Source organism: Chaetodon auriga, chromosome 3, assembly GCF_051107435.1.
Source record: "Chaetodon auriga isolate fChaAug3 chromosome 3, fChaAug3.hap1, whole genome shotgun sequence".
NCBI lineage: Eukaryota > Metazoa > Chordata > Actinopteri > Chaetodontiformes > Chaetodontidae > Chaetodon > Chaetodon auriga.
This window is the reverse complement of record NC_135076.1, coordinates 1,068,290-1,212,468: the sequence shown is the minus strand read 5'-3', so window position 1 is coordinate 1,212,468 and position 144,179 is coordinate 1,068,290. Positions and strand designations below refer to the sequence as shown.

At 43.1% G+C, this 144,179-nt stretch overlaps 1 protein-coding gene across 1 annotated transcript; it reads left to right on the top strand.

Moving 5' to 3' along the window:
* The first annotated feature begins 52,072 nt into the window (after positions 1-52,072).
* LOC143315184 (prohibitin-2-like) lies at positions 52,073-103,717 on the top strand. Its single transcript, XM_076722723.1, has 10 exons — positions 52,073-52,151; positions 52,708-52,840; positions 53,785-53,869; positions 58,912-58,991; positions 95,712-95,896; positions 96,216-96,345; positions 97,081-97,184; positions 97,532-97,609; positions 97,805-97,884; positions 102,948-103,717. The coding sequence occupies exons 1-10, from the start codon at positions 52,131-52,133 to the stop codon at positions 102,973-102,975; spliced, it is 924 nt and encodes a 307-aa protein (XP_076578838.1). The 5' UTR covers positions 52,073-52,130; the 3' UTR covers positions 102,976-103,717.
* Positions 103,718-144,179: the final 40,462 nt, after the last annotated feature.

Below are 144,179 nucleotides of genomic sequence, written 5' to 3'. Positions count from 1 at the left end.
AAAGAAAACAAATTTTCATAAATTCTCGCATTTAAGTGAACATGTAAAGATGCATCTGAAATCCGTAGACGGTCTGTGCTCCTTGAGTATGATGTCCTCCTGGCTTGATACATTAATCCAGTCTCATAAACTCAGAAAAAAAAGAGATTTACTCACAGAGGCTTTAACCATAGAACGGACACAACTTAAAAACACACACCCTTGAACTGCAGAGGTATCCTGTGAGTCAAGTGAGATGCAGCACTGTTTCAGCTCTTTGTCCTGTCAGACTCCCACTGAATCAAAACACTACCAGGCAGAATCCACTTTGTGTTCTGGTTCCAGTTGTCCACAAGTAATTCTTTCTTCATACAGCTGTTAGCCTCTTACCTGCCACTCTACACTGTGGTCCTCTGGTCTGCCACAGCTTCAAGTAAATCCTCTGCACAACACAGAAGTTTTTTTTGCTATAAAAGCAAGTAAAATAAAAAGTCTGTTCCAACTTAAGCATAACTTGATATGCTGCTTTTGTGAATTAGGTCTCCTCTGATCATCTCCACAAATGGCTCTGTAACAATGTCTTTGTTCTTTGTGAGTCCAGGATAGATTCCAATGTTGTTTCTCCAGCTCCTCTTAGCACCTGTCCAAGTTCAACGGTGTCTTTACATGGGGACTCCCAGATAAAAAGACCAATGAAGTTTTAGTTCCTCTATATTATTCAACCACCAACCAAACCAACCAGCCAGCCACCCCCATCTTTGATTGGACTGTCATTCTGAAGAGGCGGATTAGGAACTAGCAGACACACACATAGGCACACAAACAGTCACCATCACAGACACACACACATCGTGTTTCTATCACTTTAGGGGACATTACACAGACTTTTTATTTCATGGAGATTTACCCTAACCCTAACCTAACTATAACCTAAGTTTTCACCCTTAAACCTAATAATTTACGTTATGGGGGCTGGTGTTTTGTCCCCATAAGGAAGGCAAGTCCCCACAATGACTATGTAAAAAGATTTATGTCCCCCACTACATGAGTAAAACACGCTGGCACACACACACACACACACACACACACACACACACACACACACACACACACACACAGAGTTGGACTTCTGTCTTTGTGAGGACACTCATCGACAAAATGCATTCTCTAGCACCTAACCCTGACTTAAACCATCACAACTAATGCTTAAGCCAAGGCCCCACCCTAACTCTAGCCTAAAATGAATTCTTAACCTTCAAAAAGCCATTTGAAGGTCTGTCTGAAAATGAGGAGTGGAGTGGCCAAATGCTCACCTTCCAAAAATATCCTCATTCCCAAGGTCTAAAACTGAAATTGGTTCTCATAAACATAGCTGTACAAGTACACACACACACACACACACACACACACACACCGTGTTGTTTCAAAAGCGTTTTATCATATATGGTTAAGACACAAATAAGGTCAAACCGGTTTTCATCATGACATGGTCTGTTTGCATGTCTGTCCACTGTGACTCAGTGCCTGTTTTGAAATAATGATATTGACCTTTCTCTGTTTCACTCACTCTCACTCCCTTTTTCCATCTTCCTCACACCCTCTGAACAAAAAGGATTCTGCAAGGGACCTCAAATGTTTCTGTGACTTTGGACCATTTAGGATCACCATCACTAGGAACCATTCATGGTACCATTGAGAACCCTTCAAGAAAGCGTGATATGTTCTCAATGATATTTGTGATGCTGGATTATCCAGTAATACGCTGTCAGGAGCAGACTAGGGGAGCTTTAAAATTCTAACATTTCATTCAAATCTACCTTCTCATCTTAATGGCTTTGAGATTATTCTAGATTTCAATTGTAAATGTCCAAGTGATCGTCCATGACAACAACCATTGTTTTTTTGTGTTAGTAACTGTGTGTGTGTGGTAGTGAAACATGTCATTCGATTTGCAACAGTTTTCTGCCAGTCCCTTGTTGGACAAATTGCTGCCGCAAAGATGATCTGGCGCAAATTGCGAATTATTTCAGTCTCTTATTCCTGAAACAAATTCTCAGAAAGGAGCTTAAAACTCTCATTCTTGATAAGCTGGTAGAATTGGAGATCATCGAGGTGCTGGCGCAGTCAGGGCCAGCGGAAGATGCTCCTCCCAGTGCTCAAACAGTCTCAGGGGCAGAGACTGGAGTGGCTGAGCGGCCACAAACGCTGTTCACGCTACCTCCCTGTCTATCAGTACTGGCTCCAGAGGTGATGCGAAGCTGAGAGTACGGCTTGTGCCTCTCTAAATGGATGCTCAGGAGAAGACACAGGAGAGAGAGTTCCAGCTCGAGACTAAATGGCTGGAAATCGAGGCTGTTTTTTAGTCAGTCTCTGCTGTTAAGCCCCGGTATACACCAGCCGCTCAGAACAGCATTCCCAAACCTCCTAGTCCAGGGAGAGAGGAAAGAGAATGTTTTTATTGTCACAAATCGGGACATGTCATCACCAACTGCTTAGCACTCAAACGCAAAGAGCAGCAGTCTTGTCATGGTGCACCTGCACCTTCCCATGGTGCACTGCAGCCGAAGGGCATTGGTTTGATTAAAACAAAAGCCAGTGTTAACAATGTCACTTTAAACCGCAAAACACCAGATGAATGTTTCAAGCCATTCATATTTGAAGGCCTGGTATCACTAACAGGTGAGACCAGCGATCAACAGCGTGTGCAAATACTCAGAGACACGGGGGGATCACAATCAGTGATTCTTGCAAACGTATTGCCATTTCCTGATCAGTCAGCATGCGGGTATGGTGCCGTGTTACGTGGCATTGAGATGGGATACGTTCTCTGACCTGTACACCGCATTCATGTGCAGCCCAAATTGGTCACAGGTTTTTTCCCATTTCTAATGGGAAAGTGATATAGCTGGCGGCAAGGTGATTCCTGCGCTGGAAGTGCTGGATTCCCCGCAGCGCACTGATCTCGGCAGAGACACGCACTGATTTATTTCCCTCATCTGTCGTCACTCGTGCACAAGCACTGAAAAATACTGACGAAATCTGACAGTGTTCGAATGTCAGCTTTTTCAGGAGGGAGTGAACTGGGAAATAAAACTGAGAGTCACTCTGCAGCTTCGAGCGACAGCGCTGCGGAGCTGGCACGCTCCGACAGTCCCGATGCGCTATCGCCTGATTGTCTTGCCTTGAGACCAGAGAACATCTGTGTGCTGCTCAATGGGCTGACCCAACGCTGCAGAAGTGCTTCTCAAACGTGAGTGCAGACAAAGCAAGTGGTGGAAATGTGGTTTATCTGCTTGATAATAATGTCTTGGTGCGAAAACAGTCGCCTCCCCAAACCTCAAGTTATGACTAGAGTTCTGTGTATCAGATAGTAGTACCCTCTGTTTACCGTCAGCATGTCCTCTCAATAGCACAGGAAAGTCAATGGTCGGGCCATTTGGGGGTAACAAAGACCTACAGGCTTATTCTTAAGCATTTCTTTTGACCAGGGCTAAAAACTGATGTAGCCAAGCACTGTCGCTGCTATCACGTATGCCAAATTGCTGGCAAACCAAACCAGCCTATTCCTCCTGCGCCACTGCATGCCATCCCTGCACACTAGGTGAGCCGTTTGAGCGAGTGATAATTGACTGTGTGGGCCCTTTGCCACGAACAAAAAGTGGAAACCAGTATTTACTCACTATTATCTGCGCCGCCACACGTTTCCCTGAAGCTGTTCTGCTGCGCAAAATAACCTCCAGCTCCAGGGCAAAAGCTTTAACAAAGTTTTTCTCCACCTTCGGTCTTCCCCGTGTAGTCCAGACAGATCAAGGCACAAATATTCAGTCTAACTTATTCAAACAGGTCCTTAAGACATTGCACATCAGCCAGGCAGTATCCAGCGCATATCATCCAGAGAGTCAGGGCGCCCTGGAGCGGTGGCATCAGACATTAGAATCTATGCTCCGCAAATACTGCCTAGAAACAGAGCGAAGCTGGGATGAGGGAATTCCCTTCGAGTTATTTGCAGCCCATGAGGCTGTGCAGGAATCCTTGGGTTTTAGTCCCAATGAGCTCGTCTTCAGTCACACTCCTCACGGTCCACTGAAATCCTCGCGAGACCAGTTCCTAGCGTCCGAATCTCCTCCGAAGGAGAACATGTTAGACTTTGTTAGTAAGTTTCGTGAGCGTTTGCATCATGCCGATTCTCTCACGAAAGAATCACTTTCAGCCTCACAAGCTGTGATGAAGCGTCAGTGTGATCACACCACTGTTCCCCGGCATTTCTGCGTTGGTGTCCAAGTTTTGGCATTATTGCCCATTCCCGGTTCTGCTCTGTCAGCCAAATTTTCCGGTCCATATGTTATCACAGACACAGACACTTGTATATAAACACAGACTATTTTACTGCCACTCCTGAGAGAAAACGCAAAAAGCGTGTATGTCATGTGAACATGTTGAAGTGTTACTATTCCAAGGTCCCAACTGGAAATGGGAAAAGTCCACTTCTGTCCAAACGCCTGTAATTCCACGCAGCTGTGCGCTGATTGTGTCAGAAAGTCTACAAGCAGCCAATGATGATCTGAAGATGCGTCACGGGTCTCACCAGACTGTGAGACTGCCAAATAGTGAAATGCTAAAAGTATTGCCTTTTGTGTTAGGACATTTGTCCGAGGAGCAGCAACATGATGCGATAGATTTGGTGGGTGAATTCCCCTGTCTCTTTGGCGAGGTTCCAACATGAACCACGGTCATTAAGCATGACGTTGATATTAAGGATGCTCGACCCATTAATCAGCATCCTTACCGTATTAATCCTGTGAAATGGGAAATGATGAAGAAATACCTCTTACAACATGGTTTAGCCGTGCCCAGTTCTAGTCCCTGGAGTTCACCGTGTCTTGTAGAAGCAAAACAGATTCATAACAGATTTTCGAAAAGTAAATGCGGTTACCGTCCCTGACTGTTATCCTCTGCCACGAACAGAGGATTGCATAGATCCTGACTGACTGCGCCTCCAAAATCTTCGCCTTTGTAACTCCTGATCATTTCCTACAATACACTGCGATGGCTTTCGGCATGTGCCGACTCCTGAGTGTCAGCATGCCTTTGAAAGCCTTAAGTCTCTCCTAAGCTATGCTCCTGTGCTCGCTGCTCCTGATCTCTCTCGCCCTTTCATGTTAGAGGTGGATGCCAGTGCTGAGGGAGCAGGTGCTGTATTGTTGCAGGGGGATGCAGACGGGGTTGACCACCCGGTGAGTTACTTTTCCCGGAAGTTCAACAAGCACCAAACTAGATATTCCACCATTGAAAAAGAAACCCTTGCTTTGTTGTTGGCACTTCAACACTTTGAAGTGTACATTGGGTCCAGTCCTTTGCGAGTTGCAGTCTTCCCTGATCACAACCCGCTCGTTTTTCTGTCCCACATGTACAATCAGAACCAGAGCCTCATGCGGTGGGCTCTGATTGTGCAAGATTACAACCTGGACATCTGGCATAAGAAAGGTTCAGAGAATGTGTTAGCTGCAGTGTTGGGCACGTTACTTTAAAAAAGTAATTAGTTATAGTTACTAGTTACTTCTCCAAAAAAGTAGCTGAGTTACTAACTGAGTTACTCCACTATAAAAGTAACTAGTTACCAGTAAAATTAAGTAGTAATCAAGTAAAACTATTGCATTACTTGCCCCTGCTACACCCCCCCCACCCCCCCACCCCCCCCCCGGCCATGAACAGGACAGCAAAGACGGGTATCATTACAGAGGTTTGAATTTATTGCATCGTTTCATATGCCTTACATGTATTTTTTTGTTTAAGGTATGAAAAACAATAAAGAAAAATGATCACAAAAACTTTTGATCATACAGTGTAGCTTAACAGGGCTTCAGTGCTTTTTAAACTGAACTGAAAATGTAAACATAAACTCCATACATTAATCTCGCCAAACAGCCACCTACCCAACCCAGTCATCTCAATATTTTACCCCTTAAACCAACCCAGTCATCTCAATAATTTACCTTTTAAACCAGCCCAGTCATCTTAACAATTTACCCCTTAAACCACTGATTGTAACGTAAGAGAAGCAGCTTCTCAAACTTCAGGTCAGACAGTCTGTTCCTCTTGGGCATGAAGACCAACTTCCCCAGGCTAAACAGTCTCTCCACTGGAGCACTGGATGGAGTGGCAGCGTTGTATTTAAGAGAAATTCTCTTTATGAGAGGAAACCCATTAAGTGATTCCATCCCTTGGGCTCCTGATGTCAGATAGTCGGCCACCTGACTTTCTGCAGTAGCAGACGTGTCATCGCTGTCATCAAATGAGAAGAATGCATCTTCTACAGATGAGCTGGTACATGTGGGTGTGGTCATGCTTGTACCTTTTTGCTGGTCTTCATCTCTAACACTTGCACGACATACTGCCAGCAGCTCTGCCTTGGCCTTGTCCTTTCTTTCTTGTGTTCGTAGCCAACGTAACTTGAACCTGGGTAGAGTCTCAGCAGCCAGGACAGCACTGTCGCTTTTCAGCACCTCTTCAAATCTTGTTTTTATTGCCTGAAATGACAAAAAGCAAAAAACATAGGACTGACTGTCTATACAAATACAATCACATACACACACACACGCACACACACACACACACACACATTTGAGAACAATACTATATTATCTATTTTTATAATGTAAGGATGTATTAGACAGAAATGTAGCTCTTACCTCAACAATTGCCTCTGGCAGGTCCACGAATTTGGAGTCCACTCTTCAGCTCAAGGGTTTTCATCATCAGGGTCTCCAGGGTAGGTAGCAGCGTGCCGTGGTAGCAGTTGTCCTCTCCCTGGAGGATATCTAGGGCAACTGTCAGTGGCTTCATCACAATGCAATACTCCTTCAGGAGCTGATGCTCTTTTTCTGTCATTGCTTTCGACCCCAACTTGGATGAGATGGTGTTGAGGTCGACTATGGGAATCTCACAGATCCTAGCTAAGCCTTCATAAAAAGAATTCCATCTGGTACTGCAAGGCACTATCAGGTTCTTGGCAACCACATCCTCTAAAGCCTCTGCTGCCACTGTGGAACGACTGGCCTTATTCCACAAGGCTGTGCATTTTGCCGTTGCACTCCTGTAAAGTGTCTTCTGTGGTCTGGAGAGAATCCACTTCTCAATGTCAGAACAAGATACAAGGTTCAATGTGTGTGATGCACACCTGCAGTGTGGTGGCAAAGTAATCCCATCCTCATCCTCATCCACACGGTTTTGCAAGACATCATTCACATCAACAAAAGTCACTTCATCATCTTCCTCATCCCCAGAGTCATCCTCCTCAACTGGCTGATACTTCTTAAAAGCCTTAACGAAATTCGAGCCATTGTCAGTGACAGTTGCCGTTATTTTGTGCGAAATGCCATATGACGAGTGAATGTTGTCAATGCTCTCGTGTGTATGACGGCCCTTGAACCGTCGGCATGCCAGGGCAACTTTTTTTCGTTCCATGTTTACTGGATGTATCCAGTGTGCAGTTACGCCAAGCTAGCTTTTATTATGTGCAGTCCAAATGTCTGCAGTAGTTGCCAAGTATTCCAGCTGTTCAAATTCGTTTTTGAGTTCAGCATTCATTTTAGCATATTCGGCATCAATGTACTTTGAGAATGTCTTTCTACAAGGCGGACCGACGCCTTCTTTCCCAGGTATTTTGTCTATCAGAGCCCTGAAGGAGTCTGACTCCACTGTTGACATCGGAAGCATGTTCTCCACAATATATCTCCCTATCAAGTCATACAGTCCTGTCTGCGTTAGCTTTGGGGGAGCTGGACAAAAATCAAGCTTTTGCTGCTTACACGGTGTCCCTTCACTGTGTTCTCCTTTGTTAGCATACCTGCAAATGTCTTGGGCGACTAGTTTCGTGGAAGCGTGCGCAGTCGACAGGTGTTTCTGTAGGTTTGAGTTGCTCACACAAGATGTGGACAAAGTTTTTTTTCGGGGACATAATGTACATTCGACGTGTACATTTTTACCTTTGACCTCAACGAGGTTAAAGTAGTCTCTGTACTTCCATTTGGCAAACTCTGTCTTCTCACTAGAGTCCTCCTCACTCGCCATCTCTCGCTATGCTGTATCTACTACTCGGCACTTTGGATGTGCTCTAAACACCTGCCCACCCAAGTTCTCTGATTGGCTGAAGACGCAATCTTACTAAACCTTAGCCGCTCCTCATTGCTTATGTGGTTATCTCACCCCCTCCCTTGTCACTCTGCAACACTCTCACACTCTCACTGCGCTGCAGATTAGTTATGAAGTCGGTGATATATTTTTAGGCGGCTTCAGTAACGTGCAGTAACGGGGTGTCGAAAATGGTAACGGCGTTATGCTGACAGTAAGAGTAATTAGTTAGATTACCCGTTACTGAAAAAAGTAACGGCGTTAGTGACGCAGTTTATTTAAACGCCGTTATTCCCATCACTGGTTAGCTGATGGTTTGTCTAGACTTTAAGTGTAATGTGTATAATTGGTGTAACAAAACCCCTGGTTTTGTGCTTTAAGGGGAGGGGTGTTACGGCTGCCACCATTTTGTGTGTGTTCGTGTGTGTGTTTTTGTGCCCTGTGTGTATGTGAGTGGAAACAGGACTCCTCTTCCGGAAGAGGACGGCGATTGGGGAGGAGCCAGCCCGTATCCAGTCCCCTGCAAGCAGTTATCTCCTGCCGGCTACAAGAGATGTCTCAGCCTGGCAGTTGGCGGCTGGCATGTCTCATGACCAGTCCTTCGCACACAGAGAATCATTTTGTGACAGATTTGTCAGAGCTCTGCTCCTTGTAAATTTACAGACTTTACAGACTCGAACTGAGCTAGGTTTAGACGGGGACTGATTTTCACACACACCTTTAGTTAAATTGTTTGTTAGCCTCAATAGGCTTAGGGGTGCTATTAAATTTTGCATTTTGATTCTCGTTTCTCACTTTTTACTGTAGGCCTCATTTAAGAGGGTTTTAATTTCTGTTTTGTGCGGTTAAGGTAAGCTCTCATTTTTGGAGAGTTGTCTTTTGGTTTTAATTATTTCATTTGTTTGAAAAGCACCCACTCGCTCTTTTCATTGTCTTGGCCTTTGGCCTTTTGTGTACTAAAACAATTTAAAACACTTTGATTTAAATAAATAACTACTTTTCAACCATTTCCATCAGTTGTTTTTTTGTTACTTCCTTTCCCCTAGTGAGCTGGGTTGTAACAACCATATATGAAATACATATTCAGCAGCCAAGAGGTGTGGAAGTCAAAAGTAAAATCTCTGAAGTCAGTATGACAGCTATGAAAGTGGGAAATCCCATTCTTTACGTATTGGTTACTGAAGTAGTCATGTAAAGCTACCCTATCATAGGAAAAGCAAAGTTTGCTTCGTGGCTCATTGGGTTGAAGGAAAGCTGCTTTGAAAAATGAGGGAGGCACAGTGTAAATTCTCCTGTGGCCATCCTTAGGCCTTCTTGGGTGGGTTTTCCCCCACGCAGTACTCCGCCTGGACTGGGCTGGTCCTGTCTTGCAGCAACCAGATGACATCTTTACACACCCCAGTTAGCTGAGTGGGGCGGCTGTGGCTCAGTAGGTCGAGCCAATCAGGAGGTTGGTGGTTCGATCCCCAGATTTGGCAGTCCACATGCCAAAGTATCCTTGGGCAAGATACTAAACCCCAAAACTTCCCCTGATGCTGCGCCATCGGTGTGTGAATTCATATGTGTGTCGCTTTGAATAAAAGCTTCTGCAAATGACTAATTGTACGCTGAACAAAAATATAAATGCAGCACCTTTGTTTTGGTTCTCATTTTTCATGAGCTGAACTCAAAGATCTAAAATATATTCCATATACACAAAAAAAACATTTCTCCCAAATATTGTTCACAAGTCTGTCTAAATCTGTGTTAGTGAGCACTTCTCCTTTGCCGAGATAATCCATGCTTCCTCACAGGTGTGGCATGTCAAGATGCTGATTAGACAGCATGAATATTGCATAGGTGTGCCTTAGGCTGGCCACAATAAAAGGCCATTCTGAAATGTGCAGTTTGCAGTGCGGGGTCTGAAGGGCTCAGAAAACCAGTCAGTATCTGGTGTGACCACCATTTGCCTCACGCAGTGCAACACATCTCCTTCGCATAGAGTTGATCAGGTTGTTGATTGTGGCCTGTGGCATATTGGTCCACTCCTCCTCAATGGCTGTGCGAAGCTGCTGGATATTGGCAGGACCTGGAACACGCTGTCGTATACGCCGATCCAGAGCATCCCAAACATGCAAACATGGGTCACATGTCCAGTGAGTATGCTGGCCATGCAAGAACTGGGATGTTTTCAGCTTCCACGAATTGTGTACAGATTCTTGCAACATGGGGCTGTGCATTATCATGCTGCAACATGAGCTGATGGTTGTGGATGAATGGCACAACAATGGGCCTCAGGATCTCGTCACAGTATCTCTGTGCATTCAAAATGCCATCAATAAAATGCGCCTGTGTTCGCTGTCCATAACATACACCTGCCCATACCATAACCCCACCGCCACCACGGGCCACTTGATCCACAATGTTGACATCATCATCAACAAACCGCTCAGCCACACGACCCCACACACGCTGTCTGCCATCTGCCCTGAACAGTGAACCGGGATTCATCCGTGAAGAGAACACCTCTCCAATGTGCCAGACGCCATCGAATGTGAGCATTTGCCCACTCAAGTCAGTTACAACGATGAACTGCAGTCCGTTCGAGACCCCGATGAGGACGACAAGCATGCAGATGAGCTTCCCTGAGACAGTTTCTGACAGTTTGTGCAGAAATTCTTTGGGTATGCAAACCGATTGTTGCACCAGCTGTGCGGTTGGCTGGTCTCAGACAATCAGAGGTGAACATGCTGGATGTGGAGGTCCTGGGCTTGTGTGGTTACACGTGGTCTGCGGATGTGAGGCCGTTTGGATGTACTGCCAAATTGTCTGAAACGCCATTGGAGACGGCTTATGGTAGAGAAATGAGCATTCAATTCACAGGTCGATCATATCATTTTGGCAGATAGACTGCACAGGATTGGCCTATCTCGGCATGCTGTAAAGTGGTTTCAAAATTACCTGTCTGATAGAACTCAACGTGTCCAGTTCACTGGGTTCTCCTCGTCTTTCCTACCTGTATTAAAGGGTGTGCCTCAGGGTTCCATATTAGGTCCGTTGTTGTTTTCCATTTATGTAAACAATCTCTGTGATAATATATTGGATGCTGCGTTCCATTTTTATGCAGACGACGTGGTTATATATTGTTCATCCCCTGCTGTAGCGCAAACCCTTGAGCTCTTGTAGTCAGCTTTCAATGTTGTTCAACCCAGCTGACTCAGCTTAAACTAGTGCTGAATGCTGATAAATCTAAGGTAATGTTTTTCTCAAATGGTAAACAACTGCCATTGAACATTCCAAAAATATCAACTGCTCATGGGGTTGAGCTTGAAATGGTCACGACATATAAGTACTTGGGAATTGTTATTGATGAGAACTTGTCTTTTAAATCACACATAGAAAAACTTGTGTCTAAACTTAAAATCAAACTGGGCTTTTTCTTTAGAAACAAGTCCTGTTTTTCCCCTACAAGTTAGAAAATGCTTGATCCTGACCACTTTCATTCCTTTTCTAGGTTACGGAGACTTACTTTTTATGAATGCACCTGACACTTACTTGAAAAAACTGGATACTGTGTATCGCTGTGCTTTACGTTTATGACTGGTTGTGGCAATCTCGTCCACCACTGCACTTTGTATGCAACGGCAAATTGTCCATCTTTGTCTGTCCGCAGATTCTCTCGATGGATGGTTTTTATATATAAATCTCTTCTCAGGCTGGTTCCCACCTATTTGTGTTCCTATGTGTGTAGAGATTCTAGTCGGTACAGCCTTCGCTCACAGGACGTCCTCCGTATGTTGGTTCCTGCCGTGTGATAAAATTGATCATTTTAGGGTGGCCTTTTATTGTGGCCAGCCTAAGGCACACCTGTGCAATAATCATGCTATCTAATCAGCATCTTGATACGCCACACCTGTAAGGTGGGATGGATTATCTTGGCAAAGGAGAAATGCTCACTAACACAGATTTGGAAAGATTTGTGAACAATATTTGAGAGAAATGGTTTTTTTTTTGTGTATATAGAAAATGTTTTAGATCTTTGAGTTCAGCTCATGGAAAATGGGAGCAAAAACAAAGGTGTTGCGTTTATATTTTTGTTCAGTGTAATTGTGTGCTGGTTTCAGAGTTTCTTCGGTTCAAATTTTGTGGTATTAAGACACCTACATTGAGCAGACTTCTTTCGGAAGGTTCTTGCTCTTAAAGCTGGCTGGATGCTGCTCTGTGAAGCTCAGGATGCAGCATGAGTTCAAGTGGTCTCAAACCACATGGCTAAAAGAAAGACAAGATACATGAACCAAGAGAGAGGAGAAAGGGGGCAGTGGTGTGATGTCATTGGCACAACACTTCACTCCTCCCCTTCTGTACTGCTCCTGACTAAAACTTTTACTTGTTCTGATTTCTTTCTAAAGACTTAATACAGTTTGTTACGTGTCTGATGCATCCATGTTTAAGAGTGTGGCACTTGTTTGTTCAGAGCATTTGCTATTATCTCCCATTATCTCCTTGCAGTAGATTAGTTGCTGCTCTGTGGGCATAACAGGACACAATGAGAAAAAAAAGAAAATACTTGATTTACAGGCAAAAACCCTGCAGACAGCATGAAAATCATTGAAAAATCTGAATAAATGCACCTGTGGATGTACAGAAAACATGCAACCGAACTCTCCTGACTGGACACTTTTGCACACAGTGTGTTCTTAGATGGTTTGGACTCCTTAAAGTAAAGAAATATGCTATTTTATGTTATTTGCAGCACTGATTTGAGATGGCAAATACTTTTTTAATACACTACTTGAACTAAAACAGAATAATATGCTCACAAGAGCTTGAACGGAAACTGTTAAAAGTATTTTTACCAGATTATTTAAAAGGGTTCAATTATACAGTATTTTCACAGAGTTTTCTGCTTCAGTCTGGTGTGGAGGGGGTGCTGTAGCCCCTATAATACCCCCCTTCCCACGCTAATGAGTCCAACCAGCCCTTCAAACTTTTCCTCCCAAGAAAAATGTTGTAACACAAACTAGATTCATGCTTAAGATCACTAGCAGCTGTGTGAATTTTGATTCTTGTCATTCAGGAAGTCAGATATAGTGTAACATTGATATAGAGGTTGCAGTGGGTGGATGGGTCAACAAAGCCTGTGACTTTGACATAGGAGTCTATTGTTTGTTTCCTGTTTCCTATCAACAGTCAACATTGCTTTCTTTAAACCATGAGCACTTCTATTGTCTAACCTTAACCAATTCTCCTTTTAACAATGACTGCCCAGGTTCCCTAACCTTAGCAATAGTTTTTTTTAACCCAAAGCACAATCTTTCTGTAACCTTAAATAAAGTACTTTGTCTAAACTTAAGCAAACCTTACACAGCTGTGGTTGATCAGATGATGCTCATATAAACCTTCTGTAACTTTGAATTTCATCAGCTTTGGAAGGCACTGGCAAACTATGCTGTCTTGTCAATAGAGGTGTCAGTTCCAAACAGCACTGATATGGGTTACTTCACTTTAGCACAATGAATAGTTACGTACGTCTTGCTTAAAAGGTCTTTGGAAACCAACTGCATTACAGTGCCTTTACCCTCAGCAGAGAACCCTAGTATAGAGGACCGGTGGTTTTTCAGGGTGTGGTGACAGTGTGGTCAGGTCAGTGTCTATGTCAGCCCACAGAGCTAGAGCCTTATATCTGAGGGCTTGAGGTCTCTAGATTAGACTAACCACAGCCCACTGTGGAGAAGGTCAGGACTCCTCCACCAAATGTCACACTGCTGTTTTAGGCTCAACTTTAACTGGCATCATTATTTATGGTACACTCATTGTCATTTTCAGTGGATTTTAACATTATACTTACTGCTGCATGAGATAAGAGGATTGAAACTTAAACTTATGGGTTTAGTGATGTGAAACAGCCCACCTCCCACCACACATATGTACAAAAACTAAAACGCAAACTTGTAATTAGTAGTCCAATCAATCAACTCCTGGCCCCCACCCCCTCACTTAATTAGCCAATTAACCTCCCTCAGAGGTGTAAACATCCAGCCAATCAAAGTTAAACAGAGCAGCCCTAAACCAATCATGGTGGAGGTCCAGAAGAGCAAGAGGACATAAAGAGATAAAATTACAGGACAGAATACACACACACACACACACACACACACACACACACACAATCCCTGAACAGACCTCACACTTACCGACTGGCACAGCAGAGCAGCCCTCTGTCCTCTTTGTGGCTTTAAAATCTGCTGTACGTCTTCTGTCAATGCATATCTATCTATCTATCTATCTATCTATCTATCTATCTATCTATCGATTACATATATATATATATATAGGTAAAAATATTTTATTCCAACTTTTTGAGCAACAGTCTATATATCTATAGATATAACAGTTGCTCATAAAGTTGGAATAAAATATTTTTACCTCTTTCCATGAAATGATTGTGATAATGTGATTTATTCTTGACAGATAAAGTGTATATCTTCTCAAAACTTTATTGATTAATCTCTTCCAAACATATCACAATGAAAATGAAATCACAATTAATCTTTACAAACTATAGTCAAGCTTAAATAAAATTGGGGTATTGAAACAATAGGATTAAAACTTTGTTTAAATTCTTCAGCCTTGGTCAGTTTAACAGGAAATGCATATTCCAGATGATTTCATGCATATGAATGTCCAATATTACTCTTTGAAATGTCACACAGTCACTATTATTGAGTATGGCCACCCCTGACATGGATCAGTGCAATAAGACGTTGTGGCATACTGTCCACAAGCTTGTTGATGTTGTCAGTGGGCAGGGCATCCCACTCTTCGGTCAGAGCCTGGGCTAACTCCCATAGAGTTTGAGAAATATTGTCCCTCTCATTGATAGCTCAGCGTAAGGTATCCCAGGCATGCTCAATAGAGTTCATATCAGGGGAGCAAGCGGGCCATTGCATCTGCTGCACCCCCTCTGCATCAAGATATTCTCTCGCTGCAGCTGCTCTATGTGCTCTAGCGTTGTCGTCTTGAAGATGAAAGTTGTTATGTGTCTTGTATGTGGGAGGCAATGGTTCTGCAGGATGTCCCTGTACACAACGGTGTGGACGTTTCCATCCAGCACCACCAATGGTGTCTGTCTTCCATAATGAATACCAGCCCATACCATCACTAAGCCGCCACCAGCTTGAGTGATTTCCTGGATGCAGTCATCGTGGAGGTTTTTGCCACATAATCGCCGAACCCATAGTCTTCCATCTGTATGGCTAAGGATATAGAGGCTCTCATCCATAAAGATAACATGTCACCAATTCCCAAGCTGTAGTCATTTGTGCTCCCTAGCCCAGAGAAGTCAAGCAACTCTGTGTTGAACAGTTGGACAGTGTGGACACTTTCCATGGTCATTTGTCTTGCTCTGTAACCATGTTGAAGCAACCTTCCATTTACAGATTGCCGGAAAATGTTGATTTCATGGTGTCAAACAATGAAGGTGGCTCCCTGGCACTTTCTGGTTTCTACGGTACTGATTAAGCAGTTGGTGATCATCTTGTCCGGTAGTCAGTCGTGGTTGTCCTGGAGATTTTTGTGGCCTCAAATGACCCTCCTCTCGATGAACTTTGAGGATTTTACAGACCTCACCTGGGGATATTCCAAGCAAATCAAAAATATCGGCGTGTTTGTCTCCATCCTGTTGGAGTGCAAGCACTCTTTGGCATATTGCCAGTGGCGTCGGACGAGGTATAGTTTAGGGAAGTTCTGTGTCAAATTTGATTGAAAATTATTTCAGACAACTCTGAAAACGTGGGCCTATTGCATAAAGGCTTTAGGTAGGAAACGGACAACTTGTCTTGTCTATTATAGCACCAAGCAAACTTTATGTATGAATTCATTTCACCTGGGTAATTGTTACACATAATGTAATCATTGCATCTGGTCAAAAGTGATTACTGATGCATTTAAATAGGAGTAAACTGAGGATTGTGTCTGAAAACAAAATTATTCCAGCTTTAGGGGCAACATATACAACACACACATATATATATATATATATATATATATATATACAGACAGATATCTCTCTCTATATGTATATAAATAGATTGTTGTAGGTAGTAACATTAAAACAATAATAGTATAAAGGTGACGTATACCAGAGCAGTGTGAGTAAAGTAGTAATAGTAATGAGCTTGGGAGTTAAAGAGTTCATTTTTATAGCCTGCGGGATGAAGCTATGGAACCATTTATTTTATCTGGTGTTGGTATTTGAACATTATCGTGAAATTACTGTCGACACTTGCGTAACAGACTGCTGCATCTGAAACAACTCCACCAGACTGTGATACGGGAGTACACTCAACATTGTGGATATATATATGATTCTATACATTTTGGATTATTTGCCACTTGGATAGTGAGGAAGGGACTGATGTCATACAAAAAGTTCATCCACAGTCGCTTAATCCACAATCGCACTCAGGTTCCTTGCTGTCCTAGCTGCCATCACCAGAACAAGGTATCGCAAATACTCTTGGTGAGATTGGAATTATATATGCTGTAAATACACTGCTCAAAAAATTTTCAATTAGTTCAAATTAATTAACCCTTATATTGCACATCAGCTCATGATGAGTTGAATATCTTAACTGATGTACAGTACATTATATAATTTGAGAACAAAATGATGTAACAACAGTCAATGGAAACCAAAATCATCAATCCACTGAGGGCCGGATTCCAAATCACACCGAAAAGTGAAAAATTGAAATCACAGGCTGATCCAACTTGCATGAATTTACATACAATTTACATGGCAACCCACATTATGAGTTGCCGTGATGAAATTGTGAAATCGTGTGGTGCGTATGGCCCCCCATGCACCTGTCTGAACTGCCGACAATCTCTGCACATGCTGCTGATGAGTCAATGGATGATGTGCTGGGGGATCTCCTCCCAGACATGGATCAAGGCATCTGTGAACTCCTGGACAGTCTGTGGAGGTACTTGGCGGCGTTGGATGCACTGATACATAACATCTCATAGGTGCTCAGTTGGATTTCGGTTAAAGGGAATGTGAAGTCCAGTCAATGGCATCAATGCCTTCATCATCCAGGAACTGCCTACACACTCTGGCCACATGAGGCATTGTTCTTTACCAGGAGAAACCCAGGGCCCACTGCACTAGCCTAAGGTCTGATAATTTCTCTTAAATTTCATCCCGGTACCAAACAGAAGTCAGGGTACCATTGGCTGTGACATGGAGGTCTGAGCGATCCAAGGATATGCCTCCCCAGACCATCACTGACCCACCGCCAAACCAGTCATGCTGAATGATGTTACAGGCAGCATAATGTGCACCACAGCTTCTCCAGACTCTTTGACACCTGTCACATGTGCTCAGTGTCAACCTGCTGTCATCTGTGAAGAGAACAGTATCTCCTCATGTGTTGCCTTTCAGGCATAAATCTGAATAGACTTTTATATTGAAGGAGCTCTTATTCTGAAGAGCAGTTTCTCGCTAATGTTCCTGGTTCAGACATTGTTTTGGGTCAATAGTTTGAGGAGGCTAGCTGAATTAATACAGCTCCATTTCTGTGTTCAACTGCATGAGTTCATCACTGTAAACGCTACAGAGGCAACGTCGTAAGTGAATAATTTCATAATTACATTCATAAGATAATGTTAAAAAACATTATTTACATGAAAAATGTATTTGATTTATTTGTAATTAAAAACGTTTTATTTACATTTATTTAACTGAGGAAGGCACGTTACAGAGCTAAATGGTAATTTTCATATTTGTCTTTGTACAAGGTCAGAATGAAAACTGTAACAATGACAATCAGTAAAGAGCAACTAAAGTTTACTATGACTCACGTCTTCATTTATAAGGAAGAGTTTAGCTAGTTGTATAGCTGCAGTTGCTACACTGCAGTGAGGACATCATACCTCCATGCTCTTGAAACTGTGCTGAGAGACACAGCAAAACTTCCTGCGGCCGCACGTATGGACGTATGGATGTGCCTTCCTGGAGGAGCTGAACCACCTGTGCAACCTGACTGGGCTGCAGGTACCACATCATGCTACTGTTGCATGGTGCGCCGTGCACGGATTGTTCAGTGGAGCAATGCCCTGAAGCTGATGTGGACAGGGAGTTTTGTGTGTTTCCAATGCTCTGTTATGTTTTGATGGCAGGAGGTTTACACAGGTAGGAGAAGGGTTCATTTAGCAGCTGGACAGGTTGCTGTTGTTCATGTTAAGGGTAGCACAGGAGCCCAGTTTAAAGGTCAGGATCTCATTTTTGTCAGAGCCAAAACTACCTGAGGGTCGGACTGTAGAGGAGGGTTTAGTTACTGTTCCCAATGACAGGTCTATGTATGTACTGTGACGGCTGTGGTCTCGGGTCAGTTTTGCTCTCCCTATGTCTGATACTGCATTCTGTTCTCTCATTTTCTCACGCAGCAGGAGGGAGCGGGAGAGAGGCGGACCGATCTCATCGGAGCAGACTCAGGATCCACACCTGCATCTCATCAGCCATTAACACAGCTACTTAAGCCACCTTATGCGCCTCCCCTGTGCTGCACAAGCTCTCCTGCGTGATCACTCGTCTCTCGTCTCGCTCCTCCTGTGTGCCTGTGATTTCACTGTAGCCTTTTTGCAGTCGCTTTTAGTTCTTTGTTTTGACGGTCTCCCGGCAGTTCCGGTGATTTTTCGTTAGATTTTTTTGCTACTTTTGCTCTTTTGATTTTTTGTCTCTTTTTCCTGTTTTCACGGTGATTTTCTGTTTTACTCGCTGATCAGCGTTGTGCCTGGTTCAGGTGATTTTTTGTTATATCGTTTGTTAATAAACCTTGGTTTTTTACTCCTCTGCTCCTGGGTCCTGGCCTTCCTTCCTCCCGCCGTGACAGAATAGTCCGGCCAATATGGACCCAGCAGAGACCGAGAACCTGAAAAGGGCCCTCTCCTCCCAAGGAGTGCTCGTGGGCCAGCATGAGTCGACCCTACGCCAAGTGATGGAGCATCTACAACAGCTTTCCGCCAACGTGAACCAGCTGGGCGGCCAGCTGGCGACCATCAGGGACCGGCTGGCTCCTCCTTCGGGTGCGGCGTCACCTCCTCCAGCGGCCGAGCTGGCAGCCACTCCTCCCTCGCAGCACAGAGAACCATTCATCCCCATCCCTGCAAGATATTCAGGTGACTTAGGGACATGCGCTCAATTTCTGCACCAGTGCTCACTAGTTTTCAACCAGCAGCCCCACACTTATTCCACCCATCAGTTGAAAATAGCATTCGTGATGAGCCTACTGACCGGTCAAGCCGCAGCTTGGTCTCTAGCCATCTCAAGTGAACACTCAGACATAACCACGAACTACACTCTCTTCTCAGACGAAATGAAAAGAGTTTTTGATCACCCCGTGAGGGGCAGACAAGCCGTGAGTCAACTGCTCGATCTATATGCCATCACGTTCCGCATTTTAGCAGCAGAAAGTGGGTGGGGGGACCCGGCCCTACAGGCTATTTTTGTAAAACGTTTGTCGGGGGAAATTAAGGACGAGCTGGCTGTCCGGGAGGAGAGCTCCTCTCTAAACAGCCTCATTGAATTGGCCATCTGCTTAGACAACCGCATGAGGGAAAGACGCAGGGAGAGATCAGATAGATCCCGACGGCAGCAACCAGTCGTCTTCCAACCCACCTCTGTTGCACCCGCGCCCTCTGCCCGAGGAGATGACCAACAGACATTCGACCCCCTACCCGGCCCGACTGAAGAGCCCATGCAGCTGGGACGAGCCCGTCTCTCCCCGGCTGAGCGACAGCGACGGGTTCAGGACAAGCTGTGCATCTACTGCGGTCGAGATGGTCACTTCCTGAGACACTGCCCGGAGCTGCCAAAAGACCAGGCTCACCAGCAGGACGGAGGTCGCTGGTGAGCCGTATCTCCTCATCCTCCTCGGCCCGGATCCAGGTATCAGGTAAGATACATGGGCCCCAACAAACTCTCCCGGTTCAAGTTTTGGTGGACTCCGGCGCTGACGATAACTTTATAGACATTGACTTTGTTAATAATCTTCCCATACACAAACTGACCACACCGAAAGAGGTGCTAGCCATCGACGGAAGATTGCTTGAAATGGTAACACACAGAACAGCGCCTCTTAAGTTAATCCTCTCAAGCAATCACCATGAGTATATAGAACTGTTTGTTATATCGTCTCCACTCACCTCTGTTATTCTGGGTATCCCCTGGCTGAAGCAACACAACCCGCACATAGACTGGGCCACTGCCACCATCCGCGACTGGAGTACGCACTGCCACGCGCATTGCTTAAGGTCAGCGGTTTCCACTAGACCCGCTGGCCCGGTCCACTCTCCGGAGGTAATAGATCTAACCAATGTTCCACGTGAGTATCATGATCTCAAGGAGGTGTTCAGTAAAGACTCTGCTTGTTCTCTTCCACCGCACCGTCCTTACGACTGCGCCATAGACTTGCTCCCCGGAGCGTCTTTTCCCAGAGCGAGACTGTATAATCTCTCCAGGCCTGAGAGAGAGGCCATGGAGAACTACATAAACGATTCCCTGGCTGCCGGGCTTATCAGACCATCCTCCTCACGGCTCGGGGCGGGGTTCTTCTTCGTGGAAAAGAAGGACAAGACACTTCGCCCCTGCATAGACTACACCGGTCTAAATGAAATAACAGTTAAAAACAAGTACCCTCTTCCACTCATAGACTCTGCCTTCGGCCCCCTACATCAAGCCACGATCGTCACCAAGCTAGATCTACGCAACGCTTACCACCTGGTGCGGATACGGGAAGGCGATGAGTGGAAGACAGCTTTTAATACACATCTCGGACACTTCGAGTACCTAGTCATGCCCTTCGGTTTAACTAACGCCCCCGCAGTCTTTCAATCGATGGTGAATGATGTTTTACATGATTTGCTGAACAGGGTGGTATTCGTCTATTTGGACGATATCCTCATTTTTTCTCGCACTCTAGAAGAACATGTCGGGCATGTAAGAGATGTGTTGCATAGGCTGATGGAAAACAGGTTATTCGTGAAAGCCGAAAAATGTGATTTCCATGCCACATCTGTAAGTTTTCTGGGTTACATTGTGGAGAAGGGACAACTCCGGGCTGACCCGGCCAAGGCGGAGGCTGTCCGGGAGTGGCCTGTCCCCTCCACCCGTAAATACTTACAAAGATTCCTGGGGTTCACTAATTTCTACCGAAGGTTTATTCGGGATTACAGCCGCGTAGCAGCCCCCCTCTCCCAGCTTACGTCCAGTAAAGTTCCCTTTACCTGGTCACCTGAAGCCAGTGCAGCTTTTGAAAAATTAAAGAAATTGTTTACTAACGCACCTGATCTCATCCACCCAGATCCAGAGCTGCAGTTTGTGGTCGAGGTTGATGCCTCGGATTCCGGGGTCGGGGCCGTCCTCTCCCAACGCCTGCCTGCGGACAACAAGCTGCACCCCTGCGCTTTCTTCTCCCGACGACTCGCCCCGGCGGAAAGGAACTATGACGTCGGTAATCGGGAGCTGCTGGCTGTGGTGCTAGCACTACAGGAGTGGCGTCACTGGCTGGAGGGGGCAGTCCACCCTTTCGTGGTATGGACGGATCACAAAAACCTGGCCTACCTCCGCTCGGCTCGCCATTTGAACTCACGTCAGGCACGTTGGGCGCTGTTTCTAGGAAGATTTAATTTCACTCTCACATACCGCCCGGGCTCCCGAAACATCAAACCGGATGCTCTCTCCTGGCTGTTCGCGCAGGAGAAGGAGGAGGGAGACCCGGAGACGATCCTCCATCCCAAGTGCGTCGTGGGGGCGGTCCACTGGCAGGTGGAGCAGGAGGTCCGTGACGCCCAGCAAGGTCATCCGACACGGGCGGACGGACGAGTGTCCCCCCAACCAGCTGTTCGTTCCCCCATCCGCTAGGTCGGCGGTGCTGACATGGGGACACGCATCCCGGATAGCCTGTCACCCGGGGGTCCACAGGACGCTCGCGCTAGTCAGACAGCGATTCTGGTGGCCCTCCCTGGCCGCTGATGTCCGAGCCTTCGTCGCCGCCTGTCCCAACTGCGCTCGCAGCAAGCCCACTCACCAAGCTCCGGCTGGCCTCCTACAACCGCTGCCCATCCCTTCACGCCCGTGGTCGCACATAGCGGTGGATTTTGTCACTGGTCTCCCTCCGTTTGAAGGTAATGACACAATCCTAACCATTGTTGACCGTTTCTCCAAAGCAGTGCACTTTGTCCCCCTCCCTAAACTCCCCACCACTTTGGAGACCGCCCACCTGTTGATCCAACACGTCTTCCGGCTACACGGCATACCACGTGACATCGTCTCAGACCGGGGTCCGCAGTTCACTTCACAAGTCTGGAGGGCTTTCTGCCGAGCCCTGGGAGCCTCTTCCAGCCTCTCCTCCGGTTACCACCCACAATCTAACGGTCAGACGGAGCGGGCTAATCAAGACCTGGAATCCGCACTACGCTGTGTAGCCTCCCGCTTACCGGCCTCCTGGTCCTCCCACCTCCCCTGGGTCGAGTACGCTCACAATTCCCTGATCAGCTCGGCTACGGGCATGTCGCCCTTCATGGTGATGATGGGCTACCAACCTCCACTTTTTCCCAGCCAAGAGTCCGAAGCATCAGTCCCCTCAGTCCAAGCTCAGCTCCGTCGGGTCCGGCGGGTGTGGCGTGAAGCCAGGGCGGCGCTAGGGAGAACGGCGGAACGAAACCGGCGGCTGGCGGATCGCCACCGGACCCCCGCGCCGGATTACCAGGTGGGACAACGTGTGTGGCTCTCCTCCCGCGACCTCCCCCTCCAGACCGACTCCCGGAAGATGGCCCCCAGATTCATCGGACCCTACCCCATTGAGAAGCAGATAAACGCCAGTGCCTACCATCTCCGCCTCCCGGCTTCTCTCAAGGTTCACCCAGTTTTTCACGTCTCCCTTCTCAAGCCGGTGGCAGACAGTCCCCTCCAGCCTCCTGCGCCACCACCGCCCCCCCCTCATCTCACTGATGGCCATCCAGCCTACACCGTTAGGTTTCCAGGTTTCCAGTACCTCGTGTCTGTGGCCACCACATGCAAAACCTCCTCGGTACGGCCCCGAGGACCGCTCCTGGGTATCACGCTCCCTCATCCTCGATCCACAGCTGCTGCGAGATTTTTACACCAGACATCCAGGTAAACCGGGCAGGACGCCCGGTGGCGTCCCTTGGGGGGGGGGTACTGTGACGGCTGTGGTCTCGGGTCAGTTTTGCTCTCCCTGTGTCTGATACTGCATTCTGTTCTCTCATTTTCTCACGCAGCAGGAGGGAGCGGGAGAGAGGCGGACCGATCTCATCGGAGCAGACTCAGGATCCACACCTGCATCTCATCAGCCATTAACACAGCTACTTAAGCCACCTTATGCGCCTCCCCTGTGCCGGACTATTCTCTTGTGTCCATGCTGCACAAGCTCTCCTGCGTGATCGCTCGTCTCTCGTCTCGCTCCTCCTGTGTGCCTGTGATTTCACTGTAGCCTTTTTGCAGTCGCTTTTAGTTCTTTGTTTTGACGGTCTCCCGGCATTTCCGGTGATTTTTCGTTAGATTATTTTGCTACTTTTGCTCTTTTGATTTTTTGTCTCTTTTTCCCGTTTTCACGGTGATTTTCTGTTTTACTCGCTGATTAGCGTTGTGCCTGGTTCAGGTGATTTTTTGTTATATCGTTTGTTAATAAACCTTGGTTTTTTACTCCTCTGCTCCTGGGTCCTGGCCTTCCTTCCTCCCGCCGTGACATGTACCAATCCATAGCAAACCCAAATGGCCATGATATCATCGTAAATCAGTGTACTGTTATAGGCCACCTGCAAATAGACAAGACCGGGGAAAGAAAGGCAGTGAGCAGTGTGGTTTAGTACCAGAAAGAGGCAAGAGTGACAGGAACACAGAAGCTAGCTCAGTGGGATCTCCCAGTTGACCTCATCCACTTAGATGATGCTCAGAGAAACATTGTGAGGCAGTTATTGAGGGAAGAGTGCCATGGGTTTGCCATGATGAGGACGACATAGGTTCTGTCACTATACCAGTGAATTAAACGTACATGTCAGTGCCAAAACCATTACACCACAAGGTCAAAGAATATCTACAAGACCTGCTGAATCAAGTTTGGATAGTACAGTCACTGTCACCATACGCATCACTGGTTATGTGTGTGAGAAAGAAGAATGGGATTTCAAGACTTTGATGTGACTACAGGGAATTAAACAGAAAATCAGTCCCTGACTGCCATCCTATTCCCAGGATCCAAGACATGCTCAACTCTCTCACCGGCAGCTCTTGGTTCTCAGCGCTTGATCAGGGGAAAGCGCATCATCAAAGATTTCTGGATGAGGAGAGCCTGACAGCCTTTTATAATACAGTGGGGCCTCCACCAGTGGGTGGGAATCCCATTTGGCTTGACTGCAGCCCCAAGCTGGGTTCCAGGGGAACATGGAAGAGTGTCTGAATGGTTTGAGAGATTTCATGTGTCAACCATACCTAGATGATAATCTTGTTCTCAGCCCCACCTTTCAGGATCACATCAGTCATATGTGAATGGTGCTGCTGAGATATCAAAAATATGGAGTGAAACTTAGTCCATGGACATGTGAGGTGTTCAAGAGAAAGGTGAGAGAAGAACTATCACATGCACTGATGGAAATTAGATCTCCTTGCGCTCAAATGGGCCATATGTGAGTGTTTTTGTGACTACCTGTATCATGCCCCTCACTTCAAGGTATATACAGATAATAATCCCTGACGTATGTCCTCTCAACAGCTAAACTTAATGCCACAGGTGACTCCTGGCTCACTCAGCTGGCAGATTTCAACTTTTCCATAAAGTATTAACCAGGAAAACACAATGCAGACGCTGATGGCCTGTCATGCATGCCACTTGACATAAATCAGCTCATGGAACAGTGTACAGTGTCTCAAGAGATTGTGGGGGCCTCTGTTCAAAGTGTTAAAGTGCAGAGAGACACTCCCTTAGCATGGGGCCTGACAGCTCACTGTCAGGCTGCACTGAACTTGGTTAACGAAGCAGGCTCACCCACCTCAGCCAAGTCATTAACAACAGCTCAGTTCAGAGAGAGCCAAGAGAGAGACCTTATTATTGATCAAGTGCTACAGCACAAAAGGAACATCCAGCTGCCCCCCCAGAAAGACTCTGAAAATGGAGCCTCCAGATGTAAGAGTCATACTCAGGCAGTGGCACAAACTGTATGTTGATAAAAATGGGATTGTGTACCGGAAAGTCAGAGAGAGAAGCCAGCTGGTTCTTCCAAAAGAACATCACCAGACAGTGTTTAAGGAGCTACACCAAGAAATTGCCAAAGACACCTAGGTGTTGAAAGGACTCTGAACTTGATCAGTGAGAGATTTTACTGGGCCCATATGTACTGTGACAGTGAACATTTTGTGATTCAATTCTGTGAGTGTACTAAGACAAAGTGGCCACACAAAGCCACTAGAGCCCTTTTGATATCCATTGTGTAAACACGTCCATTTGAGTTGGTGTCCATAGACTTTTTGCATTTAGAGACCCTAAGCAAGGGTTTGAGTACATTTAATGGTGATGGACCATTACACCTATTTTGTACAGGCAGGTGAGACCATGTGAACTCAGTGAGGAACAGCCAAGATGTTAAATAAAACACTCTTTAATAGCTAAATGTCTGGTGACATTTAACTTTTGAGGGGATGAGTGTGGCACTGTGGGCTGATTGTTCAGAATCACAATCACAATCACAATCAGAAAAAGCTTTATTGCCAGGTACAATTTTACACATACCAGGAATTTGTTTTGGTGAAGTTGGTGCGTGACAAATCTTCTAAAAAATAAGCTATTAAAAAGTAAAAAATATAACAATATAAATATATATACACAGTGTGTGGTTTTTTGTTTTTTTTTTTTCAAAATAAAAAGAGCAGTACAGCTGGCAGTGATACAGTGAAATAACAAGGAAATCCAAGCTTAGCGTTAATGTAATGCATAGAGTTATGGCAATGTCAGTGTGACAAGTAGAGGCAGAGGTGGAGCGTGAAGAGTGTCGTGGGAGTTCTGGGCCTTGTTGATAAGGCTGACAGCAGATGGGAAAAAACTGTTCTTGTGGCGTGAGGTTTTGGTCCTGATGGACGGCAGCCCCCTGCCAGAGGGGAGTGTCTCGAAGAGTTTGTGTCCAGGGTGGGAGGGATCAGCCTAAATCTTTCCTGCATGCCTCAGGGTCCTGGAGGTGTACAGGTCCTGAAGAGATGGGAGATTTCAGTCAATCACCTTCTCTGCAGACCAAATGACACGCTGCAGTCTGCCCTTGTCCTTGGCGGTGGCAGCAGCGTACCAGATGGTGATGGAGGAGGTGAGGATGGACTCCTGTTCAGTGGAGCAATGTCCTGAAGCTGATGTGGATAAGTAGTTTTGTGTGTTTCCAATGTTCTGTTATGTTTTGATGGCCGGAGGAGGCGTTCAATTGTTATTAAAAGTGCCAGTGTTGCAATGTGTGTGTTATTCTCTGACAGTGGTGGTTGGTCAGCAGCAGTGTCGGCAGATGACCAGCAGGTGTCGGTGTCGCTATGCAGTCAGTGTGTGTGGGATGATGGTCATGGGGAGTCTCAGGAGAGACCCTCAATGTACAATATAGAAGAAGAATTCACTGTGTGGTGATCACTGCACTAAAAGTTTATTTTGTAAATTGCAGAGCTGATCTCATTAAATGTGTTGCATCAGACTGAGTTGTGCCATCATTTGGTAACCCACAACACTACCAGTAGACACTAACAGAGACAAGGACACTAACAGAACTCTTAACTAGAGAAGAATCAGTCAGGAAGGATAAGGAGAGAGCAAATGTCTGTGGCCACCACATGCAAAACAATTCCCTTTTTGGGGGTTGTACTATTTTTGCCTCTCCATTATACCTGTTGTCACTTTCATTTGCAACAAAGCAGGTGTAACTGAGTTACAATCACTTGTGCTCCCTAAATGGGCAGATTGATATCCATGAAATTTAACTGATTTGGTGTTGTACTGTGATGGTTAAGTGTTCCCTTAATTTTTTTGAGCAGTGCATGATACTGAGGACACTTACCTCTAAGTTTGATGACCCACTGACTTGTTCTACAGGTTAAAATTTCTAATTACGCAATAAGTATCAACATGTAATAAGATTTGCATAGCTATTACTGGCCATTTTTATACTCCCCAGAGGAGGAACTCCTTGACACACCATTTGTTGTACCTCTTGTTTTGCTTTCCAACCGTGGACTTTGCTGCAGTAAAGACCATAAATGACTGGCACAGTTCTTTTCTTGCCTCCTAATCTGGTTTCCATAATCTTGTTTAGTAATCTGGATCCCTTTTAGTGACATGAAATGCTAGCAATGCACCAATAGAGGGCACCCAATGACCTCAAATGGAAGGCACCCCCTTTTAAGATTAGATATGATAAGATAGGACTTTATTGATCACACACTAGGGACATTCAGTGATAACAGCCAGCAGGTATTACCAAAAAGCAAAAAACAGTGGTACAAAAGGGTCAAGATAAAAAAAAAAGCGTACAGGGTACAGAATAGAAAAACAACTATGTATATTATGTACAGATTCTAAAAATACTAAATGGCATACAATTCCTACTGCCATAGAAAGTACTACTGCCAATGTTCTTATGAGAAAAACTACTAATGTCATATGTTGGATTGTACTTGAGAAAGTCTATTTAATCCACCATATATAGTTTATAAAAATACTGTGGCCAATTTGGACAATAAATAGTGTTAGTGCATAGTTGAGAGGAATATACAACAATTTAGGAATTGCAGCAGATGAAATGAATAATGTGAGCATATATTAGCATTGACAACAGTAGTGCAAAACAAAGTGGGTTTATGATGTACAATTGGGAAAGACAGCATCAACATAGTACTACATTACATGATACTGGTATTAAACAGTCTGCCAGCTGTTGGGATGAGGGACCTGCGGTCACGCTCTTTCTTACACACTGGATGCAGCAGTCTGCTACTGAAGGAGGTGCTTAAGCACACATTCTTTACTTAAGTAGAAGTACAGATACTTGTGTAAAAAAAGACTCCGGTGACAGTAGAAGTACTGATTCAACTCCTTTGCCCAAGTAAAAGTAATAAACTATAGGTTCTGAAATGTGCTCAAATACAAAAGTAAAAAGTAAAAATGAATTTTTAACTTCAATGATACACGATGCCTTTTTTGATAACTCTGCAAAATGAAAAAAGTTCTAGGCACACAAAATAGGTTTTCCTCTTTGTTAACAACCTGCACAGAGGAAAAAAAACAAAATCACTGGACACAGTCTAGTTTCACTACAAGCCAAATATCAGACCGAATAAAGATGAACTGAACACTTTATATCACAGAATTGAGTCTTGACAACCTTACTTCAACATGGAAACTTCAAGTCTAAGAGTCTTTTTTCTTTTGTTAGAAATTCAATTATTATTCACAAGACTACCAAAATCTTTTATTAAGCCTCAGCGGAAGCTGGTTCTCAAAGTTCTTTGAATCAAGCCGTGCCCTTTTGGGTCTGAAAATCAGTCATGCTGTACTAAAAAGCCTCCCGCAGGCAGCTGAGGCAGGCAGGTGTGTGTTGAGCTTCAAATTGCACACTGCTGGACTCTAGCTGCTTGAAGTTTTCTTGAGCATTGCCTTGCTTGATGGGAGAAAAGAAGTCTTCCTCCTCTGAAGAATGAGAAGTGTCACTTGGATGCACTACGGGTTGCTCCTTCAGATGGCTTTTGATGAAGTCAAATGTGGAATACAAAAGCAAAGAGGGATTTTATGATTTTTCCCCATAAACATCACCTTTGTAATACCTAGATTAAAAGAATAGATTACAATATTTGACAATACTTTTATGATAAGGGTACATACAAATCATATACTGAGGTAATACAGGATGTATCATAAATTCCTGCAGCTCACCATTAAGAAATGATCACATCACTATACCCTAACCCTAACCCTATGTGACTAGCTCACACTTAATATGATCATCAACTAAGGAATGTTAATGGACAGTTACTTTATACGTTATATGCTATCAACTAGCTGGAATCCAGTTGCATAAATGTTTATTTCAGACATGTATTTGCTCAGCCTCAGTGCCTCTTCTCACAGAAAAATGAAGCTATCTATATGCAAACATTTACATAGAACAGGATTACATAAATACAGTTACATAAATAAACTTAACGTAACTGAAATCAGCTAATTTGTTGCATATCAATTGATGTATGAAACTGATTGTATATTCCTCAACTGACAATCTACTAAGTGTGAACTAAACATGAAGTCATAGTGACTTCATCATTAAATTGAATTACATTGAAATTTATGATACATCCTACATTGATTAAGGCATTACATAATCATGAATCATGCATTAGTTAACCATACTTAAGTGTATGATTTGACCCTTATTGTGAAGTGCTCCCAATATTTTTGGTTTTTGCAAAAAATGAATGTGGCTGTCACTTCTTATTGTATAATAAACAATTACCCATTATATTATGAATAATTCAGATTTCAAAATTTCCTCCATTAAATTCAGTAAGCATTAAGCAAATGTTCTAACACTTACTAAGTTTTAGGATGTCGTCATCACTTGTCCAACATGTCCTGAACTTGGGGACAAGAATGGCAGCTGCAATCAGCTCTGGATCAGCAAGCATCTGCCCGAAACGCCTTTCAAGTCCTGCTTGAAGAGCATCTACCAAACAGCCACAGAACTTGGAGGAAAGTCAAAGGTGCTGTAGCTTAGCCTTGAGTAGTGTTATTGTGGGTAACAGCCATCCCATCTTCAGATTATTCTTCATTTCCAGTGTTGTTGTAACCCAGTGGTTATTTAGCCAGCCTGTTATTCAGTGTCAATAGGCACACTGTCCCTTTAAGAGCCGCAACAGTAAGCTCTGCTTTACGGCTGTAGAGCAGCTATCTCAGAGCAGGAGAGTTCGCGGGTTGCGCTTGAATAATGCTGAGAGGGGAGAAGACACGGCCGAGCTGTAGCCAGTCTCCACTAGCCGTCTTGCACATCAAGTCACCAATTATACTTTTTCCTGCTAGTGGGTGGACCGGAGCCAGGCAGAGATCGCTGTGTCCCACGACTTGCCGCCAGCCATTACCCAGCTCTGCTCGTGGACAACTTGAGTATCCGAAAATCTTTTTCTTTCTATAGAGCTCTATAGTATATTTTTTTTTGGGTACCCAAACTTTGTTTCCTTTGCTAGGAGTTTTTTTTCCCTTTCTCCTGGATTAAGAAATAACAAATTGCGGATCGCCACAATTTGTGGAGAGGATTGACTATTCATTGCTCAAAATTAAAGGACTGATTCACCTTTGATAAACACTGCAAAGAGACTGATTGAAAAGGGACATTTCACAAGGTTTTGATTTGTGATATTTCATTTATATTGCTGGCAACTATTTGTGTTGCGGGACTGAGTCAGGTAATTTATATTGAAGCTGAAGAGAATTTATTTTATTGTATTTTATTTTATTTATTTATTTATTTATTTATTTTTTGTGCTTGTGTCACTACAATGAAAGAACATATTTTGATTTAAACAAACAGACACTGATTTAAAGGGAAGGTACGTTCCAGTCCATAAAATCTTTTATTTTATTTTATTGGACTTAGGTAGCATACTACTGCCAGACCCAGAATAAATTCCTGCTGAGTACATTTAAATCTGCTCTCATCTTTGTTTGTTGTTATTGAAAGAGGGACAAATTGATACTTGGTTACATTGTCTTCTCAACTTTGTTTTTACTGGTACCTTTCTCAAGGAGTGCAATACAAGGCACAGACATATACACAAAGAGAATAGTAGTTCAGCTCACAGGCTTAGCGAACTAATCCTTTTTTTTAAATTTTTTTTATTAACAGATTTGTGGTAACAAAAAGGAAAACAATCATATCCCCAACCCCCATTCTCACCCCCCCCCCCCAAAAAAAAAACAAAAAAACAACCAACACGGTCACCAATACACGCACACACGCACTTCTGACTGATGAGGAGGGGTACAGAAAAAAAGAGGAAAATATACATTAAGCCTTCCATGGTAATCCTTAAACATCTTTGTACAGAGCTTAGCTAACTAATTCTAGCTAACTGGCGTTAACTCTAGCCTGTATGCTGCTAATACTATCAAAACAACATGTTCCCATAGCATTGCTAACGTTGTAAAAGGACTTTCAGAACATACTAAATTAGCTAATAATAACAACTGAAAATACACTTTTACCTGTATGTGTTTTTTCAGATTTGACGGAGAATTCTTTAACGCCAGAAGCTCGTGGTTTTTAGGTTGGCACAAGACACAAGGCATTCGCCATGAATCATTCTTGGAGCTGACAACATCGAAGAGCTTTCTTAAATAAGGCCATGGATGGGGAATGTCTTGCTTCGCCGGATCTGTTCCGTCGTTGTCGGCAATGCTCCCTGATTCACCTTCTTCATTCATGTCGCTGCTGGTGTTTTTCCTCTGTACCACAAACTGTACACTCGCTCAACGCCCAGGTGACTTTCCCTCTCTGTGTTGTTACGTCTTTTACGTCATGTCGTCATCCGCAGAGGTTGAAACAAGTAACCAGCCAGTTTTGAGAATGTAAGGAGTAGAAAGTACAGATATTTGTGTTCAAATGTAAGGAGTAAAAGTTCAAAAAATAAATACTAAAGTAAGGTGCAGATACCTGAAAAATCTACTCAAGTACAGTAACGAAGTATTTGTACTTCAGTAATGTACTTGAGTAGTAATGAAGTATTTGTACTTCGTTACTTCCCACCTCTATTAAATTTACTTTGAGCAAAGCTATGCTAGCTGTTTTCCATGATAGCACCCTCTGCATCACATGCTATTGGTCGAGCTACGTTAAAGAGAGGAGAAGGAGCGGTTGTTGTAGAGATATTCCTGTGTGTAGCCTAGTATACCACACGCAACTGAATGTGGAAGATAATGTCATAATGTGTTTTCTTGTTAGTGTTTTATTTACATGCTGAAACAGTAGACGACAGTTTAAAGCTGATGTCTTGATGTGTTGTTATCTCAGAGTTAGACAGTAGATTAGTATGTAAATACAGTAAAATGGATAGTTATTATGGAAACTGGAGTCTATTTAAAGGTATAATGACATGATTTCAGTACACTACAGGGGTGGAACCTTTAACATGCACTACTTCAAAAATGCACCCTCTGAAAAACACTTCAGCTCGGGTGATTTCTTCAGCCACAGTAAAACTAACTTTCAACTGCTGCGTCATTTTTGGCTGTAGCTTTTATAAACATCTTCTGCTGCGATTGCCTTTTAATTCTTGGACAATTTGGACATAAATTGTATTCCTTCATCAGCGACACTGTCTCATAGCACAGAAGACATACCTGTTTTTCTCCTTGACGTACAAACATGTAGTCGCTTTCCCATCTTTCATTAAATTGCCTTCCCTCTGCATCAGTTTTTCTCTTCCTGGACCTTTAGAGATTATTTGGAGATTATTTGCTGATCTTTTTCACCTCTATAAGCAGCTTAAATTTATATTTTAAGACAATCATATGCTTTTTAAACTTTTGCGGGCCACATAAAATAATGTGGCCTTGAGTTTGACACGTGCTCTACAGGGTGCCACCATCTTCACCATCTGGTCCAAATTGGAGAAGGGTATGAATGGAATCCTGGACAGCCTTCAGCACTCCCCCTGAGGAGTGTTTAGTTACACCTTTTGGTCTCACTAACGCATCTGCTGTTTTTCAGGCTTAAGTCAACAATGTGCTCCAAAGAATTCTTGAACTGGTTTGTATTTGTCTGTCTGGACGACATGTTGATTTTTTTCCCAGAACCTCTCAGACCATTAGTCCCATGTTCGTCAGGTTCTCCAGAGGCTTCTGGAGAATACATTATTTGTAAAAGCTGAGAAGTGTGAATTCCATTTTTCATCGTGTAGGGGAATTACCTCTAAATTAATGTTGCATTTGTTAATAAGACTAAGGGCACCAACCTTCCTCAGCTAAGAAGGATTTTGTATATCATATCTGGTAATGCTGATGTAGTGAACGAATGAACCAACAGTAGATCAGTCTGATAATCTAAGGCATAAACTCTCAGTAAAGGGATTGCTTATATCCAGCTCAAAAGGACACCGTCTGACAACGACTTGTATGCAAAAGATTATTTATTAAACACAATAATGAAATGAATATGAATCATGGATAATGCAAAAGATTATATGGATGAGGTAAATTAACACAAACACTGCACAGAGGAACTTATGGCAAGATAATGGTAAAATGAGTTTGGCGATAGTGAGAAGTAGGTTTTAAAGGGGAAAGGGGACGCGAATATGAAGTTAATTTGTTGAATGAACAATTTAGAGAATTTAAACAAACTGACAATATCTCAACCTCACGGACCAACTCTTATTCAAAACCACTTAAATATCCCTACTTTGTCAGCGACGTTCCTAGATGTCTGCCCCGAACTGACACGAAGAGGCTCCGCGTCATAGTCCGTCACTCTGATCTGCACAGCGGTCTGCCGGACGAATCAAGCGAACCACTGTTGAGAGCCGGTGTTGGACAGGGATGTCTCGGGAGCTGAGGGTCTTCGGTGTCGGTTACAGATGAGGAACGGCTTCCGATGGTTATTTAACCCGGACCAGCGGGTCAGCAGCAGGCTACAGGTCTTCGGTGCGGTCAGTTAGTTGTTGGCCGTTTGGCAAGGCTTTTGATTACTAATAATAAGATTGAGAAACTCTTCGATGGCCGGTCGAAAATGTCTTCAAAATTATTATTACGTGACTAGGCTTTAACAACAAAAATAGGAATTATGCGGCTTGGCGTGGCGAGCAAAAATGAAAGTTTCACGAAGATTAGAAAAGTGCGTTTTCTGCAGAATTAAATCAGGCCACTCTGTGTAGTTGTGAGCAGCAACAAAAAGACTGAGAAAAAAAACGGAGCGGAAAAATACTTGAAAACTAAAGAACAGAATTAAACACAAACTACGACAAAACGAGACGAAAGAAAAACGAGACTAGAAGAAAGGAGAAACTAAAACATAAACTAGACATAAAACTGCCGTCCGTTGCGCGTGGCTAACTTTATCATCGCTCCAGGGCGTGTCTAATCAATAGGACGTCACGCATGTGGGATGGTTCGCAGACGTGCAACGTAATTTCATTTCACAGAGCGAGAATTAATTAATGATTCATACGAGGGCTCATCTGCTTCTCACTATGGTCAATCGAATATATTTTAAATGCTCAATTTTCAATGGCACTACAACAACAACATGCGTGTGTTCACTACATGCGTTAGACAATTCTTATGAATAAAGACAACATTAAACAATGAACACGGTAACATTTTCTAATACTAATCCTAATAAACATGATGACTAAGGGTATAACAACTTTAATATGATGAAGGAATAAAGAAGGGCAGACTATATTTGCCGAAATGATTATCGCTATTATGGTTACTTATTAATAAATGTCTCCCGCTAAGCACATTCAACCTAACCGCTATGAACCTCTAAATGGCGGTATGGTTACATGGTAGAAACTCAGAGAAAACCTTTGAAATAGTTAAATTCACAGTTTCGTCATCCGGTAAGTTAGAAAAACCAGGAAAGCATTGTTATTGTACAGATCACAAGCTTAGCAATGTAATAACATCTACAGGTAAATCAAACGTAGAGATTTGGTTAGCAAAAAGGCACACAGACATACAGAACAGTTTGCTTCAGAAATGTCTAATTTACAACCCATCAGCATTTGAGACATGGCATTCGTCCATCCAGGCAGTTTTATTGTCCTTAACTCCCATGGGCTATCAAGAAAGAGTTAGCACCTCCATGAGAACGTCTTGAACAGATGTAAATTTGAAGGGAAGGTGTTATCAGTGACTCTTGTTGCCCTGAAAGAATGTGAAAAGTTGTTCTACAACCAGACATCTTGTCTCCGCCTGAGTTCACACCTTCCTGTGAACCTTCCAGATGGTCAATAACTCTTAAAAGTCTGATTGTTTTATCACTACACTTCTCCTGAGAAAGGCAAAGAGGGGAGAAGAGGGTCAGTTGTAGACCAGTTCTGCTACAATTTGTTAAGTTCCTAGGATACATTTTTAAGAGCAGTCAGATGAAGACAGTCCCTGAGAAGACTGAAATTGTTGTGGAATGGCCAACACCAACCACACGGAAACAGCTACAGCAATTTTGGGGGTTTGCAAACTCCTGCCGGGAAATCATCAGGAACTACAGTAGGGCCACTGTTCCTCTGAAAAAAACTCTCCTCACCGTCACTCCTGGGTCTCCTGATGCAGAAAAAGCATTTGTTGAACTACAGAAAGTATTTATCTCAGCTCCCATCCTGGTTAAGCCTGATCCCTCTCAACAGTTCATTGTTGAGGTGGACACTTCTAATACCAGGGCTGGAGCAGTTTTATCTCAACAGTCTGGTCCTGATCATAAACTTTACCCCTGTGCTTTTTTTCTCTTGCTGTATCTCTACCACAGAGCAAAACTAGGATGTGGGGAACCATGAGCTGCTTGTAGTTAAGCTGGTCTTGGAGGAATGGAGGCACTGGTTGGAGGGAACATAAAGCCTGCTGCTCTTTCTGCCAGCATGCTCCCAAAGATCACTTCTCCAGTCTCAAGACCATCTTTCGCCCGACTTGTGTCGTGGCTGCGCAACAGGAACAACCAGAGCTAGCTTATGGTCACCCAAACTACTAATTTGTTGGGGTGGCACGGTTAGAAGGTCCCTGGTTCGATTCCTGCCTGGTGCGCTGTGGGCGCCGGGGGCGTGTCCACCGGTGCCTGCTGCTCGAGGAAAGGGGCCTTTCTGTGTGGAGTTTGCATGTTCTCCCTGTGTTCACCTGGGGTATCCTCCATAAAATACCCCCACTAAAAACATGCAAGAAGATCACCACCTGATCAATGGTGACAAAAAGGAACTGGGTCCCCGGGCGCTGGGGGAAGTGTTACACCGTCCCCCAACTGATCTGCTTGAGCCCCTGCGAGTCCTGAGCTATCCATGGTCCCTCATCACCTTGGATTTTGTTACTGGTCTACCCCCCTCTCGTGGTACCATGGTACATGTACCAAAGATGTACACTTTGTTGCTGTGCCCAAATTAACCTCAACCAGTGAAACTGCAGACATCATTGTGCACCAAGTTTTTATCTGTGTGAGATTGCAGCAGACCATGGTCCTCAGTTTGTTTCCCAGGTTTGGAAGGCTTCCTGTCATGCCCTGGGTGCCACAGTAAGTGTCCGCATCCTGGAGTCTTCACCTCTCATGGACTGAATATGCTCATAATACTCTACTAATAGCTTGCTTAGGGAATCAAGATCTCTGACCTTTGTGTGCAGACATACCTCCGTTGTTGTGAAAGAGTATGGAAGGATGCAAAATCTGCCCTCCCCCACTCTGTGGAAGCTAACAGCTGCATCGTGCACAAACATCGGACCCATCTACACACCAGGTCAGAAAGTTTGTTGTCTACTTGCAATATCCCATTCAGAAGAGTCCAAGAATTACATGAAGGTTAGCTGCATGAGAATTTATGCTAGCCAAAACACAATGTGGTACCTAGCTAGCCTGCAAGCCGAATGGTTATTAACCCTCTCACATACAGCCACTGTTAAGCAACATGCACACAACTCAAAGGGCACAACACGTACATATGTTCACAGCAATTAACTCACCAGGATATCCAATAGTCAAGGTTCTATGCATCCATATGTAGCAGTGTGATGTTATGCTGGATTGTGAGCAGAAACTGTTGTTTTTCGGCACTGCTAGGCATGCAGAGGTCTCTTATTTTGAAGGAGCAGACTGGACAAACCAGCTGGTTTATTTGTGTGGGAACCTTCCTGGTTTTTGTACTAATTTCTTACAAGGTATTGTGTTATTTAATGGCCAAAAATACATTTCAGAAGTCATTATAAAGGAACTAGAATTTGTTGATTATTTTTCAAAAGTGGTATTTAGTGTGAGTAATAATTTATGGTAATGGTATCTTCCATTGTGAGTGGAAGTTCTGTAACGCGCTAGTTCGCACTCCTTCTGCTTCTGGACCTGAGAGAAAAGGTGTGCATTCTGGTTGAAAAGAGTGCAACACTCTGGGTAAGGCGAGGTACTGGGACAGTGTAGAAAGAGACAGGGAACAGGCAAACCACGGTCAGATGGTTGGGAATTGGAAGCAGGACCCAGGCAGAGTGAAGTTAGCTGCAGATGGGCATTTATTGACTACATTTACATGCAGTCAATAACCCTTTCATAACTGGAATATCAGCAATAACCCGGTTGCGCATGGCCATGTAAACACCTTGAAAAAACAGAATATGCTCATATTCCGGTTTTTAAAAAACGGAATATGACCCCTGGGTTACTCCTTTTCTAACCCGAATATTTGATGCCTATCAGAATATCCCCATGAAACGGAACATGAAGCACTTAATCTGCAGTCAATCACATCTCACTTACAAATTACCTCAATAATTAATTCATTGAGCAAACACCACAATACATCACTAACTACCATGGCAGCATTAACATAAATTAATTCACCAAGATGAAATCAATATAATGCAAATTGATTTTTCATATTAACCACTTCCGGTTACCCGCATAGAGCCCACGTTATCACTGCTTGCAACACAAACAATGCTCACGGTAGCGCCACACTCGCGGCTGCTACCTTCGTGTATTCATGGACCCGCTTTGAAAAGAGGTCTATCTGAAGATCTGAAATTCAGTTAATACAAACTAGTTAATAAGTTCCCTTGAAATCATGCCTTTATAAAGTCTGACAAAGAGTGTAAACATAACATAACATAAAATTCAAAGTTGTATTGTCAATTTATTTTACCTGAGTGGAAGTCAAGCCTTTCTTTCAACTCCTCATTTATAAGGTTCTTTTTCTTCAGATCCTCCAGAAGACTCTTTACTGTTTTCTTTGCTCTCCGTTCTCAGGCCTTTGCATTCAGCTTCTCCTTCTCTAGACTCTCCACTCTAGCCAAAGCTTCACTGAGTCTGGCCTTTAGATGAGTAGGAGAATTGGGCAACATGAGTATGAGAAAGAGAGAAAGGGTGCGCGCGCGTGTGTGTGTATGAGTGTCAGTGAAAGGGGGTCTGTATGTGTTCACTTGTGTATTTATTATTTATCTATCTATCTATCTATCTATCTATTTATTTATTTATTTATAACATGTAAAAAGTGTATACGGTATGTGAGTATGTCTGAAAAGAGTTGCAGAAAGCAAGGTAGAGATTTTAATATGACCAGAGCCATGATGCTCACAGCTGTATGGGACATATCAAATACAAATACTCACATCATTGGGCTGAGGTTCACTTTCAGGAAAATGCTGAGAAAGGTCCACTGGTAGGGTCTCTTCAGCTTTCCTTGAAGTTTTTGTGTTCCTTGTTGCTACAGGCTAAAATGTAAGAAACATAATACTTAAAAACAACTTCATTAAAAACAACTTGAAAAGGTTTTAGTATCCCACAGTGTATTGTAATACACAATACATCACTAATTCCTAAACATGCAGACTATGGTAAAAACATTTTTAGCAAATTGTGATATTATCTTTTGTTTTACATATGAATCATAGACATCTCTGTTAGCATGTAGAGTAAAAATACACCTACTCTTTGGAGATGAGACGGGAAGTTGAAGACAGATGGGGTTGCACCATCTCTAAGCCAGACAATCTGACCCGTCCTGTCAAAGTCATCTGGCTTGAAGTGCTCACTACAGAGCTTGGATGACTCAGTAGCAACAAAACCCTCCAGTCTTATTGCAACTTTCCATTGCCTCCTCAAGTCTGTGTCACTGGGAGATAATGAGAGAGAGTACCAGTTCCTGTTGTTAGCATTTCGTTGATAGCCAAATAACATTAGTTACGATAACATAATATTACAATGGTCAAATAACCAAAATTATTGTTCAATCTTACTTGTGAAAGGTAATTCCACTTGATCTGCTCACTGCACCCAGGTATGTTATATTGTTATATGTTATATTGTATGTCTAATCAGCTGATCGTCATCAGGCGTGTGCACTGGTTGCGTGAGTGCGTTTGGGGCCGGGAAGGTGAGAGCAGCGTGATGGCGTGGGCTGGTTATCCAGGAGGCACGGTCCCCGCGGGCAACGACCTGGCCACCAGGCGCTCGCCTGCGAGCCCCAACCCAAGGCCTGGCTCCAGGGTGGGGCCCCGGTGACGCCAATCCGGGCGACGTAAGCTTCCTTGTTGTTTTTTCTTTCATAAGGGCTTTTGAACCGCTCTTAGTCTGACCCGTCACCTAGAACCTGTTTGCCTTTTGAGACCCTACATAGCCTCTAGGATCATCCGTGTGGTAGGACGGCATGGTCCGTCTCCACTTGTTGGTTTTAAACATCGTAAATCAGTAGGAATGGCTGTGTGGGCTTGTTCATTTGCTCCCCCACCCATCGGATGTTACTAGGCTGGGTGCAATTCCACCTTGATTATGGGGCGGGGCTGTGCCCCTCAGATGTGCGTTTTTCTCTGTTGCTGGAGCTGGATTGTATGCAGGAGCATTGTTTGCCGTGGCTGGGTGGATCCACGTGGCTGTCTCAAGATGCTGGTCGCTGAGCTTCCTCCTTCCTGTTCATTTGTCAGGTATGTTCCAAGGCCACTGCAGCATCTTGGAGTCATAGTAGTGGCGTGTCTGATGCGTCGGCCGTATTCTTGCCGGAGGTGGGGGGCTGGGAGTGCGCGTGTGGCGCGGAGCTGTGCGTAATAATTCACGCACTGCATTGGATCCCTGAGGTAGGCTGACGCGTTTCTGTCTGGCGTCCCTTACGCGGTGCCGCGCAGGACTGACTCTGGTTTCTGCTTGCAGTGTTAAGCTGAGTCTCTTCACGGCTACCTCGCCTGCTACCTGGGAGGCTGCACCTGTCCTGTAGAAGTGCCTCCACCTCTGGAGCGGTCGCTGCACTACTGCTGTTCTGTCGCTGCACTTTTGCTACTGCTCGCTTGCAGTTGTTTTATTATTGTTATTGTTATTGTTATTGTTATTGTTATTGTTAGTTCTTTTTCTCCTTTTGTCTGGTTTTTGGGTCTTTTATTTTTAAGCCTTATCAATTTAGTTGTCCTTGTTTGTATATGGTCTTATTTTTGTATGGTATTTATGGTTTGCAGTTCGTTTTTATCATTAGTTATTGTTTAGTAGGTTTTGGGATTTGGGTTATTTAGTTATTCCTTAATATATGTTCTTTGTTAATTAATTTGTGTCTGTTTATTGGGCAGGTGCTGTTGGGACGGTGTGGTGAGTGGCTGACTGACCCCCCCCCCGCGGTGGTGGTCCTTTCACTCCTTGTAGTAGTGCACTTGGGTGTCCGTCAATGGTGTGTGTTTGTTTTCTCATGTGTGGTGTGCAGTGTCAGGACCCTTCTCCTTCCCCCTCAGCTAGTCATCTCTGCCTGGTGAGCCCTCAGCCCTGTGCCTTTTTATCAAAAAGTTGTTACTAATAAATTTTCATTTGTGCATACTATTGTGGAATCACATCAGTCTCTGGTGTCTGTCGAACCTGTGTGACCTGTGGTCAGTACTAGCATCTTTCCTGGGGGTGAAATGCCCCTAGGTGGCGTTGTTGGACATTTATAACCAACTAAAGTAAAATATAACCCTCGTTGCATCGCCACATTCGGGTACTCCTCCACCACGGTAAGGTGTCGGTTCAAGGAAGAGTATTGTCTAATACTAAGTATGTCTCAAGCTATTGCTCACAGGACGTTGAGCTTTTGACTGTACTCTACAGACCATTCTATCTGCCCAGGGAATTTACTGTAGTTTCCATCACTGCTGTGTATGTGCCCCCAGCGCTAACACAAAGGAGGCTATGTGTGTTCTCTACCGGACTATCAGTGAGTTGCAATCCACTCACACCGAGGGCTTCTTCATTGCTGCTGGGGTTGAACACACTAGACAAGGCCTACACAAACATCAAAGATGCATTTAGAGCAGCCCCCTGCCCCTACCTTGGCTCTTCAGACCATCTGTCTGTTATGCTAATTCCTGCATACAAGCCCCTGCTGATCAGAGAAAAACCTTCAGTGAGGCAGGTGAGGGTGTGGTCTGGGAGGGCTATGGAGGCACTGTGGGACTGTTTTGAGTGCACTGACTGAGACATGTTTAAGGGAGCTGCCTCTTATGTAGCAGAACTGCCCTCTCACTGACCCTTCTCCCTTGCAGTTCCAGCTGCGAGGAGTTAATTATCATTTTGGCTGTTTACAGAAAGGTGCTGATGCAGAGAGACGTGATGCCTGGCCTGAAGTTTTCCTCCCCCCAATTCCTTCAGGAGGACTGGAAACGAAAGGCGTTCAACTACAAAGGATTGCCTATCAGTTAAACTGTCTTCCTGGAGATGCTAATACTGTTTTTACAGCTCCACATCAGATGCAGGTGTTAAAAACGTCTGAATGGACAGTTTGTAGGCCTGAGAGAGACCCCAACAATCAGATAACATTGACAAGTTGTAAATCAGACATTCCTGTAGCAAACTGTTTTGTGTGACTGTGTGCTTGCTTTTCTATCACATCAGGATAATGAATCTATATGTTTGATTAAAGTTTGGATGTTCCTACAGCAGTAAATTCATAATGTGTATGGTATCAATGTTTTTCCCGTGTTTCTAGCTTGTTAAATGACAAAACTATGATCTTAGCTCTCATAATCATTCTTTTTTAATCTGGTTTCTACCATGGAACCATACTGCCATTTGGAGACTAGAAACAGTTAGGTTTCAGATACATGACATGAGACAATTATAATTAGTAACGCTTAATTCACCAAATATAATCTGCCTTTCCTTGTTTCTTTGTTCTATTAGTTAGTTATGCAATTAGTTATCATATATGTTAGTGTGAGTATTGAAGAATGTTTTCATTATTCATCAAAAGGTGTCTGACATGTTGTGAACGATGTTGAAATAATATTGAAAAGCTGATCATTTAAAACATGTGATTGACCATAGTGAGAAGCAGATGAGTCCATCGCACGCAATCATTAGTTAATGTTGACTCTCTATAAGATGAAATCACAGCATTCACCTATAAATCATTCTACATGCACGAAGGTCTGTTCGTCACAAGACACGCCTTGGAGCGCCAAAATTATACGCCCTACAGCGTGCGTCAAGTGCTCACTTCTTCGTTGACAGGAGCCTGCTCAGCGCCTGTCGCTCTACCACAGATGTCAGGCTGTCCAGTTCCAAAACAGAGCCTGCCTTCCTCACCAGTTTGTCCAGACGTGTAGTGTCCCTCTATTTGATGCTGCCTCCCCAGCACACTGCTGCATAGAAGAGGGCACTTGCCACCACAGTCTGGTAGAACATCTGCAGCATCTTTTTGCAGATGTTGAAGGACGGCAGCTTTCTGGGAAAGTACAGTCGGCTCTGTCCTCTCCTGCACAGAGCATCTGTGTTGGCAATCCAGTCCATCTTATCATCCAGCTGCAAGTCCGATGTGTACAGGGTGAACCGGCCTGGAGCACGAGAGAGAGCATGGTCCCTGCAGTGCTCCTCTGCTGCAAACCACGGTGTCAGACCGTCAGCCCCCCAGTCTCACATACCGAGTTCTGCCTGTCAGATAATCTGTAATCCAGACCACCAGGTGTGAGCCTACTCCCATCTCTGTCAGTTTATCTCTGAGGAGCAGGGGCTGAATGGTGTTGAAGGCACTGGAGAAGTCCAAAAATGTAATCCTCACCACACCGCTGCCTCTGTCCAGGTGAGAGAGGGATTGGTGTAGCAAGTAGACAATGGTGTCCTCCACTCCCACCTTCTCCTGGTAAGCAAACTGCAGAGGATCGAGGGCATGGTGCACCTGTGGCCTCAGGTGGTGTAGCAGCAGCCACTCTATGGTCTTCATCACATGTGATGTCAGGGCGACTGGCCTGAAGTCATTCAGCTCCTCAGTTTGTGGTCTCTTTGGGACTGGGATGATGCAGGATGTTTTCCACAGCTGAGGGACCCTCCCCTGCTCCAGGCTCAGGTTGAAGAAGGGCTGTAGGGGGTCTCCCAGCTCCAACGCGCAGGCCTTCAGCACTCGAGGGGATACTCCATTAGGACCCGCTGTCTTGCTGGGATGATGCCTCCTCAGCTCTCCGAACACCTGGGCTGGTGTGATTTTGGGTGGGGGGATGGTCTCCTCTCTGCTGGTGTCGAGAGGGAGAGCAGAGGGTGGGGAGCGGGGTGCAGTGCTCTGAGGTGTGAATGAGTTGGGGAGGTAAAACCTGTTGAAGAAGTTGTTCAGCTCATTCTCTCTCCCGACATCTCCTTCAATGGTGGCACCCCGCTTCAAGCTGCAGCCGGTGATGATCTTCAGCCCGTCCCACACCTCCTTCATGCTGTTGTTCTGCAACTTCTGCTTCAGCTTCCTTCCGTACTGCTCCTTCACCTCCCTGAGCTGGACTCTGAGTTCCCTCTGCATGCGCTTAAACTCCTGCTGATCACCGTCCTTGAAAGCCCCCTTCTTCTGATTTAGAAGGCCCTTGATGTCACTAGTGATCCAGGGCTTGTGTTAGCATAGCAGCGCACGGTCCTTAGGGGAACAACAGTGTCCATACAGAAGTTGATGTAGTCAGTTGCGCAGTTCACAGCCCCTTCAATGTCCTCGCCGTGTGACCCCTGCAGTACATCCCAGTCTGAAGTTGCAATAGTAGCAATCTCTCAGAGCCTGCTCTGCCTCAGGAGACCACTTCCTGAATGAGCGTACGGTTGTGGGTAGCCTCCTCACTCTTGGTTTATAGTGAGGCTGAAGTAGAATCAGATTGTGGTCTGCTTTCCCCAGTGCAGTGTCAATAGTCCTATTTCCCCTGGTGTTACAGTCCACATACTGGAAGAAAGCAGGTAGCGTTGTGTCCAGAGTCACGTGATTAAAGTCCCCAGAGATCAACACAATGGCCTCAGGATGCTGTGTTTGTAGATTGGCAACAGCGGAGTGGATGACGTCACACGCTACCTTCGCGTTGGCCATGGAGGGATGTAAACAATAACAACAATGGCGTGTCCAAACTCTCTGGGCAAATAAAAAGGATGCAAACTTACCATCATAAGTTCAATGTCCCTGCAGCAGATGGAGATTTTGGTGCTTACATGCCCAGGATTATACCACCTTGTGTTGATGTATATAGCGAGTCCTCCTCCTTTTCTCTTCCTGCAGGCTTTTGTGTCTCTGTCTGCCCTGACTGTGCTGAAGCCGGGTAGCGCCACATTAGCATCCGAGATGTTTGTTTTGAATTGCGTTTCAGAAAAGCACAGCAAACTGCACTCCCTGTAAGTCTTGACATTTTTCACCAGCGCAGCCAGTTCATCGATTTTGTTTGGTAGTGAGTCCACATTTACCATGATCACCAAAGGTACCGAGGTCTTGTATCTCGACTTTCTCGCTGGCCGCTTAGCCTTTAGCTTAGCGCCTGTACTGTAGCCTCGATATGGCCTCCTCACCTGGTCAGGTAACTGGGGCACCGGCACGGGACTTTGCAGAGCGACCAGTTGGTTCCTTGAATAAACAAGTTTAGGCTTGTTAAAATCCATACCCATAGGATAGAGGGTAATCAGCGACACAAAAAAAGAGCACTGAAAGCTCAAAAAGTACAAAATAGCACACAACACACACGGAGTGGATGGAAGGGCTGCCAATCGCGACTGGACCAGAAAGGATCAATGACGTCTTCTTTGTCTCTTCGTCTCACTTCTTTGTTCGAGACCAGTCTTTACTTGTTCTTTAATTTTTGCTCGTCGGTTGTCTTTTTCCCGCCTGTTGGGGTGTTATTTTAATCTTTTGTCTACTTTTGCTTGCCACGCTAAACCGCATAACTTTTTCAAAGTCAAAGCCAAACTCTTCTTTTCTTTAACCATTAAAGCTGAATCATGTAAGAGGGTTTCTGTAGAGACTTTCAAATGGCCATCGAAAGTGTTTTCACTTTATTATTAGCCGAGACGTTTTTGCCAAACAACTATCAGCCTCTTTGGACTGTAGTCCTGCAGCCAGCCTCAACCCATCTGTCTGGGTCAAATAGCTGCCAAAAAAGCCGCTCCTCGTCTGTTGTCGACACTGGAGGCCTTCCAGCTCTTGAAACATCCCTGAAAATGAGGCACTCTGTCTCAACACAGCTGATGTGTGGAGGTCTCTGAGAAGAGTCAACTCACGGAAGGCCCTGGGTCCTGACAATATACTTGGACGGGTGCTCAGAGAATGTGCAGATCAGCTGCTTACATTCTAACGGATATTTTTAACACCTCATTGTATCAAGCCAAAGTCCCATCATGCTTTTAGTCTGCCACCATCATCCCAGTGCCAACGAAAACTCAGACCACAACACTCAACGACTTCTGGACCATCGCACTCACTCCCATTATGATGAAGTGCTTTGAGAGCATATCATCTCCCTCCCACGTTCGACCCCTTACAGTTTGCCTACCGACCTAACCGCTCCACTGAGGATGCCATCTCCTCAGCTCTCCACCTGAACCTTGCACACCTGGGGCAGAAAAACACTCATGTGCGGATGCTGTTGCTGGACTTCAGTTCAGCGTTCAATACCATCATTCCACAGCATCTGGTAGAAAAACTGGGACCCCTGGGCTTCAGCACCCCCCTGTGCAACTGGCTGCTTGACTTCCTCGCCGAAAGACCTCAGTCGGTGCGGGTCGGACAGAACACCTCCTGTGTCATCACCCTCAGCACAGGCTCCCCTCAGGACTGGGTCCTGAGCCCTCTGCTGTTCACCCTGATGACACAGCCAGCAACCACTTCGTGAAGTTTGCAGATGACACAACAGTGGTGGGCCTCATCAAGGACGACAACGACCTGGCCTACAGAAAGGAGGTGGAGCAGCTGGTGGGCTGGTGCAAAGACAATAACCTGGTCCTGAATGTGGATAAAACCAAAGAGACCATTGTCGATTTCAGGAAGCACCAGCTCAGTCATGCTCCACTTCTCCTCAATAACATGGCTGTTGAGGTGGTCAGCAGCACCAAGTTCCTGGGGGTGCACATCACAGACGACCTCACCTGGTCTGTGAACACCGTGTCACTGGTCAAAAGGGCACAGCAACACCTGCACTTTCTACGCGGGATGAGGAGAGCCCACCTGCCCCCGCCCATCCTCACTACATTCTTTAAAAGCACCATAGAGACATCTTGACCAGCTGCATCTCTGTGTAGTGTGGAGGCTGAAGTGCTACTGACTGGAAGAACGTGAGGACAGTGGTGAGGACAGCGGAGAAAATCATTGGTACTTCTCTCCCCTCCATTCAGGACATTGCACCTAAACGCTGCTTGTCTCGTGCCAGAAAAAATATCAGGGATTCCTCACACCCCCACTATAGTCTGTTCTCTCTGCTGGCCTCTGGAAAGAGGTTCTGCAGCATTCGGTGCAGGACCACCAGGTTCTGTAACAGTTTTTTACCCCAGGCCATCAGACTGCTGAACTCTAAATGAGTATTTTTGCACCATTGTAACCACCTCAGGTCATTCTTCACAACTGCACTTAAATTAACCTTAGTATATATTTATGCTGCTTATTTTTAAATTACTGCATATTCCTGCAGGTTATTCTTCACACTGTTCTATTTCAGATACTGTATATATCATTATACTCTGCTGTTTATTTTAAACATACTTTTAGAAATTGACGCTAAAATTATTGCTAAAATATTGGCACGAAGGCTTGAAAGATACCTGCCTTTTCTCTCTGATCCAGACCAAAATGGGTTTCTTAGGGGGCGTCAAGCCTTCCACTATGTCCGTGTAATAGTGTGATGTTGTTGCACTATATTATGAACGAGGCAAGGAAGCGCAAGCTTTTATTTTGAAGGGCAGTGTTTTGGCTGACATTTTTCTTACTTCCTCCAGAGCTATCAATATACTGCAACGAAAATTGTATGGTTGTTAATGCTAATGTTCATGTTTTAAGCACAAAGACATTGAGGAAAGGGTCTGAGTGTGATAGGGAGTAACGCAAATATTTAATTTTCTAAAACTGTATTTCCCGCGTTTCGCAGGGTTTTGCTTCCTCTTTCTGCCCGGACTTTTTCTAGAAAGGTACGCAGTTTTGCTATGCTCTGTATTTTCAGTGTTTAATGGTTTTAAATGTGAACGTAGGTTACTTAAAAACATTTGGAAAGTTGGTGTAGTCATAGTTTTATGGTATAGAAATGTTATGTTGTTTTTAGTCATGTATAAACTCAGTATTTGGAGGAGAAGTTGTTGCGGTCTCTGTGTGTTGCAGGACTGCTACCTAGCTTGTCATGCTAGGGTGTGCTATTGAGAATGGTTGGTAATGGAGATGTGTTGTGATTCTCCATAATGTAGAAAGAGCACAAAGAGCCTTGTTGTGTATAATTGATTCAGCAATGAAGTGAAGATGATGAAGAAGTTCTCCGCCGATACTGTCTTGTTCATATATAAAAAGGTTTATTAAAGCAAGTACAGCATCTCAGACAGCATGCTATGTCTGGGTGGTTTCAGCCAATAGAATCAACACACACATACAGCATCTCAGACATGAATTATATAGGGGAGTTGTGTTCATACAACTAACACAGAAGGGTTGAAGAAGTCCTAATATGGTTATGGCAGAGCATATACTGCAAAATAAAAGAGTGCCTAATACGGTCATGGCCTCTCAACGTTTATGTTAAAGGTTTACGTTATATACGGGTGGAAAGATTCCTCAAGCCCAGGAGGTAAGAGTTTCCTGCAGAAGAGCAGATACTACAGCCTGTTTGAGCGAACCTGTCAACATGTGTAAATGTTTCTCCTTCATAATGCAGGTATGTGAGTTTGTACAGTTTATCTAATTGTTTCATTTCTTTGATAGAAATTATTTTAAGTTGATGCAGTTTGTAATTTATTTATCTTTGGTTTATGTTATTGTGCATCTTACTTTCTCTCTTTCCGCCCGGACTTTTTCTAGAAAGAAAGAGCACAAAGAGCCTGTTTGAGCGAACCTGTCAACATGTGTAAATGTTTCTCCTTCATAATGCAGGTATCGAAAGACAATAAAAATTGAATGGTGACCACTCAGAAGTGTGTCGGTGATCAACTAACACAACGCAGAATTAGACCCACTACATCCGCAGGGTTCTTAATATTATCTATGCCAAGGCGGAACATCCAGATACCGCAGTACTGTCACTAGACGCAGAAAAAGTGTTTGATCGAGTTGAGCATCCATATCTCCATGAAATACTCGCTCATTTTGGCTTTGGTCATAATTTCTCCAACTGGATCAAAGTTTTATATAACAACTTGGTTGCATCTGTATTAACAAATGATATTATATCCAAACCTTTCAATTTTTCAAGAGGCACGCGCCAAGGCTGTCCCCTCTCACCTCTTCTGTTTGTGATGGCAATTGAACCCTTGGCTATTGCCATTAGGAGTAACCAGAATATTTTGGGCATTAAAATAAATGAAACTGATAACAAAATAGGCTTATTTGTGGATGATATTGTCATTTTCTTATCCCACCTACAAATATCACTCCATCACTTGTTTAACACCATTAGCTCTTTTAGTGAACTCTCCAGTTACAAAGTTAACAAATCTAAATCTGCTATCCTTTTTCTTAAGCATTCAGAAAGAACAAATCCCCCAATACAAACACCATTCAAAATAGTTAGGGACAATTTCACTTATCTTGGTATTAGAATTACTCCTAAAATCGATGATTTAGTGGAGTCTAATTATAATCCAGTGATAGAATCAGTGTCGGAATCTATTAATAGATGGTCGACACTACCAGTCTCCATGATAGGGTGGATTAACATACTTAAAATGAATGTTCTTCCGAAATTTCTTCACCTCTTTCATTCTATTCCCCTTAGCCCTCCTGCTAATTTCTTTTCAAAGATGAGGGGCATGTTTTGTAATTTCATTTGGAACAACAGACGGGCTAGACTTCGCTTATCTCTGCTTTATCTCCCTTATGACAGAGGAGGGCTGAAACTCCCAAACCTCCTATGGTATTACTGGGCGGCCCAACTCACTACTTTCTCTTGCTGGTTCTCACAAGAACTGCCACGATCATGGACGAGTATGGAAAGAAATACATCATCCCCTTTACCACTCAATTCATATTTATACTCAGCTAAATTAAAAGAATTTAAGTCAGTAACACATAACCCCTTTGTTAAAAACACGATCGTTGTATGGTATAAGGTCCATAAATATATAAATGAAATACCTGTATTATCACAATTTTCACCAATCTGGGGCAACAGTAATTTTACCCCAGGCAAACAAGATCTGGGCTTTAAAATATGGGCAAACAAAGGCCTTAGTAAAATAGCAGATTTATTTAACAATAAAATTCTTATGTCATTTGAAGATTTGAAACGAAAACATGACATCCAAACAAAACACTTTTTTAAATATCTACAGATAAGGAGTTATATACTGAAGACTCAGAAATCACTATCACTACCTACTCTTAGCCCCACTGAGGAAATAGCGGCAAATCAACATCCAAAAAGAGGACTGACCTCAAGTTTTTATGCAGTAATCATGGAAGGATCAAAGGCTTCCTCAGATAATAAGAGATTGGCATGGTGTGAAAACTTAAATACAGAAATTTCAATTGAAGAATGGCAAAAGATTTGCCTAAAATCTCAAGCACAGTCAGTAAATACCAAGTTTAAATTACTTCAATATAAGTGGATAATGAGAATATATGTAACACTGACCCAGCTAAACAAATTCAATCCCAATAATCCTGACACTTGCTACAAATGTGGCAGAAAAGGCACATTATACCACTGCCTATGGGAATGCCCACAGATTTAGGCTTTTTGGAGTGAGGTGATAGATATGATTCTGCATGTCACAGGCACAAAACTTTCAGTAGAACTCAAATTATGTATTCTTGGTGTCTTTCCAATGAATAATAGTCTTAGCAAAGCAAAAAAATGTATGATCACTTTTTGCGTGCTACAAGCTAAATATATCATAGCCAAATCCTGGGATTCATCAACGAAACCTAGTATAAGTGCCTGACTTGCAGGACTGTTGGAATCACTTGCAATGGAAAAACTCACCTTCACGTTAAAGAGTAAATATCCCATCTTTGAGAACATGTGGAGATCCTTCATGGTGTTTTTAGAGGGAAGGAACTCATTGGAGGCTTGCTCCCCCTGTATGTAACCATTAACAACTGTGTCATGTCTGTTTGTTGTTGTTCCTTTTCCTTAAATCTGAAATGCCTTTCCCGAGGGGACAACTAGACTATTGTGTGTACCACTGGTATTCTGAAGGATGACCTATGTGTTGGACTATTCAAATAATATACTTACTGCCCTGTCTTGCATACCTTACTTTTGACAAGCCACACTGTGATTATTTTGTTCTGCACCTATGATTGTTAGTGTGACTATTTCTGAAACTAATAAACACACTTGTTGAAAAAACATACTTTTAGAAATACCTGTACATTTTTTATTTTTTTTTTATTTTTAAAAATATTTTCAACCCTGTGCTGACCTTGTTGAAATCGAGATTTCGTTCGGTGTACACCTGCTGTCTACTGGATGACAATAAAGTTTGTCTTAAGTCTAAAGTCTAAAAATGAGAGGGGAAGTGTGGACGGAAAGGACTCAACAGTGGCAACAGCACTGGGATAATGCAGTAAAACGGTGGCACAGTGGCACAGTGGCAACACTGTCGCCTCACAGCAAGAAGGTCCCGGGTTCGAATCTCGCTGCGGGCACCGGGTGTGTCCTCCACCATGCTTCGGTGCCTGCTGCTCGAGGAGGGCCTTTCTGTGTGGAGTTTGCATGTGTTCACCTGGGGTATCCTCCGTAAAAATATACCCCCACTAAAAACATGCAAGAAGATCACCACCTGACCAATGGTGACGCAACAGAATGGGTCCCCGGGTGCCGGTCTGGCTGCCCACCGCTCCTGGTCTGCCGCGGAGGAGGGACGACCAGGATGGGTCAAAAGCGGAAGGCAAATTTCACCTCCGTGTGCCGTGTTTCCGACCATGTGTGTGTGACAAATAAAGGGGAATGTCTCCCCCCGATTCTTCTTCTAAAAGGGATACATTTATATGCAATACAAAACAAAGTGGGTATTTTAAGAAATAGAGGAAACAAGACGAAAGAGCAAGTTGTACCAAGCACGCTGAGAATTGGTCACAGTAACTTTGACAGTATACTATTCATCATATGAAATATTAGAGTGTGGGGACAATGTGCAAGGGAGGAAATGGATATTTCTCTTTCTAAGGACGACTGGACCAGACAGGTGGCTGGAGGGAGATGCTGCGAGATCTCCCCTTAAAATGGATAAAGATTAAAACCAAAAGATGGCAGTAATGCAACATCGTGGATGCCAGCTGCCATAAAACCTCAAAGAAGAAGAATGATTCCATGCTGTCGAACTACATTTCCCGGTATAGTGATGGGAATTCCGGCTCTTTTAAGAGAGCCTGTTCTCAGGCTGGGCTCTCATAAAAGAACCGGCTCTTTCAGCTCCCCAATGGCTCCTCAGATTTTTTGTTGCTTAAATAAATTTATTACCAAAATAATGTAAAATTCTGTGTAAAATTAATTATTAATGTACAAAACATACTTTATAGCAAATTTTACTGCATTTCCTGCAGTCACTCATTTTCTCACCTTTCCAGCGTATTGTCTGTCACGGCTCTGCGTGTGTGCTGTGTGTGTGCGCGCGCGCTGTGTCTGTAACCCCGTCCCCCTGCTCACTGCCTACACACAGAAGCCACCACACATCATGAAGTTGACGAATCACGTGCAGCTCGAACGTAAAAAAAAAAGTCGAGGAAAAAACAAAAAAAACAAAGCGGCTCCCGCTCCGGCTCGCAGGCAGGAGCCGGCTACGATCGTTCACTTCAAAGAGCCGGCTCTGAGAGCCGTTTCGTTCGCGACCGACACATCACTATCCCAGTAGACTTTGCGTTGCATCACGAGTGGGACTGACCTTGGCGTTTGACGTACAACAGCATGGCGAATAAGGAGCCGAATGTAAGGTCACTTTTACTGGCGAAACCATTTTAAGTAACGACTTCTTACACTGTTAAGTGTGGATACTTAGTGACATATTTATTTCCCACGAAGGTGACTAGTGATCTGATAATAAATCACCGTTAACTCTGTCAACCCTGTCAGGCCAGTTAGCATATCGCACTGTTCTGTTTGCTCGTGCATCGCCAAACGAAAAGCCGTCGCTTGTAGCAAGGTCGCACTGTATGACCTCAGTTTGTGGCTGTTGTCAAACTAATATCCTCTACTCATATAAACAGGGTGGAAGAAGCACCCACAGTTAAAATGAGCCAGTATTGACACACAGTAATGCTTAACACTAGTTTGTCCACGTCCCCAATGTAATGAGTCTCCGTTTCCACTTATTCTTTGTCCCCTGATCTAATTGTAGGATGAGCTGTGACGTGAAAAAAGGCCAACATGACTTTAACTGAGAGTGATGTCTTAACATGTCTTGTTTGTCTACCCCGCCCCTCCCATCTCACACACACACACACACACACACACACACACACACACACAAACACACACAAACTAGCGCCTCGTCCAGCACCTGAGGGATCTCGCAAGTCATATGTCTTCATCTGGTGGAAGAGGGGCAGGATTTGGGCTGAAGCTGCTGCTTGGAGCTGGTGCTTTGACATATGGCATTAAAGAAGCCACCTACACAGGTAAACACACTTTTATCAAGCTCTCAATGTGTGACAGATTCAAGCAGATGCTTCATGCCCCCACATAGTATTGATCCACCAAACCACCAGGAGATTACAATGACAAGAATATGCCACTGACCATTGGTTGTTCTATGTGGTTCTTCTTGCTGAGTTCCAGCTATTAGGCTGGAGTAACTCAATTGGTAGAGTGAGCAAGCCATTAAGCGTAACGATTGTTCTTTAACCTGTGTCAGTATTTCAAACTCCTTGAGCAAGACACTGAGCCACAATAGTGGCTGAGAGATGTTGATGTACAACAACTTACAAAAACTTAAGCAAGTATACAACATATGTGTTGCCTTTAAAAATAACGGCAAATTAAGAAAAAATGTTTGTCAGGTAGACAACACAGACGCAACCCTAAAGAAAAAATGCACTGCAGAAAATTCATGCAATTAAATGTACTACAAGGAGTTTTTAGCTTTTACGGGACAATCTCAATGTAATGCAGATGCATCTATAAGATAGGACTTTATTGATCCCACATCGGGGGAAATTAAGTTGTTACGGTAGGCAGGTTACAAAAAGCGAGCACAGTGGCAGAAAAAATGGAGATCATCAGCAAGAAGATTGGCTATTTCTATATAGTTATTTTTAATACCAGTCACAGGGTCCAATTCCTTGCAAAATCAGATGAAGCTATTTATAGCATGCAGACCAAAAGAGCCCATTTTTATGTTTCCTAGAGTTACCTTTCTGGATAGCTTCCCCTTTAAATTGTCTTGTCTTCCTGTGTCTGCTGTTTTTCTGTCTGTTTTCATTCATGGCATATTAAATGGTTCCCAGACTGAATAACAATGTAGCACATTTTAGGTTGTAAAAGTTTTGTTCCGGAGACTCTTGTAGTTAAATCCTGATTATATTATTCATATTAGTCATTTGTGTGTGTGATTGTATCTCAGTGGAGGGTGGTCACAGAGCCATCATCTTCAATAGGATTGGAGGGATGCAGATGGACACTATTCTTGCTGAGGGGCTGCATTTCAGGTAGGATCAGCAGATTTATTAAGAGACTTGATCCCATATTTAGTGTCACGGTCACACATTGTTATTTGTCATTTCTGATTTTTGGTCATCAGTCTCAAGTCTTGCATAGCATGAGCCAGAGATGAAGGGAAAGAGAGTAGATGAAGTGGTGCATGGCAAATAATGAAAAGTTTTCTTTTACTTTACATTTATTTAGCTGATGCCACAGCAAATTACAATAACTGCTTTCAACTATATGCATACTAGGACTGTCAAAATTGGCCAAAAATTATGATTTTTTCTTAAATTCCTTCTAAAAAAAACACGTAGGTTTGAACCATTCAAATATCTGTTTTTGCACATTACATCTGTAAGAGGGAAAACCAACACAAGACATACTGATTGTATATGATTTCAAAATAAACATGTCTTTTAAAAGATCTACATACCTACACGTTACAAAATTATGTATGTACAATTATGCGCTTGTTTCAGCTTGACCTACATTACTTTTTCAATCAATGAAATTGATGATTTGTGTGCAGAGTTTCCAGTTCGTGTTGGTGTCCACATGTCCTGGAAGACTTCATTGCCTGAGACAAACGGGAGCAATTCCAGTCAATCACTATCTGATATGGACACTGTTGTCCCATTGAGACAACAATTTTCAAAGTTTTTTCAGTGTTGAACGAGAGCACATCAGCTGACATCCTCAAAACATGCTACAATTTAATCCCTCTGGGTGTTTGTGCACTGCCAATGTTTTTATGTCCATTAAAAGTGTTTTGCCACTGACATTTTCAGATTCACAAGAACTGTAATTTTGTCATTGTAAAACACACAAATGCAACAAAAACAAGTCACCAAATGCTTTTCTTGGTTAATCTTTTCTCTGTTCTAATAATCATAACTAATGCTGGATTGGTTGAAATAAACTCTTAATTCACTAAATCAGGAGAAGAGTGAGAGGCCGGACATCAGAGAAGCAGTGGGGGAAATGGTGTGTGGAGGTGGAATATGGGACTTCGACAGATTTTCCTGGTTAAGAAAAAGAACAAACAAACAAACAGAAAAAAGTAATTACTGGACAATAGAAACAGGCTTTGTGACTCCTGCTGGTCATCCAGTGCTTCCAATGCAGTGCTGCTTTTTTTTCCAAATTCAAATCTTCATTTTCACAAACAAATATATGGATTTTTTAAATTTAAATGTAAATTTGAATTTAGAATATGCCTTGACAACCACAAAGCAGCTCGCAGCGACGAAACAGGCTGTAATATAATGACTACAGGTGTTTGTACACCATCAATGTACCTTCACTGAAAATCTGGATTGGTTGAAATACACTCTTAATTACCGATTCAGGAGAGGCGTGAGAGAGAGGGAGGATATCAAAGATCATCAGCGAAAAATTGTGTCGAGGCAGAATATTTTCACATCTAACTCTGAAATTGTTTTTCACATTATGACCAGACAGATTTAAATATGTTGACTTCAACAAATTTTCCAGGTAAAAACAACTAGTTACTCAAGAACAGAACATCTGGTTTTGTGTCTTCTGCCCGTCATGCAGTGTCTTCAGTGCGTCTGCTGTGGCTGTGCTGATTTTATTCTCACAATTGAATATTCATTTTCACAATTATGGATTATTTTACAATTTGAATATATATTTGAATCTAGAATGTTCGTTGACAGCCCTAGTATGATGTATAGGTCTGAACTTTCCTCCTTCAGCTTGAGGAGGATGGTCACAAAATGCCAGTTGCACACTATTGTGCAATGCTAGAGAAGTGACAGCAAGAATATTCAACTATTGAGAAATATGTAAATGTAGTTGAAGTTATGTCACCAGTGATGAAGTTTCAGTGTGCCAGTGCTTGATTCTTGATTTTTATACCTTCTTATGCCTGAATTTTGGATATCTGCCGATACTGATACCAATACTTTTTTCTTTATTATTATTGTTATTGTTGTTGTTGTCATCATCAGTATTATAACCATTATTGTTATTGATGGTGGTGTTGGCGGTGGCAGCAACATTATGTATAAGGTACATGGGGCAGAAACTGAATTTCAGTTTAGTGGTGCAAAGATCTCAGTTGATGTTGATGGAGTGTGCTTGGATTCACATCCTGTCAGGGATTTCACCATCTGGAAAGCTTGTTAAGTGGTCATGTTGCCATATTCATGTCCCAGTTTGTCCTTAAATATCACTTTTGCTTTCAGAATCACGCTTTTGATTTTTGTTGTTTGCTGCCTTGAGACCAGTCCAGTCTTTGAGCTTGAGAGCTTTATGCATCTCTTCCAGACCAGTGTTATTTGAGGAATGATCCAGGGTTTAGAGTTGAGATATTTCCATATTGTTTTGACTGGATAGTGGTATTTATGCAGAGATTGTTATAGTCTGTAATAGGGCTGCGCGATAAAACGATAATGATATATCTTGCAATAATCGTAAGCAGCGTTTGTCTGGTGTTTCCTTTCTCTTAGTTGTAAGTTACAGATTAGCTGTCATTTCCATGCATGTGTGTGTGTGCGCAGTGTAGGAAGTAATTGTTACAATATCGTAATCAATATCAGTAAAAAAATGCGTTCGATAAAACATTCAATAATTTTTTTTCTTCGCCGGACGAAACCAGAAGTTGCAAAGCAAGGTTGGTTGCATGAGCAAAGGCACTTGCTCTCTGGTAACCTAGCAACGTAGGGAGTAATCACTGATCAGTGGGAGTGACACGCTAACAGCCAATCATGTAACAGTATCATGTTCAGTTGCGCCATCTCATCTCGTGTTTGATTCTTTGCGTGGAGTGAGATGACAAATAGAGAATGAGCGCTGCAGTGAGCGAAGAAATTGTTGATAAAACAGGGAAAGTCAGCTTGCCAATATTGCAGTTTTTTGGATTTTATGTCGGACCGTAGTCAGACCAATGTGGTCTGTAAATTATGCAAGACCGTCGTCCCCACAAGACCGGTAATACCACAAACTAGTTATACCACCTTAGCCGCGCTCACCCTTTGGAGCGCAGCCATATTCGCCAACGTCCAACAACATCTGCAACTGTAGCACCACCGCACAAGCAGCAGACCACCATGGAGAGGTACTCTGCTTCAGTGCCTTATGACAAATCATCTAAAAGGTACAAAGACATAACGGAGGCAGTGGCATATCATATAGCTAAAGACATGCTTCAGCTGAGCACTGTGGAGAAGCCAGGTTATAAAGATCTCTTACACGTGCTTGACCCACGTTATGTTATACCTGGCCGAAAGTACTTTTCTAAGACTGCCATTTGTTTTCTGTGTTACAGATGTAAAGTCTACCTCAGTTTTATTTTAATTTCTCCTATGTTTACAAAACACTGCACATATTTTAAAACACTTTATTCACCAGAAGATTAATCAGTTTGTGAACTTTCTAGCACTAAACTTGCAATAAAAATAGAGTAAGAAGAGTTAGTAAAGTTATTCATATGTCTAGGCTGGTTTTATAGTTCAATCAATGTTACTGTACTGTCTATCATGTTTGGTTTTTTGTATGTTACAGATGTCAAGTCTACCTCAGTTTCTGCTATGTTTACAAAACACTGTACATATTTGAAAACATTTTATTCACCAGAAGGTGAATCAGCTTGTGAACGTCCTGGCACTAAACCTGTAGAAAAAAACTTCTCAGGTTTCTCTATGTTTACATTTTCACACTTTGCACTATTTTGTTACACTTTATTAAGCATTTGTCACGTATTCTGTATTTTTGTACTTTAATGTTAAGAGAGAATTGTTAAGTGTTCATTGTGATTTTAGACTTTTATTTGCATTTATTATTTGAGTGTTTTCCATGGTTGTGTTGACATTTCCTTTCCTTTTTGCCTTGATAGCTGAGGGTATTATAATCAGAGGAAAGTTAAATCTAAAATAAAAATGTTTAAATTTAATGTATTTTTCTCTTGGTCCTTATTTTAAATAGGTCATAAAAAATATCAATAATTATCGATATTGACCGATATAAAACACTTATATCATGATACAGTTTTCAGCCATATCGCGCAGGCCAGGTCTGTAATGACAGTGACCCTGTTGTTCAAGTATCTGTTGAAGATGTCCCAGCATACCAGATAGCCTTGGAGCTGTGTCATGGCGTCCTCTGACCATTGCGGGGTGCTGTAGGCTTCTGGCTTGTGAAGTTTAGGTTCCAGTTTTGATTACTATGTTATCAAAAATAAGTTTAGATAAGGGAAAGTAGAATGACCAAGTGGTAGGTATGAATGAGCACAAAATGCATCGGTAATAGTTACTGGAACACATGTAGGGGAAGTAGGTCATTAAACCTTTGGGTTTAATGTTTGCACTTGTAAATATAGATATACACCAACCTTCCTCAGCTCAGAAGGATTTAATTTATTCTTTCTTTTTTAATGCTGATTTAATAATAATTAATGAATTAATGGCAGATCAGTCTCATCATCTGAAGCGTAAGCATCTGTTTCCAGCTCAAAAGGACACTGTCTGATAATGGCTTAAATGAAAAGCATTATTTATTTGGCACAATAATGACAATTGATATGAATAATGAATGATACGATGAATAACATGGATTATATGATGTAACACAAACAACTGTGTTGGGGGGGGGGGGGTTCTTGTTCTCCTACACACAAATCCATGTTTTTTCTTCTGTTGAGAATGCCCACATGCTATTGAAATGATGGCTGAAAATTATCCAGTCAGTAACTGTTAAAATCCCCCTGGAGCTCCAGAATACTTACCCAATATATTGTTAGCACCCTGGACTACCAGTTGTGCAGCTGCCTTCATGTTAGCGCTGGTAGGAGAGGGGGGAGATCTTACAGACGCAGAGAACTCAAACCAGAAAGTGGGTTGAGCTCACCGGGGTTCAGGTATGGCCAATGTCCGTATTTTCATTGGCATCAAGGCATACAGTTTATGTTGTAGCCTGTTAATGGCTAGTACTGTCATAAAGCTCAATGATAGTTAAATCCAACAGACCTAAAACAAATAGTTTTGCCTGTGCTACATGTGCTGTGACATTAGCATCTGTGTTGTAGGATCCCATGGTTCCAGTACCCTATCATATATGATATCAGAGCCAAACCCAGGAAGATCTCCTCTTTGACGGGCAGTAAAGGTAATACTGGACAAACACACACACACACACAGACCCACATGTATTCAAATTGAGAATATTAATTGGCAGCCCTATTGTACTCATACAATGTACTTTGGGTTTTCTGACAAATACATGCTGTTGAGATGCCTAATCCCTAATTTCCAATGGGTGCGTAATGTCCACGTTCTGTCCACAGTGAATATGATGGAGCTGACTGCTGCCTTTTAGTCTGTGAATGCATTTCTAAGTAGGTGCTTAGTGTCTCAGTTTCAGAAGCGACGCAGGAGCATATCTACTTGCTGCTCTGTGGAGAATACATGCCGAGTCTATTTTTGATGGATGATGTGTCACTCCACAGATCAGATCGAACTAGACAGGAAGGCAGTTACAATTAGTTATTTGGCAGATGTTTTCATCCAAAGTGACGTGTATATGAATTCACACACCGATGCTGTGCCATCGGTGTGTGAATTCATATGCACGTCGTTTTGGGGTTCAGTATCTTGCCCAAGAATACTTCGGTATGTGGATTGCCGAGGCCAGGGCTTGGAGCGGATGACCGCTCTACCTCCTGAGCCACAGCGGGTAAGTCAGGCAGAGGAGGAATTGTACAGAGAATTTATTTTTAAAATAAAGCACACTGTGCAGACTCCCGATCATGGATCAACAATAAATGCCACTGAAACAGACAAAAAAAAAGAAACAATTTAACCACAAACCTTACTTACCAATGGTAGAAGCACAAAAATCAAGGGAAAATGACCCAATAACATGATCTGAGCAAGTCAGCAAAGCTCAACGGGCAAAATGCTTCTGAAACACGAGTGGTATGTACTGAATCACATTATATTTACTAATTAACCAGCATTATGAGGCAGGCTACTCCTTCCGATACGGTTAATTCTGTGGTAAATCTAAATTTACCTTCTTTTGGGTGCAAGAATGTGTATCCCTGATGGTCTGTAAGTTGTTTTCATTTGCAGGATGGATGAATATGTTCCACACTATAATAACTGATAGTGTTAGCAGGTAGTTGATAGCATTTAGCTCATGTGTAGATATAAGTGCAAGTGTTTTCCTGGTTAATTCTGACATGTTGCTTCAGCTTCTGCATTTTTGGTTATGCTTTTTTCAATTTTGTGATGCCTGCTGATACAGACAAGGAGACTACAATAAAAAAAAATGAAGTCAAATAAATGGACATCCAGGATGCAGTCATGCTCTGAAAATGAAATGGAAGTGTAACTAATACGTCAATAATATATTTGATCACGTTGCTCAAGTTTCTGTTGTGAAGAAATAAAGTATTCATTTTAAACTGTCTCTGACTAATGACATGACATTTTCCAAAAACTCCAGAGAGATTAAACAGACAGAAGGTATTTCTGTCTTTTGTGTTTTTACATTTTTTAAATTGTGCCCGTGTCTCTGTCTGTGCAGTTTTTCAAACGCTTACCCCAGAGGCAAAGGAGATGGTGTCATTTCCTGTAAATCATCAGATGAGTTACGCAAGGCTCAGCATTGGCGGGCTTACTGTCCCCACCTTATGTTTCATTGCCACAATGCGTGCAGTGCATCATAACATAGATCCAACTAATTGATGACGAAATTCGTTGCCAACTGTTTTGCAATTCAATTTCATTGGTTAATTGTTGCAGCCTTACTTTGGTGCAATTTAAATTATCTGCTATAGTTCTGAGTAATGAAAGGTACTTTAGATTATATGATTTTGACAGCACTCTCCTCAACAACCCATTTTAGCTCCCTCATCCTCCTACCGCCCATCACATATCATAGCCAATGCCTCACCACACACACTCACACATGCACACACACACACACACGCAGACAGACCTCCCAGAACACAAGCACTCTTGTACACGCACATGCTCTTAGACTAAAACTCTCTCTCACTCACTCACTCACTCTCTCTCTCTCTTTCACACTCACACTCACACACACACACACATTTACTGTATTATATGTGATAGCTTAGTTTTGGATTATGTGTTGATGCTATGTGATGTCTTTATCTTTCCAAATTGTGAATTCATTCTGTGATTTATTTATTTATTTTTGGTCTTGAGGGAAATCTGTTACTTTGTATTGAATAGAAGGTGCGTGTGTTAAGTACATGATTTTGTGAGATTTCCACCATGCTCTCAGAGCCAGTGTTAACTGTTTTGATAATTGAGTTGAAATTTTTATTGCCCTAGCTAGGGATGTCAACAGTTAACCACAGAGAATATTTTTGATGGGTTACACCTGTCGGTCTGTAGGTTAATTTGCATACATACACACACAATCCAATCCAGTCCAATCCATTTTATTTATAGAGCACAATTTTAAATAAACACAAAGGTTTCCAAAGTGCTGTACAGTAAAATAAACACAATTAAAACATAATAAATAAAAAGATTAAAAAGATAAGAAGATAAAATGATAAAATATCTTTGCACATAAAATCAACAACCTACTAAGTGGTGTGAAAAGCCAAAGAAAAAAGGTGCATTTTAAGAAGGGTTTTAAAATTAGACAATGAAGAGGCCTGTCTAATGTGCAGTGGCAGTTCATTCCACAATTTTGGAGCTGCAACAGAAAAAGCCCGATCCTGTCTGAGCTTCAGCCTAGTTTTGGGAACCCTCTGGAGCAGCTGGTCTCCTGACCTGAGAGATCGGCTGGGTGTGTATAGGGGTGCAGAAGCTCAGAGAGGTACGATGGGGCAAGACCATTTAGAGATTTTAAAGCAAATAAAATAATTTTAAAATGAATTCTAAAATGGACAGGTAGCCAGTGGAGTGAAGCTAAAATTGGTGAAATGTGCTCAAACTTCCTTGTGCCAGTTAAAAGACGTGTAGCTGCGTTCTGTACCAGTTGAAGATGTGCAATGGAGGACCCACTAACCCCCATATAAAGTGCATTACAATAATCCAGTCGTGTGATCACAAAGGCGTGGATTACTGTTTCAAAGTGCTGTCTCTGGAGAAAAGGTTTTATTTTTGCCAGCTGCCTTAACTGGAAGAAGCTCATCCTCATCACATCTGGCTGTCAAACTTAAGATCCGCGTCCACTTTTACCCCCAGATCATTAACAATAGGTTGGGCGTACTGTGCCAAGGAACCCAGATCAACTGGGTTGATCTGGGTTCCCCGCTTCCCCCACCGCGCTACGGTGACGTCACCACCAGTCGCCTCCGCCAGCTGCACCTGTGGCTGAAGGGATATTGCCTGGGGAAAAGTATTCCATATGTGGACAATTTTATCGCTTTTTTAAACAGACCCCACCTTTTTAAACCGGACGGCCTACACCCAAACCAAGAGGGGTCACGGCTTTTATCAGTAAACATTGACCTGACAGTCCGGTCCTGCACCACAATCACCTCCTGACTCAGTACACCCATACACACGCCCTCTGCACCTCACCTACACTCACCTTCACCCACCCCCACCTACATCATACACGCCCCTCCCCCAGTGACCCCAGTGGCACAGGACAATATTTGCACCACTACCTCTCCCTACAGTACATCTCATACAGCAGGAATCACAGTCAGAATCACAAACAGAATTCACAGACCAGTTTCATCATGGACCAGTAACAAGCGAAATAACTTAGTTCCGGTCACACCTGCTTCAACCTCCTCACATTGTGATAAAGAGCGCACGTTCAGCACGAACATTAAGCTGGCCGTGCTGAACGTGCGCTCCCTTTTAAATAAAACTTTTATCATAAACGACCTGATTTTAGATAACAAGGTAGACAGCATTTTTTTAACAGAAACATGGCTCGGCACTGACGCACCAGTTGTTCTCACCGAGGCTTGCCCACCAAATTTTAATTTTTTATTTTCTACCAGGGGTGGTAAAAGAGGGGGTGGAACTGCCTCTATCACGAGAAATACGCTGAACTCAAATGAAGTCTTTTTTAACAGTTACACATCGTTTGAGCATCATGCCTTTGTTTTTAGCAGTCCTCCTATTCTCTGCATCACAGTTTACAGACCACCCCACCATCATCCTACCTCTTTTATCAGTGAATTCTCTGAACTATTATCAATCGTACACACCAACTATAACAGAATTTTAATAACTGGTGATTTTAATCTACATGTTGATAATAGCTCGGACCCAATGTCCAAAGAATTTTTAAATCTCTTAAGTTGCATGGATTTTAAACAGCACGTCACACAGCCGACTCACAACAGAGGACACACCCTGGACCTGGTCATAACCTATGGCCTGTCCACTGTTGTGTCCTCTGTTGTTGACCTGGCTGTGTCTGACCACTACTGTGTGTATTTTAACATCACCAGTTTTAACCACAGGGAGGCCCCGGTGAGAATGGTGAGGAAACGCTACATTACCTCTGAAGTGGCTGCATATTTTATGGAGATTTTAAAGAGCACTCCTGCCGAAATTTTACCTGCACCTTGTGATTTTATTGTTGACAATTTTAACAGCAAACTGAAAACAACATTGGACTCAGTTGCTCCACTGTTAACCAAAACCATAAAAACGAAACCTACACCACCGTGGAGAAATAATGACGAAATCAAAAAACTGAAAAGAAATTGCAGGAGTGCAGAGAGGAGGTGGAGAAAAAACAAACTGACAATTCACTATGAACTATTATGCGAACAACTAAAAATCTACAATAACACAGTCAAACTGGCACGAATATCTAATTTCTCAAGACTCATCACAGACCATAAAAACAATGCCAAATTCCTGTTCTCCACCATCGATCTTTTAACAAATAGCAATTTTAAAAAATCTTCCAAACCCCCATCAGATGCCCTCTGTGAGGACTTTGCAGACCACTTCAGAGGTAAAATCGATATTATCAGATCCAGTCTTTTACCCCAACAGAATTTAGTTTTTAACACACCTGTACCATTACTTTTGCCTGAGGAAACACTGGAGAGTTTTGCCCTGGTTGATGCAAGGACACTTGGTCGAGTTTTCTCCCAAGTAAACCCAACAACCTGCCTTTTAGACCCAATTCCCACATCACTTTTAAAAACATTTTATGGCTTCTTTGAGGAACAGATTTTAAATATTGTAAATTACTCTCTTCAGACGGGTGTCTTCCCCGCCGCCTTTAAAACATCAGTGGTGAAGCCCCTTCTGAAGAAGAGTAACTTAGACCCCAACATTTTTAATAACTATAGACCTGTGTCCAACTTACCATTTTTAAGTAAAATATTAGAAAAGCTGGTTTTTAATCAAGTAAATGATTTTTTAAATAGTATCAATATTTTAGAGAAATACCAATCTGGTTTTAGGATGAACCACAGTACAGAGACAGCCCTTTTAAAGATTTTAAATGACATTAGATATAACGCAGATTCACAAAAACTCACAGTCTTGGTACTACTGGATCTAAGTACTGCCTTTGATACAGTAGATCACCACATTTTATTAAACAGACTGAGAAACCTGGTCGGCCTCTCTGGTACTGTTTTTAACTGGTTCAGCTCCTGTCTCACAGATCGATATTTTCGCGTAAGTTTGGATACATGTTCCTCCAGAACACATAAAATTAATTGTGGGGTGCCCCAAGGGTCGATTTTAGGTCCAATTCTTTTTAATCTATATATGCTTCCCCTTGGGGACGTCATCAGGAGACACGGCATCAGCTTCCACAGTTACGCAGACGATACACAGCTTTACATTGCCGTGTCTCCTGACGACACAGGGCCAATTGATGCTCTTTTTAACTGTATTTTAGATATAAAATCATGGATGGCAGATAATTTCCTACAGCTCAACCAGGACAAAACAGAGGTCTTAGTTATTGGTCCTGAAGGCAAGAGAGAGAAACTTTTACCAAAACTACAAGATTTTAAGCCAACACAATGTGTAAAGAACCTGGGCGTCATTTTTGACTCTGAGCTGAATTTTATTCCACATATTAAAAATGTAACAAAAATAGGTTTTTATCATCTTAAGAATATAGCCAGAGTCCGCCCTTTTCTCTCTCAAGCTAACACGGAGGTGCTGATGCATGCTTTTATCTCCTGTCGTTTAGACTACTGTAATGCCCTGCTCTCTGGTCTCCCCAAAAAGACCATCTCTAATCTGCAGTTATTACAGAACTCAGCCGCACGTGTGCTGACGAAGACCAGAGGGCGGGAGCACATTACACCAATTTTAAAATTGCTGCATTGGCTCCCTGTGTGTTTCAGGATCGATTTTAAGGTTCTTTTATTAGTTTTTAAATGTCTTAATGGTCTTGGGCCCTCTTATTTATCTGACCTGCTTTTGTCATATCAACCCTCGCGGGTCCTGAGGTCCTCCGGCACTGGACTTTTAATTATTCCTAGAGTTAATACAAAAACCCACGGGGAGGCTGCATTCAGCCATTATGGCCCTCGACTATGGAATAGCCTGCCGGAGAACATCAGGACTGCAGAGACTGTTGATGTTTTTAAAAGGAGGCTCAAGACTCACCTTTTTAATTTGGCTTTTAATTGATTTCTTTTAAACTTTTAATTCTTCTATTATGTTATTTTTATTTCTAATATTTCCCATGACTTCTTAGTCATCCATTTCATCACCACTTGATCTTAAAATCTTATTACTATTATTTATTATTTATTTACTTGTCTATTTTAACATTTTTAACTTTCTTAAATCTTTTAATTTTTATGCATTATACCTGCTTTTACTTGTTGCTTATATTTTTAGTCTTTTAGTTTTTAGCTTCAGTGTTTCCTCATGGGGGGCCTCCACGCTGGGATGTATGCCCAGTCTGCCCATGGGGGGCGTTGCCCTGGAGGCCTCCTGGGCCCGGGGGACTGGGGCGGCTCTGCATTAAGTGTGGAGTCTGTCCCTGTCCATCGGTGTCGGGGTGGTCTCTGTGGCGGCGCTCCCTATGGCCGTGGGCTGTAGCGCTTCTCGGTGTGGATGGCCCCCATAGGTGTTTCCTCACATGGTTCCTCAGTGCCCTGCCATGTCTCAGCACCGGGCGTGGGTATGTGTGTGTGTGTGTGTGTGTGTGTGTGTGTGTGTGAACACATATGTATATATATATCTATATTGTCTGTCATAATATGCTTTTATTCTTTCTGTTCTTGTATTCTTTTATTCTGTGAAGCACTTTGGGATGCATTTTATATGGATGAAAAGTGCTATACAAATAAAGTTTATTATTATTATTATTACCAAAGACCATCACTTCAGTCTTGTTTTTGTTAAAATTTAAAGTTTAGAGCCATCCAGGCCTTGACATCATCTTTTCAATTTAACAGTGGCTTAAGGGAGAATGAATCAGACTTTTTAAGAGGGACATAGATCTGGCTCTCATCAGCATAACAGTGGAAGAAAATGCTGTGCTTCCAGAGAAGTGGGAGAAGATATAAAGAAACACAGGCTGACACAGAATGTCCGATGAGACAGGTAGGGCCTGAACCATTCCAGCACCGAGCCCCTGATGCCCACCTACTGCTCCAAACGAGCAATCAGGATGTCATGGTCCACTGTATCAAATGCCGCAGTTAAATCTAAGAACAGGGATTACACAGTGACCAGAGTCAGTAGCTGAAAAGATGTCATTAAAAACTCTTAAAAGCACAGATTCTGTGTTAAAACCGATTGGAAAATTTCAAGAACATTTTGTTCATTTAAAAAGTCCATGAGCTGAGAGTAGACAGTCTTCTCTAAGATTTTAGAAAAGAAGGACATGAAATTAGCCATAACAGCAGGATCCATTCTGGGTTTTTTAATCAGTGGCTGCACAACTGCATGTTTAAAATTTACAGGAACTACTCCTGAAGACAGACTGCTGTTAATAATGCTGTGTAAATATAACCCAACTGTGGGAAAAACCTCCTTAAAAAGTTGAGGAGGAACAGGGTCATTGGGTGAGCCTGATAGCTTTAAATGCCCCACAGTCTCCTGTACAAAAGGCAGGGTCACAGGCTCAAATGAGTCAAAAACAGCAGAACAAGGGACAAATACTGAGGGGTCATAAGCAGGGGGTGAAATAAGTGCTCTGGTAGAAGTGACTTTAGCAGCGAAGAATTGCAGAAAGTTTTCACACATGGAAGGGGAGGGCTCAGTTCCCACAGTCTGTGGTGCATTCAGAACAGAGTTGATCACTTTAAACAACACATGAGGTTTGTGACAGTTTAAGACAATAATATCAGAGAAGTATTTTCTTTTAGCCTCTTTCACAGAGGATTGTAACGATGCCAACAATCTCTCAATATTTGAAAAGACACTTCCAGTTTATCCTTTCTCCACCTGCGCTCAGCTCTACGACATTCCTGCCTGACAGTGCATGTTGTTTCATTCAACTAAGGCTCGGATTTAACTTTATGCTGCCTGCTCTTTGGTGGGGCAGCAGAGTCAACGGCAGTTTGACAAGTGTCAAGAAACTGAGCGCTAAGAGCCTCTGTATCATCGCACACAGGATTGGGAGAGACACAGTTCTGACTGAAGGCGGCTGAGAAGCGAGCAGCAGTGGAAGGGTTAATAACCCAGCATCTGCGAGCAGCAGCAGGAGGTTTAACTGAGTTACAGTACACAGCAGCTTCAAAAAGTACAGGGATGTGATCAGAGGAAAACACTTCACAGACCTCGAAGTTAAAAACAGGCAAACTATTTGATAAAACAAGATCAAGTGTGTGTCCCTGTATATGTGGGCCCAGTATAGACTGTACAAGATTGAAAGAGTCGATTATGTTTAAGAAATCCCTCGCCAGGGGGTTTTCTGGACATCACACATGAATATTACAGTCACTGACAATCAGGACCCGGTCATATTTCGGCATGATATCAGATAAGAACACAGAGAAGACAGTTAAAAAGTCTCTGTTGTATTTGGGAGGTCGATAAACCACAGCACACAGCACTGTGTAAGGACTCCCCTGCTCAAACAAACTTGATTCAAAGCTGGGGAGAGTCGATGACCACGATATCTGTTTAAATTTAAAGTGGCTTTTAAAAATAGTTGCAATTCCTCCTCCTCGACCAGATATCCGTGGAGAATTAAAATAGCAACACTCGGCAGGTCAAAGTTCTGTAAAAGTGCTGGACTCACCAACACTCAGCCAAGTCTTGGTGACAAAGAGGAAATCCTGTTCACGAGATGTAAAGAAATCCTTCAGGGTGAATGTTTTATTTGCAAGCGATATTGCGTTAACCAGGCCAAACCTGGCTGGAGCTGGTGGGTCTGGGCGAGCAGCTGACAGTGGGTCGCAGGTTCCCTGGATCCATTCCGTGCTAGCGGGGCAGGAACAGGTCATCTGAGCCGGTCACCGGTACCAAGCAGACAGCGAAAGGGTCCAGCCAATGTCGAGAGACACAAAGGCGAGGCACCGCTCCACATCTGCCACGATCAGGACGCACCAACCCGGCCCTCAGCCTCACCAGACAGCTGCCACGCTTTCCCCGATGGTGGTGCCATTTTCGCAGAGGGAGTGGCGCTGACATGCGACGCAGGTATGCCAGGATGTCCGGCAAGAGAGGAGGCAGAGTTTGATGTCCATAATGATCTAAGTTGACCAGATCTCCAGCGGATATTCTCACATCTAGCAACGTTTGGCGATCATACACCAGCAGAGAGTTGATATTATGTGCAACAATTGTTACAAACAGAATAAGCACACACAGTGTCCAGAGCAGCTGACGGAACACCTCAACACACTGGCGCCATCTTCCAGAATTCATCTGAGATGCATGTCGCACTGAGGCCATCACATTTTTGTGTCCCAAATGATTTAGACTGGTACACAACCAGTCTGTGTGGTAGAGCGTGAGAGCTTGTTCAGTACCTCAAGCCATACTATGTTATGTCATCATATTTCAGCAACTTGTCTTACCTCCTATCACACCGCCACATGAGCCAGGCGAGGGGGATTTCGGACACACATTCAAACAAGCTTAAACTTAATTAATTTAAAAAAAAAAAAAGTATCTGCTATCCTTTTAAATTGGCTACAACTAAAATATCTTTTCCAACAGTGTATGCGTGTGTTAGTGTAAATGTAAATGAAAAGCTTCAGCCCTATTTTGTAAGTGGTCAATTTGATACTTGTTATTTCTTGGATCGTGGTCAAAAAACTATATCTCTCCCGACTGTGGCTTCTCAAATGCAGTCACCTGCCCAGTCTCACTTCCTGTCTACCTATAAAGAGTTCCAGGTGGGGTCATAAGGCAAAGTAAAAGTGCCAGCACGGGGGAGGTAATTTTCAATAAAATAAGACTAAGAATATATTGGCCTTAACGCATCAAGAGCATTTCTGCACTTCTCTCAGAAATGAAAGCTATGTCATAGCTACCTATCACTTAATCTGTGTAATAAAGAGTTCCAGGTGGGATCATAAGGCAAAATAAAAGTGGAGGAAGTAAAACTCGGAGTTTCCTATCTCAGGCTAGATCAACTCAGGGTTCAGGATTAGACTCGGAGTTTGTTGAACCTCCTTTGTGAAACGGGCCCCTGGTGGCATGACTGGTTTTGATTTTAGCTGGAGAAGGTGGTTAGGGGTAAGAGGTTCCAGGTCGTTTGGGTCACTAGTCACTGTGATGATGGGCCGGTCATTCATGATGGCCTCAACTTCACACAGTGCTGTTTGGACAGCCTCGTTATCCAAGCGCTGTTCTTTCAGAACAGGATAAAGAATCCTTTTGACAAGATGAATTAACCTTTCCCACACTCCTCCATGATGAGCTCCTGAAGGTGCATTGAAAGACGCATTTACTCCTTCCTTGAGTAGTGCATGTTGGATTTTGGAGTGATCAATTTCCATCAAGGCCTCTTGTAACTCTCTGTTTGCACCAATGAAGTTACTGCCACGATCGGATCTGATGCTTGACACGGGTCCTCTGTGGCAAATGAATCTGTGCAAAGCATTGATACACGAGTCAGTGTTCAGGTAGCTCCCCATTTCAAGGTGCACTGCATGGCAAACGAGACAAGATCACTCCATAGTGTTTTACCTGCGACCAGCCCCACTTTACCTCGATAGGCCCAAAGTAATCTACCCCCACATGGGTGAATGGAGGTTCATCTGGGGTTATGCGGTCCTGTGGTAAATCTGCCATCTTCTGCTGTTCCACTTTGGCTTGATATCTTCGGCAGAAGATGCATCTTTTGATGGTTTTCCTAGCCATGGCATTAGCACAAGGTGGCCAGAATCTTTCTCACAGCTTGGCTAGCATGTGACTTCGTCCTGAGTGCCCTACATGCAGATGGATTTGCTGTAGGATCAGTCTAGAGATGTGTGAGTGCAGAATTATTGGGTTCTTCAACTTACTTGGTAAGACCATTTTGTTGAGCCTTCCCCCTACTCTCAAGATATCCTGTTCCAGGATTGGGTCAAGCTTGCGGAGAGTGCTGGTTTTGGCACAGGGTTGTCCTCGCTTGAGTGAGGTAATCTCCTGCTGGAAAGCTTTTCTTTGTTCAAAGTGGATAATGCAATTTTCCACCTCCTGCAGGTCTTCTACACTAAGTCTTACTTTCGCTTTGAACTTTAGGTAAGTCTTAGTGTTTCTAGTGACTCTACATGGTTTCTGGTTTTGATGAAGTGCCTGAAACTTCAGCATCCAAGCTGCCGCTCTTATGAGTCTGTTCTAGTGTGAGTAATACTCAATTAGCTTGCTTAGTGGGCTCTTGGCTTCTACAATCAGACTGTTAACTGTTGTTTCCTTTTTCACTTCAGGATTGTTTGACTCAATGGATGGAAAATCTTTTAGCACATTTGGCCATTCAGTGTCTGGTTTAGCAAGAAACTCCGGTCCTTGAAACCATCTTTTGGACTTCAGGAAAGCCTCAATACTTAGACCATGTGAAACGTCATCAGCCGGATTTTCCTTAGAACTGATGTGCCGCCACTGGTCTTTGTCTGAAAGGTCACGGATGTCTGAAATCCTATTGGCTGTGTAGGTTCTTCAGTTTGCAGATGTCTTGGAGGATCTGTTTTGCTTTTAGGATGAATGGTGCCAGGTTTTCTAAGGGATCATAAATGTAGCTGACTACTGATAGGATACTGATAGAATCCACCCTGAGCGTAGAGGTCTCTGAGGTCTTTGCAGAGGGTAATGACCTTGTCTTCTGTTGTGACCGACTTGAGACAATCATCGAAGTAAAAGTTGTGTTTGTTGGTCCTGCTCACCTCCTCAGCAAAGCTATGACCATGGCCATCTGCAGTCTTGCGCAGTGCAAAATTGGCACATGTTGAAGAGGATATTGCTCCGAATAGATGGACCGTCATCCGGTACTCCTCCAGGTTCTTAGACTTGTCGTTGTCTGGCCACCACAGGAATCTCAACAGGTCCCGGTCATCCTCATGGACACGGACTTGGTGGAATATCCCTTCTCTGTCTGCCATCATAGCAATGGGTTCTTGGTGGAACCTTAGCAGAACGGCAAGGAGAGGATTTGCCAGGTCAGGTCCATGAAGTAGTTTATCATTGAGGGATGTTTGTTGGAATGTTGATGAACAATCAAATACTACTCCAAGGGTTTTCTTCCTTTTGTGATACACTGCATGATGTGGGATGTACCACACTTTACCATCTTGCCTCTGAAGCCTGTCCTGTGGCACCGTATCAGCATAGCCTTTCTGGATGACGTCAGTCATAATGTTCCTGTATTGCAGACTGTAAGTTGGATCTGATTTGAGCTTTCTGATCAGGTTCAGGGCTCGTTGCTTGGCAACATCCCGGTTATTCGGCATCATGACTTCTCGGTCATGCAGTGGAAGTGACATATAGCAAAGTCCATTCTGGAGCATTACTGAGCATTTGGCACTATGCATAAACTTGTGATGTTCAGCAGACAACTCTTTCTTTTCATCGAATTTCCACTCAGGAAAATCATTATTGTACTGCTGTACGAGTAGATCTTTCAACTCTGTCACAGAGATGTGGTTTGCGGTTAAAGGTGGCAATCTAGGGGACTCCTCACCAGTGCAAGAGTGGTCCATTGATCACCCAGCCAAACACCGTCTTGACTGCATAAGGAGTCTTTATCTGCCCCATCGTCCATAGGAGAATCTCAGTCTTATGACCTCTAGCGTTCAACTGCCTTCTCAATCTCTCTGTACAGAACGTCCCTGTACTTCCTGGATCCAGAAAGGCATAGGTCAGCATGGACTTGCTTCCCTTTGTGTCTTTTACTTGTACTTGCACAATTGACAGAGCACCGTCTTTGCCAGCCCCAGTTAATTCACCAGCTTCAAGGGTGACATGACTGCTGTTGATGGAGATCTCCTTCTGTTTCACTGATTCAGTTGGCTTCATTTTGTCTAAATGTAAGATGGTGGGGTGCTTTCCTTGACATTTCTCACAGGTCATCTTCCTTTTGTGGTCTTTACTCATTTGTCCTCTCAAAAGACATCCAAAACAAATCCTTTTTGATAAAGCTTATAGTTAAGGCTGGCTCAGGCTTGTCCTTGTCCTACGGTGTGTTACTAACTTAGCTTCTTCCCCGGAGTCTCTGTGCTTTGTTGTCTCGCAGGTTCACATGGATAGTGGCTGAATCTGGATTGTGGATTACAGCTGCATCTCCTGCCATGGCCCTGCCTGACATCCACTGCAACTGCTACTACTGTTATTACATCCACTGTCATTGTTACTGTCATTACATTTCTGTCTGTCTCTCTCTCTCTGTCTGTCTCACTCTCTCTCTCTTGCTCTCCCTCTCTCACCCAACCGGTCGAGGCAGGTGGTTGCCCACCCAGAGCCTGGTTCTGCCTGTTAAAAGGAAGTTTTTCCTCGCCACTGTTGCCAAGTGCTTGCTCATGAGGGAATTGTTGGGTCTCTGTAGATAAAAGAGCTCGGCCTGTGGCAGCTCTATATGGAAAGTGTCCTGAGACAACTTTTGTTCTGATTTGGCGCTATACAAATAAAACTGAATTGAATTGAAAACAGAAGCCTTTGGTTTTAAGAAACTCTACTGTGGCCACATGTGGCTGTTTCTTCAACTTCTGGCAATCCTTCAGGTGATGTTTGCCTTCACAGAAAGCACAGGCGGCACAGGAATCAGACATGATTTGACTAGTGCTGTCAAAAATATTTTTTTTATTGTGAGATTAACATTCTTTGTGACCTAGTGAACTTGTCAAACTACAGGATCCTATTGTAAACCAGAAACAAAACAATAGGCACGCCCCACGCTCGCTAGCTGTAAAAGAGTAGGCTACCCGTTTGTGTGGATGTCGAGCACGAAACGCTGAAATGGATGTGAACACTGGAAAGTTTAGTTTCAAAAAGTTGCCAGATGGGTCGACTGACAAGACCAAAGTTGTCTGTGTATATTGTCGGTGTGAACTGAGTTATCACTGCTGCACATCCAGTCTGAAATACCATTTGATGGCCAAACACACGGCTAATGAGAATTTTCTGTTGCCTCCTTGTCAAACCAGGTGACAACGGATGGCTTTCGACAGAGGCATGATGTGCACTTTGTAACCTTATTTTGTATCACCCTTAGAAAGAGTTGTTGAAGGGGCTTTTTTGTAACGAAGTATTTATTTTTTTGTCATCTGTTTTTTTGACAGTGTTAACTTGTGTGAGATTTTGCTTCAAATGTGAATGACTGCTCAAAGTGAGAATGTTAGTGTGAAATATAACACTACATGTTGTTGTTTTCAATAACAAAACATTTGCAAAAAATGCAAGCCTATCCACTTTTCTATGTTTATGGGTATTAAAATGATAATTCAAGGGACATTTAGAATAGATAGAAATGTGCAATTAATCGCGAGTTAACTATGACATGAGATTAATCATGATTAAATATTTTAATCGATTGACAGCACTAGTTTTGACATTTAAATGTGGGATCTTTTGAACATGTTCTAATGTTGCAGTCATCCATCAGCATTGCTACTGTTGTAGCAAAGCTACTGCCCTTGCTCCTTAGTGTGTTTGGCTGTTTGGAAATGGCTGCAGTCTTGGTCTTGTTGAAGTCTTGAATGTCACCAAATAGAGGGTCCAGCAGAATCTGGCCTGCTTTTCCATAAAGGCTACAAGGTCATGGAAATGGGCTCTGCAACCGGTTCTCTCCAGGCTGTCACATGCAGTGGATCTCAGAATCAGAATCAGAATTCCTTTATTGATCCCCAAGGGGAAATTGTTTTTGTTGCAGGTGCTCCTTACAAGAATAATTAGAATTAAAATTAGAGAAGAAAAGAAAATATATATATAAAAACAAAATATAAAAACAAAATATTTATACTGAGAATATATATAAAACAAAATATAAAAGAAAATGTGTATCAGTATGATATCAGTATAAATATGTGTGATCTAACAGACAGTGAAAAGTCCAAGGGCCATTCAGAGAGAGGAGTTGTACAGTTTGATGGCCACAGGCAGGAATGATTTCCTGTGGCATTCAGTCTTGCATTTCGGTGGGATAAGTCTCTCACTGAAAGTACTCTTGTGCTTGACCAGCACATCATGAAGTGGGTGTGAGACGTTGTCCAAGATAGTCCGTAGCTTGGTCGGCATCCTCCTCTCTGACACCACCGTCAGAGACTCACACTCCATTCCCACAACGTAACTGGCCTTGCAGATCAGTTTGTTGAGTCTGTTGGCATCCACCATCCTCAGTCTGCTGCCCCAGCACGCAACAGCGTAGAGAATAGCTCTAGCCACCACAGACTCATAGAAAATCCTGTGCATAGTCCTGCAGATGTTGAAGGACCTCAGTCGCCTCAGAAAATAGAGACAACTGGCCCTTCCTGTAGAGAGCATCAGTGTTGTTTGCCCAGTCCAGTTTATTGTCAATATGTACCCCCAGGTACTTGTAATACTCCACAATGTCCACACTGACCCCCTGGATGGAAATAGGGGTCACCGGTGTCTTGGTTCTCCTCAGGTCCACTACCAGTTCCTTAGTCTTTGTCACATTTAGTTGCAGATGGTTCTGCTCACACCATGTGACAAAGTTGTCCACAGCAGCCCTGTACTCATCCTCATCACCCTTGCTGATACATCCAACTATCGCAGAGTCATCAGAAAACTTCTGAAGATGGCAGGTCTCTGTGCAATAGTTGAAGTCCGTGGTGTAGAGAGTGAAGAGGAAGGTAGAGAGGACAGTCCCCTGTGGGGCCCCAGTGTTGCTGACCACTCTGTCTGACACACAGTGTTGCAGGCACATACTGTGGTCTGCCAGTCAGGTAGTCCACAATCCAGGACACTAGGGGGGCGTCTACCTGCATAGCTGTCAGTTTGTCACCCAGTAGAGCTGGACGAATGGTGTTAAATGCACTGGAGAAGTCAAAAACATAACCCTCACAGTACTCGCCGGCTTGTCCAGGTGGGCATAGACACAGTTGAGCAGGTAGATGATGGCATCCTCAACTCCAAGTCAGGGCTGATAGGCGAACTGAAGTGGGTCCAAGAGTGGCTTTACCATGGGCCGGAGCTGGAGGAGAAGAAGGGGGGGGGGGGGGGGGGAGTGGGGAGTGGTAGATAGTGTTTGTCCAGGACAGACAGCAGAGGAGTCAGAGCGGGGATGAGCCAGGCCTGAAGTATCAAATCTAATAAAAAACAGATTCAGTTCATTGGCCCTGTCAACACTGCCTTCAACTCCTCTGCTGTTCATCCTGAAGCCAGTGAGGGTCCTCATACTACTGTGGACCTCTCTCAAGTTGTTCTACTGGATTTTCCACTCCAGCTTGCTCTTGTATTTCTCCTTAGCCTCCTTGATTTTCACCTTCAGTTCCCCCATATTGTTCTCACCTCCTCCCTGTTACCAGCTCTGAAAGCCCTCTTCTTCTCATTGAGGATGACTTTGATGTCCTTTGTCACCCATGGCTTGTTATTTGGATAACAAAGGATACTCCTGGCTGTGACAGTGAAGTCCACACAGAAAGTGATATAGTCCGTGATGCACTGTGTGAGCCCATCAATGTCCTCCTCATGCGGCTCACAGAGTGCCTGCCAGTCTGTCACCTCAAAACAGCCCTGCAGTGTCTCATATATCTCCTCTGATCTCCTCTTATCTCCTCACTGTCCTTGTGGTCGCAGACTGGCTCCCTGTGCTATCCCGTTCGGCCCGGACAGTCTGAAAGCCACTGATGGAGACATTGTCGTCTGGTATGTCCTGATGCAACCATGTCTCAAAAAACACATCTGCACTCCTGGTACTCCCTCTGACTCCTGGCGAGTGCTGTTGGCTCATTCGCTTTATTTGCCAGCAACCTCACGTTGCCCATGATGAGAGAGGGGAGACACAACCTATATCTACCCTTCTCAATAAGCCTCCGTTGTCTCGACCCAGCTCCTTTCTTCCGCTGTTTCTGTCCTCCCCTGCATCCTCTGTGTGTTTTCCTCCAGATCTCAGTGGAGATCTCAGATGTTCTAGCCGACAAGCCGGCCGGCCTCAGCGCGATCAGCTGATCTCTGGAGTAAACAGTGCTGCGCTGCACACCGGTGCTGTGTCCCAGTGAGAGTAGCAATTCCAAAGTGAAAAAACAAACCAGAACTCTCTTGGCCAACATGTTTGGAGAGGGCACAGCTTCAAGATGACAGTCATAAAATTGCAGGTGGTAATAATAAAGAATAGAGCAAAAGAATTTGTAAAACTAGGAAAAGAAACAGGAGCGACTGCAACAGGCTGCATGCACGGTCGGCGCATGTGCATCACCACTTCTCTTTCAGTTTGTAGGGCAGCTTGATAATAATTAGTTCCATGTTGGAGGGTAAATCTAGCTCTTCCATAATCTTTAGGTCCTGCAGCCTCCAAGATAGATTGCATGGCTCTGTAGTTCTTTGCCAACATCAGACTTGATCTTCGTCAACTTCAGGGCTTTATCCATGTATGCCACTGTAACTTTCAAGTCATCTCCAAAGTTCTCCTGTAGGAGTCTTTTAGCTTCATGATATCCTCTTGATGGATCCATATGGAAGCAGTTTGGACGAGTTCTCTGGATTGGCCTGTCGTATACTGCTCAAGATAATACAGGCAATGTTGACTGTTTGCTGTTTTATCTCCAATGCTATATTCAAAGACACGCATGAATGTTGTGAAACTTAATGGGTCACCATGAAAGGTTGGTATTTCTCTAACAGGTAATAGTGCTTGCTTATGTTGCAGTACAAGTAAATCAATAATGTCATTCTGTCTTTGCATTACAGAAGACAAACCGTCATAGTCTGGACTTGGCTCGGTATAAATTGGCTTTTGACCACCACATTTTAGAGGGATCTTCTCCTGCTTGAGCTTTAAAGGGATTGGTGTCTGCAGTCGTGACAGACTGCCTCGGAGTTGAGACTGGGTGCCTTGGGATTGCATGCTGTTTCTCAGTGACTGTAACCACTCTAGCAGGTCTAGGCTGTTGCAGAAATTTTTGCAGTGGTGTTTTAGGAACTGTAGATATTCTAGCAAACTCCACAGGTGACTGCCGTTGTCTTGACGCATGTGAAAATGGTCTATGGCTTTCTAAGTAGGAGTTCATGCCATCTTCAGACCTTCCTGACTGCAAATCAAAGCTTTCCAGGACCTTTATCTTGGCATCTGATGCAGCAATTTCTGCTTTGAGCTCTGTGTTTTCAATCTTTAAGTCTAAAGTCAATCTCTGTTGCTCAAGTGCATGCTTAGCATTCAATGCTTCCCTACGTGACCACAGTGCAGCTTGCTCAGCAAGAGCCTTCCTGTGTGCAGATGTCACTGAAGATGATTAAGGTTTACTAACATTAGAAATGCTATCATTTGGATGGATCAAATCTTGTAGATCTGTTGACTCTGGCAGATCTAATGCACCCTCTTGCTGCTCTGATGCAGCCACTGGTTCAACAGACTCATGTTCTTCTGTTCCACTAATTCACTTTGCGTGCCATTAATACCCCTCAATCCTGTACCTCTACCAGGAAATCTTGAAATGGTTCTACCCTAGGTTCATACCATTCAACTTTGTCCATTCTCCTTTTCTCTTCTGGTAGTACATTTTGCACCTGCCCGGCCTCACTTCCTGTCTACCTATAAAGAGTTCCAGGTGGGGTCATAAGGCAAAGTAAAAGTGCCAGCAGGGGGGAGGTAATTTTCAATAAAATAAGGCTAATAATATATTGGCCTTAACGCATCAAGAGCATTTCTGCACTTCTCTCAGAAATGAAAGCTATGCCATAGCTACCTATCACTTAATCTGTACTGACTGGAAGCAGGATTTCGATTATCCTTTAATTCCATTTTTTTAATTAAGTCTCTCATAATGTCTTGTGAAAAAAAATTCTTTAATAAGATGTGAAACTGTTCTGGCTTTACACATTGTTTTTTAAGATGATCAAATTCCTGTGTCTGTGACTGCAGTGTGGTGGCTTTGGCAAGAGTAATATATAGCTGTGTCTATATCCGTGTAGGGATCCATAATGTTGTTAGAATAACAATCTGATCCCGTCAGTGCTTATAAGCAAGCACTTTTAGTGGATGTACATCGATGGTGTGCAAATGCCCGTAGGGACTACATTGCAGCCCCATTTGCAGCTGCTGGCTGCAGTAGTTTGGCTCAATGCTGGAACAGTTTCAAAAATAGTTGTTTCCATTAACATGGGAAACATGGGGAAAATAGTGTCCATAAACACGGATTAGATTTGGAAAGAAATTTATTTGGAAAGATTTGGAAGAAACATTCCATTACATGTGAATCAGCACCAATTGCAGTCCAGTATGCTGAAAAGCAAAATTAACTGAAACTGGCATCCCTAGTACCAGCTCTGACAGCGTGTGGGGAATATTATTACCGACGTAGATTTCTTATCTTGTCTGTAGAGCAAGTGTTGGGTGGTGGTAGGGCTACTGAATTTTAGCTCTTTTTGGAGAATTATAACAGTTTTCTTGAGTTCTGTATATAGAGTAGGATTAAAAAATATATATATTATAAAATTAAAGTTATTTTATGATTTACCATGGATTGTACACTTTCAGTGCTCCAGTTGGTCACTGAAAGAGGGAACTAAAGCCTGATGGTGAGTTAACAACACACTCACCCCCTCAGATAGGAAAGGTTACATTTTCTCTGATCTGATGCAACATGCAGGAAGAGTCCTCTGTACTCCTCCTTCCTGTCTTTGGCAATGCATTCAACAATAGAGGAGTTGATGGAAAACTTTTGGAGGTGGCAGGAAGTCTGAGATGAAGAGGGTAAAGAGCAATGGTGTCTTGACAGTTTCTTGAGGTATGCTGGTTTTGCTCATCACAATCTCAGAGGCACAGACATCCACTCTGACATACTGTGGCTGAAGACAGGACTGGATGGTGTTGAAAGCACTGGAGAAGTCAAAGACCACAACTTTGTACTTCTCTACTACTCTAGATGAAAGATGGTCTTGTGGGTCATGAAGATTATACGATCCTCTGCCTCGATGTGTGGCTGGTAAGCAAATGGCAGTTGGTCCAGGAAAGCACATAGGGCCCTCCGGTGCCACAGAACCAGCCTCACTTCTGTAGTCATTGCCAGTTCTGGGACATCCTTTCTTTGGCACTGGAACAATGCAGGAAAGACACCTTTCTCAGCCTCAAGGAAAGATTGAAGAGGTGCTGGAGTCTCTAGCATATTGGGAAAATGTGGTAGAGATGGTGGGTGAGGACGTTTATACATTGTCTGAGTACACAGGGATAGGGGTTTTATTGAAACAGTTGAAAAATAGGTTCAGATCAGTAGCAAAGAGGCCAGATTCAATGTTCTCCCTGTAGCTGTTCGTGGCAATGACTACTTTTTAGCCCACAGTTCTTTATAATCCTATGCCATGAAAGCCCTCTTTCTCTTTTTCTCTTTCTTTGTTAATCCAAGGTTTGTTGTTCTGGAAGCAGCATATCTTTTTGGAGGGTACAATAGTGAGGGAGATCTTCAGTATTTTCCCCACCGTCCTGGAACAGTTCTCAGTCTGTAACTTGGAAACACTCCTTGGCACTCCTCAGACCATACTTTCACAGTCCTTGTGCAAGCCACCTGTTGCTTTAACAGTGGCTTGTAGGTAGCTTTAATGGTGTATCAGCTTGTACTCCGAAGTGGGAGGAGGGAAGAGCTTTCTTCCTCCTTGACATTGATGTGCAGTCCAAGAGTACCAGGATTTTATTTTCTCTTGCTGCACAGTCCACATATTGTTTAAGGTATGTCAGGACAGGAGAGGCATGGTTGAAATCCCCACTGATTTTTATGAGGATGCTTGGATGCTATGTTTGAAATTCTTTGAAGACTGTGTAGATGACGTCAGTTGGCGCTGCAAGTAGTACTACAGTGTACCAGGAATTTTCCTCAGGCTTCAGTGGGGAGCGAGTAAACTCTGGCAGCAATTCTCTCCTCCTTCTGCAGTTGGATGCTCTGCAGCTGCTGTTTGAGTTTTCGCACCCCTGTTGTTGATTAGGCTGAGATGTACCTTGTTGCAGGAGCAGTAGCAGGACGATAGTGGCAGTGAGCAGGAATACACTGCGAATTCCTCTACATCCGTCACCCCTCCAGCGCCACTGTATATTCGTTGGCATCATTGCATCAACCGTGGCACCTCAGCTTACCCCCGTATTCAGTGTGCCTGCCTCTTCGTGAGTTCGAGAAACGTGTGGCCCTAATGTTATCCACACCCCTCTCTCCCTCGCAGACACAAGGCGGGGGAAAGCGTTGGTTCACCTACTGATGCTCCGCACGCTTGATGTTGTCTCGTCCGTCGGCTCAGGAACGCGTTTGCAGTGGCTGGCGTGTATCCAGGTGGCCTGTTCCGCGACTTTCACGGCTGTTGCCGTGGTGAGGAGGACTTGGAAAGGTCCGTTCCAACTGCGTGCTTTCCAGTTCTTTCTCCTCAGATCCTTCACTATGACCCAATCTCCTGGTTCTAGGTCGTGTAGTTTTCACTCCGTGGCTTTCGGTAGGGCGTCCTTAGCCTGTTTGTGGATTTCAAAAAGCACAGAGGACAGGTTTGCAGAATAACGTAACATTTCATCTTCGCACTGGCTGTTATGAGGGAGTTGCCTCTTAACCGGTCCAAACCCTGTATTCATTGGCCGTGCAAAGAGGATTTCAAATGGGCTGAGGCCGTTTCTGCTTCTGACCTTAGCTCTCATGTGCATCAAAACAATCGGAAGTGCTTTTGTCCAAGTTAAACCAGTTTCATCACAGCATTTAGCCAACTTGCCTTTCAATGTACCATTCTCTCTTTCAACAGCCCCCCCGCTTGCTGGGTGATAGGCACAATGCTGCCTCATGTCAATACCAAAATACTCACCCACGCTCTTCAGGGCTGTGCTCACGAAAGGTGTACCATTGTCAGATGAGATCTTACCTGGAATTCCCCATCTGGGAATTATTTCTCTGATTAAAGCTTTTGCTACTGCTGCTGAATCCTGTTTAGAAGTGGGAAAAGCCTCCACCCACTTGGAAAACATGTCAACAAAAACCAAACAGTATTTCTTTCCCTCGCTAGGTGTTAGCTCAATGATGTCCATTTGTAAGTGATCAAAAGGTTTTTGTGGTGGTGGATGAGCACTCTGTTGTATCTGGATGCTTCTGCCTCCATTGTTAGCACAGATCACACAACTTTGACAAAACTTTTGGGAGAAGTTAGAGAAACCCTTTGTGAACCAATATCTCTGTATTTCACTCATCATACCCCCTTTTGACACATGATCTCTTCCATGTGTCAACTTAGCATAATGAGGAAACAAATATTTAGGCAAACATGGTTTATCATTTGGCCCGTACCACACTTTGTTAGAAAAAGAGCAGCCTGCTTTTTTCCAAGACAGCCTCTCTTCATGGCCGGCTCTGGCCTGCAGGTCCTGCAAATCAGCTGTGGGTGTCAATGGTGAGTCAACAATGGCAAGACATTGCATGTTGTTTTTAGTGTTATCTAGCTGTGCTGCTGCCTTAGCTGGAGCATCCGCTCTGGCGTTCCCCTGTGAAACAAAATCATCACTGTTTGTGTGTGCTTGGCATTTGCAGATAGCAACCTGTTTTAGAAGAAGGACAGCATCGAGAAGTGCAGCAACCATGGTGTGATGGGCAATGGGTTTGCCCGTGGAAGTTAAAAAATCCCTGTTGGCCCAAAGACGGCCAAAATCATGTACCACTCCCCATGCATATCTGCTGTCAGTATATATGTTAACTGTTTTATCAGAAGCAAGTTTGCATGCTTCTGTCAGTGCAACCAACTCTGCGGCTTGTGCAGAATAATTTGAGGGGAGTGGCTGTGCAACAATTGTGTCATGTAGTGTTGTAATAGCAAAGCCTGCTTGGTTTTTACCGGTTGTTGAGTTTCTCGAGGCTGAACCGTCCACAAACAGTTCTAGGTCAGCATTCTGTAAAGGTGTGTCCTGCAGATCGGGCCTGGGAGAAGAAGTTTCATGTATGACTGCCACGCAGTGGTGTGGTTGTCCATCATCTGGTGTAGGGAAAAAGTTGCAGGGTTAAGAACATTGCATCTTTTAACAGTGATGTTAGGCATGTCAAGCAGAATCGTGTTATATCTGAGCCACCTTGCTGTTGACAGGTGAGAAGTTTTCTGTTCAAGCAAAATCATTGAAACAGCATGTGGTACCAGTAGAGTGAGATCAGCATAGCCTACAATGTCACGTGATGCTATCACAGCTTTTTCCGCAGCTGCCACAGCTCTAAGGCATGTCGGAAGTCCTGCAGCAACTGAGTGGAGTCTTGATGAGAAATAGGCTACAGGTCTCTGTTGTCCCCCATGGTCTTGTGTCAGTATCGAAGTCATGTACCCACCCCGTTCGTCAACAGTCTGTGTGAATGGTTTGGTGCAATCTGGAAGGCCTAATGCCGGAGGAAATTGCAATGCCAATTTCAAGTCCACAAAGGCTTTTACTGCCTCAGGTGTCCATGTGACTTTGTCTTTTGCTGTGAGGCCTTTCCCATGAGCAAGAGCGCTTAATGGTGCCTCAATTTCTGCATAGTTTGGGATCCACTGTCTGCAATATGACGTCATTCCTAAAAAAAATCATAACTTGTTTCTTTGTTTCAGGTTGTGGGATGTTTTGGATTGCTTCAATTCGTTTGGGTGAGAGGGTTTTTCCCTCTGCTGTGATCACATGACCCAGAAAAGTGACTTGTTTTGAAACAAACTGAAGTTTTGACAAGCTGACCTTGTGGCCGTTATCTGCCAGATGGTTCAGAAGAACAAGTGTGTCTTGTTTGCAGGCTTCTCTGTGGGAGAGCAAATCATGAGGTCATCCACATATTGCAAAAGAGCACTACCAGCTGGTAAACTGAGTGAATCTAGGTTGTCTTTTAAGGCTGCATTAAAAATGGTTGGAGATTCAGTGTAACCTTGACAGAGACGCGAGAGAGTGTACATTTTGAATTCAAACTGAAATGCAAACCAAAATTGGCTGTCTTTATCCACTGGAATACTAAAAAATGCATTTGCAAGGTCAACAACGGAGAACCATTTACTGTCGGATGGGACTTGAGAGAGGATTGTGTGTGGATTTGGTACATTTGGTGCACGCATGGACTGCAGCATTTACTGCTTGCAGATCCTGTACAAATCTCAACTCATCAGGTTGCCCAGCATCTCTGATTTTCTTCACAGGAAAGATTGGTGTTCGCACAGGAGATTTTTCACATGGAATGATCACTCTGGTTTGATGCCCTCGACTGCATCTTCTTCAAAGGATACTGATTTTTGCATGGTCTATACGAGGATTTTGGTGTGATCACAACCGGTTCGGCGCCTTTAATCAGTCCTACATCATATTTGTGTTTCGCCCACGAACATGATGGTACCTGTTTTAACTCAGGAATTTCTGAGACGTCTTTTATGAAAGTGTGATTGCCGAAGAATGAATCAAAAAAATCTTTTACCTCTGTTGCTGCTTGGAAATCTGTTTCTGGAATGAGCTTGTTGTGTATCAATGATGCAGCAATGAAGTGAAGATGATGGAGAAGTTCTCCGCCGATACTGTCTTGTTTATATATAAAAAGGTTTATTAAAACAAGTACAGCATCTCAGACAGCATGCTATGTCTGGGTGGTTTCAGCCAATAGAATCAACACACACATACAGCATCTCAGACATGCATTATATAGGGGAGTTGTGTTGACACAACTAACACAGAAGGGTTAAAAAAGACCTAATATGGTCATGGCAGAGCATATACTGCACAACAGGAGAGGGCCTAATATGGTCATGGCCTCTCAACCTTTAGGTTAAAGGTATTTACGAGCGACAAGAATCCTCAAAGCCCTGGGGGGAGAATGTCCTAATGAGAAGAGCAGATACTACAAGCTCAACAGTCCGTACCGCAGTCACTTCAGTAGAAAAACTTTTTTGGTGCACCTTCAGATGTGGGTGGAAATCCACATCAGGATCTGGGGCCTCATTTATAAAACATTGCGTAGAATCCATACTAAAAGTGTGCGTACGCCCAAAAGCTGAAAATGGCGTACGCCAAAAAATATTCGGATTTATAAAACGTGCGTACTCACACCTGCACGCAATTTTCCCTTTATAAATCACACTCCACCTGGAAGATTGCGCAGGTGGATTCACCTCACATCCCGCCTCCGACACACCCACATTTTACCATGAATGGTCAATGCAAAGTACCTCATGAATGTCTTTGCATATAAATATGCCTGCTGATCAATGGCATTTTACGTTCGATCATGGCAGAGAAAAGAAAAAGAAATTTTACGGAGACTGAAATCGAGGTGCTTGTGGGTGAGGTGGAGGCCAGAAAGGATATTTTGTTTGGTGGTCACAGTAGTGGCGTCACGAATACAAAAAAAAAAAAAAAAAAAAAGAAAAAAAAAAGAGTGGCGGCACGTCGTCACCGCAGTGAATAGTTCCAGTGCCACAGAGCGATCTGTGGCAGAAACTACAGATCCCTACACTACTGTGCGTCAGGATGAATGAGTCATGTGCTGACCCAGACCACCGTGCCACTACATTCGTCAAGATCATGTCCGAGGTACAAATAATTTGTACATTGAGTGAATGCACATTTTTTCGATTCACATAAGCAAATTCATTTTCACTCTGAGCCCTTATAGCAATGTGAGTGCAGTCAATTGCGTCGATTATATTTGGGAAACCGGACATTGCTGCAAATATCCCAGACCTAAGGACACAATTTAACTGAATTATATCATACCCAAAAGGGGCTTTAGACAGACAATGTAACATTACATAATATTAATCATATCAAACACTTACCTGTCGGCTAATTCCCGCTGAAAGGAGCCAGTCGCCAGAAACCCCAGAGTGGTCAGCACCTGGATATGCGCCGGGATGGCGCGGTTCCGGCGGGTGGGTCTATCTAACACTGGGCCCAGTTCAGCACATAGATCCAAGAGCACCGCTCTAGGGAATCTAAATCGGCTTATTAGCCAGTCATCATCATGGGCCAGGGAATCTCCGTGGTCCCTAAAACTTCTCTCCATCCTGATCCTACCATTTGCGTGATCTTCCAGCAGTGCCAGCGCATCCATTGTGCAGCATTACGCACGAGTGTCACCGCACTATTTATATGCTTACTCAGCAAATTGAATGATTGTTACACACCTTGTCAGAATTACTACTAATCCATCAGTGTCATCCACCGCCCTGTATCATTTGAAGATGGAAGTATGATATATGAACATTGTGCATACAGTAGTAGGCCTAACAGCTCATTAAAGGAACACATCTATAACACGCGGGTCTATAAGTCTGATATGTGATGACATTAAATGCATGAGATCAATCTGGCTTCAATTCACCACCTCACCATCTGCACCGCCAGTTCCCCCGTCTCCAAAATGTTCGTACGCAAGCATCAAAGTTGGCGTACCGGTGCGCACATTCTCACTCAAAGTTTATTTTTATAAATCACAACCTTTGCGTAGGAAGTTGCGTACGCAACTTTCAAGCCCCGTTTTGTGCGTAAGCAAGTTTTATAAATGAGGCCCCTGATGTTTTTCCCCACCCGAAGGCCTCGTTGCATGCTTTTATCCAAGGTCCCAAGTCCTTCCACCTTTTATTTTTTGGTTTGACGGGTGAAACATGGGGGTAGGAGTGTGATACCCTGAACAGAGCTTGAAGAGATGGATCAGACAGAGTTACTGACACAGCACATTGATTATGAGTCCAGTATAACCAGTCTAGCCCAAGTGTGTCCCTGTTGTGATCTGCCTGATACCAAGTTTCCTCAAACTCACTGTCTGCTCCTTGAGAGATGTGAGAAGTGCAGTGCAGGTTTTGTGATGTCATGATGTCAGTGTGTGTGTCTATAGTTAGTGTCTTGGCCTCCTGTATCAGTGTGTTGTTGACAGAGTTGAGTGTAGTGTCTGGAATCTTCCACTGATAAGCATACGCTAGGTCTTCCCCACCGTATTCAACAAAGGAATTTGTTTGGGGAATTTTCGTCACAACAATACCTTGGGGAGTGGAAACCAAAACTAGTTGACACATTAAATCTCTCCCTAACAGATTCACAGGACAGCGTTTTGACAGCAAAAATGAATGTTTAAGCTTTCCCTCAACGTTATCCTGACACGAGAGTGGGGCTGTGTACTTCTCTATAACGTGAGTGCCTGATGCGCCCACAGTCTTTGCATACCTGCCGCTTAGTTTTGGGGTTGGGCTGATATCTTCCTGCATGATAACTGATTCTGTGGCACCTGAGTCTACCAAAAAAGTGATGTCTTGTCCCTCAACTGTGAGTGTGTATTTTGGCATTTTCTTGCCTGCCTCGTGTGAGAATTTTGTGTAGATTTCAGAAATTCTTTCTTCACCAGTTTTTTGTGTGGACTTCAGATGTTGAATGGCTTGTGAAATGAGGTGTTGCTTGCTGTGTGTGTCTATTTCTGCCGTGTTTTACATGTCAGTGGATGCATTTTTACTTATCTGCTGTGTGAAGTGGTCTGCTGTCTCAGCCCTTGTGTCATAACCAGATGAGTCCATCACTGTCCTCTGCTCCGCCCCTAGTCAATCGGCCTCTGCCTTGGTCTCAGCTCCCTTGTTTTCCAGACACTCTCTAGTCCAGTGTCCCATCATTCCACACGTAAAACAAGCATCAGATGCCCCATGGCCTGCCCCTCTCCCTTTGTTGTGATGTCTTCAGCCTCGGCCGCGTCCGCGACCCCTCTCTCTGGCTTGGTATTCCAACGCTGTGAGCTGTACCATTTGCAATCTGTCTGCCAGCTGTGAACTTCTTTTTGTTTTTTTTTCTTTCAGGAATCTTTCTGCATGTATGGCATGTCTTTCAACTGTCTCAAGTGTAGGGGATTTACCTCTAAATTAATGTTACATTCGTTAATATTTGCCAGGCACCAACCTTCCTCAGCTAAGAAGGATTTTGTATATCATATCTTATAATGCTGATGTAGTGAACGAATGAACCAACAGTAGATCAGTCTGATAATCTAAGGCGTAAACTCTCAGTACAGGGATTGCTTATATCCAGCTCAAAAGGACACCGTCTGACAACGACTTGTATACAAAAGATTATTTATTAAACACAATAATGAAATGAATATGAATCATGAATAATACGATAGATTATATGCAGGGTTCTAAATTAACACCCGCCAACCCGCCAAATGCGGGTTAAAATTCATATTGGCGGGTGTAAATAAAAACTTACTAGCCAATTTGGCCGGTAATGCATTAGGCAATCATGTCAGTCAGAGCCACTCTACAGTTCTTCGTCATTTGTCCCCCGGACAGTCCGTCCTACATTTCCCATGAACACTGTCGAAATGCTACGTGATGACGTACAAGACGCCCATTGGCTGTGCGCAGGCACACTACAGTCTGTAGTGCAACCGGCGCGAGAAACCATGGAAACGCAAACACAAAGAAGAAGAAGAAGAATGAACGGCGGCGTATAAACTGTAAAAAAGGAGAAAAAGTAAAGTTAAACTAAATGCTGCGGTGGTTGGGACAGACGTCTGGGGGCGAGAAGAGGAAGGAGGCAGGGGATGAGAATGTCGACAAAGCGTGCGAAACGAAGAAAAGAAAGTTTAATGCTAAATGGCTGACAGGTCGTGAATGGCTTGTGTTTGATCACGAAAATGCTGTCATGTTTTGTAAGGATTGCCGCATGTACACGAAAGAAAAAAACAAGACGAATAATTTTGTGGTGGGGACTAATAATTTTAAAGTCGAGACAGTAAAGGACCATGAGAGTGCCCGAAGTCATCAGGAAAGCCTAATGAAACGGGTGTGTTTTGGACCCAAATGCAGTACAACGGAGAGCAGGATCAGTTGGTAATGACTTTTATTTAATACCACCAGAAACAAGGTATGGATCAGAGTAAGTTCGTTCTCCGGGCTGAGCGTTCTCAAAATGTCTCTGGGGCTCAAGCGAGGGAACGAGAAGTGGCTTACCAAAGCCGCTGATGACGAGGAGGAAGCTCCGCCACCGAAGAAACAGCTGATCGAGCCGGCACGCAGCGGAGTATCTTTCTTCAGCCGCTGATGATGAGGAGGAAGCTCCGCAGCCTGGAGAAACAGCTGATCGAGCCGGCGTGCAGCGGAGTAACCTTCTTCAGCCGCTGATGACGAGGAGGGAGCTCCGCAGCCTGAAGAAACAGCTGATCGTACAGCGGTGCCGGCGAGGAGAGAGCAGAGGGGTGGTCGGAGGCAGGCGGGGGGTCGAAGCCAGATGAGCAGTCCACGGAAGCAGAAGTACCGAGGGGGAGCAGGCAAGAGGAAAGCCGAAGCCAGGCGGATGAACCGTTACCAGCAGAGCAGTCAGACACCAGAAACGCTGAGGCAGAGACACGAGGTCAGGGACGGAAGGCAGGTGAGTTTACCGGGAGGCAGACGAGGAGAGCAGGTCGGGGACAGACAAGGTCGGCAACGGGTGATCAATCTGGAAAGCGCTGGAAAGTCTCGCATACTGCAGAGGAACGATCTGGCAATGGGTGAGAGTGCTGGAGAGGCTTAAATGCAGGGCTGATTGTGATGAGCTGCAGCTGTGTCGGCAGGTGAGCAGAGTAGAGCTGATGAGGTGGGCGTGGCTGGCAGGTAGAGTGGAGCAGAGGGAGTGAGAGGCCGAGACTGTGACACCTAAGGAGTCTGCAATACTGACTGCTGCACTATTTGTGTTTTCTAGTTCATTCATTCATCTTCTTTACCCGCGCATCCCATTTCGGGGTTGCGGGGGGCTGGAGCCTATCCCAGCTAGCAATGGGCGAGAGGCGGGGTACACCCTGAACCGGTCGCCAGCCGATCGCAGGGCTACATACACACACACAGACAGACAACTCACACACTCACACTCACACCTAAGGACAATTTTAGAGACCAATTAACCTAACGAGCATGTTTTTGGTCTGTGGGAGGAAGCCGGAGTGCCCGGAGAGAACCCACGCATGCACGGGAAGAACATGCAAACTTCACACAGAAAGGCCCTGCCCGACCCCGGGTTCGAACCAGCAACCTTCTTGCTGTGAGGCACGCGCACTACCTGCACGCGCACTACCTGTTTTCTAGTTGTACATACATAATTCAATTTATTACCAATGCAATTTTTTGCAAGTGTTTAAGTCATGGCTGTTACTTATATATATTTCTTATTAAAGAAGGAAAGCAGAAACACTTTAAGTTGAAAGGAAAAATACATTTTATTAGGAATGTAATGATACTAAATACTTACTGGAAAAATGTCTTTTAGAAAATAATAAATCTGACAGCATTTTTTGTTTGTATAAATTAAATGTTTGCACTTTCTGTGTATATTTTGTTTCATGTGTTGTACTTTCTGTGCATTTTTCATGCCAACAATGTAAATAAAATGATCAAATGCATTCAGTGGCACTCATAATCTCTCTTATTTTCACCGGGAAAAAATTTGGCTAGTGGAAATTCTGATTGGCTGGTAACTTTAGAAGGTCACCAGCCACATTGGCTTGTGATCAAAAAAGTTAATTTAGAACCCTGATTATATGGATGAGGTAGATTAACACAGACACTGCACAGAGGAACTTATGGCAAGAGAATGGTAAAATGAGTTTGGCGATAGTGAGAAGTAGGTTTTTAAAGGAAAATGGGGACACGAATATGAAGTTAATTTGTTGAATGAACAGTTTAGAGAATTATTATTATTATTATTCAAAACCGCTTAAATATGCCTACTTTGTCGGCGACGTTCCTAGATGTCTGCCCCGAACTAACACGAAGAGGCTCCGCGTCATAGTCCGTCACTCTGGTCTGCACAGCAGTCTGCCCGACGAATCAAGCGAACCACTGATGAGAGCTGGTGCTGGACAGGGATGTCTCGGGAGCTGAGGGTCTTCGGTGTCGGTTACAGACGAGGGACGGCTTCTGATGTTTCTTTAACCCGGACCAGCAGGTCAGCAGCAGGCTACAGGTCTTCGGTGCGGTCAGTTAGTTGTTGGCCGTTTGGCAAGGCTTTTGATTACTAATAATAAGATTGAGAAACTCTTCGATGGCCGGTCGAAAATGTCTTCAAAATTATTATTACGTGACTAGACTTTAACAATAAAAATAGGAAATGGGCGGCTTGGCGTGGCGAGCAAAAATGAAAGTTTCAAGAAGATAAGAAAAGTGCGTTTTCTGCAGAATTAAATCAGGCCACTCTGTGTAGTTGTGAGCAGCAACAAAAAGACTGAGAAAATGACGGAGCGGAAAAATACTTGAAAACTAAAGAACAGAACTTAACACAAACTAAGACAAAACGAGACGAAAGAAAAACAAAACTAGACTGGAAGAAAGACAAAACTAAACTAAACTGGCGTCCGTTGCGCACGGCTAACTTTATCATCGCTCCAGGGCGTGTCTAATCAATAGGCCTTCACGCATGTGGGATGGTTCGCAGACGTGCAACGTGATTTCGTTTCACAGAGCGAGAATTAATTAATGATTCATACGAGGGCTCACCTGCTTCTCACTATGGTCAATCGAATATATTTTAAATGATCAATTTTCAATGGCACTACAACAACAACATGCGTGTTCACTACATGCGTTAGACAATTCTTATGAATAAAGACAACATTAAACAATGAATACGGTAACATTTTCTAATACTAATCCTAATAAACATGATGACTAAGGGTATAACAACTTTAATATGATGAAAGAATAAAGAAGGGCAGACTATATTTGCCGAAATGATTATTGCTATTATGGTTACTTATTAATAAATGTCTTCCGCTAAGAACATTCAACCTAACCGCTATGAACCTCTAGATGGCAGTATGGTTACATGGTAGAAACTCAGAGAAAACCTTTGAAATAGTTAAATTCACAGTTTCATCATCCTGTAAGTTAGAAACACCAGGAAAGCGTTGTTATTGTACTGATCACGAGCTTAGCAATGTAACATCTACAGTTAAATCAAACATAGAGATTTGGTTAATTTGGTAGGTTAAGCAAAAAGGCACACAGACATACAGAACAGTTTGCTTCAGGAATGTCTAATTTACAACCCATCAGCATTATCTGATTTGAAGATTCCTTTGGGACATGGCATTCGTCCATCCAGGCAGTTTTATTGTCCTTAACTCCCATGGGCTATCAAGAAAGAGTTAGCACCTCCATGAGAACATCTTGACCAGATGTAAATTAGAGGTAAAAGTGTTATCAGTGACTCTTGTTGCCCTGAAAGGGTGTGAGAAGATGTCTCTAAACCAGACATCCTGTCTCTGCCTGGGTTCACACCTTCCTGTGAACCTTCCAGATGGTCAATTGTTTTATCACTACACTTCTCCTGAGCAATGCAAAGAGGGGAGAAGAGGGTCAGCTACAGACCAGTTCTGCTACACAAGATTTCCATAGTCCCATGTCAGACAGTTGTGTTTAACCATCTCACTGATTTCTGATTTCATGCCATTAATGAAGCGGTCTCACAGGTGAGCCTCCCATGGGGTAACTGGGTTCATCCCCCCCATGGCAGCTGGTCTTTGGAGGCCACTGTGTGTGTCGTGGATCTCTGTGAGTCGAGTGAGATAATCAGACACAGTCTCATTCTCCTCCTGTCTGCAAGCTGATATCTTCCCCATATCCAGTCTTACAGGGAAAACTTTTCTGATTCTATCACAGAGCTCAGTCACTGATTGTCTATATTGAATGTTCACTTCATTTGCCCATGTTGGGTGAGTCAGTCTTTGCTCTTCTATAGGAAAGTATATATCTATAGGAGCAGTCGCTTCAGTTCATTGGTCGAGGGTCTGAATTGTTGACAGAAGATGTCCAGTTGTGTAGCAAACTCTTCTCCCCCATTTTGAACAGAGGGGAGGTGTTTGGCAGCTTCTTTCATGTCGTTGTACGTCCATGGTCTGATGATTAGCTGAGAGTTTCCGTCTCCTCCAGCTACTTCAACCATCGGTGCAATTAACAGAGTCTGAGTGAGGAATGGAGTCTGTTCGCTTGAAAATGGTGCCTTGTCGTGTTGTGTGCACATCCTGTGGGGGAGGCTGGCTGCTCCTCCTCGGTCCACAGCTGGTGCAGGCTGTCGTCTGGGCGGAGCCGAGTCCAGATCAGGATCTAGTTTGAGGCACTGTGATGCAGAGGTTAGTGTAGCTTTCCATGCCTTTTGTTTTCTGTCCCTGATGTTGGCTTCAGTGAGCCAACAATCAAAAGCTTCCCAGTTTGCTTGAAACAGTTTTCCTTTTTTCTTTTGCTTTGTCTGACTGATTTTTTCCTTTGCTGTTAGTTGGACTCAAAAGTGTTCTAATTGGTTTAGGCTAAAACTGCCAGTGCATGGGAACCCACACTCCTGAACCCAGATTTTAATTTGGTCAGTACTTTGTTCACCATATTTTGTGATCATAAATTGAATATTGGGAGAACACATCAGAGGTACATTTTCAGATGCTTTTTCTTTACTGCTGTTGGAACCCATTGTTGAAAAGGAAAAGGAGAAAAAGAAGAGAGAGAGAAAATTTTTTTTTTTAGATTTTTAGTTTCTTCTTCTCTTTAGGTGGATTTGTAAGGACCTTGGATTTTTATTTTTATTTATTACCACTTCAACTAATCAGTGTAGATATTTACTATTGGTTTTCTCTAGAGTTTTTTTTTTTTAACCTTAATTTCGTTGTTTTTATTAAACTCCCCACTTTTTTTTTATAGTGAGAGTGTAATGTAAAATTATTCTAACCCCCTGCGTTCTTAGAACAGAAAACCTAAACCTAAACGATCGTTGATGGTAACATTCAAAGCTTTTTTAATGTGCACAGGGGCTGTACCTATGAGTCCCAGACTCTACAACGGTTTCCAAAACCTGCCCCCCTGGGTCCCTGACCCGAAGCTTCCTTGATCCTGCAGCGGTTTCCAAAACCTGCCCTGTTAATACGTCTATTACAACACACCCCAGGTGGTGAGGATCGTTTACCTTTTCCAGATTTACTCACCAGAAAGACAAGTTTGTGTGCCAGAAAAGGTTCTCTGGATCACGCCAGTGAGTGGGCGTCGGTCCTCACGTGCCAGGTCCCCCGCTTCTCTACCATCTTTGATAGGGAGGTTCAGGGTTTTGGAGTCCCAGACTCCAGCTGTACAGACGTAAAACCTGCCTTATTCTGACGCCTGCAGACGGACTCCCTTCTTGTTGTCTCGAGTGTGACAGTGAATACTTATGATTAAGTACAGAGAAGATGAATAATAAGGATTTCCATTACAAGTTGCAGAAAGCAAGGGAGAGATTTTAATATGGCCAGAGCCATGATGCTCACAGCTGTATGGGACATATCAAATACAAATACTCATTGGGCCGAGGTTCACTTTCAGGGAAATGCTGAGAAAGGTCCACTGGTAGGGTCTCTTCAGCTTTCCTTGAAGTTCTTGTGTTCCTTGTTACTACAGGCTAAAATATAAGAAACATAATACTTAAAAACAACTTCATTAAAAACAACTTGAAAAGGTTTCAGTATCCCACAGTGTATTGTAATACACAATACATCGCTTATTCCCAAACACACAGAAAGAACTAACGGTAAAGCACGCAGAGGCATGTAGAGTAAAAATACACCTACTCTTTGGAGATGAGACGGGAAGTTGAAGACAGATGGGGTGACACCATCTCTAAGCCTGACAATCTGGCCCGTCCTGTCAAAGTCATCTGGCTTGAAGTGCTCACTACAGAGCTTGGATGACTCAGTAGCAACAAAACCCTCCCTTCTCATTGCAACTTCCCATTGCCTCCGCAAGTCTGTGTCACTGGGAAACCTTCAAAATGTGAATAAAAAAAAAACAGCTCGAGATAATGAGAAAGAGCACCTGTTCCTGCTGTTAGCATTTCATTGATAGCCAAATAACGTTAGTTACGATGATATAATATTATAATGGTCAAATAACCAAAATTATTGTTCAATCTTAATTGTGAAAGGTAATCCCACATGATCTGCTTTCAATATTGTGCCGGTTATTGCAACCGTAGGCTGCACAAAATAGGGCATAGTTGCTCTCTTCACGTTGACTTCGGTTGGCTCTGGTGCTAGCCTAGAGTGAGGAGACTCAACCAATATGGTGGAGACGCTGGATTACGCTCCAGCATGTAATGAGGCGTCTACGTATATTATGTCTATGGATAGAATCCCAACTCCAGCAGATGAAAGTATGTCTCTCTCAACCCTTAAACGAAATATTGACAATGAAAACCGTCATTTTAACCCTGCATCGACGGACAAATAGTGTTTTATTTTACTGCCAACTCCAAACACTAAACCTATGTGTTTACTTTGCAATGACTGTGTTGCGGTACTTAAGGAGTATAATGTCCGGAGACACCACCTGGAAAAACACCTGACTTTCCGAGTAAACTTTCCCGAAGGATCCCAACAGAGGACTTCAAAGGTGCAGTGTTTAATTGCTTCGTACAACAGGAGTAGTACAACTCTGGTGCAGACAGTTACAGCTCAAGAGAGAGCCACAGCAGCTTCCCTCCGTGTTTTGTGGATTTTAGCAAAGAAGAAAAGGCCATTCACAGACTCTGATACCATTAAAGATTGCATGCTTGCAGTCACGGATGAAGTGATAAGTGACAACACAGTTAAAATGAGTGTAACATCTGCCATTAAAATGTGCCCCTGTCAGACACTTCAAACATTCGCAGGGTTGAAATTCTTGCTACAGATGTGTTTGAAACGCTGTTGGAAGGTCTGAAGAAAGCTGACACCATGTCTATAGCAGTAGATGAGTCCACAAAAAGAGGTGATACAGCGCAATATATGTTCATTTTTTTTTAACTGTAAAATCTTACAAGAGGAATTGCTCTGCTTACTGCCGTTAGACAGGCACACAACTGGCGAGACAAATGTTACTTTGATTTCATTTCAAAAGGAACAATATTTTGTGACCAAAATATTCTTTTTAGTTATTTAAGTGAAAAATAGCATTGCTGCTACCTCAGGTTCTGTTTATTTAGAGAAGGTTTTCTTGCGCTTTTTGATGTTCTTATGTCAGATATGTTTATTTTATTTCAAAGGGGAAAACAATTTCATCACAATTGACATGCACTTTTTTAATGACGGGGTTATTTCATGAGTGAGAATATACTACCTCTGTTCAATTAAAAGTTTTGAACTGTGTTTTTATGCACTTTTTGAAGTGGCTGCATTTTACAAAAAATGACTAATAAACATCACTTGTTATTTCATTATGTTAATTTGTGTTGGTTTTAAATTTGTCATTACCTCTTCCTTACTGACCTTAAAATGTCTGGCCCAGCTTAAGGTCTCGATTTTAGAATCTGGCCCATCTGAATTTGTAATTGAATAGCCCTGGCATATGTATTGAGGAAGTGGATCATATGATTGTTTGCAAAATATTTTCTTCTATTTTTAGGATTTTTTGTTTTGAAACTAAACATTACTGGTGTGTGGTATAGATCTGCAGATGGTGAACATTGCAGTGCGGGTGTTGTCCAGGCCCTTAGCATCCAACCTGCCAGTCATGTACCAACAGCTGGGGAAGGACTATGATGAGAGAGTCCTGCCCTCCATTGTCAATGAAGTCCTCAAATCTGTTGTGGCAAAATTTAATGCCTCGCAGCTCATCACACAGAGAGCACAGGTACTGTTGTCACTGCAGTCTAACACCTCTGTACACTTTGATATTTGATTCTATCCCAGTTTATCTGTTTACATATATTTATCTTCATCACCTAATGTAATACTCAACTGTTTCAGCACTACCTCAAATAATTACAAATATACTCATAATGTTCATTCGTCTAAGACCGTGTGAGGTGTCTAAAAACCTCAGAATATAATGCAATCAAACATTATCAAGCTACAAATCACTGCCTCAAGACATCCCAGTGAGTCTAGTCCATACCTGTGTGATATTGTCTGTCCAGTGTTGAATATTGTTGGTCTGTATTGTTGTCTAGGTGTCCCTGCTGGTGCGCAGGGAGTTGTTTGAGAGAGCCAAAGACTTCAACATCATTCTTGATGATGTGTCCATCACAGAACTAAGTTTTAGCAGCCAGTACACGGCTGCTGTGGAAGCCAAGCAAGTTGGTAAGGCTCAGTATACCACAATCAGGCAGCAGAGTGGCTCCTGCAGATTAACAGTATGTTTGTTATGTTGCTCAACAGTCCCATTAATCTTTCCTCTTTGCTATTTTCTGTTTAGCTTCAATTTAAACATTTCAACAATGTTAACTGCTTTAATCAACAGCAAATCTGTTGATTAACACAGCAAACTCAAATTTAAAGGGTTATTGTTTAATGGCCAAATCAACATAGGCAGGGACTTCATTATTGAAAAAAAATGCTGCTCCAGTCTAATTGAGCCTACAAATACAGTTCCTTTGACCTCATTGCTTGACAAATACATCATGATGAAAGGTACTATGGAATAAAATGGCTGCTAAACTATGCAGTGATTATCATGAGGCACATTGTGAACATTTGCAGTCTTTAAATGGAACTTTTGATTCTCATGTAAAGTCTGAAAAGCAAGTGCAAAGTAAGCAAAGAGTAGTCTGCCCAGTGTGTGATACACAGTACACAGTACAATGTGTCAGCTGCTGATTGTTTGGCTCTTCTGACCAGAACTTTTGCATTTGGTGTAACATCAAGCAAATATGCAAAATATTCAATAAACAGTTTATATGGTTGTAGAAATATTTCTTGACTCAGAAATTGTATATTTTTTAATGTTTTACTTGAAAGAAGAAATCTAGGAATTCATTAAATTTGTGCTAAGAATAGCATAAGCAGTAATGATGCATTTGTGCGTGTGTGTTTTAGCCCATCAAGAGGCACAGAGAGCCCAGTTCTATGTGGAGAAAGCCAAACAGGATCAGAGACAGAAGATCATCCAGGCTGAAGGAGAGGCTGAAGCTGCCAAAATGGTAATTAACTGAAATTAATAACCTGGTTCTCACTATTACTCTTGAAAGAGCTGTGCTCAACCTCAGGAGCTGTATACTACTGAGACAATAACTAATATGTAATAAACACCCTGCCAGTTTTGGCATTTTGACGTAAACTCTAGTGCGATAGTGAAACAACACTGTTAGGACTTTAAGTAATTGGTGTCACTGTCTACCTTGCATTGCATTTTTGGCCATGTCGTGTGAATGGCAATATATTGACCAAAGAAAAGCTCTGTGTGTGTGTGTGTGTGTGTGTGTGTGTGTGTGTGTGTGTGTGTGTGTGTGTGTGTGTTTGTTTGTTTGTTTGTTTGTTTGTGTGTCAGCTGGGCTTAGCAGTGACTAAGAACCCAGGTTACCTGAAGCTGAGGCGGATCAGAGCAGCACAGAACATTGCAAAGACGGTCAGTACTATTGTTTATCTCTCTGTTCCACTTTGACTGATTTTAGAAAAAAACATGCAAGATTTAATTTCTGTGTGACCTTTGCAGGATACCAGAATGAGCAGCTAAAAAATATTTGTCCCAGCAGCATTAGCGGTGGTGGTGGTGATGGTGATTGATGTCGATGATGATGATGGCTGTTGTGTCTTCTTCCAGGTTGCATCATCTCAGAACAAGGTGTACCTTAATGCTGACAGTTTGGTCCTGAATCTACAAGACCAGGCATTTTTTAATAAGTAGGTTTGCACACCTATAACGTGTTTTAGGCCCATAACTGTATGTCACATATAGTTTACAGTACAGTTAACTCATCACAAATCATGTCATAAGGACTTGATAGAGTTGGATAATACAGTACATCACATCTGCGTGTGATAATGATGATCTAGACACTGACTGATTTGAAAGCATGCATTGTTATTGCAGTATTAACATATTCAATCTAATGGTTGGAAAATAATCGGCAGTAATATAGGGCTGTAAACGAATATTTTACATTCACATTTATATTTGAATTCTAAAAAAATACATACAGTGCTGTGAAAAAGTATTTGCCCCCTTCCTGACACTTAAATGTGTCAGATCATCACACAAATTTTAATATTAGACAAACATAACCTGAGTAAATACAAAATGCAGTTTTTCAATAATGATTTTATTTATTAAGGGAAAAAAGCCATCCAAACCTGTATGACCCTATATGAAAAAGTAATTGCCCCCATTGTTAAATCATGAGTCAACTGTGATTAACCACATTTTTTGGAAAGACCACACCCAGGCCTGATTATTGCCAGACCTATTCAATTAAGGAATCACTTAAATAGAACCTGTCTGAGAAAGTGAAGAAGGATGCAAGATCTCAAACAGAAACACATCATGCCGCGATCTAAAGAAATTCAAAAACAAATGAGAAACAAAGTAATTGAAATCTATCAGTCTGGAAAGGGTTACAAAGCCATTTCTAAGGCTTTAGGACTCCAGCGAACCACGGTCAGAGCCCTTATCCACAAATGGAGAAAACTGGAAACAGTAGTGAACCTTCCCAGGAGTGGTCGGCCTACCAAAACTACTCCAAGAGCGCAACAACAACTCATCCAGGAGGTCACAAAAGAACCCAGAACAACCTCTAAAGAACTGCAGGCCTCACTTGCCTCTGTTAAAGTCAGTGCTCATGATTCAACAATAAGAAAGAGACTGGGCAAAAATGGCATCCATGCGAGAGTTCCGAGGCGAAAACCACTACTGACCAAAAAGAACACAAAGGCTCGTCTCACATTTGCCAAGAAACATCTTGATGATCCCCAAGATTTTTGGAAAAATATTCTGTGGACTGATGAGACAAAAGTTGAACTTTTTGGAAGGTGTGCATCCTGTTACATCTGGCATCTACAACGAACGGATTATTATAATCACAAAAATAAAGATAACAAACACAACCAAACAATCCTGAAACTAGCAAACACAAAATCAGCCCTAAACTAAACAATCAACTATACCGTGGTGAGCGGGTAGGAAAACAGATAACACCAGGAACAACTTACTAAGGTAGGAACCGCAAGGGAACAATACACTAACAAACCAAATCAATAATCACTGAGATAACCACTAACAAGGGAAACCTGCACAAGGCGACAAGAGCACAACAAGAAATCAATAGACTAGAGAGAAGGCTGGAAAGTCAGGCAAGGACCATGACAATCTGGCAGCGAGGCGAAGTCACCACGCTGCTTAAGAACAGGTGAAATTAGGGAGACGAGCCTCAGGTGCGCTGTTTGCCTGCAGCACCGCCAGGCCACACCTCCACTGCAGACACAGGAAGAGAAAAACAAGGAAACGTAAGCACAAGCATAAAAAATAAAATACATAGAAAACCAACTCATAACAGTGTCGAGACAGAGTGAGAAAGTCAGTATCATCATCACACGCAGGAGGGGCTATCTTGTGTAGGGATACATTGCAGTCCATTTCTTGACTGCTGGCATGCTAAAAATACTGGAAAAACTTCAAAAATTGTTGTCTCCATTAGTCACTTGGACACAAAAACATGGAAAAGTAGAGCTCATATGTTTTGTTTTGTTTTGTTTTTTTGAGACAGAATATTGAGTGCAGAACACACGTCATAGGTGGAGAGTGTGAGGCGCTGTTCATCTGGATGGGGAGCAGTTTTGATGGCTGGTTATTTGTTGTCCCGGTTGAAATGAGCGTAGGAGTGGTTGAGCTCATCAGGGAGGGAGGCATTGCTGGTTGGTAGGGCTGTCTTTTTTGGCTGATAGTCTGTAATGGCCTGGATGCCCTGCCACATGCGGCGGGGGTCAGCGTTGTTGTGGAAGTGCTCCTCAATCTGTTGTTTGTGAGCGTGTTTAGCTTTCCTGATGCCCCTCTTCAGGTTAGCTCTGGATGAGCTGTAGGCTATTGTGTCACCAGATCTGAAGGCAGCGTCATGTTCCTTCAGTAGGAGCGGACCTTTCTGTTCATCCAAGGCTTCTGGTTGGGGAAAGTTCTCATCTGTTTGTGGGTGGTGACATTGTCAACATGTGTTGATGTAATCCAGAACAAAGGAGGCGTATGGGTCAATGTCTATGGATCCTGAGTCCAGCGTGGTCTGGGTGGTGAACATACTCCAGTCTGTGTGTTGGAACTGGTGCTGGAGTGTGGGGTCCACTCCCTCTGGCCATAGGTTCACACATCTGATGAGTGGTATGTACTTGGGGAGTAGGAACAGTGAGAGGTGATCAGACTGTCCCAGGTGGGGGAGGGGAGTGGCTTTGTAAGCCTAAGGAATACTGTATAAACATGGTCCAGGGTTTTGTCTACTCTAGTGGGGCAGGAGACATTCTGGTGAAATTTGGGGAGAACAGTCCTCAGGTTGGAGTGGTTGGAGTCTCCAGCAACAATAAAGGCTCCATCAGGGTGTGTAGTTTGTTGTTTGTGGACAGCAGCATATAGTTCTTTCATTGCTAGTTTAGCATTAGCATTCGGGAGGATATAAGCTGCAGTTATTACAGTAGATGTGAACTCTCTAGGCAGATAAAAAGGCCTGCACTTGATCATCAGATATTCCAGATTAGCAGAACAGTGGTTCCTGGTGATAACAGAGTCTGTACACCAAGTTTTGTTAACGTAGATACACAGTCCTCCACCCCTGGTCTTACTGGAGTGCTCTGCCATCTGTCCGCTCTGAAGAAGCAGCATCCCTGCAGCTCTACCACATTGTCCGGGATGCTGGTGTTAAGTCACGTTTCAGTGAAAATCATGACATTGCAGTCCATAAGCATTCTCTATGAGGTGATCTGAAGGCATAGCTTGTCCATTTGTTTGCCAAGGACTGAACATTGGCCACGAAGATACTGGGTTATGATAGCTGGTGCGGGGTTAGCCGTAGCTTAGTATATAGACCTCCACGCTTCCCTCTCCTTTGTTTGCTATCTCGATGCTGCTGGTCGGCATAGCTCCGTCGCTTGGCCTTGTTGTCTTGGTGATCTCTTGGGGGAGCTGAAGTTTGTTGAATACACTGCTTATGCATTGAAATCTTAAATCCAAAAGTTGTCTGCTGTAGGAAGTGTTTGCAAAGCTGTACTGACCGACCTTCTGATAGGTAGACGACCACTCTACCTCCTGAGCCACAGCCGCCCCATGTGTTAAAAGGCAAAGATGCTGGTGTACTCAAAGATTGAGTGTGTAATAAAAAATATCACTTCTCTTGTAAGGTGGGAATCCATAAGACACAAATTAATCTTTTATCCTAATGGATACTATTAATATACAATGAGTGGAGGCCTGCCCAACCAACATGCAGTTTTAATGTGATGCCCCAGAAGATCTGCAGAGGTCAGCATAATTATGGCATTTGCAATTATAAGCTTTTACCAAACAACAGCATAAGTAGGCCTACATTTAACAGAAGAGGACACACCACAGTCAGTGCATTTACAGAAGGGACTGCAGAACAGGTACAGGAGACATAGAGCAAGGAGAGATTGTCTAGTTTGATCACAGATAGCATCATTCAGACAGTTAAAAACAAAAGTAAAAAATGGGTCGTAGAATATACTTTGACAGTTAATATATGGCCCCAGTAAAGTCCATGTGTGGGAACCATTGATCCATGCCTGGAGGAAACCAGGCACTACTCAATACCACCCTAATGGCAAAACATAGTGGTGGCAGCATTGTGCTTTTGGGCTGAGGGACTGGTCAGGGTTGAGGGAAAGATGTATTGAGCAAAAGACAGATATGAAAATCTGATCCACAGTGCTTAGGACCTCAGACTGAGCCCAGCAGGACAAGGACCCTAAGCACACAGCAAAGACAATGCAGGAGTGGCTAAGACACAACTATGTGAATGTGCTTGAGTAGGTCAGCCAGATCCTGAACTTGAACCCAATCAAATATCTCTGGAGAGACATGAAAATGGCTGTCCACTGATAGGCCCCATCCAGCCTTAATGCGTTTAAGAGGATATGCAGAGAACAGGCAGTTCCTTCATCCACACGGCTTGGTTTTTGCTCTGATATACATTGTGAGCTGAGAGATTGTATGTAGACAGATGTGCACCTTTCCAAATAATGTCCTGTCAGTTGAGTTTACCACACACTAACTCAAATCATGTTATAGAAACATCTCAGAGACCTGGGCTGAATACTATATATTATTGTTATACAGTTGGTACATTCAAGACATTCCTTCATCTTATCACAAGCAACATGAGCCCCTATGGACAAGTGGAGTGTATGTTGTGGTCGAGAATAGGTCAAGGTTGTGATTCAACAAGGCAATAGTGCTTGGAACATGTAGCTGTTCTTAATGGTAGAATATAACAAAGCAACTGATGATTCATTTATTCCTAAGATAAAATTCTAAGCATAAGAAAATTGATGAATATACTACAAATTCTCATAAATCTGTCTAACAGTCACTTAAGAACAAATCTGCTTATGCATGAAGCCCAGTCTGTGTAATTTTTTAAGGACCTAACCTTTTGGTAGAATGGAGAGTTGGAACTAAAGGACTGCAGACTAGATGCTTTTAGAATTGGCCTCCAGTCTCTTAATGATACATGCAGTATTACTGTTAGCTAACATTACCTACATTAATGTACAAGTTTCTTACAATTAGTTAAATAACTTTGGCTAAGATTTAAAATGCACCAGGTCCATGTACTCTGAATTTTTTAAGTAAAATTGCTGACCTCAACAAACAAAAACACACAAAAAAATCTCTCTGTTCCAGTAACAAGAAGAAACTATATTATCTCCTACCTTGTGCAGTACAGTGTTGGTTAATTAATGCTGTTTTTCAGCATGTCACTGGGCCAAAAGAAGCGGTGAAGAGGACATGAAGAGAGGCAGTAGAAATGTCCCTGTCATCAACTTCATCTGTCTTCACAGTCTCTGTATTGTTTGTGGCATAACAGAATCAACTTGCATTACACTGGACAAATGGAATGTGGACAAGAACAACCAGATTTGTAGTTGTTGTTTTGTTATTTTTTTTTTAAACCTCTCTGACATGGGAGTGGCCTGTGCTATTCTTGAAGTTTGCTAATTAATTATTTTAATGGAACAAAACAGGGATCTGATTTCAACAACACAATAAATAAATAAGTAAATAAATAAATAAATAAAACTTGTTTGTCAGTTAGTACAAAATCAACAAACCACAAGGACCAACACATATCCAACTGGAATTCCTTTATCCAAAATAATTTAGGAGATCAATGTCTTCTGTCAGGTGGGGCTGTTTGGTCTTAGGTCCAAAATGTCAAACGAAGCATTAGACATCACTCTAACACTGTGTTTGATGTCTTGCCAAATGACAGGTTTCACTGCTGTATTCATCCCCCATATCTATTCCACATTTTGCTGCCAATCTTTTGAGGCTTTACACACATCTCATCAAAAAATGTTCCAGTCTTTCTTCTAATGGCCCTTACAGGTATCATATGAGCATGTTTGGGCACCATACTGTATCTCTTACCTGGAGCTGGTGTTACTGATGCTTATGTATGGAATGCAGTAAACCTGTGTAGCCACTTGTGTTGGCAGTCTCTCAATAAACTTTTATTAGAAGTACAGCTTCTCATGTCTTTCCTATATTTTAGCATTATGACTTTTTTTTATTGAATTGCTTTGAAACACTTTCAGCTGATTTTATAGAAGTTTTATGTAAACCAGGTTATCAAAAGTGGCATATGAAGGGCTAATACTATTCCTATGAATGACAATAAAGTGAGCCAATTATGTGGCTTGATCTAGTGCAGAGTCGCCAATCAGTGGAGACTCCCAGCAGCCCTCACTAGTCTGTCGAGAGCCTGATGCGCGGGAGACCGCCATCTTCTTCATGTTGTGCTGCTGCTTTAATAATAGTAATGCTGCTCCAAAGTTTTATTGCATCAGACACTGGAATTAACTGCGCTGATCTGTCAGGACGTGCGGTGATTCAGACCACTCAGCAGTGAGTAAGAAAAATCGTTACCTGTCGAAAAATTAGGAGCGGAAAAAAACGCTAGCCACTAGGCTAATTTATACAGTGTAAAATACCATAGACTAACGCTAATAGCATTAGCTGTGTATGTGGAAGAAAATGCAGTTAGCAAACCACAATTCTCTTGTCTGTGAGCCATGTTAGTTCAGTAAACTGTTCTTTTTTACTGCTGTTAAGTCATGGTTTGTGTTGATTTTGGTGTAGTTAAAGCACCTTATGCTGCACAGTTACTGTAATCTGTGTGGTCTATGTTTTCCATAATGTTGAAGTGACTCGTGTACAAAGTTAGCTGCCTTATGTGATAAGGGTTGGATAGATGTAATTGTAAGATCTTAAATCAAGGTAATGTTTGTGGAGCATTTGAAGTAATGTTACACTGACTTTGATTTTCACAACATGTTTTGTTGTGCAACAATTTGAAATATGAGTTGAATTATAGGTTTGATTAAAACTTGGTGATATTTCAAGCTAAAATAGAAGTAAAATATAACCTATATTGATGAGTGTGTAAATGTAACTGTGGGTGTGTGACCTGTCTATAGGTCAGGTTTTGGTAGCCAGAGAAATTTTCCACAACTCTGAAACCAGAGACAGCACCCGCTGGAAAAAAAAGAGAGATTCCAGTTAACTGGATGGCGAGCCAGTCTACAAGAAGTGAACCATTGCAGTTGATGATTCGTCCTCTGAATTTTACCAAAACCTGATCGTTGAGTATACATGCGGTATATATGGCGCTTTTGCCATATGAGTACACACTGCGAGATGACCCCAGTGTTGTGTACTGTGTTAGGACCCTAGGTGGTGTTTACACTACGAAGATTGGCACTAGTTTTACTAGGACATACCTAGAGGAATTAAAAGGGCTAGCTAAGTTAAGTGGCAAAACCTATGAGAAGGTGCTGAAAGAGATGATGTCTCGGATCAGTGATGATATTGAATCCATGGAGCCTGTAGATGAGGTGCCCCACCCCAACACTCATTGAGACCTTTCTTGAAATGCCAGAGCTTGATATCCCCAAGGTACAGCCCCAGTCATTCTCAGATCTTTCTCAGATCAACAATGGCTCAAGTGTCACTGCCCCAGTGCCACCCACCAATGTAAAGAGAACTCCATTCCTTTCAGTAAGTGATGTGAACCCACCACAAATCCAGAGGTCCGTGGTTGAGCATATTGTAAAGAGGGAAGATATTGGTCCATGTAATGGAGGTGATGAGAAAAAAAATGATGGTTTGTTGTAAAACTTGTATTGGTCCCTTTACATCAAGCGGTGCGCACTATGTTTAGCCAAGGAGGCGACAACAGCTTTGCGGCTGGAACAAGATTGTCCTATTTTATTTCACCCGTCCCAGGCACAGACACCAATAACTTTTTTTTTTTTTTTTTTAAAAAGCAAAATTAAAAAGAGGTATCCCATAAAAGTCTCTAAAACGAGCCAAACAGTCTTCAATACATGGGTTAAAATCGGTTAAAAAGTCTAGCTAAAACAAAAGCGCAAGGCCCGATTTAAAACTGATTTAAAACGAAACCCGATGACCCGGCCTTCCTGCTCCTCGCCGTCGCCACGGCGCTCTCTGGTTTCCTCCTCCGACTCACTACGTAGGAGGACGGACCATCGGCCAGGATACCTGGAACAAAGAAACCACAGCGGCAGTGGGGGGGTTACACGACACAATACAGCCGAGACGCCTTCCTTTCACGTGCCAGAGTGTTACTGGGTCCCAAAGGGTACTTACGCGCTAGGCAGAGCTCCTTGCTCTGCCGCTGCCATAAGGTCGCATCGTAACACTCTGGACTTCGTCGGCTCGGCTGCTGTCACCACCTCCCGTCACGGTCTCTGGTCCGCGGCCGCCTCAGGCGTAGCCCTCTCAGGCGGTCTCCCCACTGCTTCCTGTGTCGGTTTCATCTTTCTCTTCACATTTACCGCTCGTGTCTGCACCGTCTGACGCCTTTCTCTCCACCTGCTCTCCTCTCGCTGCTCTTGTTTCCGCGTGCGCCCATGACGTCCCTCCTCCCCGTATCCAATTGGTTGCGCACCGCTCCGTTCCTCAAGCCTATTGGCCAGTCTATACGACAGGTAATGCACTTCACAGGTGCAAGTTATCAATCTAATTACAAAGGGTGCCCCGGCCGGAAGTAAAACAACTCAAAATCACTTCAACTAAAACCATGCAATAAAACATAATAAAAACACCACTACAAACAACACAATAAAAGCATGCAAGAAAATAAATAAATAAATAAATAAATAAATCATACACAATAAAACAGAATGGTTGCATAAAAAAATAACTTAAGACTTCCACCGTGCGACATCCACACTTGCAGTCCCCAGTAAGACTCCGTTCCTTCTCTGGGAAGACTCCCAGACCTAACAATGAAACAGATTACAACACTTGGCGCTCACATATTGAACTGCTTTTAAATGATCCCAGCATGTCTCATCTACAGATATCCAGAAGGATCCTTGAGAGCTTACTTTCTCCTGCAGCTGACATAGTCAAGGGGTTAAGTCCTGAATCGCCTCCTGCAGCCTACCTTCAGCTGCTAGACTCAGCTTTTTGCACTGTTGAAGACAGAGAGGAGCTTTTCGCTCATTTCATGAACACCCGCCAAGATCCCGGTGAAAAACCATCTACTTACCTTCATTGGCTGCAGCTAGCATTAAACTTAGCTGTAAAAAGGGGAGGAGTTGCGTCTGCAGAAACAGGTAGACATCTCCTTAAGCAGTTCTGTAGAGGGTGCTGGGATAATGCTCTATTCTCTAGTCTGCAACTCGAACAAAAGAAAAGCAACCCACCATCATTCTCAAACCTCTTGCTGATGCTACGCACTGAAGAGGACCGACAAGCAGCAAAAGCTAGTCGTATGAAAAAGCACATCAGTTCTACAAGACCGCGAGTCCAACTTCAGAGCACATGTGTTTGTGTAGAGTCAAAGGAGAATCCAATTCCAGTGTTATTGAGGATCTTAGGAAGCAGGTAGCTAGTCTGCAGAGTCAATTGACTTCTTTCACAGCACAGAAAAAAACAAAGAGCCCCAGTGACAAGGGGACTTCAAGAAAATTTCAGAACAGTGTATTGAAACCAGATGGTGCACATACAGACATGCGAAGACAGATAAAAAAGAAGCAGACTAACAAACCCAGGCCATGATACTGCTTCAACTGCGGGGAGGATGGACACATAGCCACTTCTTGCACCAATGCTCCAAACCCTGCTCTAGTCACTGAAAAAAGGAAACAGTTGGAGGAAAAACAGCGTGCGTGGGAAAGACAAAACAATCCTAACTCACCTTTAAACTAGATTCAGTCCCTATTGCGGGACAAACGGGGGCTGAAGATAGTCAACAATGTCCCACAGATGTAAATGGCAGTGGCAAAGGTCAAGTATGTGCCAGTTTAGAGCATTCAAATAAAACCCACCCTTTTAAGCTTCCTAAAGGGTTGATTGGCACAAAGAGCACAGCTCAAGTGAATATTAAAGGTGAACAGTTTAACTGTCTACTGGACACAGGCTCGCAAGTGAATACAATTCCCTGGTCATTTTATTAACAGCCCTTGTCAGAGCAGGAGATTAAGCCACTGTATGATCTACTAGAGGTTGAAGGGGCAAATGGACAATCTGTGCCTTACTTAGGCTACATAGAAATGAGCGTCACTTTCCCAAAGGAGTTTCTTGGAGTGTCGATTGATGTGTCTACACTTGCTTTGGTGGTACCTGATGTTAGAGCCATCTCACAGTCTCTTATGTTAATAGGCACAAATACCCTTGATGTACTGTATGACTTCTACTCTGAAGCTGAGTTAACAAACCATCAGCCACTTCCACATGGCTACAGAGCAGTCGTCAAAGTACTTGAGCTCAGGCGAAAACCAACACAGTCTCACTCCCAGCGCGTCAAAAACTGACGCTTGGCCAGGGCCCTTCGGCGTCAGTTTCTGACTCACAAGGTCGCCCTGAGCGTCTTAACGCAGCGGGCTTTCAACTGATTCTAATGTAATTCCATCCGACTCGATATTTGATGCTCAGAGCAAGCGCTCCAGCCTTCCATTCACTTCAATTCATTAACCTGACCGCGTCGCTTCAAGCCGCTGAGAGCATCAGTCCCATTGGATAACTGAGGACCTGACACACGGAAGTATTTTCCTTTCTGTCCGTTTTCACGTTAACAATGATTTTCACAATGATATCTGCAACATTTCTCAAGGCAGTAACACCATTGTGTCCTTGTTAATTACACAACATTAGTGGGTTAATTTCCTGGACATCACTTTTCGTGTTTTCCCCTTCAATTCTGAGAAAGAAAGAGTTGTTTGTCAGTGATGGATAGCTGTAGGCAACACACTACCCATAATCCTCAGCTACCATTGCTATAGAGATGACGCCAGTCCGCTTTGCTTGACAAAATTGTTTTAACTATTTATTTCAAAATGAAACAGATTATGAATGTGAACTAATTAAAAGTGATTGATAATTAAATCGGTGTCTAAAAAATATCAACCTTTAGTTTCAGCTCGCAGTAAGCGATAGGTCAGCAGCTTTCAAGCTCAGTGATTGGATGCTTTAATTGCACTGCACCTTGGGAGTCGCAGTAGACGTGATTCATGTCGGGACTCTGGATGATCCTTAACTGACACCCTCCAGACCCAGGTAAGTTGTCATGAACTCTCCTGATCAATATAATGTCGACAAAAAGAGCACTTTGTTTAAGAGAGAGAGAGAGAGAAACATCAGGAGAACATCCTCTGTAACATTCTGTCCTTTGCAGCGTGTGTTCATTTGAAAGCTTTTTGCCGGCTAGCTAGCTTAATGTTAGTACAGTATTAACAATGTAGTAGTTGCTAAAAATGGCTTCACCAGAAGGGCCAGAACTGTTTATGTACAATTGCACTAGTTAGCTGCATCTCCTATAGAAACAAAAGGGACTGATAATGTTGAGATACACACTAAAGCAATAACTCTCAAAAAGTCTTCAGTTTGACATGTTAATAACGTTAATGAGTTCCCATGCTACAAAATAGACATTTCATTCAAAACTTTATTGGTATCGTTATATTTGCCATTGCATATTAAGCTGATTAAAGCTTAATATGCAATTAAAGGCCCCAAATTCCCTTGTGAGGAAGACCTGTGTGCAGTGTGTGAGCCCTCTTCAAATTAATGAAGAATTAAAAAAAAAAAAAAAAAGCGAAGCTGAAGGACAGTGAGTGGGCATCATCTGTCAAAAAAAAACAGAAACCCCAGAAGGATCATCAAGTCGGCCCAGCTATCTGTGAGTTTTAATCACTATAGTTTAACAAGGGGTTTGGCCACTCAGACATGGTGATGTTATTTGTCAATCAATCCTGCCTTCAGTATATGTGAAACCATGGCTGTAACAAACCATGATTTTTATAAATAATCAATACGCCTGTTACACTTTCACCTAATAACATAATGTATGAAATATCTAAATATTGTGATGAAATGCACAAAGCTTAGTGGCTAAGAGCTGAGCAAAAAGTAATTTAACACAGCCAAATCAGTCAAGTTGAAGCTCTTGAGTTGGTGCTGATTAGCCTCGCTTGTACATGCCTAAACTCCTGTTATGCTAATTTGTTAGGCCAAGGTGTAACTTGTGTATATTTTTCTTCACCGTAATTCTTGCAGGTTTTAAAACTAAATGCCTTTAGACGTGCCCCCTTTTATTTACTGGGCATCAGGGCCGCAACGGGAAGATGTACGGGGACATGTTCCACCACATCTCCCAAACTGATGGGGTTGTCCAGGACATCATCCAAAAAATGAAAAAAAACTTTATGAGCACCTCCTGAAAAGTAAGATCATCCTTGCATAGTGTATTGTTCATGGGTTCTGTGTCACTACATCCTGCAAATGTAAATATACATCTTACATCTAGCCCATTGCAGCATTGACAACTCATCCACTCTGAGCCTTTTTAGAGAATACGACCTCTGCTGTAGCCTGGAACTGTTATCAATGTCATGTTATCAATGTGGACACCAAGATAGTGATATGAGCATACCACATTAATGGAAGTGCTGTTAATAATAACAGGTCACCTGGTACCCTAATGCCCGGAACACACAGGATACCTAAGCAGCGCATGTGCTTAGTGTTATGGCTTGCTTTTCATTTTGGCGTCAAACAGGTCAGAGCAGCGACACTGTCGACATGAGCAGTGCGAGTTATGCACGTGTCAAACTGCTGTTGCACTTCATCGGGAGATTTGTATTCTTGTCTATTTTTACCCTGACATGCACACAGTTCTCTGCAAAAATAGAGCTGGAAATGACCTATAGACAATCATATCGACATCATGCCAGTGTTTCACTATAGCTTTAATGTCTGTATTTGCAGAATATAACACAGATATGACGAGAACACACAACAGGGGAAGGACCAGATTTTTACATTATCTATTTTCTTTTCTCTCCTCCCTCTCTCCCTGCAGCCCTGTCTTTTTTTCAATATGTGTAAGGTAAAATCACATTATCATATTTGTTGATAATTATCAATCAATATATCTGACATTTTTCAATACTCAATAGTATTGAAGCAGTTTGGTCAGTACCATAAACGTATTGAAGTTCGATACCCAGCCCTACAGACGCAGCAGCTCAGCAAGGCCACCCACATGTACTGCTCAAGCAGCCTATGTGTCCTTGGTGTAAGGGTCAAAGCACCGTCTCTTAAGTCTTCCTTACATTCAAATGTCAGATGGTTAGCATCACAGCAATGTATAGTGTGTAATTTCAGTGTTGTCAGATGATATATTTTCAAATACGTTGGAGAAATTCTGAAATAAATTGTTCTTTGTGGTATGTTTGTCCCTGCGATCGGCTGGCGACCGGTTCAGGGTGTACCCCGCCTCTCGCCCATTGCTAGCTGGGATAGGCTCCAGCCCCCCGCAACCCCGAAATGGGATGCGCGGGTATAGAAAATGAATGAATGAATGGTATGTTTGTTGTCTATTGCATTTTTTAATTTGTCAGTACAGTTATTCCTTAAAATAAAATTTAAGCTCAGAGTGTTTAACCACACATAACAAAATGAATTGAGGGGGTCATATTATAAAGAACTAACTCTTTCAGTGCTTGTGTGCATACATTTGCATGTCTGGAGTGCCTACAAACCCACAAACTGTGAAAGAAAGACAATCCAGTCATTTTTTGTGGGCTGCCTCAGTCAGAAAAAATGACATTCAACATGCTATTCAGATTTCGGTCTCCTTCATATGTCACATGGGACTTATTAATACTATTTGCAATGTGAGTATTACTGACAACATTGCAGTCAGAGTAGACCAGATTTCCTGAATGCCTGGGACAGGATCAAAAAGAGGGTCTCTGACAGAGGGTAAAGACAGTCCTGTAGCAATGGACAGTATGAGAATGATCTTGTGTTTTCTAGCATTCTAGCCTGGGAACATATTGTAGTGGTAACCGAATATAAAAGTATTAACCTAAAATATAGCACAATTTGTCTCCTTTAAGTATACTATTTTAATTTATAGATTTGCCTATTTACATTTACAACCGAAACAGATTCGAGTGATTGGAGTTGGAACAGCTGTTGCCTCCAGATGAGTTTTTTCCCCGATGACCACACGGGTGAAAATATTGCGAGTGGTCTGAAGCAATTTCTGCAAGAATGGAAACTGGACGAGACCAAACAGGTGTGCCTGACAACGGACAGTGGAGCTAACGTGGTCAAAGCAGTCATCCTGAACCACTGGATGAGGCTGTCCTGCTTCGGTCATAACCTGGTACAAGATAGCAAGGACAGGTTAACAAGACAGACGTGGCTCTTAAAAGTGCCTTTGGGTTGTTTTCTTTTAAGGAAAAACAAAAAGGGTTGGCTTTTTGGATGACAAATTTGCAGGACCTGTTGAGGGAAGAGAGGAGAACTGAGAAACGCAAAACTAAACAAACATACATTTGACACGTGTTTTTTTTTTGTTAATTTATAACATCACTACTTAGCTGCTAACCAATTGTTGTGAGCTAATGTAACACACATCACTTCTGGAGATTATACATTTTCCTATGGTTGTATTCTTATAAATGACAAATAAATGTAAAATTTATTTGAAGGGATATGCCTGAAACTGAATTATTCATGACACGACTGTTGTCATGAAGAAATCTTCAATATGGTCATTAAGTGTCATTTTGTCAATCACTAACTACATTAAAAATGACATCATGACATGATTGACAACATTCATGAAGACTCTTTCATCTTCATGGCAACTGTCAAGTCAATTTTATGCACAACCCTTCAAATAAAATTACAACAAAATGAAGTTGAACTTCAAAGACACAGCCTTTTTGATTCCGTACTAGCTAACAGCAGCTAGCCAGCAAAGGTTACTGCACATTTGTTATATTTTCCTAAATCTTATCAATAATCCAGTCCTATAAATTAAAACTCTGCATTCTAAAGGCGCTGACAACAACATTTGGGATGAGTGAATCATTTTTTGTGGCTTAGATTTTCATATTTTCTCTATCTCTGTTATTTGATTAATTCACCGTTACACTTACCGACAGGAGGGAAAAATACTGCCTTCAGGATCGTGTACAATGACATCATACACGCACGTTTCAGATTTAACTAGAATACAAATCTTTATTTATGACAATACACAAAGTTACACTGCGGTACAGACAGAAAAAAAAAAAAAAATCACACTAGCATATTGTCTGCTGCCATACTGTGCCAGTAAGAACATTTTTACAACATATGATTTTTGGAGTCCACATTGTAGGATTCAAGCGATGTGGGACAGTAATAGATTTTGAGGTTTAACTATTAATCACTTTTAATTAGTTCACATTCACATTCTGTTTCATTTTGGAATAAATAGTTAAAACAATTTTGTCAAGCAAAGTGGGCTGGCATCGTCTCTATATCGAAGGGAAAAACATGAAAATTGATGTCCAGGAAATTAACCCACTAATGTTGTGTAATTAACAAGGACACAATGGTGTTTCTGCCTTGAGAAATGTTGCAGATATCATTGTGAAAATCGCCGTCAATGTGAAAACAGACAGTAAGGAGAATACTTCCGTGTGTCAGGTCCTCAGTTATCCAATGGGACTGATGCTCTCAGCGGCTTGAAGCGACGCGGTCAGGTTAATGAGTTGAAGTGAATGGAAGGCTGGAGAGCTCAGTCTGAGCGTCAATTATCGACTTGGATGGAATTACATTAGAATCAGTTGAAAGCCCGCTGCGTCAGGTTAAAGCTTGGTTTAGGCTTCGGCGTCGCGGCGACGCCGTACATACAGCGTACACCCTACGCCGTCACTGAGCATTCGTAGTTCTGCGTCGAGGGAACGCGTTGCTCCGCAATTCACCGCCAAGCCGCTAGGGGGGTGCGGCTGTGTCTTTGTATGGTTTCGGGGGGCTCTTGCTGCCGCGAAGAGGAGTTGTAGAGGTGGTCGTACTTGCATACCTCCTCCTCCTTGGTCCAGTTTTTCTTGTAGCTCACACCACAGAAACTTTGAAAATGGCGGTGTTGTTGTGCTGCGACCATAGGGCTGCGACTGAACCGAAAATTACGTTCTGAACGGACCAATCACAGTCCTCGACGTTCACGTCACTACGCGTCGACGCAGTCAGGATTTTTTGGAGGTGCGCGTCAGGCTACGGCGTAGGGTCTGCGTAGGGGTCTGCGTCGACGGCGTAGGTACGGCGTTGACGCGACGCAGAAGCCTAAACTAGGCTTAAGACACTCAGGGCAACCTTGTGAGTCAGAAACTGATGCCGAAGGGCCCTGACCAAGCGTTGGTTTTTGACGCGCTGGGAGTGAGACTGTGTTGCGAAAACAGGCTAGCAACAGTCATCATGGCGTGGTGAAAATGCAAGGCAAGAACTCTGAGATCACTCCAGCTGGTAAAACAGTAGTAGTTGAGGGAGTTGCTACTGCTAGTGGCTTCCAGAACAAGAAATCTGTTGTTGTTGAACACCCATCTTAATCTTCTTTGCCTGGTGGCTTGCTAGTAAAAACTTGCTTGCTCGACTTTCTTAAGCGGTGGCCCTTTAAGCTACCAGTTGTGATCATTAATGAATCTGATATGATATTGTCATTCCTGCTAAGTGTGAGATTGCGGAAATCAGTGCTTACCAGAGTGTTCTGTCACAAGAGCACAGTGTAGTCAACCCCTTAGAGACAGAACCATCCCAGAAGTCAAACTTGAACTTCAACTTTGGTGAGTCGCCAATTCCATCTGAGTGGAAAGATCGCATCACTCAGCAGCTCCACAACATGCCTGAAGTGTTTGCACAGCATGACCTGGACTTTGGGCGAACAGATAAGGTGACGCACCACATAAAACTTTCTGATGAAACTCCCTTCAAACACCGTGCTCGGCCAATACACTCGCATGATATTGAAGCTGTCCGTAGACACATTCAAGAGCTTCTTGATGCAGGAGTAATCAGAGAGTCGGAGTCACCATTTTCATCACCAATTGTGGTAGTCCAAAAAAAGAATGGCCAGGTGCGGTTGTGCATCAACTACAGAATGCTGAATCTACAGACAATTAAAGAGGCTTAAGCTCTTCCAAAGCTGGAGGACACATTCACAGCGCTCTCGGGGTCCCAGTGGTTTTCTGTTCTTGATTTGAAATCTGGTTATTACCAGATTGGTGTTGAGGAGGCCGACAAACCTAAGACTGCTTTTGTGTACCCTCTTGGGTTCTGGGAATTCAACTGCATGCCTCAAGGAGTGACAAATGCACCTGGTACGTTTCAAAGATTAATGGAAAAGTGCATGGGAGACATACATTTAAAGGAGGTAATAGTTTTCCTTGACGACTTGATAGTGTTCTCGAAAACTTTGGAGGAGCATGAGGAAAAATTGATGAAGGTGCTCACTCCCCTTAGAGAGTTCGGGTTGAAGTTATCCCCTGAAAAGTGTATGTTCTTCCAGACGTCAGTTCGGTACCTGGGACATGTGGTCTCCCAGAATGGAGTTGAGACTGATCCAGAGAAAACTGCTGTCCTTAGGACTTGGCCAGCCCCTCAGAACCTGCGAGAGTTGAAATCCTTTCTCGGGTTTGCTGGGTATTACCGAAGGTTTGTCATGGGCTACTCCAGCATTGTGAAGCCACTCCACGATCTAACCTCTGGTTATCAACCTTCCCACAAGAGATCCAAACTGAAAGAGACATCTGATCAATACTACAACCCCAAGGAGCCTTTTGGAGGTCGCTGGACATCCGCCTGCCAGCAAGCATTTGAACTGGTTGTTCAAAAGCTTATCACTGCTCCTGTGCTGCATTTTGCTGATCCTCAGAAACCCTATGTACTCCACACTGATGCTAGCACCACTGGACTTGGTGCTGTCTTGTATCAGGCGCAGGAGGGCCAGCTTCGGGTTATAGCTTATGCAAGCAGAGGGCTGTCACATAGCAAATCCCGCTACCCAGCCCACAAGTTGGAATTTTTGGCACTCAAATGGTCAGTGACCGAAAAGTTCAGTGATTATCTTTACGGTAGCCACTTCACAGTCATTACCGATAGCAAACCCTTGACGTACATACTGACCTCAGCAAAACTGGATGCGACCAGTTATAGATGGCTGGCAGCGCTATCCACGTTCTCTTTCAAGCTACTGTACCATCCTGGAAAGCTGAACGCTGATGCAGATGGGCTATCCCGCAGGCCTCATGCAAAGCTGTCAGATGATCCAAAGTCTCAAAAAGAGAAAGAACGCAATTATCAGTTCATTCAGAATCATCTCTCTGATCCAGAAAATATTGATGCAGTAGATCAAGCTGTTGTACAAGCCATCTGTGAGAGATAGTTTGTTTACAGCCATAGTGACCAGAGCTGTGCTGATGGTGTTGCCCTAGTGGAATCTCTTGCCATCTCCGCTGATGCTGTGCCCGACAGCTACGACCAGGAAGATCAGCTTGGTGGATTGCCAGTGATTCCCCACCTAACAGAGGCAGAGTTGATAAACAAATAAAGAGCTGATCAATGTATAAGGCATGTCATTTTTCAGATTGAGCACGGAGAGAAACCACCTCCCACCTTGAGGAGCGAACTTCCTGATCTCTCACTCCTGCTGAGAGAGCTAAATCATCTTGAGCTCCTCAACAACATCTTGTACAGGAGACGACAAGTCGGATCTCAAACATCCTACCAGCTTGTATTGCCATCCAAGCTTCGTAGCATGGTTCTGACCAGTCTGCATGACCATATGAGTCATATGGGGGTTGAGCGTGCACTGAATCTCGTAAGGACCAGGTTCTACTGGCCAAGGATGACTTTGGATGTTGAGAGGAAAGTGAAAACCTGTGGCAGGTGTGTACGTAGAAAGGCATTGCCTGAGAGAAACACACCTTTAGTCAACATTAACACCACAAGACCTCTTGAGCTACTTTGTATGGGTTTTCTCTCTCTAGAGCCTGACAAAAGTGGAACCAAAGACATTCTTGTGATCACAGATCACTTTACCAAGTTTGCAGTGGCCATCCCAACACCCAACCAAAAGGCCCACACAGTGGCGAAGTGTCTTTGGGACAATTTTATTGTGCACTATGGGATCCCAGAAAAACTACATAGCGATCAAGGACCGGATTTTGAATCCTGCACGATAAAGGAGCTCTGTGAGGTGGCTGGCATACACAAAGTGAGGACAACACCATATCATCCGAGGGGCAACCCTGTTGAGCGATTTAATCGCACCTTGCTGGACATGTTAGGTACTCTTCAGGACCAAGAGAAGTCTCATTGGTAAGATTTGGTGAAGCCCCTTGTCCACGCCTACAACTGCACCAAAAATGAGGTGACAGGGTTCACGCCATATGAACTGATGTTTGGACACCAGCCTCGTCTACCTGTTGATCTGGCGTTTGGATTGCCAGTGCAAAGGGGTCAGCACACATCACACTCTCAATATGTGGAAAACCTCAAGTCCCATCTTGAAGAGAGCTACAAGATAGCTACAAATAATGCTGCAAAAACAGCGCACAAGAATAAAACAAGGTATGACAGGCGTGTAACTGCCTCGGATCTGGAAGCTGGTGATCGAGTACTGGTTAAAAATGTTCGTATTCGGGGAAAACATAAGATTTCAGAAAAATGGGAGTCAGATATCTATGTAGTTGTAAAAAAGAGCAGGGACCCTTCTGGTCTATACGGTTAGGCCTGAAAACAAGGATGGTCCTCTAAGGACACTGCATAGGGACTTGCTGCTTCCGTGTGGATACTTACCAACAGAAGAAAGCAATGAGCCTGTCCAGCAGCCTGTAAGACAGAGGCCAAGGACTCGTCTGAACCCTGTTTTAGATAGAGATCACCTCTTGGAGGAAGAGGATGATGAGATCATCCCAGGCTACTGTTACAGTGAACCTCCAAATATTCAAGTTTCCGGATTTTCAGCAGTCCATGAGAGTCCAGTACCACCTGATCCAACTCTGTCTACAGTGCAGGATACACAGCACACTGGATCTCCAGACAGTTGTCCCATTGGGAATCCTGTAAATGCTCAGAATGTTGATTGCACTCCTGAGGATGACCAACCACATGACATACTTGAGGGTGCTCCAGATAGTCCCCTGACACTTAATGTGCCTGACAGCCATTAGGGTGACACTGAGTGTTTACTTACCGATAGAGTCATACCAGCTGAACATGTAGATGAAATAGTCTTGGGTGACAATGACTGTGCTAATACACAGGGTGAGAAAATCCCAGTCACTCCAGATATGGTTGACAATGTTGAGGGGACATGCATGCCCCAAACTAATGGGCAAGAACAGCCTAGTCCTGCCAGACGATCAACCAGACATAGAGAACAGCCTAGCCGGCTCCAGTATGTAAAACTTGGCAACCCATGGATAGCTGTTGTGCAGTCTCTCTTTCATGGGTTAACCACTGCTTTTGTTGATTCTCTAAGTGAAAATGATAAGTCTTTGTATCCCCCTGTCCTGTCCCCTCAGACAGTGACCAACCCTTGCCATGCAGCGGGACGTGCATTAGCTCGGGGGGGGGGGGGGGGGAGTGTAATCCTGGTTATCAAAAGTGGCATATGAAGGGCTAAGACTACTCCTATGAATGACAATAAAATGAGCCAATTACGTGGCTTGATCTAGTGCAGAGTCGCCAATCAGTGGAGACTCCCAGCAGCCCTCACTAGTCTGTCGAGAGCCTGATGCGCGGGAGACCGCCATCTTCTTCATGTTGTGCTGCTGCTTTAATAATAGTAATTGTGCTCCAAAGTTTTATTGCATTAAACAGACACTGAAATTAACTGTGCTGATCTGTCGGGAGGTGCGGTGATTCAGACCACTCAGCAGTGAGTAAGAAAAATCGTTATCTGTCGAAAAATTAGGAGCAGAAAAATCCACTAGCTGCTAGGCTAATTTATACAGTGTAAAATACCATAGACTAAGGCTAATAGCGTTAGCTGTGTATGTGGAAGAAAATGCAGTTAGCAAACCACAATTCTCTTGTCTGTGAGCCAAGTTAGTTCAGTAAACTGTTTTGTTTTTTTTACTGCTGTTAAGTCATGGTTTGTGTTGATTTTGGTGTAGTTAAAGCACCTTATGCTGTACAGTTATTGTAATCTGTGTGGTCTGTGTTTTCCATGATGTTGCAGTGACTCATGTACAAAGTTAGCTGCCTTATGTGATAAGGGTTGGATAGATGTAGTTGTAAGATCTTAAATCAAGGTAATGTTTGTGGAGCATTTGAAGTAATGTTACACTGACTTTGATTTTCACAACATGTTTTGTTGTGCAACAATTTGAAATATGAATTGAATTATAGGTTTTATTTAAACTTGGTGATTTTTCAAGCTAAAATAGAAGTAAAATATAACCTATATTGATGAGTGTGTAAATGTAACTGTGGGTGTGTGACCTGTCTATAGGTCAGGTTTTGGTAGCCGGAGAAATTTTCCACAACTCTGAAGCCAGAGACAGCACCCGCTGGAAAAAAAAAAAAAAGAGAGAGATTCCAGTTAACTGGATGGCGAGCCAGTCTACAAGGAGTGAGAGAAGGATTGGACAGACTGTTCTGAAGAAGGATCGCTTTCCTCATTTCCTGGTGTGGTAGGATAGACTACACAATCACAGTTTTGTGCCCCAACGATCGATCTATTGACTGAAAGAGAAAACTGAACTCAGGGTTTAAAAGGGTTTTATTTTTTGTGTGCACACCTTATTATTTTAGTTTGTTATTTTGGGTTATTTGTGATCAACCTGTTATGCTGTTATAATTAATACACGTGTCATTAATACGCAAAGTCATTTTGATGTCTGATTCTCATTACTGCTATTCAAAATCTTGGGCTCCTGCTGTTCTAGTTCTTCTGACATTGGTCCATCTTTAGTTACCTTATTGATAGATAGTGTAACAAGGGTTACATTTACATAAGATGTCCATGACAAAAATTATGAAGTCAGAGATGATGTATGGCAGTTCCTATACAGTAACACACCCTGTCAATTTTTTTATCCATATGTTTATAGATATGATGTCCATATTTTTTCAGGAGAATTTGATTGATTTTTGTGAAATGCATAGCCCTCTTGCCAGTTGGACGTGATGATCATTAACTAAAAATACAGCTGTCAAAAGTCAAGAGAGTTTGGAATCTCTTTACATGGGATATACAGACAGGTAATAAATTAAGGGAAAAAAATGGAATAAGTAAACAAACCTCATGAATACATGACATGCTTCCAAATGGTGACATGGTATCAATAACCGTGATAACAATCCCACACAGGTTAAATACCTGGAACTCCCCATTAGCCAGTTAGAACTGAAGAAGACTTATGGATAAGAGTTGAAACGTGAGTTTTCTCCAGTCAAGTCTAGTTGCCCAAGATTCAACCATCCTTGGATAACCATGATCTGGATGAGTGAGAGTCATCACAGACATGCTTCTAAAGTCGAACACAAGGAGTCACTGAATGATTTGATGAGAATGACAAAGATGTGACATCTGCTGTGGTCTTCACGGTCACCAAATCTTAGCTGAATTTATAACATACGGAATTTGGTGGAAAATGAATCCTCTGCTAGGTGGACAACTACTTTACCTCGGGAGCCACAGCCACCCACAATGGAGCTCACTTGTTTGGTTTTTGGTGCTCAAAGCAGTGAAACATGATATTGAACAGTAATACCTCTTTCCAACAATGAGAACTTTGAGTGTGAATGTAAATATTGTACAATTTTCATTAACTACTCTGTTACACCCGAATGCAACCTTGAGCTCTCTATCTCTCTGCCTATACACAACATTGACTTAGTTGTGCTTGTTGAGATCTCAGGTATCCACAGTATTGTCAGTGTTTGTGTTATCATCATGGGACTTAGCCATATATAATATTTGTTGAAGCACCTACAGCATCTGTGGTGAATTTCCAATTCTCTAGCTCTTGAAGTGGGGCACAGCTCCATGTAAGAAACATGTCACCACAAATGACCTCAGTAGACATAGGTTAGTTCTTAATGCTCAAAGGAAGTGGACATAGTGATGCTGACCAATGGCATGGAAGATTCAATTTATATTAGTTTGTTAATGCAGTCCCTTGTAACAGACTTCAGTCTAGAATGCATTCTTTTCTCACACTAATGTGGTCAGTGATTAAAACATCAAAAACGTATTATATATATTAAAGTGAATTTATTACATAGTGTTGGCCTGGCTAGTGCCTAGAGTGCTTTCTAGCCTGTTACTGAGATCATTTAGTTCAGGAAACAGATTGCTGTAGGCATGGATCTCACAAATTAAAATCTAGGCTACTCATCTATGTTCACTGATTGCATACATATACCCAGTGAGCAAAAAGTGGTCCAAAAAACGTCAAAAAGACATGTTCTTCGTACATCCAGAAGACGTCCTCAGAGAATCCAGAATGAAAGTTATTATTACGTCTTTTCGAGACGTTGAATAGATGTTTAACTTTCAATGTTATATAGACGTCATTAAAATACGTTTTTGGTACGTAATTAATGAACGTCAAGCAGACGTTGTATATGTAGCCAGAATGAAAGTTATTATTACGTCTTTTCGAGACGCTGAATAGATGTTTAACTCTCAATGTTATATAGACGTTATTAAAATACGTTTTCTGCACATCATTACTAAACATCCGGCAGACGTACAGGGAGCCAGAAAGAATGTTTTTACTTCATCTTTCCTAGACATTGAAAAGACGTTTTACTTTCAATGTTATATAGACATCATTAAAATACGTTTTCAGGATGTCATAAAGGTTACAGGCGTCACTAAACTAAGTTTTCAAACAAAATTGTTTAACATCATGAAGACCTCATTGAAGGCATCAGAATGAACATTAATGTGTCTTGGACATTGTTATTTACTCATTGCAATACGTTTTAGACAATTATTGGACATCCAGAAATCCTGAATGTATGTCAACATAGCCCATATTTTCTCTGGCTCTTCAATTTTTATTTATTTATTTATTTATTTATTTATTTATTTATTTATTTATTTATTAGTAGGGTTTACTAGTAAGAACATCTTATCAAAGTTGTATACTTCACCTGTTCAAGTTTTCTACATTTTCTAACAGCTTCTTTACACTCTGGTCATTGCATTTCAGGGTAGACAGTATCTGATGCAACATTCTACATGGATTTTCCACAACAGACATGATTTTTGACATAATTGTTTTTAATATGACCTATAACAAACCAGTAATACAAATGAAAAATTGTAACTATTTTAAAAACAGTTTTACATGAAGAAATCTAGAAAAACACTGAACTTTCTGAACAGAAACTCACTCACACAATCTCACTCTCACACACACAATAACACTCTTTCCCACTCACAAGCTCACTCTCACCACAAACAAGCAAAACTTTTGTAACAACATGAATGTATATGAAAATATAAAACACTGAACTCACACTGACACAAAAAAAACACGCGCGCACACACACACACATACATTACTTATACTACTTATACCACCCCCCACCCACCCCATGTTTTAAATGATCCGCAGCAGCCGTCCTGATGGTTGATTCAGTGGCTGTGGGGTCCCACTGCATCACAGCAGCTGAAAGAAAACGGCCAAAAAAAATCAAATTCACATACTTTAAAATTTACACAGATTCAAGCAACCTTAGTGGCATTTCTCTCCCATTTGCTAGAAAAAAAAACAAACAAACAAAAAAAACAGTAATGTTTGCAGACCTCAGCGCTGTCTCGGTGCTGATGCATTCACTGTGGTGTTTAAATCAGCTTTAAAACACACCCTCTTGTAACGACGAACAGAAATTGTGGTTTTCCTATCCACACATGACATCAGAAACAAGACTTTAGGAAAAATTTCCCCCTGGACTCCGGTTACAAAAAACTCTGGTTTCAGGAGCCCTAAGGCCAAACCATGCAGATAAACACACGGTTTCAAAAATATGTGCTTCCATATGGATGACCCTGAGATAACACACCCAAAACAAATGACTGTGGAAAGAGACATGGAGACGGAATTGTCACAAGTATTACAGATAGCAGGGAGGGCAGTGCTGTGCGCTCTGGCCTAAATACAGAGAGTCACCATGTATGGCAGGTAGAGGACTCCCTGGTTAGCTTTAAATCATCCGACAAAGCCTGGGAGACACCAGACAGTTAGCAGCACGACCCCGGCCTACTAGCTTTTATCGCTAAGTCATGCTAACGTTAATGAGTTGGGGTGGCACGGTGGCAACACTGTCGCCTCACAGCAAGAAGGTCCCGGGTTCGATTCTCGCTGCGGGCACCGGGTGTGTCCTACACAATGCCTTCGGTGCCTGCTGCTCGAGGAGGGCCTTTCTGTGTGGAGTTTTGCATGTGTTCACCCCGTGTTCACCTGGGGTATCCTCCGTAAAAATATACCCCCACTAAAAACATGCAAGAAGATCACCACCTGACCAATGGTGACAGCGAAGATGGGTCCCCGGGCGCCAGTCTGGCTGCCCACCGCTCCTGGTCTGCCGCGGAGGAAGGACGACCAGGATGGGTTAAAGGCGGAAGTCAAATTTCACCTCGTGTGCAGTGTTCGCATGTGTGTGACAAATAAAGGGGAATGTCTCCCCCCGATTCTTCTTCTTCTTCTTCTTCATGAGTTGGTCTAGGCCTACTGCCAGCTGGCTAACTGTAATGGCCTAACTGTTTTTCAAATCGGATAAGTCATAGTCTGGAAAGGTGTGTTGAACTTAGATAAGCAGACATAGACTTGTGAATTTTAGGTTTTTGTGGGAGTTAAATCTAAATTCTTACCTCGAGCCCTGTTGTAATGATGTTGCTTCACTTGTCTCTCCTGCCGCTCCTGCTACTACTCCTGCTGCTCCCACGTGTAGACAGAGTGAGTGCTGTGTTGCCAAATCACGCAAGAAAAACAAGCGATTGAAACTACTCCCCTTGCCCTCCCAAATAAAATAAAATAAAAAAAAATTAATTTAAACTAAATTAAATTGATTCCACACACTTATCAGAAAGTTTGTTATTGGTTTCGATGTGTGTGTGTGTGTGTATATATATATATATATATATATATATATATATATATATAGTAGTGTCCCTTAACAATGAGGCTACGAGACGTGAACTCCTGAACTTTAACACAGGCTACTGTGGGACGTAGCCAACGCCAAAATAAAAAAAAAAAACCCTGTCTTAAAATGCCATTAGCAGCTACTTCAACAACTCACGCTATCCCCCATCTACACACAAACTCTCTCAAATAACAAAACCCTCCCTCCTTGATCCTCTCCAATCACATGTGGGTATCTCACACAAATCATTGCCATAGGTGCTGGTATTGATTGACAGGCTTCACAGTGTCTAAAAGCATGAAGACGTAGCTGGAATAACACATTCACTGACATTAAGGAAACTCAGTAACTGCCCTAATGAACTTCTGACTGTAGCTGACCATAACACATTCTTAACAATAACAGAATAACATGTAATTGACAGCACCCAGTCCGTTACACTACCCCCCCTTTTTAAAGTCCCTCGCCCCTGAGGGGGCAAATAAAGTCCCTCAGATGAGCAGGGGGTCTGCGATGTCTCCGGGGCCGTGTCTGTCCTGGGTTAGGGTGGGAAAGGGCTGGGGTAGGGACTGGGGCAGGGGCGGGGGTGGGGGTGAGGGTGGGTACAGGGCAAAGGGAAAAAGGTTCAGTTTGTGAGGGGTAGGATGAGACATCCAAGGGGGCTTGATGGGGGCTCATGGTCGTGTCTGGGGTCCCGTGTGTCCCACTCCTTGATCCCACTGGGGTGGCTGTGCCCCTGTAGGGTGCCAGCCTATCTTGATGCAGGGCAACTTTGCGTCCTCTTGGTGGTAGCTGGACCCTGTACATGACTTAATCCAGTCTCTCCAGGACCATGCAAGGCCCCACCCACTCACTGTCCAGCTTAGGGCATCTGCCCCTCTTCCTCTGGGGGCTATACACCCACACCGACTCTCCAGCTTTGAAATGGCGTCCTCTGGAATGCACATCGTAGTTCCTTTTTTGTCGGGCTCCCGCGCCTAGTAGTTGACCTCTTGAGTACTCATGGGCGGACTCGAGCCGGTCCTGGAGCTTCCTGGCATACTCCGGCCCTGGAGGGTCAACGGGGGTGTCGGGGGGCCTGCCTACCATCATTTCTGCTGGGGTCCGAATCTCCCTCCCTAACAGGAGGAGGGCAGGAGAGCAGGAAGTGGAGTCCTTAGCGGCCGAGCGGTATGCCATTAACACCAGGGGAACATGTGTATCCCAGTAGCGTTGGTGCTTAGCCATCACTATGGCCAGTTGCTGTGCTAGCGTGCGGTTAAATCTCTCAACTAGGCCATCACTCTGTGGGTGGAGGGGTGTGGTGCAGGTCTTGTGGGAACCCAGTTTCTCACACATTGCTGAAAACACACAGGACTCAAAGTTCCTGCCCTGGTCAGTGTGAATAATTTCAGGCACCCCAAATCTGCTGAACATTCCTTCCACCAGTGCATCCACAATGGTCTCCGCCTCTTGGTCTGGCAGGCTGTATGCCTCGGGCCACTTGGTGAAATAGTCCATGGCGGTGAGGATGAAGCGGTTACCCCTGTCTGTGCGGGGAAACGGCCGGAGGACATCAATCCCCACTCTCTCCATGGGGGACCCAACGGGGAATTGCTGGAGCTGGGCATGAGATCTGTCTGTGGGGCCTTTACGTGCAGTGCAGCTGTCGCAGCGCCAGCAAAAGTCTTCCATATCCCGCCTATGCTGGCCCCAGTAGAACCCCTGACGGAGGCGTTGGAGGGTCTTGGTAGCCCCAAAGTGGCCGGATCCCGGTGCCCCATGCATGGCCTGGAGAACCGTCTCCTGCAGGGTCCTTGGCACCACTACCTGCCACCATGTCTCTCCTGTCGCTGGTTCTTTCCACCCCCTCTGTAGCACTCCATCACACAGGCGCAGAGATTCAAACATAGAATCCTTTAGTGGTTCGGGAGAGCATGGCGATGTCCTCCCATGGTGGTCGGCCCTGTGCTGCCTCACCCATGTGAAGACTGGTCTAATGTCCACATCCTCCTCCTGTTTGTGCCCCCACTCCGCTGCAGTCACTGCTTTTAGTCCATGGTTGGTCGGTGGCCCCTCTGTACCCATTGCTGCACATTCCACATCAGGCTGCAGCCGCTCCCCCTCCATCATCTCCCTTTTATCACAGTAGTTGCACCCATCAGTGCTGCAGGGGCGGCGGGAGAGTGCATCCGCATTCCTGTGTTGTGCTCCCAGTCTGTGGACCACAGTGAAGTCATACACTTGTAGCTCTTCGATCCAACGTGCCAGCTGGCCTTCTGGTTCTCTGAAAGACATGAGCCACTGCAAAGTTGAGTGGTCAGTCCTGACGGTGAAGAGAAGGCCCCCAAGGTAGTATTTAAAATGTCGGATGGCACTGACCACAGCGAGCAGCTCCCTTCTGGTGACACAATAGCGACGTTCAGCCTTGTTAAATGTCCTGCTGTAGTATGCCACCACTCTCTCTCCATCAGGTGTCACCTGAGCCAGCACAGCACCAGAGCCGACATTGCTTGCATCAGTGTCAAGGATGAAAGGCAGGGCAGGGTCAGGCGGGGACAGAACTGGGGCCTCTGTGAGGGCTCTCTGAGTGAAGTGAATGTGGCCTGGCACTCGTCAGTCCACAAAAACGTCTCCCCTTTCTGCAGCAGGCGAAACAGGGGTGCAGCTATGCAGGAGAACCCCCGCACAAACCTTCTGTAGTAGGAGGCCAGGCCCAGGAAGCTCTTCAGGTCCTGTGTGGAGTCGGGGGTGGGCCAGTCCTTCACTGCTTGCACCTTCTTATCCATGGTGCTGACGCCTCCACCTCCCAGTCTGTGACCCAAGAAGGTAACCTCACGCCTCAGAAAGCAGCATTTCTGGGGATGCAGTTTCAGTCCTGCTGCTGCCACTCTCTCCAGCACCCGCCTTAGGGACCTGAGAGCTGACTCAAAAGACTCACCATGGACAAGAATATCATCCAGGTACACACATTAAGACATTAAGGAAACTCAGTAACTGCTCTAATGAACTTCTGACTGTAGCTGACCATAACACATTCTTAACAATAACAGAATAACATGTAATTGACAACACCCAGTCCGTTACAATATATTTTAAGTCGATTTTTAAAGCAACTTTTACAGGCCTAATCATCTATGTGCACTAACTGAATCGAAGAAATGCTCATTTGATTATTTACTAAAAGTGTCAGGTGTGGATGTATGTACATCTGTGTGGGATTTGTACATCTCAGCCATGCAGATGCATGTGCTTGCGCACATGTGACTCCTAACACAGATGCATGTATATGTGCAGTGGGGGACATACTGATTCAGTACACCAACTTTTTTAATTGATCATATTTCCAATGCAGCTATACACATGAAATTGAGACCAGTTAACTCAATAAAACTACACAGATAAAGAAATTGTTACATTTCAGGCCATAAGAAAGGTCATGTGCGATGAAGTGTAATGACATTGGAAGAAATGCATTGAACAGCCTTTGTTTGTAATGACCACTTCGAGATGCTTCCTGTATGAAGAAAATAATGTCTCACAGTGATCAGATGGGATTTTGGCCCATTCTGTCCCAGACAATTTTTAAATCTTGAAGATTCTGGGGGCTTTCTGGTGAATCTTGATCTTCTGTCCCTTCAACAAATGTTCTATTGGGTCAAAGTCTAGTAATTTACTGTGCTATTCCAACAACTCTATTATCTTCCCCTGGAACCAATTGACAGTCTCCTTTGCCATATGTTTTGGATCATTATTCTGTTTAAACGTTCACCCACGTCATCCTATTCTTGGTAATTTCCCGGTAAATGGCTCAATTCATTTTCTATTTGATTATTTGGACCATGTCAGTACCAGAGACAAGAAACAGATCTATACCATGATGCTTCTGCCTTTGAATTTCACTGGAGGGATGGTATTTTTAGAGAGCCATTGCCTCCAAACATGCTGCGTCGCACTGTTGCAGAATGCTTGTGTGTGGCAAGTTGAGGGGCAGGAAATATACCAAGGGATGGTAGTGTATTGTCGACAATGCTACATAGGGGAATGTCACCCCAAGGAAGTAGTGATTTAACCCTTACCAGGGGCACCAAGAATAAGGCTCACAGGTTCGCTAACACACTGACAGAGACAGGAATCCAAAATAAATGTAAAAGTTTATTGACAACAATATATATATTAAAACGATTCTCAACACACCACCCGAAAATTCTAAATAAATCAAACAAAACACAAAACACAGCAAACAATAGGTAGAGTGAGGGGACACCCACCACCAGGAGGTCCGCCACTGGCTCGCAATCCACCACTCCTGCCCAACAGAGAGAACACAGTTCTGGCCCACATAGGTGCCACAAACCAAAGAAAATGGCCAATTTGACCACACACACACACACACACACACACACACACACACACACACACACACACACAAAGTCAATAAAACACACTCATGCAACATCTGCACACACCCAATTGACCAAAAACAATATAGAAAATAAATCAAAACTAATCCCTCACAAATAAATCCCAACAAAAACCCATGACAATTCAAATGATGAAAAACAATTCAATTAAATCAATAAACCAAAAGGAAATCTAATATACTTTCACCAGAAGTTGGAGGTCATGCAATGACGTAAGCCAACCAACCCCAAGGAGGAAAAGAACAAAAGAAAGAAAACACAACTTAAACAAATCAGCACTAAATCAGTAAATAAAGTACAAATCACTAAATTAATTTGAATAAACAAAAGAGTGGGCACACCATAGTGCACTGATATAGTCCATTTGTAAATAACAAAAATGATAAAAAATAAAAAATAAAAAATAAAATAAATAATTGTAATAAAAAGAATGCTGTCAAGAATAATAATTCTGGTGAGTCTGTACACTTCTGGAAAATTTAGCCGGCCACAAATCGTATGTGGACCATGTCATACAAACAGTAAGACAGAACAGCAGCGTGCGCCAGGGGGGTGACGGCAGATGGCTCAGAGAGGATAAGGCACTGAACCATTTCGCACAGCCGGGCCTTTGAAGTATCTACAATGTGGAAAAACAAATACTAATATTGCCAAATTGAAAGTGCGCTGAAAGCAATAATCATAAATTTGTATGTGCAGACCACCCTGCAGGGAACAGTTTTCAGACAGCGTAATGGAGAGATGAGGACACACAACAATTGCGCACTCTGCCAACTGCTGACCAAAACCCAGGAGAAGAGATAATTTAAGTAGAGAGGAGACCAGGCAAAGACTGGCTACTATTTAAATTAACTCAAGTGAGCCTACCTCACAGCACCAAGTCGCGGAAAGCTAGGGCTCAACTATTATTCTGGGCTGTATTCACTGTCAAAGGGGAGACACAGAAGCAGCCACACTACAGAGTGAGGACAGCAGCCGGTATTACACCAATTACACACACAATAAATGTGCAACACTGGAAAATGCCATAAGTGCCTATCTTAGGCTTGCAGCCAACACGTCAAAAAGCCACGGAGGGCACACCAAACATACCCCGCTCACACATACGCCAGACTCCGAAGGTTAGGAAGAGGAACCAGAGCAGTTCTAACATGCCTAGATATAAAGGTGAGCGGCACTACCTCGCAATCAGTGTGCTGATGGCTGATTGAACGCAGCCCGCTGCCAGTTGATTGAGAACTCATTCTGCCACAATCCTCTCATCTGACCACACTACATTCTCACAATAATTTACAGCCTTCTCCAAATGTTGTGCAGCAACAAACAAGCTTCAACATGCCTTGTGGTGCTTTCAGGTCTTTCTGGAGTTCTTTTTGAGTGATCGTTGTCTCTTGGACTTCTTTCTAACTTTCTGTCCAGTTGGAAATGTTGCTAAGTTGCTTAACAGTATTGTTGCAACAGGGCTTGGCAGAGCTCTTTGCCTCTATTCATCATGAGACATTTCTTACATAACAGCTTGGTAATGACTGTCAGAGGTGGGTAACTCTTGTAAGAGTGGAAGTACTAATATACCAACATGCACTCACGCTCTAATTAGCACAGGCAGGAGAACTTATTAGTGGAATCAGCTGGTTTGATGCGTTTTTTTTTTTTTTTTTTGTCATTCCACTTTATTGGACATAACTTTGGATTGGAATGTTTCTTTGTCTGTGTAGGTTCATTGAGTTGATATTGATATTTAGGACCCAAGTGTAGTACCAGCCACTTACTGTATGGGACGAACAATGAAGAAACTGAGCTGACAGTGTACAGCGCTAAGCAGGGAGTGAGCTCAGATGGATTTGCTGTAACGAGATTGCTTTAGTGTGCAAAATCTCTGACAGGCTTTGAACAGTGGGAGCGAATCTCGGTTCAGGAGTTTGCACTTTCACTTCGATGAAGGACGGAGATCTGCAGCAACAAAACCATGCACAGCTAGCATCTACGAAAACAAAAGATAAAAAATTGAAACATTATCAAGATTAAACCAAGGAATTAGATTTGTTTTTTTGGAGTGCGGTTCTTCAAGACACAGAAGCCAGAAGTTGGTGAAATGAGAAAAATACATGTAAATAAAGAATTAAAAAAAAAAAAAAAATGAAAAGTGGCATGTGCATGTATTCATCCCCTTTGCTATTACGCCCCTAAAAAGTTCTGGTGCAACCAATTACCTTCAGAAGTCACATAATTAGTGAAATGAATTCCATTTGTGTCCAATCTAAGTGTCACGTGATCTGTCAGTATAAACACATCTTTTCTGAAAGGCCGCAGAGGCTGCAACACCACTAAGCAAGCGGCATCACACCATGAAGACCAAGGAGCTCTCCAAACAAGTTAGGGACAAAGTTGTTGAGCAGTACAAGTCAGGGTTGGGTTATAAAAAACATATCCAAATCTTTATGATCCCCTGGAGCACCATCAACTCCATCATCTTCAAATGGAAAGAACATGGTACCACAACAAACCTGCCAAGAGAGGGCCACCCACCAAAACTCACAGACCGGGCAAGGAGTGCATTAATCAGAGAGGCAGCACAGATACCAAAGGTAACCCTGAAGGAGTTGCAGAGTTCCACAGCAGAGAGTCGAGCATCTGTCCATAGGACCACAATAAGCCCTACACTCCACAGAACTGGGCTTTATGGAAGAGTGGCCAGAAAAAAGCCATTACTTAGTGTTAAAAATGAGGAGGCACATTTTGACTTTGCCAAGTTTTCTGTTATTTTGTTCTATTTATTGTTTGCTTCACAACAGAAATAAATCACATCTTCAAAGCTGTAGGCATGTTCTGTAAATGAAATGATGCAAACCCTCAAACAATTCATTTTAATTCCAGGTTGGGAGGCAGTAAAACATGAAAAATTCCAAGGGGGGTGAATACTTTTGCAAGCCGCTGTATTAGGGGAAACTGGGGCCACAGTGACTCGTCATAAAAAAGCCATCAGACATTCACTTCACTCTGTAATATAATAATAATAATTAGACCAGACACCAAGAAGACCCAAAAGAGCCTGTTGTATACTTGAGGAAGACCAAAGGTGGCATATACATTTCTTTCATTCATTCATCTTCTATACCCGCGTATCCCTTTCGGGGTTGCGGGGGGCTAGAGCCTATCCCAGCTGGCAATGGGCGAGAGGCAGGGTACACCCTGAACCCGGTCGCCAGCCGATTGCAGGGCATATACATTTCCTAACGTGATATTTAAGCATGTTGCTAGCATCAAGTTGCTTGATGTCCACATCCGTGAGGACCTCTTTTGGACCTTCAACGGTGTCCCTGGTTAAATTTACCAGCTTCTTAGCTACTAGCTCACTCACCGTAACACTCGCGTGCACAACACTGTCTGTCAGAATCTGACCTTGTGAAAGCCACTTGCTGGGTATCCAAACTCTGCTGAGGAACTTTATCCTACATTTGTCACATACATACATTTATCCTTGGAACTCATCCAGTTAAACATCTTAGCTGTAGTGAGTCTGGATAATGGCCTTTTTTAGTGCAAGCACTTCTCCACAAATTAATGTAGGCACACTGGCTTGCCTTTTGCTTAAATAACGCCTTGTCAATTTCTCTTGGAAAGCGTGAGTAGAACAGGCACTCCTGTCGGGTAAAGTCGGACTACTACACCAGATACTACACCTACCCGAGCCAACCAGTAGCCGGATCATAGAAAGGCCAACATACAAGGTATGGTACTCCAGAAGTGCCAGTAAATGATGATGGACCTCAGTTCCAGTTCAAACAGTGCAGTAAGAAATATTATCCTATTCATGTAACATCTAGTGCGCATTATAAGATAGGACTTTATTGATCCCACAATGGGGACATTGAGTTGTAATAGACAGCAAGTATTAAAAAAGCAAAAACTGCAAAAACAGTGGCACTGAAGGGTCAAGATAAATGATATAGAGGATACAGAGGAAAAAAATCAACTCTGTATATAAACATTATTTACAGATTATAAAAATACTAATTTCCATAACAAATACTACTGTCCATAAAAATAGTATTTCCAATATTGTTATGAGTGTTAGGTGTGTGAACACCCTGAGAACAGAGGTAGGCGAACTCACTGTGAAGGCTTCAAAGAGAACACAGGGCACAGGCTGGTAGAAACAAAAAGGGTTTATTAACCAAGGGTGTCCACAAAAACGGGTAAACAAAAGGCCAGAGCACAAAAACCACTCTGCACAGTTCAACCAAGGGTGTCCACCAAAACGGGAAGAAAACAAGACGAGAGCAAAAACACGCTCTGATGAATCCGAGCTCCAACTCCTCTCACAACCGAGGCTGGGCTGAGGGCTATCCACAGGGCTAAAAGCTCCTACAAAAGAGAAACAGAGCATAAGTCAGCGGACCGAAAAGACACAGGAGATCAGAAGGCTGGCAGAGGAGCAACTCAATACCACAGAGGTAAGCAGACGATCTGATGATTACTGGAGAGAAGAGCCGGGGTTAAATGCAGCAGCTGATTAGGAGGTGATGAGGTGATGACTTGCAGGTGTGTGAGAGGAGACGGGTAGGAGGAGCTGCCGAACAGGTGCAGCCTCCCGACACGGACCTGGACAGACAGGGGAAGACAGACAAGACCACAAGGGGGCAAAGGAAACACAGGGAAAACACAGGGAAAAAAGGGGAAGACAGAGCCCTGCCTGACAACGAGAGAAACTACCAATGCCATATGTTGAAATTGTACTTGAGAAACACTGAATTGTACAAGTCTACATATATGTACAATATGTACAGTTTCTAAAAATCACAGTTGCCAATATGGGTAATAAATACAGTTGTAGCCAGTAGTGAAATGTTCCTCCTTGGTTGCTATAGCGCTAGGCAGGATATAGCCCCTCCCACTTCCTTGTTGCCAATTATTTTAGTTGAATATGTAAGCCGGGTTGATGGTGCTGCTCTTCCTTTCATCGCAGGTTGTGACAGGTTGTGTGGTGCTGTTTCTCCTCTCCTTTATCTGTGGTAGATATCAATGCCATTTTCTTTATGTTGACAAAAGCTGCTGTGTGTTTTACTGTCTGTTTTATTTGCTCTAGATCCTGCGTCACAGCGACCCTCGCCGTATGTGTCTATCTGCTGGTGAGGGTATTGTGCAATAATAGGTCCCAGAGGAAAATTTTACTGCTCAAAGCTTGCTCTTCTATGGCTCAGGAGACAAAATTGTGATTCTGTTTTGAGCATCATTTTAGTTTCTACTTTCTCAGATCTATTTCTCATATGTTTCTCTAAAATTCACAAGGAGAAATTGGTGAGCCACAACAATTAGCAGGTGTCATACTTGAGACTTGAGGAGATAACTTGCTCAGTCTCATTAAAGGCTCGCAGTTTTCTCTAAGGAGAAGACAATGAGCAGTACTGGAGCCACTATGAAGCAATATGTGAGATTTTATACACACCCACACATATACAGCATATATATATATATATGTGTGTGTGTGTGTGTGTGTATGTATAAAAAACCTTTTGTAGAGCAACGCTCTGCATATTAGCAATTTCCTTGAACAGAACACACAACCTGATCTTACCCACCTGACTGCTAAATTTTATGTTGGTCCAACCCACTTAAAAATGTTGTATTTTGAACTGAGTAAAGCTAATAACGTTGGCAGAAGATGTGCATTTATATGACTATTCAAATTTAGGCATTAAAACTACTGGATTTTCGATTAGTGATGACAACCTGGAAATAACTAACACGGAAATAGCGCACTGCAACTCTGTTGAAAATGGAACACTATATCAGTAAAAACACACTTGGACACAAATGTCAAACATTGGAATCGAACAAGAGTCTGCTGCTTCAAAGACATGTGCATGTGTGTTCCACCACACCACCCACGAGCCAAAACCTCTACCCTTAATGGACTTTCTGCTTGTTAAACATGTGAAACCAAGTTGGAACACAATCAGAATACAGGGCTATAAGCTTGACAACAATTTTGACAATGGGATGTCTTTAGAAAAACTTGCCATAAGATTGCCTTGAAGCTACAATAACTGGTCAGAATTTGTAAGACAGCAACAACTTGGCCTATGTATTCATCATTTAGAAGATCTGAACTATAAATGTGCCCATGTCAATATGTCTATATTTTGATGTAACAGTGTAACAGTGTTCAGCACAGCTGAACAACAATGGAATATTCAGCAACTTACAGTTTTTAAGGGCCTAATGCAGCATTTGTATGCAAGGGCTTTTTGACCATGGCCATCTCAACTGATGTCCATCGATCTGGTGAGACGCATTCAGAAAAATTATAGAGTCTTTGAAGCCCTCATGCGGCATTTGTTAATCAAGGCTTTTTTGACCTTGGTTTTCTCAGCTGGTGTCCATCCATTCAGCGTGCCACAGTGCATGATGTAGGCTGCAAGAATAGAAGAAAACAAAAATTACAGATGAATTCCCCTCACATTCAGTAACAGTGGTGTGGAAAATCTTTAGTAAATTTGTTGCAGAGAAACAGTCGATGTCCACTCTTTGCACTACAATCTTTTTAACTTTCTATCCTGGTGTTGCATCTTGTAAGTACAAAATAATTTTTTGAAAATCAGATGATGCTGAAAGTACAAAGACCTATAAGCACACAAAGCACCGTCTTTTCCCTTAAAATTGACCCATTTCTGCCACAATGATGTCTTATTTTGGTTGCCTATTTGTAGATTGATTGATTGATTGATTGATTGATTGATTTTTTTTAATGACTTTTAAACTGAAGGATTTTGTATATTGCATATATGTTATAAATAGTTGGTGATATTTGATTTTGTCTGATTTAATCCATTTCTCTCACAAACAAACATAAGGTACAACTGCAAAACAAAATATGGCTCAACGATGTGTAGCCAGTTTCCCCCAAAAAATCAAATACAAAACACCATTAACAAACTTAAGCATTTTGCTTTGCAATTACATCTTTCTTCAGAAACAAATGATATTTGCTGCCGTCTTTGTAGAACATGTTTTGTTATTTAAGGGTTGTTTTTTGTACTTGAAGATTTAGGCTATAATGTTTGTATATATTTCTTTGCAGGGTTATTTTCATTCTGCATTTCTTTCTGAAGCAAGATGTATTTGTTAAGTGAAGGGGTGTGAATACTTTCGGAATGCACTGTATAGCCCCTGTATAGCCCATTTTCGCCACTAAAAGAAAAAAAAAATAGCCCTATGGTATGTCAAAAGTATAAAGTCAAACCTTTGAGGTATAAAGTTAAAATTATGAGATAACTAGTCAAAATTTTGAGATAAAAAGTCAAAATTCTAAGATATAAAGTCAAAATTATGCAATACTTTCACACAACAGTCCATAAGGTAGCAGCTCATTGACGCATTCTCCTATTCCATTTGGCATGGAAATGGATTGTGAATACATCGAGAACTACTTTAAACGTGGTTTTACAACAGATTAAATACTTAATTTGCTTGCTGATTCACATGGGATTATACTAAGTAAACGCACCCTTGAAAGGATTTAAAGCAAGAAGCAGCTTTGGCGTAGGAAGAATAAAACCGATGTGGCTGAAGTGGCAACCTTCCTTGAACAGCAACTGGAGACATCTGGTCAGTGTCATGGTTACAGATGGATGCATTAAAAATGTTGGTTACATGGAATTGTGACTGACAGAGAAACAGTTTGAATATTGTTACATTTATTGGATGGTGAAGGTGCTGATCTGAGGTCAAAAAACAGACTGCACAGGCGTGTTTGCCACAGCTGTGGTTCCAATTGTCTGGCACATTGATTGCTATGACAAGCTTAAGCCATTTGGAATTGCAATCAGTGGATGCATTGATTGTTTTTCAAGAAAGATGATATGGCTTGAAGCTAACAAAACAAACAGTGACCCAAAGATCATTGCTGGCTACTTTATGGATGTGGTGATCAATGCTGGTGGGTGCCCTGCCAGGGTCAAACTTGATTTAGGAACAAAAAATGGACATATGGCTGAAATGCATTTTTTGCCTTTTTCTGAGAATCAAGCTGAAACAGATAGCGTAACCTTTGGCCCCAGCACTGGAAACCAGCAGACTGAACGATGGTGGCTGATCTTGTGAAGTGAGTGTGTCCAGTTTTGGATAGACTTATTTGACAAACTGAGAAGATGGCCAATTTTCAGACAACTTTTTGGACAAGTCCTAGATCCAGTTTTGCTTTCTTGAAACAATACAGGTAACTGCAAGACGTTATGAATCAAAGGATTACCCTAAAATATTTTTAAGAGCCACGAATGACCATGTATATTAAAAAAAACCAAACATTTATTTTGTTCTGTGCAGAGAATGAATAATACATAAATTATTGTTTCTGTTTGGCAAAACCAATGTGGGTTGAGGTATTCAGAATAGCTCTGTGTCAAATAAGTAGGCATCATTTAAGAATTGTGCTGGCCAATGAATGGCATGACATAATGATGTAAAGCCACTTTTTATTTTTGGGTTCTTCCACCACATTATGATGTTACACCCCAGTCTAGGGGAGCCAGGACGCAACATAAAAGAGTGACAAAAAAAAACAAACTTTCTCTCCAAATCAACAAATTACTCTACGATCAAAACCAGGTACAATGGTAAACAACCAATTTATTGTTATTAACAAAAAGAGACCTGATGTACAGGTAAAAAAAGGGCCACAGCCAAAACAAAACAAAATAGTGCTAAATATATAAAGTGTAACAAACTACAAACCAAAACCTGGAGAAGATCCAAAACCCACCACCAAAAACCACACTACCAAAACTAACACTTCCACAATATACACCGGAGATCTGGGGACAAAGTTCTTGAGTCCAAAACGCCATAAACACACGAGCCACTGCTGTCAAGCCGAGTCCCCCGGTGAATGAGAAATCCCTGGCTTAAGACCCGCTGGATGCTGCAGCAGGGACCAATAGGAGAGCGACACCACTTGTTGTATGGAGGAGGGCAGGACCAGCACAGCTGCTAAAAAAAAGAAGAGCATACACTCACACACAAAAACATGAACCAGACAAAAGGACGCCACAGGACCACACAGGAACAAACACATAGCGCAATACGGCCAGGGCCGTAACATATGATAGCTGTGAAAATATGATTGCAACATTAGTTGCACTCCAGCAATTTTTTGTATATTTTGTGGGTAATATTATTCTGCCAACCCACAGTATTACAGCCAGTCTCACAAAGCAAACAAACTATGGGTCAGGACTCCTTGACTAAGGCAGTAATCACTAATGTCCAATATTTTTATACACTATCTGACGAATATCATTTTCCTGCTAGGAAGAGCTTAATGAGGTTGTATTGCCTTGGAACAACCACAGAGTTCATTAAGTCCACAACTCACCATAACCTCATGGACATCCCCCCATATTCTTGGTTGTTAAATAGAAACGTAAGAGAGGTAACTTTGTCTTTTCATACAGTTCCCCAACTGTGATACTATCCCGAAATGAATGCTGCTGTTAAATCAATGTCAAAATCGGTAAGGCTCCCCTCCGCATTTTTTCCACCTGGAAAAAAACAACTGCACAGCCTTTTCAATTAAGTTCTGTTTTTACTGTCCTTCGGGACACTCTCTTTTCTGGTTCCCCCACCCTTTTTGGTGTGCACCTGCAAAAATGTCCCTTCTCTGAAATACACCCATCCCAACCCAATTTTTGTCTCATTCTTCTGGGCACTCTTTGGAGGGGTTTTATGCTCTTTCTCAGACCCACGTTTGCCTTTTTTTCGTGAGAGCCTTCTTCTAAGCTGCTCAAAGATCTTTAACTTATGACTGCTGGGTTCTTTTTCCTTCCATCTGCAGTATCCAAAAACAGCCAAAAACTGACAGATACTCTCTTAGCCATCTCTTGGTCATCTGTCATGAGGTGTATGACCCTGGAATCAATCTAAAATGAAGAAATACGTCATGAATTCTTAGGTGAAATGCATTGAAATATAACAATCAACAACCTGCATATGCAGCAAGAGATACTACTTACCAAGGTCTTCCAAACATTGGGTTTTCTAATGTTTATGTGTGATTTGTCAAAAATAAGCATTTTTCCCCATTATTAACTATCTTCTCCTCCCCTCTTCTTCAGGCACATGCCGTGACCTTAAGTAGTCACTTAGCTCATCCATCTTGTGACAGTTCAAAAAACCTCTGCACCTCTGTTGAATAAAATTGAAGTTTAAATGTGACCATAAATAAAATCTACACAGCAACTCTAAAGCAACTCACGGAGGCAGTAATGACATTGTTTTCATTTCAGGAACCCCATCTAGAGGCCTGACCTGTTAGGCTTCTGCCACTAAATTTGTTTGGACCCAAGGATGCAGACCTGGACACAGGACTTAAAAAAAAACCAAAACAATGATTTATTAACAATAAGGGATAACAAAAAGTGCACTTGTACGAGTAGATAACAACAAAACTAAAGGCGCACTCAAAAGGAGTGGAAATAACAAAAGGAGCTCCGACGAGGCAGGTTTGAAGACAAGGCACGCGTGGAAGTGGCAGGTAGGCACTGAAACAAAGTAGCACACTGTAAGTGGCAATATTAAACCGTGGAACATTAGCTGAGACTCTGGAGGAGAAGAGGAAAAGAGACGTAGTACTCACGAAAAGGCGACCAGACACCGTCATGGAAGGATGAGGATTAATCCAGCACAGGTAGGAGAGGGCTCTCTCCTTAAATACTGCGCCAATCAGGAACAATGCCTCTCAGGTGAGCCCCTGAAGGGGCGGAGCTCACTGGGAGTATGGAAACGATCAAACACCAGGAAAAAGGGCAAGACACACTAGGAGAGACAGGTAAGCAGGATCCTAACATGACCTTCACTATAAAATTCATAATTTGGACTTTTTATCTCATAATTTCAACTTTTTATCTCAAAATTGTGACTTTTGAGCTCATAATTCTCCTATGCCATGGGGCTATTTTTTTTCTTTTATTGCCAGAAATGGGCTTCCATACTTAACACAGCCTCCTCTACCATGCTGGAATAGTAGTTAGCTAAGGCTACCAAGTTCATAGCCACATGTGGTCCCGGTTTAAGACTAGCTAATTTCAGTATGTACTGTATGTGTCACGTTGCCATTCCTGTGCACTTGTCTGACAATAATTCTTGTCTCTCTCTCCCTCTGCTCCTAGACGGAGCGCACGGAGGCGGGGTGATCGGCTCGGCAGCAGGCTGATCACACTCACCTGCCCCTCATCACGTAATCAAGCCGGCTACTTAAGCCGGCTCCAAACCTGCTCCCGTGCCGGAGTATTGCCTTAGCTGCTCGTGTGCCTGCTCTCAAGCCGTCCTCCTGCCTCCCGTGATCGACTTTCGATTTACGTTTCTCCTTGCACTTTGATTATCTCCAGTAGAGCCTGCTCCTGGACGCTTTCTGTTCTCTAGTTAGTGTTTTTGTCTTTTGTTACTTTGTGACTCTTATTTGCTACTTTTCCCGTTGAGGTGATTTTCAGTTGTTTTTCCTTTGAAGTGTGTTTTTCCCGTTACGGTGACTTTTTGTTGGTTTTTCGCGTGTCCGCGTTTTCCCGTTGAGGTGATTTTCTGTTAGTACTTTGTTGGACAATAAACGTATATTTTTGGTACTCTGCATCTGGGTCCTGGCCTTTCCTCACAAGTCCGTGACAGTATGTGTGGACAAGATTGTTCAAAAAGTTTCAGAACCAAAATACATACATTCTAAATGTTACGAAATTACATTTAGCAAAGAGTTATCTTACCTTATTTTACTAAATCCATCTGTGTCTTTCTCCTTCATTCCTCCTGACTGCTAGTGATGTGTTGGTCTGGAACAAAACAGCTCTTAGAGCTGGCTCTTGAAACTCACAGGCCGGTTTCACTCCTCACTTTCCTTTCCAAGACTCTTGAGGGCATAGTCTTTAATCAAGTCTCTGAATTCCAACCATCTCTATGGAGTCTTAGTAAGCTATGGTAAAGTTCAATGAGTAATTCTTTTCTGACAGTTGTTGTCGACTCTATGCTTTCCAAGCCAGATATTGAATCTGTACATAACACCAACCTATCTCTACACCCCCCTTTAATCCAACAATGGCTGTCACTACTTCCGCATATACAGATAAGTGGTCATACAGTATTTTGGAGATAGATACTTTAAATTCATGGACATACACACCATTTCCCACACACTCCTGCATCTCCGTAGAACCATCTGGATAGATTTCAAGAAAATTCTGTTAACAATTCCTCAGATACATACTTGTATTTCTATCTTTCAAAAAGTTGTTTAAAACTAAAAATGTTATTATTTATTTGGCAATTAACAAACTGAAATGACTAAATAGTCCTTTTTCACACATAATAACCAAAAAATTTAATATTTTGTATGGCCTCCTTTGGCCTTGACTACAGCTTCCATTCTTGCTGGCATTGTTTTATGTACTTCTCAACAGTCTCTTTTGTTATTGAGTTGAGTTTGTTTTGGATGAACCGTTTGTCCGATCAATCTTTGAATCTACTAAATCCCAAATTTGTTCAATAGGATTCAAATCTGGACTTTGACTTGGCCAGTCCATCAGTTCCAGTACTCCAGATTCCTTTTTCTTGGTCAAATAGTCTCTGCACAGCTTTGAAGTATGCTTGGGGTTATTGTCTTGTTGGTATATGAACCCACGCCCAGATTCAGTCCAGAAGGGAAGGGATTCCATGATGCACTAAGATGTTGTGGTAGACGGTCTTGTTCATGATACCATCGATTTTCACTAATTTGCCCACGCCGTTTTCCACAAATGGAACCCCTTACCATAATGGAATCTCTCAAAACATTCTCCAGCGTTTCTGCAGACATAAACACAACGATGCTGCTCCCTAGCAAATCTGAGGCGTTTCTGGATGTTTGCAGGCCTCAATAATGGCTTCTTAGCAGCTATTCTTCCCTTTAAGCCTTGTTCGATCAGTTGTCTGCTTATGGTCATTCTGGAGACTTTCTCAGATTCTGATCTAGAAGCATTCATATCTGCCTGAAGATCAGCAGTGGTCTTCCTTCTGTCTCTAGTACTTAAAATCTTGAGGTGTCTGGCATCTGATTCAAATTCAGCCAACTCACAACAGAGGACACACCCTGGACCTGGTCATAACCTACGGCCTCTCCACTAGTGTGTCCTCTGTTGTCGACCTGGCTGTGTTCGACCATTATTGTGTGTATTTTAACATCGCCAGTTTTAACCATCATGATGCCCCGGTGAGAACAGTGAGGAAACGCCACCTAACTTCTGAGGTGGCTGCAAATTTTACCGAGATTTTACAGAGCACTCCTGCAGAAGTTTTACCTGCACCCTGTGATTTTATTGTTGACAATTTTAACAGGATATTGCGAGTAACCTTAGACTCTGTGGCTCCACTTTTAACAAAAACAGTAAAAACAAAACCTCTACCCCCGTGGAGAAACAAAGATGAAATTAAAAAATCAAAAAGACTATGCAGGATTGCAGAGAGAAGGTGGAGAAAAAACAAACTCACAGTCCACTACGAAATATTCCGTGAACAACTCAAATTGTACAATAAAACAGTCAAACAGGCAAGAATATCCCATTTCTCAAATCTCATCTCAGATAACAAAAACAACCCAAAATTACTTTTCTCCACCTTCGATCTTTTAACTAACACCAATTTTAAAAAATCCCCAGAGACACCAACGGACGCCCTCTGCGAGGACTTTGCAGACCACTTCAGAAGTAAAATCGACAACATCAGATCCAGTCTTTTATCACATCAGAACGTAACGTTTAACACACCTGGACAGTCAATTTTATCCGAGGAAACACTGGAGAGTTTTGCCCTGGTCGATGCGAGGACACTTGGTCGAGTTTTCTCCCAGGTAAACCCAACAACCTGCCTTTTAGATCCAATTCCCACATCACTTTTTAAGACATTTTATGGATTCTTCGAGGAACAGATTTTAAATATAGTGAATTGCTCTCTTCAGATCGGAGTCTTCCCTGCTACCTTCAAAACGGCAGTGGTAAGGCCCCTTCTGAAGAAGAGCAACTTAGACCCCAGCATTTTTAATAACTACAGACCTGTATCCAACTTACCCTTTTTAAGTAAGATTTTAGAAAAGCTGGTCTTTAACCAACTAAGTTATTTCTTAACTACTAATAACATTTTAGAGAAATATCAGTCTGGTTTTAGAGTGAACTACAGTACCGAGACAGCCCTTTTAAAGATTTTAAATGATATCAGGTGTAACGCAGACTCACAAAAACTCACAGTCCTGGTGCTACTGGATCTAAGTGCTGCTTTTGATACAGTAGATCACCACATTTTATTAAACAGACTCAGAAACCTGGTGGGCCTCTCTGGTACTGTTTTTAATTGGTTTTACTCGTATCTCACAGACCGTTGTTTCTATGTCAGTTTGGATGCATGTTCCTCTGGAACCCGTGAAATGAAGTGTGGGGTGCCCCAAGGGTCAATTTTAGGTCCAGTACTTTTTAATCTTTACATGCTTCCCCTTGGGGATGTCATCAGGAGACATGGCATCAGTTTCCACAGTTATGCTGATGATACACAGCTTTACATTGCCGTGTCTCCTGATGACACGGGGCCTATTGATACTCTTTTAAACTGTATTTTAGACATCAAGTCATGGATGGCAGAGAAGTTCCTACACCTACATTATTGTAATGCCCTGCTCTCTGGTCTTCCCAAAAAGACTATCTATAACTTGCAATTACTCCAGAACTCAGCCGCACGTGTGCTGACGAGGACCAGAGGGCGGGAGCACATTACACCAGTTTTAGAATCGCTGCATTGGCTCCCCATGTGTTTCAGGATCGATTTTAAGGTGCTTTTATTAGTTTTTAAGTGTCTTAACGGTCTTGGGCCATCTTATTTGTCTGAACTGCTTTTACAATACCAGCCCATGCGGAACCTGAGGTCCTCTGGCACTGGCCTTTTAATTGTTCCAAAGGTTCGGACCAAAACCCACGGGGAGGCGGCATTCAGCCATTATGGTCCGAGGCTTTGGAACAGCCTGCCGGAGGGCATCAGGACCGCAGAGACCGTTGGTGTTTTTAAGAGGAGGCTCAAGACTCACCTTTTTAGTTTGGCTTTTAATTGATTTCTTTTACTCTTTTAATTCAGACCTGTTTCATCCTAGCCTATTGTCTTTAGCCTTTCGGTCGTTTTATTCGATTTTATTTTAGGTCTTAGGTCTCTTATTCCATTGTCTTTTACGTTTCAGGTCTTTTTATTCCATTGTCTTTTACGTTTTAGCTCCAGTGTCCTCTCATGGGGGGCCTCCACGCTGGGAGGTTTGTCTGGCCTGCCCACTGGGGCATCGTCCTGGGGAATCCTTGGGCCCGGAGGACTGGGGGGCTCTGCCCTGTGTGGAGTCCATCCTGGTCTATCTGGGTCAGGGGTCTCTGTTACGGCGGCGCTCCCTGTGGGCTGTGACCCCATGCAGTGTGGATGAGCTCCCCATGGCTGTTTTTTTCCTCTCTTGATTCCTCAGTGCCCTGCCATGTTATTATACCGACAGCTACGTTGGGGTGGGTGTGTGTATGTGTGTGTGTGTGTGTGTGTGTGTGTGTGTGTGTGGTTGTGTGGTTGCATACTATTTTGCACTATCATGGGTGGGTGTATGTATTTGTGTGTGTCTGTGTGGTTGTATTCTATTTTCTACTATCATGTTTTTATCCTTTGTCAAATACCTTGTGTTGCATTTTTATGTATGAAAGGTGCTATACAAATAAAGTTTGAGTTGAGTTGAGAATCTGCTTCAGTTAGCTTTCGTTTCCTGCCTCTTCGTTGGCGCATTTGTACTTGACCACACTGTGAGAACACCTTATGTCTTTCCCTATTTGTCTCAGAGACCATCCAGCATCATTAAGTGCTTTAATGCGGACTCTTTCATTTTCAGTGAGCTCTCAACATTTTACCATTTTGAACAGGAATGAGGAATTGAATTCACCTTTTTATACCCAAATTTGAGCTGGCTCACTGAGCTTCTCTGAGAAGTCAGAAATTAATCAAGCATAACATTCAACCGCTAAAACTAATTTTTCTGTTCAGGAATGCAAGTAAATAACTAGAATTTGACATATTAATCAAGA

Coding starts and splice junctions, on each gene's coding strand:
- LOC143315184 (XM_076722723.1), top strand. CDS start 52,131: ATGGCGAATAAGGAGCCGAAT. Junction 96,346..97,080: donor TGTGGAAGCCAAGCAAGTTG/GTAAGGCTCAGT, acceptor TGTGTGTTTTAG/CCCATCAAGAGGCACAGAGA. Junction 97,185..97,531: donor AGGCTGAAGCTGCCAAAATG/GTAATTAACTGA, acceptor TTTGTGTGTCAG/CTGGGCTTAGCAGTGACTAA.